The following is a 144179-nucleotide window of genomic DNA, read 5'->3' as shown; positions in this document are numbered from 1 at the left end:
AGAATTGTGTGGCTATCATTACTCAATAACAAGATGGGGCAATGAACACGGAACTTGGTCGATGGTCACCTGTTCGAAAATAAATCATAAAAGGCTGCTACAGTCAGTCATTACTCGGCTCATCGAGAGAAATGAAGTAGAGAGAATCAATGGCTTTATGTTCAGGTTACCACTTAAGTAAGGTACGGTTACCCTTAATTTGAACTTACCATTCACTCCAAAATAGAAAATTCCGGCAAGTAAATGGGAAGTCAAAGGGTACATAAAGGGTAAGTTTAAGCTGAAAGGCAGATTGTAGCTTGAGAAGTAGAATTTTACATACTAAAAAAAAGTAGAATTTTACAATCCTAAGCCAAGAGAACCATCAGCACAATTTGAGCACAAATGAAACCATTGTAGTGAATATTACTTCAAGCCAATTAAAATAAGCAAGGGAAGCAGGTAGTTACATTTAAATTAAAATAAAATACTGAAGAAAAATCACATAGGTGAGAGCTTTACCCGGTGGCGGCATTCCAAGACCAGCAAAGTTGGGTTGCCGGTGACCGAAAGGAAAAGGTTGCAATGGATTGAGTTCAGGCATAAAGCCAGTCATCTGATTGTTGGCATGAGAAGGCAAAGGTGCACCCCTGCTTGGCTGAGCTGACATTGGTGCACTCCTGGGAAATCCTTGAAGCAGGTGAGGAGGAAAGTTGCTTGACATATGCATCTGTTGCAACATAGGGTGATGATTGGGAGGATCAAAACCAGTCAATCCAGTGCTGGGGTGATGAAAATGAGGATGAAGCATATTTGCAGGAAATTGATGATTTGGCGGAGAATCATGATGGATGATTCCTTCTGGTGTCATAAATTTCATCTGAGGATTAACGTTAGCAGGGTGAGAATCTAATGGATGGGAGAATGGCCCTACATGATTTGCACGAGGGGGGTGAAATTGTGGGGAAGATGGTTGGACACTAAGATTCTGATAGGGAAAATCAGGCTCCCTCACATCATAAGCACCACGAAAACGAGGTGGACCTTCTTGACCTCCCATGAAAGATCGTTCATCTTTGAAGACAGATTTTAGAGCTGCTAGTTTCTCGGCAATGTCAACTTGGGTGTTTGGGGAAGGTAACACTTCAGCTCTAGCTGCAGTCTTCACAGATGCATAATTCCGAAGGTTCAAAGGATCATTAACTGTAATCAAGCTATCCTCTTCAGGAAGCCGAATATCAACAGGCCCATCAAAGCCACCAAGCTTGGAGTTTAATCCAGTTCGAAGCTGCGATGAATCCAGTTCAGTTTGAGGATCATCAAAACCTAACCATTGCTGCTCAATATTTGCAGGTTTAGTTTGCAGTCTTTGCTTGGAGGTCAAAAGACTGCTTTCATAACCAGCTTTATTGGGGACAATATCATTTGTAAGAACGAGTGCATCATCCATGACAGAAAAAGGAAACTGATGAGGATCTGATTTATCAACTCTTGCAGGCCTAAGTGAACCTCTCTGGACAGAAACTGGTGCTCCAACTGATTGCAGCTCCTTCATAAAAGCAGTCCCAAAAAGTGTTTCAAGTGTCAGTGTCTGCCCTGAGTTGGAAGAATGCTCGGCATTTACCTCTTTTGTCTGAGCTGCAGAGACAAAACTTGTTTCCTCATTGGTCTGTAGTTTCTCTGACCATTGGATGTCTAGGTTGGAGGATGGTACACCATCTTTCAGTAACAATGAAAGGAGGTGATGAGAAGCATGGTCGTCAATAACTTTTGGCAACTCGGTCTTTGGATCAGGAATGCTTGAGACATGGACAGGCGGCTGCAAAGTTGAGCAATTTTCACTAATTTCTGACAACATTGACTGTTCAAGGTCTTCACAAGTAAGGACAGCTGGAAGTGCCTGTGGTTTATTGTTCTTGTAAAATTGCTCAGAATTTTCAACTATATCAGCTGTTACATATGATGTTTTATGCTCCTCTGCTGGTTCAGATCTTTCAAATGGAATATTAGGTAAAATGTGCTCAGTATTCTTCACATCAGAAACCTGGGATCCACCTTTATCCCCACCAACAATCAATGAGAGCAAGTCATTCGGCGTGCTGGAGAGATCATGCATTGGTTTCTTTTCTGCAGTAAAACGGAAAGAAGCATCAGAGTTTAAAGCATTCTTGTTTAACTTAATGTACAACCAGTTTAAATTTGAACATGTCCAAAAACTTTTTTCTTTTTATCGGTAACATGCCCAACAACTTAAAACCAGAAGATTAATGTCAGCATACCTTCTTCAAGAAACCAACGGGCAAACTTGGAAGATTGAGTAGCTTGAGAGCTCCTTGTCTCCTCTACCATCCTATCACCCGTCTCTTCTCCTGTACTAACAGCATGCTATACAAGCAACACAAATAATTTTATGAGAGAGATGCATCAAGTAGAGGAGCATGTAATCACAAACAAGAAAACAGATGTTTTTCAAACAAACTGAAGAATATGCATCAACCAAAAGTTAGCAAAGCATCCATTCATTGGGAGACGCAGTGAGAAATCACACAAGTAAAGATCTTCCAAAAGATCTACAGGCAGGTCATATATTAATGCAAAAGCTCAACCAATAAAATTTATTTTCACTCCACTTGGGACTTAAATTGGAGCCATAAGATGCTCCACCCAATTCAATAAATCATAACTTCTTTTTTTTTTTATGTCAAGGAACCTCTCAAAGGCAGGGCCCTTCGGACCCACCCTACAAAGTAAACCCCGGTCCCGGGAACCACACCCTCAGAAATTTCCCTACGCGAAACTGGATAAATCGCTGACTTTTCACCAAGGGGTGTGGCCCCAAAGGATTGTTTGCACCCATGAGGTGTTGAACCTTGAACCTTGAAGGGAGTGATACCCCAAGACCAAGGCCTTCACCACTTGGGCCAACCCCTTGGGGTTTCAATAAATCATAACTTTGAATAAAACCTAATACAAGAAAAGTCTGATTGTAAGTAATGCAATTATTATCAGCTTGACCAATTTTGATGATAGCAAAGCATGCTTGTATTCTCTGTATAGTCTTCTAATGTTGACAGACATGGTTACATTCGGTGATCTACAAATAGTTAATGAACCTTAAAAAATTCTTAGGAAGCAGATATCATTACACTATCAGTTAATCAAGTATGCTACACTCGTACAGCAAATATCGTGGCAATGGTAGAAAGAATATCATGAAAACATCAGACGCAAAATTCAGAATAATTCATTGTATATAAAAATATCTCGATAATTAGATTTAATCGTATAATAAAGATTTAAAAGACAATAGACAGTGTACTATACAGCCAAAAGTTTATATATGTACCAAATAAAAGTCCACTAGAATCAGCATTACCTCAATGAAACTAGGGGACCCACCAACACTTGATGTTAAAGCAGAACCAAAAAGCTTATCTAGGATTGAAGTTGAATGATCATGATTGGATTCACCAACTATTTTATTCCCTGTCACCTTCTCACCACTAAGCTTATTAACTTCACTATTTTCTGAAGCTTCAAAGGCTTCTGAAAAATACGAAATCTTATGCAACTGACTATCTACATCCATCATGCTACTGGATGGTACATTCAGATTCTTGTCACTCTTGTTATGTATGGAAACTTTATTACTAGTACTTCCAAGTTGCAGTGCAGAGAAACCCGTTTGTTCTGTCAGCTGTTTCTCCACTTTATTATCAGAAGTCCCATTTAATACAAGGTTAACTTTGGCAAGTGAAAGGCTATTCTCAAGTTCAGGATTCACAACCTACAGAAGCAACAGACACGTGCATGACTAATGAGAGGACAAGCATAAGTTAACAAATGACAAGCAAGACAACGTTTTTTATACAGGTAACAGGTAAGAGAATTCAAACTTTGGTCAAGATATATTTAGCTATAAAAATTTGAAACAGGAAAAATCTTAAGCAGCATATGCTGAACCTATACAGCAAACTTGTCTGAAAATTATTAGCTCTTCTGAATCCAATAAATGATTTTCTACAAAACGACATGTTTTTTTATAGGCAAAATTAAACTTTCTTCATAGAAAAGTAGGTGTAGCCCAAGTACACAGGGAGTATACTCAGTAACAAAGAAAACAACAAAACCCCATGTTTCATTAATGAAAAATTATATTCATCATCCTCACACACCACACTTTTTTTTTCTCTAGAAGAATTCAATTATTTAAGAAAAATAAAACCAAAACAAAAATTTTTAAAAATTTAAAAAAAAAAAAAAAAAAAAAGTGTGGTGTGTGGTGTTGGGATGATAAGTAGCAAAGCTCTTCATTAATATTTTAGAAAATGCAAGTAAACAATTATTCATGGATTCGTATATCAATATATTACACAGCAATACAAATATTTACAGGTTTTTGTAGCACATGGAATTGTAGGTTTAGAGAGAGCGAGAGAGAAGAGCGCAAAAAAGAGGAAAAAGAATGACAAGAAAAGTGGCAAAATCCTCTTTACTCCCTAGAATTATCTAGGCATAGTCAGTATAACTTTCAAGTTATCTTAAATTCACATTTTATTCTTTATGATGAAGAGTTTCTCTCTGGAGAAAGTACTGAATTTAGGTAGAGTTACTCAAGATTGACAACCAGGATTCAGCTTTTTTCCTGGCGAATTTTCATAAATTACAATAAATTGTAATAAACTATAAAAGCACAAGGAAGGTAAAACTATAGCTTAAATTTTCAATAAATCGGATGAACATGAAAACCAGTTACCTCTGCTGTCTGAGGATGAATCATGGACTTAGGTCCAGAATTCCTTTCCAAAACTGTGCTTTTAAAACCTGGTGGTACAAGTGGTCTGGATGCAGGAGTTTGAGGGGGAAGCAAAGATTTTTCAGGATCATTGAGTGAAGCTTTTAGTATCACAGGGTCATCAGACTCCTTACTTCTATTCAAAAGGTTTTTCTCATCCTTGGAGTCCTCTAGCAGTGTGGTGATGTCAAACTCATCTTTACGCTTGTCAGGATTTAAGTTCTGCTTGTCTTGAAATGCTTTCTGCTGTTCCTTCCTCATTAATTCAAAGGATGCTGAAAAGCAAGTAAATCAATTTTAAAATTGCTAACAAGAGAAGCAGTTGAAGTTGCTAACACATCAGGGTTGCCTTGCCAGTCAATCTGGCAAAAATGTGCAAATTACCTCTTCTCTTTCTTTCCTCTTCCGCTCTGTCCTCACTTGTGTACTCAGAAGAACCAAATGTTTCATCATTGAAGGAGTCATGGGTTCGTGAATGAGGTACTGCCTGAAGAATACACAGTACAAAAATAATGATAAATTTTTTTTTTATAAGTAAACAAGTATTATTAATCCAAGAATGGGCAACAACTGCCAATTACAAAAGTCTTTATGCCCTATCTATGTAGAATAATGATAATTTTTTTTTTATGAATAATAATAACATCATCAGTATCAAGGAGGCTCATATAAACGAATTGCAACTGGTTTTCGATCTTTTTGCATTTTATTTATTATTTGAGGTAGATAAAATCATGCTGGAGCATAGAAAAACAAGCATCACATTCTATTCTTTCATACAACTAATAGTGAGGAACATAAACAAGCATAAGTCCAACCTTATAAGGCCGCGGAGGATGATAGGGCTCAGTGCTCTTATTGAGATGGTAGTGATCACTAGCTCGAAACTTTGAAGCCGAAACTCCGGCAGCAAGTCCAGATGGTCTTGGGAAAGAACCACTACCAAGAAGTCCATCATGTTCAGGAACTTGCCACGATCGCCGAGATTGGTTCCCATACTGCCTACCTGTATCTGCTTATTAATATAATTAGTCAAAAAGTACAACACAGATTATAGATCAGTTGCTTGTCTTAGGCAAACCGACCATCTATCCAGATCTCAGCACTAGAAAAATATATATATATATTTTGTAATTTTCATGCAGTAGAAAGATAGGCATAACCGACCATCTATAGATCAGTTGCTTTCAGGGCCTGCAAGTAACAAACAGGCAAGAAGGGGTTACCCAATTCAATTAGGTGACAGAAGATAGATATCAACTGAGCACAAAGGAGGCCCTCCCCACTGGTACTCTAGCAAGAAAGATGAAATTATGTATTCCACATGCATTGTGCTTATGAACAACCCTCTGGAAAGCAAGACAGAGGACATAGGTTCGGGTCAAGAACCTCATACAAGATCTTGTATGGTGGAGGCTTTCCTGCCTTCCCACCAAGTCTTTCAACATGGTCATCTGATCCATCAAGCTCTTAAATGTTCTAATTACATTACAACTTCCATATGTGTGGATATCACAAGACATGATTTATTACAAATTTAATTGTTGCCATTCCAAGTTTAGTACACCCTCTGTCACAATGTATTAAACTCATCATCAGTAGTCTAACAATTTTATTAATATGTAAAACTTTTACTAATAGAAGACTAGCAATGCCCAAGTACACTGGATGTATACAAGAGACACTTAGTTCAGTATTCTAATAACAACAGGAGTGAGCTAAATATATGTTGCCAACCTAGCCTTTTATTTTTATTTTTTTGATCGGTAAATAAGGATTTTATTGATGAGAACTAGGCATAGCCCAAGTACACGGGGCCAAACTTTAGTTACAAAGCACTTTCTTCCCCTTTTGATTTTAACTCACGAGCTCCCCCTTCATCCCATTCTTCTGGTGAGAGGTACCATTTGAGCATGGGCTCATTGGATAAAATGATTTCAAAAACACCAATAACTTATTGGCTAATTCTACACACACAATGGACTCATCGTTTCTTCCCAGGCTAATATTGCAGGCAACAAACTTATAAAGCATTTTCTTCTGACAGTAGGTAACAAACTATTAAATATTGCAAGAGGCATATTAGAAATATCATCAAGGATGGCTTCCACATGCCACCAAGAAATACACACCACACAAGTAGGAAACAAAATATCAATACACAAATAGATATGCATAGAAAAAATATAAAATCCAGTCCATGTTATTATAGAAAAATTTACAAATAAAAACTATTAACATTAGCATGGAATATTCTACCTGACTCCAAGTCAGGTTGCGAATCACTATCTTTATCGCTTCGCACAGATGTGCGACCTTCCCATCTTCCATGGACACCCCGTGAATAACTACTAAAATCCCCTCTGGTAGGTGGGGATGAACCATATTCATTACGCTTGTAACTATGCGATGACAAGCCACCAGAGATTCTTTGCCGGTCTTGGAAAGAATCCTCAAAGTCACTAATTTTGATCAAAAAACAAAAACAGATTAAGGCATAGCATGATGCACGAGTAAACCAGTTGCACTAACCAAAGCAATACAAGGCAAGGCAATGCTAGCAAAAGCAGACATTTTATTAGCCCGTCTAAAAGAGACTTCTTACCTTAGAATTGATTGATCAAACCCACCAGGCAACTTTTTGCAAACCTCCAATTCGCTTAATGACAATAGAAACTCCCTTGAATATGAAATTTTCAACTTCCTACATCATTAAAACCAATTATTTTATCAAAGGTCACCAGAAAAGAAAAAGAAAATATCAAATAGATGGCGAGAAGGAAAATTCGACCATCAAAAACTGGAAATGGAATATACGTTCATTACTTTTGCGTTTCATGATTCGTTTCAACTGGATGATCCAATATATGGTCTTCGTTCTCTAAGCTCATTCTGCAAAGTTTGACACAAAATATTATGACAACAACAAAAGACCGTGCGGTCTCAACCACGGATACCAATACCAATTCCTCACCAACTATTAACAAACCCTTGCCCTTAAGGAATCCCCCGAAATCATATCACCATCTGAATAACTAAAAACACTTCGACATACTTAAATTTTTCGACAACTATATCCACCCAAGGACAATCCAACTCCTACTCAAGAAACTACACTACAAAACCCTACAATTTAGTGCAAGGGAATCGCAAATTCCTGCTCATCGATCGTCTACTCCAGCATTTCCGAGCCAAATCTCAACCCAAACAAAATGAAATAATAGAAAACTCTGAAGTGCCAACTCCACAAGCTGGCTTTTTCCTTTATACGATCTAGCTCAATCTACAAAGAATCCCCATAGAAAGCGAAAATTCCGAAACCATCGAAAAATCCTCGTTTTCTAAGTTTTTTTCAATTCCCAGCAACCTTCCACAACCCTATTCCCGCAAATTCAAGCCCAAACAACAGATATGTCAACAGAAAATCAGCCTTCTCACAAACCAGAACCCGAATCTCACATATTATAGGAAATGAATCCCGAAATCGTCACAACATATTCTCGAATTTCGATCCCATCAGCTCCGGAAAAGCATAGATAAAAGCAAACTCTAGGGTTTCGGTTTAATCTAGAAGCTGCAAAACTTTAGGGTTCCGTAGATCGGAAAGAAGAGATAAAAATACAGTGACGTGCTGTAGAAAGTGAAAATTAGGGTTTTGACGGGTGAGATTGTGTATCTATTGGTTGGGAACGATCGACGATAGAGACGGAGAGATTTCCAGAGTGACAGAGCGAGATATGAGAGAGAGTTTGGTATGGGTGCTCTCTTTTCCTTCTGTTGCAGAAAAAAACCATCACATCCCTCGACAAAATAACAAAAAAACGCGAAGAAAATACAAGTACCACGGACCTGCTTCGTTCGTGACTACCACGCCCTCATAGTATACCTCATCGTAATTCGTATTTATAATTTTTTGTCTGAAATAGAAACAATATTAAATATTAATATAAATTTTTTATTATTTAAGAAGAAAAAAAATCTAAAATTAGGAGTTAGAGTAAACATCTTTCTTTGAAAAGTTTACACATCAACTTTTTATCCTAGAATACAATAAATTAATCCACATCATAATTCATATTTTTTAATTAAATTTTTTTTAGATAAAATAAAGAGAGAGCACACTGTAGCTGGTGGCCAGATGGAAGTCGACGTTGTGAAAGTGCCATGGTTAGTTCGTGCCACCTCAGCGCTTGTGTGGTGCCGAATTTGCATATCCGTAATATTTGGCCAATCAAACGTTGAATTATACCTGAACCAGTCGGATTTATCTAGGACCAACGCTAGAAGATTTGGCCAAAGATGTGCCTTATCCAGTCGATGGAAAATTCTATACACCATACTTTTACCTCACTTTCATCCAATTAAATATGATGTGACACATTTATTACTATTAGATGATCATTTATTATATACTTCTTTATCATCTAATGATGATAAATATGACACATCTTACTTAGTATGATAAAAATAGGATGAGAGTGTGGTGTATAGCATTACTCCCGATCGATTTCTGTGAAACTTGCATCGATTTTGGCAAAATCAAATCCAAAACCGATGTTGCATAATTTACAACCGCCTCTCTACTGCTACGAAATACAATTAGAGTAGTGGTTAAATGGGATTTAGAAATTAATTGGCGCTAGTCTTTTTTTTTTTTCAAACTTTCAATTTTAGGGTTTTAATAATAATCTTGTGTGGTCTAATCTATTTTAAAGTGTATAGGATCCTTATGTGGTAGCACGTAGTTTGTGGGTTTAAAACTTACACCAACTCTCGACCAAAGATGCACCCTTATTTGAAAATGAGAATTATTAAAATTATTCACATTGAATTTATCTATGTATTAGATTATTTAATTTTTATAAAAAATATTGAAGATGGTCTGGAATTTCTTATTATAACGCTATAAATGAACCAACTAGGGCTCAACTTGTATAAACTAAATATTGGTATCGTTTGGTTTGAGAAATAATATGTATATAATGTTTTTTTAACTATATTTTAAATAGAGTGTGTAGCAAACGTGTTTCGTAGCTTTGACAACGATTTCCAGTGACCCAATCAGAAAGTAGGAGTTGGGTATGCCTAGGGACACATTCAATGTCTAAGTCAATATGTATTCTGGAGAGTATTTCAATTGAAAAGAGTTCCAAAATTACCACAAACGTGTCCTTTAACATCTATTTATACGTGATGAAGGAGGCTAGACTCTTGCTGAGATCCCCTCTAATCCTCATTGGATCACGAATCCTTAGGGCTCTCAGTCAGCCATTACCCTAAATGGAATTAATGCCCTGGGTGAATATCCTAGGCGTATATCAAGCGAGAGATTGTCTTGATCGTTATGTCATTAAATAGTGATTGACAACAATTGTATTTGAATTCTGTGTTGGCACACCACAGTTATTGGTCCTTTGGTCGTGGATTACGGGCCTTTGACTTTTAGCCCAAGGTCTTCTTGGTTAGGGGACCGACCCACTGCTTTATGAGGGCCCATTTGGCCTTTCAATTACTCGCAAATTCATGTCACATGTGTGTAGTAGAAATTTTCAATTTTGTCTATTTATTAATTATCCTTTACGTTTGAATGATTGATTCGACGATACACTTCCCTATGCGGGGGATGGCGTGTGCCGATTTATTCCCCACGTCCCTTCATGCAGTGCAGATCACAAGATTTGGTTGTTCTGTATATGTATCGGTGATACTTTTCATGGTCTAGTTGGGGTCGTCCAACCATCGATGCCCTTATTTAAATCCTTTTTTAAGATTTCTTCATTTTCTGTCATTGCATCTTCTTCCAAAACCCTAACTGCACTTCTCGTTTTGGTTCTCATGGTTCACGCTCTTCTCACCCCTCTTCCCTTAAAAGGATAGGGTGCTAGTTCTCATTGCTCATATGACTTTGAGGGTCATCACTTTGTGAGGAACTTGACTCGATTGTGTTGGAGGCACTTAGGCCCAATTGAGGGGATGTTGATTCGGAAGGGTTCACCAGACAAACAACCCTTTTCATGAGTTTGTTTCTCATGGGGTTGTCTCCCTTTTTTCTATCTAATTCGGGATGTTCTAGATTACTTGGGCTTAGCCCCAATCCAGCTTCATCCCAACTCTTGAAGGGTGTTATTATCGTGTTGTGTAGTGTGGCATTGGGTATTGGAGCCAACCGTTGAGAAATTTCTTGACCTTACTACTTGGGAATTCCTTTATACTCATGGTATTCGCCACCTTGATGGGACCTTGTGTAGCCTCTGCTCACGGACCAATTGTAGGGTGACCCATTATTCTCATATCAAGGACTGACACAAAAAGTTATTTTTCGTATCAGGTACTGGTTGGGAGTACCTTGTGGGAGAGGCTCAATGCCAAGAGTATGACATGGTGCTTTTCGTCCAAGAGGAGACTGACATTCGATAAGTTTACTCTTAGATTGGGCAAAACCTAAAGGCAATTTACTATGACTTTTTCTTCACTCAAAAGAATATTGACCAATTTTTTGTTGTTTCGGGTCATTTCCACGTCATGGGACGTAATTTGTTTAGGGGTTAGCCCCACTCTCGTAGACAAAAAGAAGAGTCTTCAATCCTGCCAGAGCATGAGGGAAAGAAGCCTCGTCTGGACAATGATTCGATCTATGGCGGGGATGAATCTTATAGTGAGTCAAGTTCTAGGGATGCCTCAGCTCCTTTTCATGGGCATTCTTTGTCGCTTCCTAGGGGTAGTGGTTCAACGTCGTCAGTCGGTCAACAACAACATGTTCTGTTGCCTATAAAAGATGGTGAGCCTACTCGCCCAGCTTCGACTCGTGGTGATTGCTTGGAGGAGATTATGAAGTAGGCTGAGACTGACTTGGCCTTAGTCTTGAAGGCTGAGTCTTTTGAGTCAGGTAACCAAGAGCTAACGGGTCAAGTTCCATATCTTCCTGATCGTAGAATTGGAGTCCTTAATCAATAGTAGGAGAGCAACATCAATGTGACCCTTTATTCTGCATTTTAGGGGCTTTTCTCGGAGGGCCCTACAAGTCCTTTTCTTGAGGTACACTTTGAGACAATGGAGAGTATGTCTCTGGCCCTAGGGGACTAGGGCAAGGTGATAGAGGTTGGCGAGAAAGTATTTCCTCAGAGTGACCAAGATGCTTCCCTGTCTTCTGTTCCTTCAACTATTTCTAGCGGGGATACTCCTAACCTCCCACTTGATTCTCTGGGGTTATCCCACGAAGAACCTTCAAGAATGGAGTTCAACGGTGGTTTAGTGAGCGAGAGTTGAAGCAGTCAAGAGACTGTCATTGTCTGTCAATCGTCGTGCAAACATAAGGGCATCCGGCATAGGTTGCAAAGGTCTAAGCAGTCGATGGACTGTCATCGCCCTTTGGTCGTCATGTGAATACATTCGACTTTAGGTGGCGATTGGCGAGGGCCGAAACAGTCAAGGGTCTGTCATCGCCCATTGTTCACCGTGCAAATGCAAGAGCATCCAACTTAAGGGGTGAGGGTCGAAGTAGTCAAGGCATTGTCATCGCTGGTTGTTCACCTTGTAAATGTAAGAGCATGCGGCTTAAGGGGTGAGAGTCGAAGCAATCAAAAGACTTTCATCGCCCATAGGGTCGAAGAAGTCAAGGGACTCCCACTGCCCGTTGATCGTCATGCAAATGCATGGGCATTCAACTTTAGGGGCGAGGGTCGAAACAGTCAAGGGGCAGTCATTGTCCGTTGATCATCGTGTCAATGCAAGGGCATTCGGCTTAAGAGATGACAACCGAAATAGTCAAGAGATTGTCATCACCTCATCATGCGAATGCAAAGACATTCGGCTTAAATGGATTGTCATCAACCTTTGGTCGTCGTGCGAATGCAACAGGATCCACTTAAGGGGTGAGGGTCGAAGCAGTCAAGGGACTGTCAGTCACCGTGCAAATGAAAGGGCATTCGTCATAGGTGGCAAGGGTTGAAGTAGTAAAGGGATTGTCATCGCCATTTGGTCGCTTTGCAGGGGTATTCAACTTTTGGACGAGGGTTGAAGCAATCAAGGGACTATTATCGCCCATCGATAGCCATCCAAATGCAAGGACATTTGGTTTAAGGAGATATGATCAAAGCATTTAAGGGACTGTCATTGCCCATTATTTACGGTTCAAATGCAAAGGCATCTAGCTTAAGGGGTGATGGTCGAAGCAATTAAAGGACTGTCATCGTCTGTTGTTTGTTGTGCAAATGCAAAGGCTTCCAACTTAAGGAGTAAAGGATGAAGCAGTCAAGGGACTGTCATTAGCCGTTGATTGTCATACGAATGTAAAGGCATTCGACTTAAGGGGTGATGACCAAAGCAGTCAAGGGACTTTCATTTTTTTTTTATCATCGTGCGAATGCAAGGGCATTCAGCTTGTGGAGCGAAGGCAGAAGCAGTTAAGGGACTGTCATCGCCATTTGGTCATCGTGCAAATCCAAGAGCATCCGAGTTAAGGGGTGAATGCCAAAGCAATTAAGGGACTGTCATTGCCCATTGATCTTTGTGCGAATGCAAAGGCATTCAACTTTAGGAGTGAGGGAGCAGTCGAGACACTGTCATTGCCCATTGTTCTCCGTGTGAATTCAATGGCATCTAGCTTAATGGGCGAGAGCCGAAGCAATTCGGGGATTTTCATCACTCGTTGATCATCATGCGAATGCAAGAGAATTTAGCTTAAAGGGCAACAACTGAAGTAGTCAAGGGACTGTCATCGCCCTTTGGTCACCTTGCGAATATAAGAGCATCTGCTTAAGGTGCAAAGGCCGAAGCAGTCAAGGGACTGTCATTGCCCATCAATCACCATGCGAATGCAAGGGCATTCAACTTTAGAGGCGAAGGCCGAAGCAATCAAGGGACTATCATTTCTCGTCGGTCATCGTGCAAATGCAAGGGCATCTGACTTAAGGGGTGAGAGTCAAAACACTTGCAGTCAAAGGATTGTCATCACCCTTTGGTCACCATGCAAATAAAGGGAATTCGACTTTAAGGGCGAAGGCCAAAACATTCAAGGGACTGTCATCACCCGTTGTTCATCATGCGAATGCAAGGGCATCTAGCTTATGTGGTAGGCCAAAGTAGTCAAGGGACTGTCATCGCCCATTGGTCGTCGTGCGAATGTAAGGGCATTCAGCTTAAAGGGCGGCAACAGAAGCAGTCAATGGACTGTCATTGCCTATTGATCATCATGCAAATGCAAGGGCTTTCGGCTATAGGAGCGAGGGCAGAAGAAACCAAGGGACTGTCATCGCCATGTGGTTGCCATGCGATGCAACAACATTCGGCTTAAGGGGCCAAGGTCGAAGCAGTCAAGGGACTATCCTTTCCCATTGATCATCATTCGAATGCAAGATCATTCAGCTTTAGGGCTAGGGTTGAAGTAGTCAAGAGATTATCATCGTCCATTGATCGTCGTGCAATTGTAAGGGCATTCAGTTTTAGGGGCGAGCGTCGAAGCAGTTAAAGAACTGTCATCACTCATTGATTGTCGTGTGAATGCAAGGGTATTCAGCTTTAGGGGCGAGGGTCAAAGCAATCGAGGGACTATTATCGACCTTTGATCGCCATGTGAATGTAAGAGCATTCGACTTTTGAGAATTGAGAGAGGAGCATCTTGCAATTATAAGCACACAATTTGGAAATGAAATAATTTTATTTATAATTTTCGATATACGCGAATACAGTTAGGTAAAGTATTTCCTTAAGTGCTTTGCGTTCCATGGGTGAGGTAACTCATTTCCTTGCGTGTCATTGAGGCGATACAACCTTGGTCGATTGTTGGCGACTACTGCATACAGTCCTTTTCGCCGAGGATCAAGTTTTCTTTTTTCTTATGTAGTTGTTACTGTTTCTTTTCGCTAACTTTAAATAACTTGGGCTTGACCCTCCAATTGAAGTAACGTTCTACATTTCTTTTATAATCATCATCTGTACTTCTGCCTCCTCTCGTCTTTCCCCAAGTAAGTCGAGATGTTCTTCTAGCATCATATTATTGGAGTCTTGGTTGAAGTGCTTGACCTAGTAGCTAGCATCCCGACTTCCAACTTCCACCTGTACAACCACCTAGCTTTCTTAGGTTATGTCGAAGGCGACTTCTCTTATTAGGGTCTTGAAGAAGGTTCGATATGTCCACAAGACTTCTGGAAGTTTCTCCACCCAATTTCCTTTTTATGTATTAGCTTCTTCTTTAGAATCCTAAGCAAGGTTTTGTTAGTTGCTCCAACTTACCCGTTGGCTTGTGGGTGACATGTGGAGGATACCTAAACTTGATTCCCAGCTCTACGCACCAGTCGCAATAGTGGCCAAAGTCAAATTATCGTAAATTGTCCAAATTATACTCCGAGAGATGCCAAATCGGAAAACAAAGGTTTTCCATAGGAATTTGGTGATGTTGTTTGTCGTGATTGTTGCCAAAGTTTCTGTCTCAACCCACTTGGTAAAGTAATCCACAACAACAACTACGAACCTTACACCTTCTTTGCTTGGGAATAGGGGACCGATTATGTTGACTCCCCACTATGCAAAAGGTCAAAGTGACATGACCGACATCAGCTCTTTTGGTGGGCAATGTGGTGCAGGCACAATAATTGACACTTTATGCATTTTTTGGCAAATTCTTCATCATCTTTGAGGGCACATGGCCAGTAATCGTCTACTTTCATGACTTTTCCAGCCAAATCTCTCCCGCAAGAGTGATTACCACACACTTCTTCGTATATTTCCGCCAATATGTATTGTACGTCTTCCAATGAGACGCACCTCAAGAGGGGGCAAAAAAATTTCGCCTGTATAACACCTCATATATAAAGGGTAAAGTACGTTGCTTTGTTCTTGACCTTTCTCGCCTCCCATTTTTCAGCGGGGAGTTATCTGACATCTAGATACTTGACCGCAACCAATGCCCACTCTGGCGCTCCCTACCTTACTTTTGAGACTTCAATCCCAATAACAGGAATCTCTAATGTCTTGGCCATCGTTGCCCAAGCTAGGACAGACTCCTCTATACTTGAGACAGTTGGTACTAGTTTGTCTACATTCCAGTTTTTCTTGCGTGGTGTCTACTTGATGTTGAAGTACTGGAATAGAAACTCAGTATACCACCGGAAGTGGAATCATACTGATACAAAAAAAATGAAAATAAAAGCTTACAAAATAAGTTTACGAATAACTATGAGAATAAATATTATATGTGTGGTATAAATAGATATTGGTCATGTACCTGTAGTGTCGTACACCAAAATATTTGGTAGACCTATATCAAGCCTTCATTAAATAAAATGAAAAAGATTTTGAAATAAATTTTGCTGATCTCAAAAATCCAATACATTTAACTTATACCCCAAATGGAATAGATCTCGCCCATCTGGATATTTATGATTTCTTGGTGAACCCGAACGAAAATACAAATTTTTTGATTGGTGATGATTATGGCCACAAAAATTAATTTTCCTTCTTTGCCTTGTAATCACATTATATTTCAATTATTATTTTCAAATATATTTTTTAAGATTCCTTTCAATTAATGAAGTTTTACATATGTTTTGCTTTTATAAGGAAACATGGATGTTATTGATCAATTGTTCAATTTGAAGAAAATTAGTAGAGATGTATGTCTCGTACACAGTTGTACCACACATACAATTCTTAAAGATAAGAAATATTTTAAATGTTTAAAATTGAATAGAGATAATTTCAATATCATATTTGGTTCTTCAAACCTAATTAAAGACTCCAGAAGAGCAAATATAATGTTCCTCAAAATCTAGAAGAAATTTATTAAGTTTTAAAGATAGTCATTGTAATGGTTATCATGTTGAAACTATCAATGAAGACAGTAATGAATATCTTTATATTACTTCTATGATTTCGAGCCAGAAACTCATATTAGAAAAACTATCTACTTTATTTTCAGGATTATATTATATAAATATGAGTATAATTAAATCAAATACTGTAATGCACCATAAGTGTTCTAATCCAAAGATCTTTATGTTTTTGCATGATTGTCTTGGACATCCAAGATCAATTATATGCGTCGAATAATTGAAAAATCATACGAAAATCCTTTTAAAAACCATAAAATTCTTTTACCTAGTGATTATCCATGTGCATGATGTACCCAAGGTAAACTAATTATCAAACTATCCCCTTCTAATGTAGTAATTGAATCTACATCATTTCTAGAAATAATTCATGGAAACATATGTGAGTCAATACATCCACCATGTGGACCATTTAGATATTTTATGATTTTAATAGATGTATCAACTAGGTGGTCACATGTTTGTCTACTCTTTATTCGCAATGTTGCATTTGCTAAATTTCTTAAATAAATAATTAGATTACGGGTTCAATTTCCTAATTTTCCAATCGAGTTTATTAGATTGGATAATGCAAGAGAATTTACATCTTAAGCCTTAGACAAATATTGTATGTCAATAGGAATTCATGTTAAACATTCAGTTGTCCATCATTTATTAAAAAACTACAATTAAATGCTAGACATTTACTTATGAGAACAAAACTACTCATTTCTACTTGGAGATATGCAATTTTACTTGTTATATCCTTAGTTTGGATTAGAACAATTGTTATAACAAATACTCTCCGTTGCAACTTGTTTTTGGTCAATTACCAAATATTTTTTATTTTCGTATTTTTTGTTGTGATGTATATGTTTGGAATTTATATTGGTTTTTATTCTCATTTTATTGTTAAATATATTGAACTTTTAATAGGTAATATTTTTAAGACACGTTTCAAAAATTGTTACTTTGATAAAACAAATTTTTCACCATTAGGAGAAGAAAATGTGCCTGAAGAACAAAGAGAAAGAACATGGAATGCTTTGACATTATCTCATCTTGATCCTCATACAGATCAATGTAAAATGAAAGTTCAAATAATTATTCATGCAAGGTATTGCGAATTAATTATCGAATGCATTGACTGATAGTAAGAAAATAATAAAATCTCATATTCCAGCTGTTAATATCCTTGCGAGGATTGAAGTCACTGCAGAACAATCAAGAAATCTAGCAACAAATGAATCTAAAACATGCCTGAAGCATGGGAGATCTATTGGTGCAAATGATAAGATTCCCCGAAAGATAAGAGCAAAAGAAAAATAAATTGGCATTGATGAAAAAGTCATAACCACAAAATAGAAAACAAAATTAATTTATCAATCTAAACTTTCAATACCAAATTGTACCAGAAAATAACGAGATTTCAATACATTATGTAAGTATAAGAAAATTATGAGATATAAATAAAATTGTTGTCGAATGTAAATTTTCATTTAAAGTTGCCCTAAATATTACAAGAAGTGATGATGAAATTGAACCACAAACTATCGCAAAATGCTGACATAGAAATGATTGACCAAAATGAAAAAATGCAATTTATATAGAATTGAATTCACTTGCAAAATATAAAATATTTAAACATGTAGTCCAAATACCTAAATGTGTGACGTCTGTTAGATATAATTGGATATTTGTACGTAAATATAATGAGAAAAATCAAATCAGGACATATAAAACACTATTTGTTACATAAGGTTTATCGCAAATACCTAGTATTGATTATCAAGAAACATATTATCATGTAATGGATTCATTTACATTCATATTTTTTATTAACTTGGTAGTCATAAAAAGTTTGGATATATGTTTAATGAATGTAATTACCACATATTTTTATGGATCATTAAATAATGATATATAGATGAAAATCCATTAAGGATATAAAACTTTCGAACCATATAATACAAAATTCGGTAGTATTTATTCTATTAAGTTACAAAAATCATTATATGAACTAAAACAATTCGGACGCATGTGGTACAATTGTCTTAGTGAATATATATTAATGAAAGGTTGAAAATAATCTAATTTGCCTATATGTTTTCATTAAGAAGTTAGAGTCTAGATTCACAATTATTATAGTATATGTAGATGACTTAAATTTCTTTGGAACTCCAGAAGAGCTCACGAAAATTGTAACTTATTTAAAAAATGAATTTAAAATGAAAGATTTTGAAAAAATCATATTTTGTTTTGGTTTACAAATTGAACATTTTTCAAATGAAATTTTAGTTAATCAGCCTACATATACAGAAAAAGTCTTGAAACACTTTTATATGAATAAAACTCACCTTTTAATCACTCCAATGGTTGTTTGATCACTTGATGTAGAGAACAACTATTTTCGACCTTGAGGGGAAGATGAAGAAGTTATTAGTCCTGAAGTATCATATCTTAGTGCAATTGAAGTTATTGGTCCTGAAGTACCATATCTTGCAAATTGTATAAGATCTGATATTGCATTTTCAGTCAACGTATTAGCAATATATAATTCTATACCAACTCGGAAGCATTGAAATTGGGTCAAACATATTTAGGTTACCTTCATTGTATGATTGACACATGATTATTTTATCCAAAAGAATCAAGTTTATAATTAATTGGATATGTAGATGTAGATTATCTATCTGATCCATATAAATGACATTTTCAAACATGATATCTATTTAGATATAGAGATGCAAGTTTTTTATGGAAGTCTATTAAATAACAGTAATTGCTACTTCTTCCAATCACTCATAAATTATTATAATTCATGTAATAAGCCATGAATATATTTGGTTAAGATTAGTAATTCAACATATTCAAGAGAAGTGTGGTTTATCCACAATCAAATGTAGCCCAATAATATTATATGAAGATAATGTGGTATGATATTATGTAAATAAAAAGAGACTACATCAAAGATGATAGGACTAAGCATATTTCACTAAAATTCTTTTATACACATGAGCTTTAAAAAGGAGGCGACATTGATGTTAAGAAAATACAATGAAGTGATAATTTGACAGATTTAATAACTAAATTTTACTAACTGCAATATTCAAAAATTTGGTACACAATATTGAAATGTAACGGCTCAATGATATTTCATAATGAACAATTGAAGCTGAACATACTTATGAGGGAGAGTCAATTATTATCCGGATTGTATTCTTTTTTCTTTACTAAGGTTTTTTTTATAAGGTTTTTTTTTGCAAGGTTATAATGAGACAATCTTAAGGCATTCAAAGACATAAGTCTTTTCGACCTGAATTTTCTTTGGTCTTTGCAAAGTTTTAATGATGCATATTCTTTGTGTATGGTCATCCAAGAGGGAGCGGTGTAAATACATGAATATAATAAAATGCATTCTATGTATTTGATAGATGATCATTATAATTCTTACATATTCATGTATGGATCATGCTATATGCATAGTGGGTGTAGCACGAGAAAACTCAACAAGAAGGCCATTTGGTTTTTTTTTCATACATTTTTTTATACCCTTAAATATTTAAAAAAAGATTCGCAACATCATTAAAAAAAACTTAATTATTAAGTCTTGTTTGTTTTTACAACACATATCATATCATTTCATCTAATTATTACAATTTTTTTAAAATTTCACACAAAATAAAATAAAAAATTTAATTTTTTCAAATTTTAAAAAAAAAAATAATATTAAAAAAATATATTCTAACAATATTTTATTCAATTTTCAATTTTTATTTCAACTCATATCATGTCATCATCTCATCTTATATATGAAAATAAATGAGACATAAGTAAAAAAAAATATCGAGATCCACTCCCGAGACTCCAAGTATTTTCCTTCATGTATTCCTATTTTCTATTCATGTATCATCTTAATTCATGTATTATCATTCCTTAAATTTATATATTTATTTAATATTATGTATCTTCTCATACTTATAAAATTAAATCTTGAGGACTATTTTTTTCTAAACACACAAAAAAAAAATTTAAGAAAAATAATATTAAATTCATGAAAAATTAATTTCATATATTATAATATTTCAATTCTAATTTTACTTTCCTTTAATTTTACAACATTATTATTATTATTATTATTATTATTATTATTATTTATTATCAACAATTTCGGCTTCATATCCCATCCTTATCCTCTTCGGCTCTTTTATTCACTGTAAGCCGAACACGACAACAATCACCCTGCTCTTTCCATTTTTTACAGAAAAACCAAACCACCACTTTTTTAAATCTCTTCCGGCCGAAGCTTTCTAACGCAGTCCACGCAGCAGCTAGAAGTCTCAAGATGGCGAGTACTCCTTCCCTCTTACGCTCAGCAACGTCTTCGTTTCACGGCCCGTCGCCACTCGTTTCGGTCCCTCTCTCCGTACGAGTCCCTCGCGGAAGCCATGGAATCGGTGTTGTCTCGGTGAGGGCGGCCGTCGGGACTCTGGTGGTGGACGCCGAGAAGGTTCATCGTCTCAAAGCTACTTACCTCGAAAATGTCGTTCCCAAGCTCAAGGAAGAGTTCTCGTACCAGAATATTCACGAGGTAGCTATTTTTCTCACTTCTCTGACATTAATTACATTGATTAGTTATTTGGTTTTCTGGATTTAATTTGGTGCTGCAGCCGAGCGTTTGGGGTTGGGTTATGATATATGAGTTTTTTTGTTACAGTTTTTTCTTAATTGTATATTTGCTTATTGAATGAAGAATGTTTGTTTGAATGAAAAATGGGTTTTTTTTGGGGGGGGGCTTTCTTTGGTTACAGAGAAAATGAGGAGATGATAATAATGCAGTTTTTAAATAAATTCCCATTTATAGATATTTCAATTAGAAGAAGAATAAAAAATTCAACCAATTGGAGTTTGGTTCTATTGTTTGGAGTAGATGAGCTGATCTTTTTATTTTACCAAAGTCAGAAAGACAAAAGTTCTCATTTCATTTGTTTTCCGTTACTTACTATCTTGGTATCCAAGCCACAGCATTATCCAGCGTAAAAAACAGGGTCTTAAAACTTTTGATGCATTGATTTTAAGTTTGTACTTTGCGCAATAATTTGTGTTCCTTGAAATTTCAAACGGAGGAGGTAGGGAAATATTTATACTTAAATTTTTACAATGTAGGTTCCAAAGATTGAGAAGATTGTGGTGAATTGTGGTATTGGAGATGCTCAGCAGAATGCAAAGGGTTTGGAAGCGGCAATGAATGACCTGGCGCTCATTACGGGGCAGAGGCCTGTAAAGACACGAGCCAGAGCTTCCATTGCCACCTTCAAGATCAGGGAAGGTCAACCACTTGGGATTGCTGCCACACTCAGAGGAAATGTAAGCATGCTTTTGTTCCTTCAATTGTTGTTCTTATAGTGGGGCTGCTTTTGCGTTTGTTTCAGTGATGTCTTCAATTCAATTCTAGTGATAGATTTTTTTGTTGGCTGTACTGTGCAGTATGTACGACTGGAGAATTATACTCTTTGTTGATTTTTATTCTCGATAGAGACGCTGAATAATATCTTATGTTTGACTGCTAGTTCTTGAAGATCTATTTAAGTTAATAAGTTCGCCTGAATTAGTACGATATATCTGCAATGGAAGTATGCTTGATGCCCCTCATCTCCTCCATGGCGTTTGAAAACTTAGTTGTTTAAGATAATATGATCAATTATATGGATCGTTGCTGATAAAAAATAAATAACTTATATGGGTCATGGTGCCAGTTTTTATACTATAGCAATTGGTACAGCACTCAGATTCCTATTGTTTTCAGTATATGTAAGAGTTAACATATGCTTAATTTAATGATGAAAATGAAATGGCTAAGGAGGAGTTGTTTGGTTAGCATTGAAGGTGTTACCAGGAGATAGAGAGAAGGATGTCAGATTGGAGTTTCTTTTTTGGGTTGGGAGATATATCTATATGCTGATGGTTGTGGTGAGTGTCAAAGTGGGGACTATGATATGAAGCTTTTCAATAAAAGAAATTAGAACAGTGGTGATGGTGGCGGCGGTGATCGTGCTAATGGTTTCATAATAATAGTGGTGGTGATAATGACACGGCATCATCCTGCTGGTTGCAAGGGCTTAGTTCGTTTTTATATCTGATAGTAGCAGGTTTGTGTTGTTGATGAGATACATGAGTAAATAGTAAATGTCCAACCTTCTAGACTATAATCTACTACTGTTTAAAAGAAGCAAGTCTCTTACCCTTTGGCTTCTCAAGATTCATATTCAGACTCCAAGATTGCAGGACCTTTTCTTCTCTTATGGGAGGCGGCTGTCTGCTTGGCTGCTGGAGTTGGGGGAAGAGGGAGGGGGGCTGCGGGGGGTAGGAGGAGGTTTTTCATTGTTACTGTGGTTCATTTGTTTTCTCATAATATCTTTTCCTTGGTTCAGATCATACTGACTTTTTGAATGCTCCATATATGATCTTGTAGACATCATTGCCATGATTACTCACTTAAATCTGACATTAGGGTAGAATAAAGGAAAAAATAGTAGAGCTATAACTGCTTTGCTCATCAATTCGTATTTGATTTTATTGCAAGAGGTTTCTGTTCATCCTAATCGATTTTCTTTTAAGATTGTTTCTGCACATCTTCTTTCTTGCATATAATGATGTACTTGCTGCAAACCACACAAGTTCCAATTTAAATGAAACAAAACCTATTTCTTGGTGTAAGTTTAATTTTTATCAAGCATTCAATGGCAGATCCTTTCACTTTGGCATTCGTCAACTTTCTCACTTTGTGCAATTTTTTTTTTTTTTTTTCCATTTTGACAGGTAATGTATTCCTTCCTAGATCGGCTTATCAATTTGGGGCTTCCAAGGACCAGGGATTTTCAGGGAGTAAACCCAAACAGCTTTGACGGACATGGGAATTACGGCATTGGTATTAGTGAACAGAGTGTATTCCCAGAGATCAGGTTTGATGCACTTGGGAAACAAAAGGGCATGGACGTTTGTATCACCACAACAGCTAAAACTGATAAAGAAGCCCAAAGACTTTTGGCTCTCCTGGGGATGCCATTCCGAGAGGGTAGTGGTTCTACAACTCTGGTGCGCAAAAAGAAGCTGAAAGCTCACCATTTTGATTCGAAATCGAAGGGTAGAAGCCGGAGATAAAGTGTTTTTTCTCCTTCTCAGTTTCTTTTTAGACCGAAGATTTGTACTTTTTCGCAGTTCTGTTGTATGTTTGCTAGTTATGCCCTTAATGATGATGTTAAATGGAAAGGATCTGGACGTGTAAATCAGGCGGTTGTAGTTTGTACTCGACTACATATTTATCTTGCTTGAATGATTTTGGTGTATTTGTTATCTTAGAAATGTTGCAGTCTTATGATGTGTTTGGATGTTGAAGTGAGTTGAGTTGAGTTAAAGATGATAAAATATTATTTTTTAATATTATTATTATTTTAGAATTTGAAAAAGTTGAATTGTTTATTATATTTTGTATTGGAATTTGAAAAAATTGTAATGATGAGTTGAGATGAGTTGAGAGTAGTTAGGTAACCAAACGAAGCATGCAAGTCTCGCATAAAAAAAAGAGAGTAAATTTATGATCTATATGAAAAAATTATTTTTTAAACGGTAGAGTCCTTTTTTTTTTTTTTTTTTTTCTGGAAGGAGTACGTTGTGATTTCATATTCTAAAATTGTATTTAGTATTATCCTTTAAGATTCACTTTTTAAGCAAGTTTAGTAACTATTTTCAAGTAATGTTAGATACAGTTTTAAAGTGTAAGTCTTGCATACTCACTTTGAAAAAATTGGGATCATCATTATAATAATATTTTTTTCATGTGAATTTTAGATTTATTCATTATTTTTAAAATAAGTGTATAAAATTTACACATTTTAAGATTATAAATATTATTTTTCTTAAGAAAATGATAGGGATTAGGGGTGTCAATATGTCACACGACCCATTAACCCAACACGAACACGACACGATAAAAGCGGGTTAGGGTTTACTCTTAACGGGTTTGGGTCAAAACGGGTTGACCCGTTAAGACACGATAGCTTAACGGGTTGATAACGGGTCAACCCGTTATGACCCGTTATAACCTGTTATGACCCGTTAAGAAAGTTAAAATTACAATTATACCCTTATACCGAAAAAATAAAATTGTTGAGATTTTAATTTAGATATTTTTATTGTTTAGATTGTAATTTTGGACTTGTAGTTAGTTTTATATTTTGTATAGATATTGTGATTTTAACATTTATATAAAATTATGCTAAACTTAACTAGATTAAGGAGGTTAATTTTGAGTTTGTTTCAATCCATTTACATAAATAGGTCAAAACGGGTTGACACGACACGACCCGTTATGTTATTGGGTCGTGTTAGGGTTTGAGATTTTGACACGATAAGCTTAACGGGTCGGGTTAGGGTTGACCTATATAGTATAATATACATGTCTTGACACGACACGAACACGACCCGTTAACACGATTTGACACCCCTAATAGGGATACCGAAAAAAGTGCCCCTCATTTTGACCGATACTGTGTGTATTTTTTTTAACTTAACTGTCAAGGAAGATAATATTAGTAAATTTGTATTTTTTTAAAATTTTTAAATTTTTTAAAATATATTTTAAAAAATATTTGAAAGAAAAAAATAAAAAATTACATTTGCACTGTAGGTATAATGCAGGGGCACCATTCTCACCCCTCTAGCATTGTCCTTTCTCTGATCTTTAATAGGGAGTGATCAACATTGAAAATTCAGCCTCTGAAAAATAATTATGATGTCCACACAACATGTTTTATAATATGCTTTACAGTATATATTTTAAAATAAAGATATTTTATAAAGTGAATTTATTTTTATAAATTATTTTATAAAAATATCTCTAATTTTAAAATATAATTATGTAAAATGTTGTTAATATAACGTCAGGTCAACAAATGAGTTAAAAATAATAACAATTAGGGTATTTTCGGATAGACATAATTCTCAAAATTTTTTATAATTTTATTTTTAAATATCACTCAAATAAAAAATATTTTTTAATTTCAAATTTTTAATTTTTTCTTCTAATTATTATCAAATCATTTTTAAACACAAAAATAATACAGTTTTTACAAACTTTAAAAGAAACATAATATTAAAAAATATTTTTTAAATAATGTTTTAACTTTATAATATTTAATTAACAATTTTCAAAATAAATCTTTAAAAATTAGGCTGCATTTAGATGTTGAGCTGAGTTAAGTTGAGTTAAATTTTTTATGAATAATAATAAGTTGAGTAATGAAGAGAGTTATGTGAGGCCATCTAAACTGAGTTTAAAGTATATTTAGATGTTAATATGAATTTAATATTTTTTTGAGAAATTAAAAAATATTGTAGAATCTTACGTATAAAAATATTTTAAGTTAGAAAAAGGTTATAAGTGAAGATTTTGAATTGTAATAAGTTTAACAATTAAGTTAAATATTTAAATATTAGATTCGACTTAAAATTAGACTAAGATCTATTGAATTTAAAAATCAAACGCAGTCTAAAAACTTCTTCACACAATTCTTAAGATAAAGTAAAGTCTTCGTTTTTTTTTTTTGGTTTTGTAAAGATAGATCCGAGGGGGGAAAGCTGGGTTGTCGCGACAACGAATGTCGTCTAACGAAGACAATAAAGCGGAGCTAACAAGGTTAGGCCGCGGCAGCGACATTTTAATCATTCAAGCAACGACAATTAAGAGATTAATAACCCAAAACAGAGCTGCGTGACAAAAACAAAACGAAAACGATGCCCAGTTTCTGCTATCAGATAGCATTGGGAAGAGTGGGACTCGCAATGGCTAAACCCTCCATTTTCAGAGTTGACCTACAACCCACGGCACCTCATCTCTCCACCGATTCGCCCTCCTCCACTTCTCCCCGCCGCGACATCGTTTTCGTCGTCAACCCTCGAGGTCTCTCTCTCTCTCTCTCTCTCTCTCTCTCTCTGTCTGTCTATTGCTTTGTTTTCTCCGAAGAATTGGCATTGGATCAATGACCCCATTTTCTTTTCGTCGAGATTTTAAATTTGAAGAGCATTGTGGGTCCTTAACGTAAAGCTTCGCAGGTGCAAATGGTAGAACGGGAAAGGAATGGAAGAAATTACTTCCGTATCTAAGGTCCCGCCTCGGTGGAGACTGCAATGTGAATTTTCTCTCTCTTTTTGTTCGTTGACACGAGTTATAGAGATGTATATACATATTCAAATACGTGCGCACATATCAAGCTTGTTCGATTATGTATTGCATAATATATTGTGGGTTGGGTTGCGCTTATTCTCATAAACTGTAATTTAGAAACCATTTGTGCACTATGAATATGAGCGCATTCTGGGGTAACTCACTATGAGATGAATTTCCCATTTATGTAGTTTTATTTGGGATTGGATGATAATGGCCGCTTTGTACTTGATGAGCTTCATTTTTTGTATCTTAGATGAAAGCAATTATATCTTATTTCTATATCTATTCTGATATTAAGTCATGTTAATAAATATTTTATTCTTTTTTGTGTCATATACAGACAAGTGAAAAGTATTACCTTATATTCACAAATAATTTTACCATATCGGGGTGATTTTAGGCACTAGAAGGATAATGAATTTGTTGATTTTGTAGAGTCCCAATGTAGTTTTTTATCTAAAAAGTTTATGTTGAACTCATTTTTTCTTTACCTCGAAAAAGTTAATAAGGAGGGTATTGACGGTATCAATATCTATCCGGTCTGTCAGGGGATATGCTACATCTGTTGCATTTTTTTACAAATACTTTGTTTGGCTTGATATTTGCGTTATTTTGTGAAGAGCTTTCTGTATTTTGGCCAGATATGCGAATCCATGACTTCGGGTCCTTCTCATGCAGTAGACATAACGAGGGAGGTAGGTGCTGGAGGCTGCAACATTAAGACTTAAACATTTTAGGGTCTGTACTGAAGGATTGGTCTTGATTAATTCATCTATTGTCAATCTGCTTGTATGCAGGCCATACAGGATGGTGCCGATGCTGTGATTGCAGTTGGAGGTGACGGAACTCTCCATGAGGTTTTCCACATTACATCTACTGAAAACTTATTTATTCATGAACCTTTCTGCATAATTTCTTTATGCAGTACTCATGGCTGCTACTGGATTAATGAATTTAATAAAGAGATGCGAATTTGCTCATAGAGTATTTCCTTTGTACTATCAAACGCTTTGGTTGGATATGGACCAAAATAAGTTTGTTGTAAAGCTAATTTGAAAAATTTTCTACTGAAATTGTGGATGATAAAAGAGTTGATATTATGCAATTTTAAGATTGGTAGTTCGGGATATTATAATTCTTTCATATTAGATGATGTATTTGGTAAATAGAATACCGCCGAATGCTTTGGTTTGCAATAAGCAGGTTGTTAATGGCTTCTTCTGGGATGGAAAACCTATTGCTAATCATGGAGAGCTAGCTTGCTCAACTGCACTTGGTGTAAGTGCCTTGCGCTCATCTTAACTGCAAAATTCACTCAACAGTAACATGTTAGTGTGATTTTTGTACTGGTTCACATGGACTTTCCAAGAGGAGACATAATTCTATTGTGCATTTGTACAGATCATACCCTTAGGGACTGGATCTGATTTTGCCAGAACATTTGGCTGGTCAGTTCACGTTACTCTTTGCCATTTCTCTCGATTCCGTGTTCCATCTAAAGGTATGTGTTCAAGATCATTGATTATGATATCTATTTTCATTTATTGTTCAGGAAAAATGATCCTCATGAAGCCATTGAGCGCATAGCTAAAGGTGCCTTTAAGTTTTTCTTTGATTCTTCACTACTTCTGTTATGATTGTGTTGTCCCAAGACTTGAGGAGCTTCATTAGCTGACCGTTCCTCCACGCTTTTTAACTTTGTCATTTATGCCTTGCTAAGTAAAGGGTTTTTTTTTCAGGACTGAGATCAAGGATAGATATTGGGGTTATCAGTACAGAAAGAGGAGAATTACATTACTTTATAAATGTTGCCGACATTCATTTGTAAGGCTAATTTTATGGTTTTCAGATTTAGTGTCTAGGCGTGCTGATATTGAATATCTCATTACTCTGAGTTGTAAATTTTTCAGGAGTGCAAAAGCAGGTTTTTATGCCTCTAGATACAAGAGATATGGAAATTTATGCTATGTTCTTGGTGCCTTGCAAGCCTTTATGGGGCACCATAACAAAGACTTAAGAATCAGGGTCAGTGCAACCAAATTTTGTCTAGTGTAGCATTTTTATATTCCTTTTTTCACTTTATTCTTGCCATCATGTAGTTCCACAGTATTATTATTAGTACTAAAATTTTCTTTGTATGCTGTGATTATAGGTCAATGAGGGTGAGTGGGAAGTATGTTCTCAAGTGACGGCCCTTTGCATAGGAAATGCTAAATATTTTGGAGGTGGCATGAAGATTACACCAAATGCTGACCCTTGCAGTGGAAGTTTAGAGGTAGAGCAGTTTTCATGTGAATCTGATCCTTAACTGATTAACATTTGTTTTGAATAATCTAAATTAGGTGCTTTGCTGGTAACTTTGAATTTTCCAAAAATTTTCTATTCAGGTTGTGATCCTCCAGGACTTCAAGTGGTACGACTTTATCTTTAAACTACACAAGCTTTACTGGGGAACCCATTTATTGGTGAAAAATGTATCTTCAAGAAGGTATATTCTCTCTTTGTAAGTGACAGGTTATACCGTTATTTGCTGTTGTCCCATATGCTCAATATTTGCAGTACTTGGGTTATGCCTATTTCATTATTAATAAAAAATCTTCTTACTTATAAAAAATATATATCTCAATATTTGCACCTTTTGTCCCCTGATATTTAGCTATGATTGAGAATCTGGCTAATAAAGTTACAAATAAACTTGATAATCTTGATGTGAGGGTACTTGATCAATTTAACTTTCATCTCCCATGCAAAGTTTGTTGCGACTTCCTGCTATTGACTAAACTAACGTGTAAATACACAATTTTATATTGTATTTCGGGGGTGTGTTCACCTAGTCTTAATATAAGCTGGTCTTAGCTACTCTGCTTCTTACTTGGAATCCCCAACTGCTTGTAATTTGAATTTCTTGACACATTTCATGATCTGGAGGATGTATCTCTGTAACCATAGCCTTTGGGGTGGCCTGCTTTTTTCTGAGGCATGCCATCCATGCTGGTGGTCTTATTTAGCTCACTTGGGTTTGTAGTTGATATTCATTACAGCTGTTAGGGGGTGTTTGACTTGGTATGTGTGCCATTCATTGGTAGCGGGGGGTAGGTTGAGGAGTGGCAATTGCTCCCTTCCCTCCACGGAGATTCCTTTTTTTCCCTCCCCAAATTTGTAAAGATTACTTTTTATTTAAATGAGATTACCTTCCAAGAACGTTAATATTTCAAAGAACCAAAATGAGATTACCTTTCAAGAATACTTTGATCTCAAAGAACCAAAACGAGGCTATCTCCCAAGAATGAAACGTACTTTGGTACATTTTTACAACTAAGAGAAGGGTAGTTAAGATGTACAGGTTGATTGTAATATATATTGTCATCACATCACAACTGCTCATGCCAAAACTATCCCTTATTTCAGGTGAACTCATTGAAAAGAGCAGTCTAACGGCATCACAGAATGTTTTACCAATCGATAAAAGTTTATTCAGTTATAAATTTATTTCGTCTTTTGCTGAGCTACAAAACGTTTTACAAATTAAAATTATATTTATTTTCTTAGCTACTTTTCAATTTTGTTCATTCTTAAGTGAAGTGGTATTGCAGTGTGCATTCTATTGAAGTGGAGGACCTCTCAGGCAGTGGCAGCATATACATTCAATCTGATGGGGAACATTTAGGGTTTCTTCCAAGGAAGGTTTGTGTTTTACCTGCTGCCATTGAGTTGATATGCTGATACAAGCACTGGAGCACGTCCGAGTAGTTCACGAGAATAGTCATCTACATGAAGTGATTTACTTTCCCCAAATGGTCTTTAGATTCCTTCATCCTTATATGTATCAAAGGGAAAGAAAGGTTTGTGACTCTTTTTTTGAACGGTAACAAATTCTTTTAATATTGCCCGAGACAGTCAAAGCCCTGTATTGCTAGAAATAAATTGCAATTCAATTTTTTTATATATATTTTTCCGGGAAAAAAAAGAAGATATTGTTGCTTTAGAATATTTGAGATGTGTGATGGCGCATCAGCAAATATTGACACCCATCATTCATGGATGTTATTTTTTCTTTTAAGATCTTTGCTGTGGCAATTGATGGATCTCATGCTTAGGTTGGTTTCTTTCTTTCTATACATCAACATCAACTTGTTTTAACCTATTGAAGCTTTAAGAAATACTCCCGTCATAAAGAGATTATATAAAAGTAAGTTTACAAACTAATGTGGTTTCATGTGGATCGTCATATTGTAAAGTTACTTTTATTGTAAAGTAGACTTAATAGATCACATGAAATCATATCAGTTTGTGTGATTACTTTTGTGTAATTCCTTTGTAGCTGTAGCACTGCTCTAAAAGCTTTTACCTACTAGTGCTCGCATATGTCCTTTTCCAACTTGAACTTGGATAAATCTACTTATCAAGTTGAAAGCTTTCATTTCTTTAGAGTCTTTCTTAATATACTAATCTTGGGGTGTATAGGTAATCAAACCTCTTCCATTTCAAATAGAGAAAACCTTCCCGCATGCGTAACTTTTCTCTCCTAAAAAACGACATCCAATGGGAATATGCCACGTAGACACTCCATTTTCAAACTTTGTAGCCGCATTGCATAGAAACTCTCCCTTTTCCATCTCTCTCTCTCTCTCTCTCTCTCATAGGAACCACTCCCTCCCTCGAGCCCTAGCCCCACCCACTCCTGAGTTGTGTTTCCTCTCTCTTCTTGTCATGGCTGAGGAGACAAATGTGAAAAGGATTTACATCAGTGTGACGTATAGACTGGCCATCAAATCCACTCCTATCTAGCCTAACATATTCATTGTTCACCTGAAAATCACATGAACTGATTTATCAAAATTACTCAAAACAAGAATTTAAAAAGATCTCCTACTTAAAACAAGAGGTTTGAAAACATGAAACAAGAATCTGAATTTGAAAACAAGAATTTAGTAGATAGTAAGCAAACCATGTGCGACGGACTGAAGGGTGCGACGGGTTGGAGAGGTTCATCGAGCTGCGATGGACTAGGGAGGTTCGCCGGTCTACGACAGATTGGGGAGGTGCGGTGGTGTGGAGTGTAAGTGAGGTGTGGCGGAGTGCAACGGATTTCACTAAAGTGAATATGTTTTCTATTTTTCAAATGTATTTGATTTTGTTATCCCCTGTAATGTGGTTTATGGGATTTAGATGTGGATTGTTGACGTGTCCATTTGTTCTTTGTTGTCGTTGAAGGATTGAGAACGACGTAACCATCCAAAAGAGGGTCCGTTTCGAATAACCACATTCTATTGTATTGATCTGCAGTGTTCACAGTGACTAAAAGTGGTCGAAGATCAAGAAATGAGTAATTTATTAGCTAAGCATTCTTCTTATGAGTAGGTCCAATTTCAAAATAATAATAAACAATTTAATTTTTTTAAATTTTAAAATAATAATAATATTAAAAAATAATATTCTAATAAGATTTTATTCAATTTTTAATTTTTATCTAAAATTATCTCATCCTATCTCACTATCCAAACGGAACTTAAGAATTAAAAAAAAAAAGAAATTTGCTTAGAAATTATTTTTGGATTTCTATGGCTGCATTATTTGAGGCCTAGAGATATTTAAAAGAAAGATAATTATAAACTTACTACGTATTTACTACTCTCTTTATTTATTTTTTAATTTTTTTAATTTTTTTTACTTAATGATTAAAGAAATAATTAATAATATTATTATATATTTTTTAAAATTTTTATTAATAATTAAGGATGTTAAAAAAATATTTAAATAATAATAATAAAATAAAAATTTTAAATACACTATGAAATACTAAACGGGTGGCAGAGGTACTAATTATCTTGGAGGAAACCGCGGCAGAGATTCAACTCCCAATCGCATCTTTCAACTACAACACCTCTCTCTCTCTCAACATGACAACTGTTCTTTCCTTTGCTTCCATCACTCCACACCTCAACTCCCAACGCCGCTGTATCGTTTTCCGCCCAAACTACTGTCCCAAAACATACAGATTCCAATGCAATGGAGAGAACCCAACGAGCAATTCTTCAACTAGTAAAGAATCTGAACCCGAGAATGCGTTGCTCAAGGTTGCTTGGTATGGCTCTGAACTCTTGGGAATTGCTGCTTCGTTTTTCCGTTCCCCATCAAACGTTGAAGCTCCTGAAAGAGTTCTTGAGCTTGCTGGAGATGGGTCGGGACTGGTTGATCGTGCCCAAGTCGTGGAGACTATCAAAGACGACTTTGAAAGATCATACTTCGTCACAGGTTAGAGAAACCCCATTTAATATCTGCTCAAACTTTCACCTTTATACTATACCTTGATTTTCATTTGGTGTTGCCCCAAGGTAATCGCAGATACACCTTTCTCTTTGTTGCTTTCTTGTTTTCCAATACAGTTGCAGATTTATTCCGTCCAATTTGATATTTTTCATTTTTTCTTTCCCTCTACCTTTTTATCTATAGTTGGGTGCTTATTCAATTGCTACGGTAGTAATAGTGAGGGAACTATGTTGTAACCATATACCACTTGATAGCCCCCTAAAGCAATTTGAAATAGAATAATTTCTGAGAGCCTTTCTTAGTCAGTTGGTCACAATCCAAGAGCTACTTCACCATATTATCTAGGTAAGAATTAAAATGACGTGGAAACTTCCAAATGATTGGGTGGAGAAGCATGATTAACACCAAAAAATGTGTCAATCCAGCAATTGTATGATATATGCTTGAGGTACGGCAACAAAGGCACAAATAGTAGTCTTTCTGCGCAATAAGAGTAGAAATTAAAGGTAGCCTTGTTATTTGCATCATTATGAACTTCAATTAAGAGGTATGCTCCTATTAATTATTCAGTATGCAAGCCTGTTTACTTCATTAAATGTATGAACATAGACTGTCAATTAAGTGTGGATTATATGGATTGATGTGGTTCCACATGCAATTGGATCAAATTTAGATCCAAACATTGAATGGTCTGTGAGCCCATTTTCTGTTGGCCTCACCGAGGATTACCCCTTTCCAAATGATCAGGGAACCTTACACTTGATGCTTATGTAGAGGATTGCGAATTTGCGGATCCAGCAGGTTCCTTTAAAGGGCTTCGCCGTTTCAAAAGGAATTGTACAAATTTTGGATCCCTTATAGAGAAGTCAAATATGAAGCTTATGAAGTGGGAAGATTTTGAGGTGAGCTTGTTGTGTAGTTCATTTCTTTTATCGTTTGTTGTTTCCTGATTAGCCATCTCAGTCTTGGGACTAATTGGCATTCCCATCTACACCTCCATAGACTGCATAACCAAAATCGACATATTTCTATCATGATGTTTCTATTGTAATTATAGGATAAGGGAATAGGGCATTGGCGATTCAGCTGTATCCTGTCATTTCCTTGGAAGCCTATTCTTTCTGGTACGTATAATGCTCTTTTGCATCAAACTGCTTCAGGCTAGTGAACTCATTGGTCCTCTTTGGACTACAGTTTCAGTTTCTTCTATCAAAGGCATCATTACAAATCTAGTGAATGTGAGGGGGGTTCTAGTCAAGTCTGTGATTTTGATCTGCAACCCTGCTTGTTTTGAACCAAACAAAGCTAAAGTAAGTTAAAAACAAGCCTGCTCTGAATCTAACTATTTTAAACCATATGTTGCAGCAACCGGATATACCGAGTATTACTTTGATGCACAATCTGGAAAAGTATGCAGGTAAAGTTTCTCATTTCTCAATCTAAAGCATTCCTTTCTTTACAACATTATTATTTTACCATATTGATCTCATTTATGAAATTTGTTAGGCACGTGGAGCACTGGAATGTTCCCAAGATGACTTTACTTAAGCAAATTTTGAGGCCTAGCCGGGGGTTATGGCGTAAAAGAATAGGTGCTTAAGTTAACCTGGTGCTCGAGGTATATATAGAGTGATCAGATGAACCTTATGGCTGATCAGGTTTCGATGAGAAATACAGTACTCCTAAGTAGTAATTAAATCATGATATATTGATAGAAAAAGGTTGGATCCATAACATCTCTCCACTTTTAGTGGGATCAGCTATTGTGATGAAGAATCCTTTCAATACATGATTCAAGCCTCCGTTGTGGTCTGATCGGCCATACTCCGAAAATGGTGATTCATCTGCTGTTCTCACTTTCCTCGCAAACATGATCAGTGTTGGAGAGCTTATCTTGGAAGCATTAATTCAGCTAGAATTTATAGGGAAGAATTTATCTAGTTTTGGTCTTTTTTTAGCTTTTGGCATATTAATGAAGTTTAATGTACAAGCTTTAGCGAATATCCAAACATTCCATCTCTCTATTTACTGCCGGGTTATCACGAGTGAATAGGCTTTTCTGTAAGCATACAATCCATATTGAGTGCCAAGTTTTATCGAAATAATCAAACAACTTTTCTTTTATTGAGATTTTACTGAAATTATGCTATATATATATATATATATATATAAATTACATCATATATAAAGCCAAAAAAACTCTATCTCCTTGGTCCTTTCACTTTCTCATCTAACCGCCCACACCTCTCTCTCCTTTATCTTCTTTTCACTTCCTCTCACTTTCACACGAGCGATTCTCCATTTCTCCCATTCTTCTCTTTTCTCCCATTCTCAAAAAGTCTAAATCTATGAACACATACATTGAAGGACACTACACAATATTATTTTTGTCCACACATTAACACACTCCATCTCCACTGGCATGGTGATAAAAAAATGACACAAGTTTATTTTATTTTCCCCTTGACCGATTGAATAACAAAACAACTCTCTCTTATTACTGTCTTCTACTTTTTTTTTTTTTTCCTTCTTGCTCAGTTTCTATTTTTCACGGCATGGAGACCAGAGTTGGAAAATTGTAGAGTCGTAGGCTTGCTGTTATCTGGTGTTGCAACTTGTTGAGATGCTTAGGGCTTGTTTGGGAAATTCATCTCATCTCATCTTATCTCAAAATTTCTAAGAATTTTATTCCAAACAACACTCAAACATAAACACTTTTTAATTTTTAATTTTTAGTTTTTAACTTTTTCATCTAATCATTACTTAATCATTACAATTTTTCTAAAATTTCAAACAAAACATAAAAAATAATACAACTTTTTCAAGTTTCAAAATAAAAATTATATTAAGAAATTATATTCTAACCATATTTTAACTTTATAATATTTTTATTCAACTCTCTCTTCTTTCCTAGAATCCAATAAAACAAACTCAAACCATTTCACTACTATCTACAAACTATTTTATAATTATTTATAGAATTATCATTTCATCTCATTCTCCAAGTATTTCCGACTTCCAATTTTCATAGTTAGATTTTTTAATCTCTCTTTTATTTCTATATATTTTGTCATATATAAATTTTGTAAACTTAAGTAAGCCTAAACTTCCACACACACACCAAAATAATAAAATAAAAAAAAGACATGACGATATAATATTTTTTTATATCAAAATCAGTTTTATTGAAATCAACCTTACACACGTTTACCAGTCTAAAGGACTTGAGAAATAACATCAGGGAATGACCTCACCAGATACTAATATCATTCACATCCCAAGTATATTTAGCTAGCCTACACAGGGTTGAGCACCGACAATTTCGGAGTTGGAGGGCCCAACCTCCGACTCCGACTTTGACTTTGTCGAAGGTCGAATTCGACCTCTGACTCTGACTCCAACATGTAGAGAATCTGACTCCGATCTGACTCCGACTTGTCGGAGCGGAGTCGGATTTTTTTACTTTTTTTTTTTTTTAACTTCATATTTGACCCACTTTTTTTAAAAAAAAATTGTGGGCTTTCAAATTTCAATTTTTTCAAAATTACAATAAAAACTTATTAAACTTTTGATTATAATAAAAAATACAACTAAATAAAACAAGTAACATACTAACATACATTCAAAAATTAAAAATAAAAAGAAAGTCCTATTTTTACATGTACTCCCACCATCCATGATTCCATATCCACACTCAACTAATCACTACAATAAACAAAGGTACCGTATACGAAATGAAGATTAAAAAAAAAGCACCATATAGTTACTATAGTATACTATTATAATTGCTACGAATCTATTTTTAATTATATTATATATATATGATATATATTATTATATATGAATATTAAAAAAAAAAAGCACCGTATATGAAATGAAGATTCAAAAAATAGTATTACTATTTTTTATATAATATAGTATTAATATATTATATTATACTATTAGTTATATTAGTATTAGTTATTATTAATACTATATATTATACTAATAGTGATATTAATACTATATATAGTTATAATGATTAGTATAACTACATTAGTTTTAGTTATAGTGATTGAGCATAACTATATTAGTATAAGTTATAGTGAATCAATGATTTAGTATAGGTATAATACTATAAGTTATAACTATAGTCTATAATAGTATTAGTATAAATATTAGTATTAGTTAAAGTGGATTACTAATAGTATTAGTATTAGACCATAAATCTAATTAATATACTAATGTATATTAGTATTACTAATATATTTATCAAAAGAATATGTTGAGAATTTATTAAGTCAAAAAATATAATTAATACAAGATATTGTTATATAAAATTTATATGAATAATACTTTAGTTATTATACATTAGTATTATATGTTATTCTAAATTTATAGATTAGTGTTTATCCATTAGTATTACATGTTGATGTTATTATGCATCTTAGTGTTTATAGTATATTATATATACATTAGTATTACATGTTATTATATTTATACATTAGTAATTTAGTGTTACAACTTACATGTAACATGGTAGTAATATTGTAAATTTGTAATAGTATGATATTTACATATAGTTATATACTAAACTATTATTATTTATTAGTCATTTAGTCTATATATTATAGTATAAATATATTATTTAACTAGTATATTATTGAGTTTAACTAACTATATAAGATATAGTTGTATAAAATTTAAATGATTAATATGTAGAAAAACACATATAATTTTATAAAATATGTATAAAATCGGAGATGGAGCCGGAGGACCAAGTCGAAGGCGGAGGCGAATTGTCGAAGGCGGATCGGAGTGGAGTCAGAGTCGGTTCTTCAATGACTCCGGCTCCGACTTCCAATAGGGAAAAAACTCCGACTCCGACTTCGACTTGTAGGAGTCGGAGCAGAGCCGGAGCGGAGTCTGATTCGGAGTCGGATTGTCGGATTTTTGCTCAACCCTAACTGCCTATGTGCTACTTCATTTCCCATTCTCCCAACATGTTGAACTTTGCAGCTTTTGAACTTCTACACCAACTCTTGAGTGTCTTTGATAATGTTACCCAGCATGGACATTGGATCTTCTGCACCTAGAAGCTCTTGCACCATTAGCAGTGAATCGCTCTCCAAAATAAGATCACTTATTCCCAAATGAACACTCAGCTGTAAACCCCTGAACATAGCTAGCATTTCAATCTCTGTGGGATCATTAACCTCATGCTTATTCTTACTTGTTGCCATGAACACTTCCTTTTGATTATCTCAGAGAATTATTCCCACTCCTGCACTGTGTTGATAAAAAAACATATCACCATCCACATTTAGTTTCATAACTACTTGTGGGGGTCTTCCAGTGACAACAATACTTATTCATCTTCATAGGCCTACATTTGAGCTCTTTATAGGCCTTTTGCACATCGAGGGCATGGCCAATCCTTGGTTAGGCATTAAGCTTTTATTTTCATGTACCAATTGATTTCTTGTATACCAATAACTCCATGAAATTAGAAAGAAAAGTCCCACATCTTCCTTGCTGCCTTTTTCACTGACCTGTCTAGCAATATCCATAAAATCTTGATGAGTATCAGTTTTCTGCAAGGTAGGTAAATGTTTCTCTAACTCTCTTTTAGTGTAGGGCAGTAATAGATAGCATGTGCAATATCCTCCACCTCACCCTTACAAAAATGGCAATTGTCTTCAGTCAACTCCTTCCTCTTCTTTAAGTTGTGTTTAGTTGGCACCCCATCTTTGCAAGCTCTCCAAGAAAAGGCTTTCACCTTATTTGGGAGTTGCATATTCCAAATCACTTTCCATATGCACTTCTGCCTCACAACATTAGAATTCTCCCCTTCCAATCTTCCATTCTTCATTTATCTGAATAGTCTATAAGCATTTTTTACACTAAAACTTTCCATCCTTCTTTGGTGCCTATATTTGAATGTCTTCTAGTTCTCTTGGGCTAATAATAGTTTTCAAAGCCTCAGTTGCAGCTGATGGAGGTAGCAGATTCCACACTTTGTCCACATCCCACCACTTGGTATGGTTGTCAATAAGGCTATCCACTGTTGCAACACTGTCACTGATCTCTTCCTCCCTTATGCTTTGCTTTAAGCTCTTGACCCCAGGTATCCAGTAATCACTCCATATATTTATTGATTTTCTAGATCCCACTCTTCACCTACAACCAAGAGCTAACTCTTTTATTTCCTCCCAATTGCCCCTCCAAACATAAGAGGGATTGTGACCAGCCTTGAATCTAAAAAGCTCACATTAGGAAAGTACTTGGCTTTACATATTTTGTGAAGTAGAGTGGACTTATCGTACATGGTTCTCCTTCCTTGTTTAGCTAGCAGAGCCTCATCAAAAGTTTTGAGGTCTTTGAACCTCATCTCTCTTGCTTGTTTAGGCTCACACATCTTCTTTCAACTTACCCAATGGATATTGTGTTCATCCTATTTCTGGCCCCACCAGAATTCCATCATTTGCACCAACTCATTACAAGGCTTCCAAGCAGCTTAGAACAACTCATGGAATAAGTAGCTATAGAAAGAGCAACTCCCTTAATTAAAACCTCTCTTCCTCCTTTTGACAAAAGCCTCTCCTTCCAACTTTGGTACTTCTGCCATACCTTATGCTTGATATCAGAGAATGCCCTATTTTTTGCTTGACCAACCATAAGAGGAAGTCCTAAATACTTACCATATTGTTGGAAACTATGGATACCCCAAAAAGACAAGAGTTCCTCTTGCTACACATAGCTAACATTCCTGCCAAACACCATTGCAGTCTTTTCTGTATTGACCCTTTGGCTTGAAGCCTTTTTATATTTATCAAATAAATGCTGAACTATAACATTCTCTTGTGGATTTTCTTTACAGAATAAGAAACTATCATCTACAAAGAGGAGATGATTAACCTTTGGTGCCCCTGCATATTTTAATCCCAGAGATCTGCTTGGCAGCTTCAGCTTGTTGCAATAAGATTATCAACCCCTTCCATACACAGTAAGAACAAGTATGGTGATAAGTGATCTCTCTGTCTTAATCTTCTAGTAGGTATCATTGGGACCTTTGGTTTTCCATTGATCAACGTTGAGAAGGAAACAATTCTTACACACATCATGACAAGTTCAATCCACTTTGCCTAAAAACCCATCCTATGCATAACTTCTTTCAAGTAGTCTCACTCTATTCGATCATAGGTCTTACTCATGTCTAGCTTTAGAGACACATACCCAGTTTTTCCTACTCTTTTTTGCCTAAAAAAGTGAATTATTTCATAGGCTACTAATATGTTATCAGTAAATAGCCTATTTGGTACAAAAGCGCTTTTAAAGACGGATATTTCACAATGAAGTATATGTTTAAGTCTATTTGCCAACACCTTAGAAATCAGTTTGTAAACCACGTTACAAAGACTTATAAGCCTAAATTTTGTAATTCTTTCGAGCTTATTCTTTTTAGGGATCAAAGTAATGAAAGTGTGATTGAGTGAGTTAGGGAACATACTGCAATTCAAAGCTTGTAACACGCTAAAGGGTACTAACTCACCAATTAGGGCTATAAGACTATTGGTCAGGATTGGAAAAACTGACCGAACCAAACCGTTTTTCCGGTCCGGACTGAGACAAACTAAATATATTTTTAAATATTTATATATTATTTTATATAGTAGTTGTATAAGTTAATTATGTAATTTTCATTTAAGGGATCACTAGTGACCATATATAAAATGAAACCATTTAATGTTCATTAATCATATATAAAATGTTAAAGATATCACTTCATTTTAATTTTACTAATTTAATTAATTTTTTGTATTAATTTTTCTATTAAAAATAGAGAAAAAAGGAAAAAAATGTTCATGGATTGAATCAAACTGAATGGTCCAACCGGACCGATAGCTAATGGTCTAGTCTAAAAAAAATGATGGATTGAAATTTTCGGTCCATGACCCTCCCGGACCAACCCGATCACACCTCTATCACCAACTATGTGCTAGTACTTTTAAGAAAATATGGGCGCCATGCCATCAGGTCCTGGTGTTTTAGTAGGATTCATCTGGTTCAAGGTTGTGCACACCTCTTCTTTAGTAAACATCTTATTAAGATCACTATTCATGTCTTTAGATATTCTCCCATTTAAACCTTCCAAGAAATCCAAATCCCTTCTCTGAATTGAAATAGCAAACAAAGCTTGAAAGCAGTTCAAAATTACATTATTCCTGCATTCCTCAACCTGCCACACCTCTTCTCCCCTTCTTCATCCTTTAGGCCGACAATCAAAATTTTCCTCATTTTCTGTGAAGCCTTCGGAAAATACTTTGTGTTTTGGTCCTTTGATTTTAACCACAAAGCATTTGCTTGTTGTCTCCATAAGATTTCTTATATTTCTAACCAACTTTGTAATTTATTTCTAGCTATTTGGTGTTCCACAATTCTCAAGCAAAGAATCACTAGCTTGAAGCTGTAATATGAATTGTTGGATTTGTTTATGCACTAATCCAAAAGTTTGCTTGTTCACACTTCCAATTTCTAACTACACACATGCAGAAATCTTATTGATCACAACACCCATATCTCCACAATTATGGCCCTCTCTCCAAGAATTTGCTATTACTTTCTCACAATCTTTAGCTTCCATTCACATGGCTTCAATTCTAAACAGTCTCTTCTATTTTCTATAATAATTTCCACCATTTACATGCATAATAATAGGTACATGATCCGAATAAGCTGTTGTTCCATGTACAATTCTTGCATTGGGAAACAGATTGCACTATCCATTGCTTGCCAAAAATCTATCCAAACTTTCACTTACGCTGTTTTGCATGGCTCTTCTATTACACCAAGTATACTTAATACTCTCATATCCCATGTCATACAAAGCACATTCATCCACCATAGTTCTGAATTCCACTATTTGTCTTTCTGGTCTGGCTCTCCCTCCCATCTTGTCTTGACTGCACAAGATCTCATTGAGATTTCCAAAAACTAGCCATGCTTGATCATCCTCCTCTTTTAAAGATCGGATGAGCCTCCAAGTTTCATGCCTTCTTGTTATATCTGGGTTTCCATAAATGCCTATTAATTGCCATCCCTTTCCTCACTCCCCACTTCTTTTACCCTAGTATCAATGTAATGTTTGGTAAAACTCTTCACAATTAACAGAATTTTTTTTTTTCCATATTAAAGCTATACCCTCAATTCGACCCTTATTCTCTACTGCCAAGCAATACTCAAAATCCAAATTGAATTTTAAAGACTCCATGATGAGCATCCCTCTAAAATTTCAAGAATCTAACATGAAGAGATGGATGCTACATTTTTGGAACGTGATCCAAGATTATGTCTACAAATATGGAAATCTTTTACTAACCTGCGAGATGAAATCCAACATGCCTATCTTAAAGTTGATTCATATCAATTACGGGTGAAGAAAAAATCGATGAACCGATAAACCAGACCCAACCGGTGGGTTCAATTTGGTTCTAAATCGGTTCAGTCCGATATCAATCCACCTGTATGGCAAGTGGATGTGGACAAGTATGGGTGTAGGTACGCACAAGGTGCAGAGGTCAATTTAGCCACCCCGCCTATCGTAACTGTCAGAATTTGAGAAATGTGTCACTTGTAAATTTTTTATAGTTGAATGTGTGGTATTGGTAGTTTAGGGTGAAGTGTAGAACACTTTGGTTACCAAGATTTATCTCATTTTGGTTTGGTTACAATATGAGATGAGACTCATCTCATATAATTATTATAACTTCTTTAAATTTCCACACAAAATATAATAAACGATTCAACTTTTTTAAATTCTAAAACAAAAATAATATTTTATTTAAATTTCAAATTTTATCTTATTTATTGTTATCTCATCTGTATAACCAAACGATTATAATTGGAGGGTGGAAAGTGTATTTTTCCATAAAAATGTTTGTATTCATAGTAGAACGTCTTAAACGACTCCAATTTGATTTTTGCAACTGTGTTAATGTAAAAGTAATATATTGGCATCTAACGACGAGTTTAACCAAATTCTTATGTGATATAACCAAAATGCATTTAATGTGCTATCATTAAAGTTTTATGTTTTAAAATGTACCTCAAAAGTTCCTAGAAAGAGCACGAATAGAAAAAAAGAAAATTAAGCAAAGACCATCAAAACCCAAACTTAAGTAGCTATTTATTAATTCACCTAAAGGCTGGCCAACTGCAGTCCATTTTGGGTTGCTGAGCTAATCCTTTTAAATTCAAAGGAAACATCTCATACCATTTTAACCAAATCCTTATTTTGCCTACCATTTTAATTTCAAACACATAACTCCACTAATTGATTCACAGCCATAAACAAATCAGTCCCAATGTGTATATACCAACAATAAATAACATATTTTCACAAATTATTGATATAAAAAATAGCTTAAAGGGTACCAAGGAATACCTGGTATGACCTCCTTCTTGGACCCATGGTGCCCGTCGAATTGGTGATGAAGTGTTTGTGGCAGTCTTTTTTTAGAATAAATGACGGTTGTAGCACCTAAACGTAGTGGTCTCTCGGTGGGTTTTCCTGGCTTTTAGCATGTCCTATATGTAGGGAGCTTGAGGCAATGAAAAGAGAGAAGACCAAGCAGCTGCAATCGTTGAGTGGTGGGTAGAAGAACATGAGAGATTTGCACGACTAACTCCACAAATGTTCGATGCAGAGTCTTCAATTGTTGGAGATCTAAATTCGAGGCCTCATTCAGAAGCCAATTCATGTTACGACATTGTTGTGCAGAAGAGGATGCACCGAAAGGGCAATACGAGAGAAATGATATCGAAATCTGAAAGAAAGATGTGATAGAAAGGAGGGGGATGGAAGAAGATTCGCATGAAAATATTGATCAGTGTAATGCAGAGAATGAGTGAGATGAGAGAGATGTGAGAGAAGATTTTGCTGGTTGGTTTCACCATCAATGAACAATTTTGAAATAATGAAGAGAATGAGTGATAATTGTGAGATGAAAATCAATAGTTTAAAAGTGAGTGTTTGTTTTCATAAAACATCTGACCGAAAACTTTTAGACATTTTCAAAATTTTGAATTTTACCCCGAAAGCAAATGAGGCCTTAATCTATTTGAGTTGTAGTTTTTTCGGATGAAGTTTAGTTCGAAATTGCATAAAAAATTGAAGACACGACTGTGATTTTGCTAGATGCACGTCACACTAACGATTGAGTGAACAGTTCATCGTGTGATAAGGAAGTAATGATAGGATTAAACTTTTACATAGCTATTTTAATAATATATATATATATATATATTTTTTGACATAATTATAAGGATATATATATTTTTAAAGTCAATTCAATCACATGATCTCACAATCAACGTTTCAAAAGTATTTAAAATTTTATCTTTTTAATTATAATTGTGTTAAAGTTGTCTACAAGTCGTTTCTTTATCATTTTTGTTGTCGGTGAAACTATAGAAAAGTTCAAGATTCGAGAGTTGTTAACCACAGAGATCGAATTGGTCGCTCACGAAGATAGCAACTTTGGTTTAATTTTGTGCCAAGTCGATTATGATCATAACTTCTATAGTAGATTTACGTCTTGTTAGGATATATAAATGGTCCATTTTATCTTATTTTATTATTATAAAATTTTTAAATTTTTATATAAAATATAATAAACAATTTAACTTTTTTAAATCTTAAAACATAAATAATATTAATTTATTCAATTTTAAACTTTCATATAAAATTATGTCATTCTATCTTACTATCCAAACGGAACCTTGCAGTTGCTAAGCAATCAGAGTGCTTTTTCTTCCCAAAAAATCTTCAAAAGTTTTTTCTTTGTTACCAATTTTGCTCATTGTTTTCACTATTATCTTAGATTTTGATTTTTATATAATGGTCATTTCAATACTTTGATCTGTTAAGTTCTTTAAATTCATCAAAATTGTTATAGAACACAATCACCCTCTCTAGATTTCACTCATTATTTAAATTGAACATTTTATAAATGTGTAATAAAACTTTTATCTTATTTCCATTTCTTCATTATTTAATAAAAAAGGTCTCAACTTCTTTCATCCAAACATGAGTCTGTTTTGGAAAGAATTTGAAAAATAATTTTATATATAATCATAAAATACGTAAATATCATACAGTTATTTTGAAAAAAAATTAAATTTATTATTAAAAAATTAAGTTCTTTTTATATAAGTCTCATATTTATTTATTTTTTTTAAAATAATTACACTATACTTACGAACTCATGAGTACGACTATCATTTTTTTAAAATTTTTTTTTTTACCGTATAAAGTTATAAACTTTAGACTAATATTATTCTTTTGACAAACATTGGTCCATTTAGTTTAGGGTCAAAGTTCGGGTCGCCTTTTTTCGGATCCGACACTTCCCCATTTCTATATCCATCCAAACGCTTCAGAAGAGGCATCTCTCTCTCTCTCTCGCGAAGACTCTGCAGCGTGAAAGTCAGAAAAAATGGCGTTTCCATACATGGAGGCCGTTGTTGGTACTCTCTCTCTCTCTGTCTAATGGGTTTTGCTGCTATGTCTTTTCTTTTCCGTAGTATATCGATTCGAGGAAATTTCCACCCCCTCCCGTTTCACACATTTTACAATGATTCGTTCAATTAGGGATTGATTCTTGGTTTTCATTTTATTTAGTTGATTTTTGTGTGTTTTTTACCTGTGGTAGGTTCTCAGTAGCGTAAATTTCAGTCTGTTTATTTCTCTTCAATGTTCCTCTTATTATTTAACATTACCTTTCGAAGTTATTTTTTGGCATTAGTTGATATTTCAAATACTGGGTTGTCGTGGAATCTCTCCTTGAGCTTTTGGGTAGTGAGACAATGTTCGCTAAGATGGAAGCTTTTATCTTATTGATGGGGCTAAATGAATAACTGTAACGCCCGGGGGTGTTACAATAAATTTTAGCTTATTGTACTCAATACGACCTCAGGGCGTACTGGGAGTGAGCTTTCCGTTATCTTTTAGTTGAATAGGTGGACAAGATAATTCTGCAACACCGATAGCAAATTGCCCAAGATAACAAATCGTTGGCGTCACCAGCTCAAAGTTAAATTTCCCTTTTAGTCTCTCACATGTTTTGGCTATTAATGAAATAGCTACTTATCGAACATATGTTTTAACTATTAATTATAGCTTTTCAAGACAGTTTAAGTGAAAGGTGTAAATATTTTTGTTGGCTGTGGTTCTATTATGGCATTTTACTTCCCAAAAGAAAATGATCAATGGCATTTGACTCAGACATTGAAAAGGCTTGCACATTTGTTGCAATTTCTTGTTATTATTTGATAAATTTGAGCAAAGAGAGTTGGTTAAAGATGATTGCTTTGTTTAGGTTTATGAAGCTGCAGGTAGCATCTGTTAAATGGTGTGCGTTCTGGAATGGATGTATTTATGAGATCATATACATTTTTTCTTGTTACTTTTTTGTTCACCTACATTTTAATTTCATGGTATTTTTGTTTTCTTATTGTTTGGAATTGATCTCCCCCCTTCCCTCTGCAATAATGGTTGATTCTTTTTGGTGTAGAGTTTGCAACCCTGCCCTTTTCTTCATGATATATTTTTTCCAGGTTTCTTGATTTTATTGTATATTCCAGGTTTCATGATTTTAATGTATATCTTTGAAACTTACCTGGATCTACGGCAACATTCTGCCCTCAAACTGCCAACTCTCCCAAAAACTTTGGAGGGAGTGATCAGCCAAGAGAAATTTGAAAAGTCTCGAGATTATAGTCTTGATAAAAGGTTTGTTTTTCAGTTTCAATTGATACTTGCAATTGATGTATTGTGGAGTTCTACAAACAAGCTTCCATACGACATACTTTTAACGTTAAAGTATATAATTTTAATGATATTACTAACTACTACTACTACTACTACAACTTTTACTACTGCTATCTCCTGATGCAACATTTTTCTTTTCAGCCACTTCCATTTCTTTCATGAGTTTGTGACTATACTGATGGACTCTGCAATTTTGTTCTATGGAGTTTTGCCTTGGTTTTGGAAGGTGAGTTATTGGATGCTGTGTTATTTTACACCGCACTTGAAGTTTTATCATCCTTTTTGTCTTCTTGTTATGATTGCAGAAATCAGAAGAATTTGTGGTGCTAACTGGCCTCAATGCAGAGAATGAGATATTACACACCCTTGCATTTTTGGCTGGTGTTATGGTTTGGTCACAGGTGAATTTTCCTCCTCAATCTAAAAAACAAATTGATATTTCAATGTTATTGTAGATGAGAAAATTCCACTTATGTGTAGTGTATCTTCAAATGTGATGATACATTCAGCTCAATCAAGTGCCATCTGCTGCTGAGTAGATAGATATATTGCTTTGGTTCTTACTTGTCTTGTGATTATGTTGCTGAAGATCTTAATAGTTTGCTCATGGACCTTGATTTGGAAGGGTTCATGAGATGTTGTTTATATGTGAGAGTCAGATGTTAGAAGGGGTGTGTATAGGTCTTGCTGGTTGTGAATATTTCCAGAAATTTCCTCTACATGCCATGTTTCCTTCTTTTTTATTTTTTCTGTTTTATTTAATGACTTGTGGTGGCCGATAGATACGAAGTTATGAACTTGTATGATTGCACCAACAAAGTTATGCATATCTACTATTTTGTGATCACTTAGCACTGACAGTTTCTTTTGGAATTGTTTATGCAGATCACTGATTTACCGTTTTCTCTGTACTCAACTTTTGTGATTGAGGCCCGCCATGGTTTCAATAAAGTTTGTATTCTTTCCATGTCGTCTTATCATGTTTATCTCTTGTTATTTCTTGGTTTCCTCATTTGGTTTTTTGGAATACTTCTGATTTTATTTCCCATTTTTCGGGAACTGGTACAAAACTTCTCTTCGATTTGTTTTCTTTTTTTCAGCCTTCTATCCCATTTCACTCTGCTTCTTGACACTATTTATCATCTGTTTTACAGCAAACATTATTGTTATTCTTTCGGGACTTATTTAAAGGAATTTGCCTTGCTGTTATACTTGGCCCACCTATCGTTTCTGCAATAATTATAATCGTACAGGTAAGATCATGCATCAATACCTAGTATTTATACTTTTTGGTCGCTGTTGACTAACATGGTTATTTATTACTTCCTCTAGAACTTAGAGTTCTTTACAACCCGACTTATCTGCCCTCTGTTCTGTATGTTATTGTGAAATTCCTGCCTCACAGTGGTGGTTTCATCTGGTGGATGCAGAAAGGAGGTCCTTACCTGGCAATCTATCTTTGGGGGTTTATGTTTGTTCTTTCAATCGTAATGATGACGCTCTACCCCATTCTAATAGCCCCACTATTTAATAAGTTCACCCCTGTGAGTATTCAAGAATTTTATCCTTGACCGAGTAAATCAAATAACTCGTTTATTATGTTTGATTTGATGGTCTTTTTTCTTGGTATGCTGCAAAAAAAGCTCCCAGAAGGTGAACTCAGGGAGAAAATCGAAAAGCTTGCTTCCTCCCTCAAGTTTCCTTTGAAGAAGTTGTTTGTTGTTGATGGATCCACAAGGTCAAGCCATAGCAATGTGAGCTTCAAGTCTTGAACATTTTTGTTTTTTTTTTTCAGTACTCTTTTCCTTTGGACTGCTGCTATAGGACTTGATAGGCTTAACTTTCATGATTTTCTTGTATCTTTTTCTACTTTTGGTGAGGTATTTCTCTTGTACACATCCTATGTACATGGGTTTACCTTTTGAGCTCTTTAGTGAACTTTACTACGTAAAAGACTATCCATGTTAGTTTAGTGGTTCTAGATTTGCCCAAATTATTGTTAGTGGAGGGGGTGAATGTTAGATGTATTAAGGTCCTTAGAGCTGTCACTTATCCAAGTTACTCCCCCTACGCTAGTTTGTGTAGGCACACACTAGGTAATAACCTTTGTTTTTTTTTTATAGGTAAAAGTATATTAATAAAAGAATAGGCAATGGCATGTTCGGTACAAAGAAGACCCTATACTACGTAGGGGCAAAAGATACAAGGAACTCATGAAAATCTTAGCCATTAAAATTAACGGCTATGGCCCAAGTACAAAGAGTTCGAAAAAAGAAAGCTTTTAGTTCCTCCAACGATCTCTCTGTCTTCAAACGTCTGTTTATTGCGCTCCTGTCACACGCACCACATGATGCAAATAGGCAGCATTTTCCATACAACCTTGATCTGATGATTGCCTCTTAGATCTGTCCAACTAGCCAACATCGCCACTACTGTCTCAGGCATGACCCAACCCAAGTCTATTCTACTAAATACCTCGTTCCATAACCCTCGAGCTACCTCACAATGTAGTAGAAGATGGTCCACAGATTCACCCCCATTCCTACACATGCAACACCAATCTACAATAATCACTCTTCGTTTCCTCAAATTATCCGTTGTGAGGATCTTGCCCAAGGAAGCCTTCCACACGAAAAATGCTGCTTTGATGGGCGCCATATGTCCCCAAATCCTTTTCCATGGATACGGAGTTGGAGATTCTTGAGAAAGTGACTTATAAAAAAACAGACCTTTCTCTATTGGAATCCAACACAGTGAAATCAGCTTTCTGGATACTCGGTTTGATTGAATACAGGAGGCTGAAGAAAGTTGCAAAACTGTCCATTTCCCAATCATGTGCCGCCTGGCTAAAGTTGATATTCCACTGAATTTGTTCCCCCACTCTCGCCATGACTTCCACCACTGAAACATCATTGGCACTTGCTACCCTGAAAAGAGCAGGAAAAAGATCTTTTAGAGGACCATTGCCACACCAAGTATCATACCAGAATTTGATCCTAACCCCATCTCCAAGACGATAACTTGTGTGGCTAGAAAAGACCCCCCATCCTCCTCTTATATGTTTCCACAAACCCACTCCATTTGCCCCTCTCACTTCATTGGAACACCATCCTCCCCATAATCCACCATATTTACTCTCAATCACCAACTTACATAAAGCTTCTGGTTCTTTATGATATCTCCACAACTATTTTCCAAGTAGCCCCCGATTGAAAGTTCTCAAATTTTTGATGCCCAAGCCACCATTAGAGAGAGGACTACATACCTTCTCCCACCTGACTAGGTGGAATTTAAACTCCTCGCCTACTCCACCCCACAAGAAATCCGGTTGTAGTCTCTCAATATGAAGTGCCGCACTTGCTGGAATAGGGAATAATGACAAAAAATAGGTTGGTAGGTTAGATAATGTACTCTTTATCTGGGTAATCCTACCACCTTTCGACAGGTACATTCTCTTCCAGCTTGCTAATTGACGCTCTACTTTTTTGATCACTGTATCCCATAAAGAGGCCTCTCGTGAAGTGGCCCCCAACAGGAGACCAAGATATGTCAAAGGAAGTGAGACAATCTTACACCCTAGAATATTAGCCAATTGTCTTATTCGTTGAACACCTCCTATAGGCAACATCTTTGATTTGTCCAAGTTTACTTTCAACCCTGAGACTACTTTGAAACAAAGTAGGAGGGCCTTCAGTACTCAAACCTGGTTATGATCTGCCTCACAGAAAAAGAGTGTATCTGTAACAATAAATGTGAAATATTAATAATTCCCCCTCCCGGAGATCCAATCAAGAAACTAGTCACACGCCCATTGGTGACCAGGGCTGAAATCATTCTACTCAAAGCCTCCATCACAATAACAAAGAGTAGAGGGGACAGCGGATCTTCTTGTCTTAGATCTCGAGAGCTATTAAAAAAACTTGTTGACTGAAAATTTTGCCGTAGATATACACCAACGGATCCATGATCTCCATCTCTCCCCAAAACCACAACTCCCAATAAGGTCTAGTACAAAGTCCTAATTAACATGATCATATGCCTTCTCCATGTCTAGCTTGCATATAATTCCTGCATTTTTAGCTTTCAGTCTATTCTCCAGACATTCATTTGTAATAAGAACCGTGTCTAATATCTGTCTATCCTTTACAAAAGCATTTTGAGGCTTTGAGATTATCTTCCCCATTACCTCACTAAGGCGATTTGCAAGTATCTTGGACAGAATCTTGTATACCCCATTTACTAGACTAATGGGTTGAAACTCCTTAATCTCTGCAACCCCAATCTTCTTTGGTATTAAGGCAAGAAAAGTGGCATTTAGGCTTTTCTCAAATTTTCTATACGAGTAAAACTCTTGGAACACTTTCATGACATCATCCTTTAATACCTCCCAACAAGTTTGGAAGAAACCCATAGAGAACCTGTCAGGACTCGGGGCCTTGTCTTTAGCCATTTTCCTCACCACTTCGAAAACCTCGACCTCCTCGAAAGGCCTCTCCAAACTGTTACTGAGATACTCCATATGATATGGATAAAGGTAGGTGGTGTATGAGATTCCACATTGCTTGGAAAAGATAAATTCTTGCTCTTTATAAGGTTCCAATGGGGCTCTAATTGCATCATTGACTAGTCCTTTTAGAGTATAGACCATGTGGTTTGGGTCTTCCATTGGGACGTTACAAATGGTATTAGAGACTATCCCAACCAGAAATGTGGGACTTGAGCCATGCCACCTACAATGAACAGGCAAGACGAGGACGTTGAAAATTTAAGGGGGGTAGATTGTGATACCCCATATAATATGGATAAAGGTAGGTGGTGTATGAGATCCCCCATTGCTTGGGAAAGATAAATTCTTGCTCTTTATAAGGTTCCAATGGGGCTCTAATTGCATCATTGACTAGTTCTTTTAGAGTATAGGTCATGTGGTTTGAGCCTTTCATTGGGACGTTACAGTTACCATCCATAGGCCCAATACAATAAAAAACTAACCCCTCAAGCTTAGGCTGCCAACTCTCCTGCTCGGTAAGTAGCTGTTCAAAAAAACCAACTATGTGATTATTAATCCTCTGCTCATCCTTACAATCTACCACATCAATCTTCAGCATCTCAATGTTGTTTTATCTCATGTGAGAATTGGCTACCCTTTGGAAAAACTTAATACTTCGATCACCTTCCTTCAACCATAACGCTCTCGACTTTTGCTGCCACAAAATTTCTTCTAATAAAACAATCCTCTCTAGATCTGCATCCAGCTCTTAACTTTTTGGCTATCTCCTCCGGAGTTAAGGCCCTAGACTCATGTACCCTTTCTAGCTCATGAATCTCCTTTAACTTACTCTTTTTGTGTTCCCCAATGTCGCCAAAAGACTGTCTATTCCAAAACTTTAAATCTTGTTTTAAAGCTACCAATTTACCCGCAAACGTGAAGCTTGGGGTACCCTTTATCTGATAAGAAGACCACCATCGTCTGACCCTCTCCACAAAACCTTCCAATTTCAGCCACATGTTTTCGAACTTGAAATACCTATGTCTTCTTTGAATCCCGCCACAATCCAACATAATAGGCCAATGGTCAGAACACAGTCGAGGCAATCTTTTTTGCCAAACCTCCGAAAAATGACTTTCCCATTCCGGAAAAATTAAGAATCTGTCTAATTGAGACCACATCTGATTATTGGCCCACGTACATGAACCCCCCGTCATTGGTAAGTCCACTAAATTCAACTCAAAGATGCATTCCAAAAAATCTGACATTGCTGGACGCATTCTTCTATTTCCAAAGCACTCACTGAGAAGTCTTATAACATCTCCACCAATTCACCATGGAAGGTCCAACTAATTGTGTACTCCAGCTAGTTCATCCCACAATAATCTACGATCATTGTCTAAATTGGGGCCATAAACACCTACAAAGGCCCACAAATAACCATCTGACACACTCCTAAAAGAGCATGCAACCGAAAACAACCCTATAAACTCCTTCATTTTCTCCACCACCCTTTGATCCCACATCACCAACACCCCTCTTGAGGCCCCACTAACTGTCAAATATATCCAATCCACGTGTGCACAGCTCCATATACTTCGTACAATTTTTGTAGTAATAACTTTCAACTTCGTCTCTTGTAAACAGACGATGTCCGCCTTCCACCCTCGCAACAAGTTTCTTACTTGAAGACGCTTACTAGCCTCATTTAGTCCACGTACATTCCACGATACTATTTTTGGTCTCATTTGGGATAGGCCAGCCCATTCCCTTTGGTCCTATCCCTACTAGAGCTACCCTCAGACTTCATGGACCAGGTTAGTTCCTCATTACCTTCATACTTCAGACCCACCATTTCCTATATATCCTTCACCATGTTAAACACCCAAACTGAAGCACTACAATGATTTGGGAACAAGCAATTCAAAGGGATAGGATTATGCATTCTCAAATCCGGCTGTTCCTCCATATGTTCTTCCCCAAACACAAAACCAAGTTCCCCACCAACTTCATTTGAAACCTGAATAAGCCTCTGAGAGTTCTCCTCATCTGAAAGAAAAAGCTCAAATCCCCTTATATCGCTGTCTCCCATTACAACCACGTCACTGTTGAATAAGCCTCTGAGAGTTCTCCTCATCTGAAAGAAAAAGATCATCACTGTCCGAGACCTCATATCCTCCTATATCGCTGTCTCCCATTACAACCGCGTCACTGTGCAACCAAGGGTGGCTCGCCGTACCTTCATCCCCTCCCCCACACCCCATTCGGCGGTTTTTGTGCACTCCCCGGAGGAGGGAAAGCACACGGAGGTGGTGGAAGGTCCTCCTCCCTCACAATCGGCGACTTCTATGCCTCCTACAGAAACAAACCACCCTCCACTTGCGTCAACACCTTTGTCGACGTCTTCTAGTGGCATCGCAAGGATGATTTCGGCAGGTCCACCACCTTCTATTGGCGGCGTGACAACGACACCTGCATAGCTGGCCTCCAGCCTGCTCCAGGGTTACTAGCCCGAGCCCTCCATTGTCGGGCCTTTTTTTGAAAGTAAGGCTTGGGTCCAGGCCTTTCAACTCGATCCTTTGGGTAAGACACTTGTGAGTTAAAACGGGCTTGAGCCCATCTTGGCCCATGTCTCTGGCCCATCCATTACTATCGACTCTAAAAAGCCCCTGAGAAAACACATTTCCTCCCCCAAAACGCCCCGTATCCTCCCATTCCTTATTAGCCCCGACACACCTCAACACTTCATCCACCTCCCCCTGCAAATATCCCAACTGATTCTGCACCTCCCTCACCATACAGAGTACCTCCCGCACTTCTCTGACAGCATCATTCTCCCGAAAAAGGCCACTTGTGCCATGATGCCCAGCCCCAACAATAAAGCCGTCTGATCTTGTTCTCTACTCACCCACGGCAGAGCCACCTGTTCCAGTTCTCGGTGCCCCAAAAGATCCTGCCGGAGCAAGAGCTTCCTTATACGATTTCCTAAAAGCCTCCTTTGAACATCACCATCTTGCCTAACTCCGTTTCTATCTGCTTGAGTAACCTCCCTCAACACTTCCCACATTCTTCTCCATCCCCTTCCCTCCTCTTCTTCAGGAATGAGAATGAAGCTTCGACGGCCCCCTTCCCCATACACTGCCACCTCCAAGAATCTACCACGGTTGTTCGCACGGCATTGAGCAATAAAACTCTGATAACCCTCCCTTTTTGACGTATAAAAATCCTTACTATCGCCTCTCACACTATCCTCCAAAGCTCTCTGAAGCCATTGAACAGTGCCCAATCCCAATAGTAACTCTTACTTGAGCCTCTTGCCTCTCTCAGTGATACGAACCAGACCGCCTTCTCTCACAACTGAAAAGAGCTTTGAGGCAATCACAATCTCCCTTATGTAGCCCATCTTAACCACTATCAATGTTGCCAAGCTCCTAACTAACCACCATCCTCGACGGCAGAAACTATAACTTTTTTGCTCTTGTACGGAGAGAAAAAGAGCAAAAAAGTATGACGGAAACATAAATTCTTAGTCAGGGGAGCCAAAGCATGACGGGGAAAAAGTATCAGGATTTAAGATTTTAATTAATATATTGAGAATAAAATTACTACACATTTAGTGTGAACAAAGTGAAACAAAAGAAAAGACTTAAAATTATTGTTACTTGATTTTTTTCAACTCAATCACCTATGAAAATGGAATCAGGCTTTCTTTTTTATCATGAAAATCATATATGATTCTATACTAGATTTTGCAGCAATTTCCCTTTTGATGTAACAAAATGCTAGTTGGAAATACTAAAATTTTAAGGGAATTTATTATTGTTCCGAATCTAAAGGATTCATTTGTGGGGAATAAAACTATCATGTACCTTGCACAAGTATATAATGGGCTATACAATGAAATAGTCACTAAGATTATTTTTGATAAGTAAACGATTATATTAATAAGAACAGGCATAACCCAAGTACACAAGATGGTATACAAGAGGTAAAACCTATTTAATAAGAAGAAATGGAAATAAGAAATTCATGAAAATCAAGGCCACTAAAGTCTACAGCTGTGGCCCATAGAAATAGAGTGCTGACAAAAAGTAATCTAGTTTCTTCTAATGACCGCTCCTTGTCTTCAAACATCCGGTCATTTCGCTTTTTACATAGGTACCATTGGATACAGATAGGAACCATTTTCCACATGGTTGTGATTAGGGGTGTTCATCCGGGTTCTGACCCAGGAACCTGGGCATACCAGGACCGTAACCCCGGTTTCAAACTCGGGCCGGTACCCGGGTGGATTCTGATTTTTGAAACCCAGAATTCTGGGTTGTACTTAGTTTTTTTTTTATATATATTTTTATTATTATTCCAAGTAAAAGCCTTTATTTTATTATTATTATTTTTTCTAAGAAGTCAAGTTCATGTAACGCATAATATTTGTGTTCTAAAAGCTCAATTAAGCTCAATTAGCAAAACACAAAATTTCAAACTGTAATTATTTTTTATACAAAAGCCTTTATTTTATTTATTTATTTTTTTTAAAGAAGTCAAGTTGGATCACATAATGTGTTCTAAATACTAAATGCATAAATTCATCCATGCATGCATCACAATGCAATCCATTACATATTACATTATTTGTTATTTATACATTACAGTACAATATACAAAATTACAATATATGAATTGCAAAATCAATAACATGTCCATCAATAATTTAGTCTCCACACCAAATAGCAACTTCAAGTAATTGGATTGAGAGATCCTACAAAACACACAAAGTTTTGAACAATGATTATATATAAGGATTAAGACAAATTCCACTTAATAAATTAAAGATTAAGATGAGAATGGATTCTTAATTTTTTTTTTCCAAATACACCCACACTAACAAATATTTGGTAGAGTTTTCATTCAAATAGATATCCCTAGACAGTCACTTCTCTTAGCAAAATTAATAAACAACGCATACGCTAGAGAAATATACAGCAAACCATCCTGCAATGCAGAAACCAGCTGACATCCTCATTGCCTACTTCCATTCCATTAAAACTCCAAAAGGTTAAAATCCATGGTTTAGTAAGAATAGAGATGACCAAGGTTGAGCACTACCAAATCACAGTTTTAAATTCAACATACCCCTTTTCGACCGATGAAGTCTGCAATCCTACCACTTGTGACAGCACCAAGCATTGCACCAATCGTTAATATGGAGCCAAACATGAAATTGTTGTTGATCCCCAAAGTTGGCCTCAAAGTGGAGAAAGCACCACCACATGTCATATAGGAAATGACCAATCATAGGTGAACAGATCATGCTCCCACATAAAAGAAAATAAAAATCTTGCCCAACTTTCTAGTTTTTTATATTTGAGAAAACATATATGTACCTAATAACTATCTTAATTAACCTAATAACAACATAGTGCATGGTGACTTTGTATATATTAAGCATTAACCACTTATAGTGCATGCCAATATAAAACCGAAAGGCCATGCAAATCTCATCAACATTAATGTATATATAGTTTCTCTAGCAAAGACGATGGCTACTCCAATTCATAAACTTAAAAGCTTTAGATATTTAACAAGAAAAATATCTAAAGTCTTAACTCTCTAAAGTCGTTGATTTTCCTAAAAATATTTTGGAACCCAAAGGCCCCAAATTTTTTTTTTCCAAACTCCACCCACAAACACAACTAATTTAAAAAAAAAAAAAAAATCTAGAAAAATCAAAGATACAACATCCTAAAAACCATTTCTTCCAAATAATGACAAATCTTCATTATATATATATATGTTATCGGATATAACATATCTAAACAAAATATCTAAAGTCTTAACTCTCTAAAGTCTTTGATTTTCCTAAAAATATTTTGGAACCCAAAGGTCCCAAATTTTTTTTTTTTTTCCAAACTCCACCCAGAAAAACAACTAATTTAAAAAAAAAACAATCTAGAAAAATCAAAGATACAACATCCTAAAAACCATTTCTTCCAAATAATGACAAATAGATCTAAACAGATACTCCTCAAACATTCAAACATATCTAATCCATAAAAATACTCCTCAAACATTCAAATATTCTAAAAAAAAAAAAAAAATCCAAAATCAATAAAGAGAGAACAAAACAGAGGGAAGAAAGAAAACATACCCAAACGAAAATCCGTTCTAATCTCTTGGATCCCAAGCTCAAGCACTTCCACCGTTCGGCATCGCAGATAGCAGAGAGAGAGATAGAGCAGATGAGAGAGTGATTTTGGGAGGGGCTATGGCATCGCAAACGCAGACGCAGGCGTAGAGCAGAGCGAGAGAGAGAGAGAACAGATGAGAGAAAGGAATCGGGGGGAGGGAGGCGTAGGACATCACACTTCGCAGAGGAGAGAGAGAGAGAGAGAGAGAGAGAGTTGGAGTGTGGTAGATTGGGTAGGAGGGCATCACCCAAACTAATTTACGATGGTTTTATACCTAAACCCGGATACCGGGTTTAAAATTGGTATTCGGGTGTTAAAAACTGCATCCAGGCCGGATAACCCGGGTTTTAAAAAGCGGGTACCGGCCCAGGTGTATTTCGGACCGGAACTTGTAATAACCAGGTTCCAGACCGGGCCGGGAAAAAACTCGGCCCGGATGAATAGTCTTAGTCATGATTTGTGGAATACTTTGTAAATTTGTCTAGCTGGCCAAAAGCTTAGCCACTGTGGCGGGCATAACCCAAGCTAGCTCTAACCTACTGAACACTTCATCCCATAATGCTCTAGCAACCTCACAGTGCAGTAGAAGATGATCCACAATCTTATCACTTTTCTTACACATACAACACCAATCCACTATTATCACCTTGCGTTTCCATAAGTTATCCATCGTCAAAATCTTACCTAGTGTGCTGCCCAAGCAAAAAATACTGCTTTGGGAGGCTCCTTATTTCGCCAAATCCTTCTCCATGAAAATTGATTATTCTGCGGTTGTGTGAGACTTATAGAAAGTACAAACCGAGAATGTACTCTTACCTACGGGTACCCACCACAACATGTTATCTCCTTGAGTTCTCGGTTTCATGGAGTATAGAAGACTAAAAAACTCTTAAAGTTTCCAACTTCCCAATCTTGGGCCGCTCTAATGGAAGTCACGTTCCATTGGACTAGGTCACCAAGATATCTCCATACAATTAGCCACTGATGCTACTTTCTCATGTGCAATCCTGAAAACTGAAGGGAATGAGTCCTTAAGAGCGTTATCTCCACACCACAGGTTGCTCCAGAATTTCATCTAGAACCATCTCTTAAAACTAGTATAGTGTGTCGAGCAAAAACCCAACCCTCTAACGTGCTTCCATATTCCCACTTCATATACTCCATGTACCTCCCTAGTGCTCCCCCACCCCACCCCCCCCCTAAAAAAAAATCTCCATATTTGAAATCAATCATCGACTTCCATAAGGCTTTCGATTATGTATTATATTGCCACAACCATTTTCCAAGTAAGGCTCGATTGAAAATCCTCAGATTTCTAATTCCTAACCCACCAGAAGAGATTGGGAGCATACCTTATCCCACCTGACCGGATGAAATTTGAAGTCGTCCCTCAAACCACTCCAAAGGAAAGCACGATAAAGTTTCTTGATACGGGTTGCCACACTTGCTAGAATTGAAAATACAAAGAAAAAATACGTTGGTAAATTAGACAATGCTTTTGATTAAGGTAATCCTACCACCTTTCGGTAAGTACAATCTCTTCCTGCCAATATGCGTTCAATCTTCTCAATCATTGTATCTCAAATTGATTTAGCTATTGAGGCTACCTCCATGAGAAGACCAAGGTAATTCATGGGAAGAAAGGAGACCTTACATCCAAGAGTATTAGCCAATTGCTGGATGTTGTGAACATTATCCACTAGCACCAATTCTGATTTGTTGAAATTTACTTTCAAACTTGATGCCGCTTCAATGCAAAGTAGAAGTGCCTTCAATGCCCAAGTGGGGACAAAGGGTCCCCTTGTCTTAGACTTCAAGAGCCATTAAAGAAACCAACTGGACGTCATTCCCCAAGATTGAAAACTTCACCTTTGAGATGCACCATCTGATCCATGAGCTCCATCTCTCCCCAAAACCACATCTCCCAAGCAAGTAAAATAGGAAATCTCAGTCAAGTAAAATAGGAAATCTCAGTTGCCATGATCATATGCTTTCTCCATATCCAACTTACATAGGATCCCCAGATTGCCAAATTTTAGCCTACTTTCTAGGCATTCATTGGTAATGAGAATTGAGTCTAGAATTTGCCTACCTTTTACAAATGCATTTTAGGATTTTGCAATGATCCTCCCTAGAACCTCCCCTAGGCGATTTGCAAGCACCTTGGAAATAATCTTATACATCCAATTCACAAGGCTAATGGGTTGATAATCATTCACCTCCGATGCCCCAATCTTCTTGGGAATAAGTGCGATAAAAGTGATATTAAGACTTTTATCAAATTTTCCAACCGAAAAGAATTCTTGGAACACCTTCATTAAATCGTTCTTCACCACATCCCAACATGATTGAAAGAATCCCATAGAAAAACCGTCTGGACCAGGTGTTTTGTCTTTGACCATTCTCCTTACCACACCGTGAACCTCATCTCCCCAAAGGGCCTCTCCAACCAAGAAATGTGCTACATGTCAATGGACTCAAAGGCTAGTCCATTGAGCTTTGGCCGCCACTCCGCTTGTTTAGGGAGCAAGTGTTCAAAAAAAAACCAGCAACATACTCTCGAATCACAGGAGCCTCCATACAATCCCCATCATCTATATTCAGCATCTCAATGGTATTAGTTCTCCTATTAGAGTTTGCCACTTTGTGAAAGAACTTTGTACTTGGTCTCCTTCTTTCAAACACAATGCTCTTGATTTTTTACGCCAAGAGATCTCTTCCAATAAAATAACCCTCTCTAATTTTGAAGCTAACTCAGATTTTTGAGATAATTAATCCAAGGAAAGAACCCGATGCTCCTGTATCCTCTCTACCTCCTGTAACTCCTCCAACATAGACTTCTTTTGGTCACCTATATCACCAAAGGATTGAGCATTCCACAGCTTTAAATATGTTTTTAAAGCTTTCAGTTTACTTGCAAAAATGAAGCTAGGGGTGCCATGAATCTTATATGAAGACCACCATTGCCTAACCCTTTCCACAAAACCTTCCGTTTTCAGCCACATATTTTCGAACTTAAAATACCGTCACTCTCCTTGGATACCCACCGCAATCCAGCAATTTAAGACTTAAAAATATTCATCAAGGAGTATAAAAGAAAAAAGAAAAAGTCACGATTTTAGTACACCCAAATAAAAATAACTCCAATATCACCTTCTTCCTAATTGTTATTACTACTTTCAATCATTTAAATTGATTGTGGGTTGGAGAAGCAAATGGACTTTGGTTAATTTTTTTATTTGACAAGTGATAAGAAAATTTTATTGACAAGTAAATAGGCATAGCCCAAGTACACAAGAAGTATACGAAAGAAAATACCTAAATACAAGCTAGGAACTAGATTAGGCTAAAAGCAAATCATGAAGATTATCTCCATTCAAAACAAGAGCCTTTGCCCAAAATACACAAAGTACTAAAGAAAAACTCTCTAAGTTCTCCCATCGTGCATTCTCTATCTTCAAAGCACCGCCATTTCTTTTCAACCATAAACACCACATCAAACATAGAGGGATCATCCTCCAAATTGCAACAATATGATGATTCCCCTTAAAACCTTGCCAACAAGCTAAGAGATCCACCCCTTGCTTAGGCATCACCCAAGCAATACCCATCCTACCAAAAATCTCATCCCAAAAAGTCTTAGCAGCCACCTCACAATGAAGAAATAAATGGTCAATAGATTCACCATCATTCTTACACATGAAGCACCAATCCACAACAAATAATCCACGCTTTCTCAAATTATAAGAGGTCAAATTTTTTCCAAGGGATGCCAACCAGCAGAAAAATGCAACCTTACTAGGCACCTCAGATCTCCAAATGCACTTCCAAGGGAATTTATTAACACAATGACAAGTCAACGCCTTATAGTAGGAGCTAAGCGAAAATCTTGAATTTCTAGGAATCAAACCTTATTTTGATAGGGTTGCATTTGGCAAGAACACAATTACTTTCAATGATTGTGAGGGAACGATGTCTGAATTAAAAGCCACAATATTCAATAGTCTTTATGCTTAGATAGCTACTCACAACAACTTCCAATTCTCCTGCTTGTTAGACGTTAAGGAATTGATGATCATCTTTGCTTCTTATAGTTGGGTCTAAAATTTTGTATACTTCTGGTCTATTTGAGTCACACACCTCTCTGCTTTTAATAAAATTTGCAGCATTAAAAACATTGATGGGGACCAAACTGAGTAAATGAAAAATATCAAGCCAAAAGAATTTCAACGCCAAGGTGGCTCCATCTCTTCTTTTTATGAATAGAAGTGTAATCTGTACTGTAGAGAGCGTCATCACTTTTATTAGCAAAATGGGGAGTCATAGGACCTTTTACCCTATGGAATTGCTAGTTTTGTGGGTGAGGTGGGACTGGATCTCCTGAAATCCAAAGCGAGGACATAGGTATTTGTAGAGTTTTGCGAGAAAGTTGCCGACATATGTATGGCACTCATGTAACACTTATTATCTTGCTTGCTGCTCATGCTTTAAATTGTGATTTCTGCCTTCCTCTTGTTGTTTCTCATGCTGTACTTTGACACGTTAGATTACCTTGCTGTCAGCTGATTCATCTTATTATACATAATGCAGGCCTATATGTATGGATTCTTCAAGAACAAGCGAATTGTCCTTTATGACACATTGATCCAGCAGGTGTTCAATAGAACTGTGCTATCCTTTTCCTTTTTATGTCTTGAATTGCTTGATTTCTTTTCATTATAACTTGGGATAATTCATGGAATGTTTGCACTTTGAATGTGTACAAAGTGCTAAAAGAATTTATTGCTTCTTCAGTGTGTTCATGCAGATTATTTACTAAGTTTCTGCATTTTAAGCAGATGGTACCTTGCTTCTGTAGCTGTTATTTAGATATGAAATATATGCTCATGATTTGTGCTTGAACAGTGACTGTTCCTGCGCTTTTGTGATAATCTTACATTTGAAATTTGTTCGGTGGTGGTTTTTTCTAATATTGACATCCTTTCACATCCATAGCTTTGTCCTGGTGAAATAAAGCACTCTCACTTGTGCTCACAAATGTACCGTGGGTCTTTATATTCACTCAGTGTTTTTGTACTTTTACAATGAGTACCTGGCCATCACGAAATTCTTTTTTCAGCTCGTTTAAATTAATAAAATATATTAGATTATGATGTTACTAGATTTTTCCATTCACAAAAGCATTAAGCAAGCACCTATTTGTGATCATCTACTTGATGTCACATACGCACATGCACATGTACACTATTCAATGAATTTAGCTAGGAGCTAATGGCCTAACCCACTAAACCTCTTCTCTGTATAGTAGGGGAAAAAGGAAATCACACCCCAGCTGTTGCTCAACTATAAACTTAATCGCTCCAAAGAGATGAATGGTGTCCTAAATAAAACTTTATGCTTGTAGTGTGTGTTCCATTCTAGTAACTATTGTGGATGTTACATGGTTATGGCAAAGTTACAATATATATGTTTTTTGTTTTTGGCAGTGCAAGAATAATGAGGAAATTGTAGCTGTTATTGCTCATGAGTTGGGGCATTGGAAACTTAATCATACAATGTACTCATTCATTGCTGTGCAGGTATGCTGTTATTTTGTTTGGCTAACGAAACTCTCATGATTATGTTTTGTTGCTAGTCCACTGCATTCTGTAATGCACTGCTTGACATATGACATATTTGATCATGGCATCAGGTAGTGCATGACTATCGAACTATCCATAAGCACATCACTTAGGCTCCGTTTGAAACTTGGACTGAACTGAGATAAAATATAATATAATTTTAAGCTGAGTCTAACTCCAACCACCAACTCTCAAATCATTAAATTTATCTCAACTCAAAACCTCTTTACACGTGGGACCCACAACCTTTTTCTACTCAACACCTCTTTACACGCGGGACATACAACCTTTTTCAACTTTCCATAAGTACATCTAAACTCATCTTATCGTTCAAACACATCTAAACTTATCTTAGGTAGGCCTCACAAAATTCACTCCACCATCTCAACTCACTACTATTTATAAAGAATTCAACTCAGCTCAACATCAAAACGGGGCCTTAATAAGAAGAAAGAAACTGTGGGCATCAACCATTAAACATATGCAAAAGGCTTCACCTGAAATTTTTCTCTAGAAGCTCCTAGAAACATGTGTCCTAGTTCTTGGCCTTGATTTCGTTTGTTTGTTAGGTTTAGTCTTGTATTATCATTTTTTTTTGCCCCCTTAACATGAAGGGTACCCAATTACATGATATTTAGTACTGTTTCTTGAGCTCATTTAGACATCCAATTGTCAGAGTTTAATGAGTCCTTTATGTCTTCATTCTAAAATATTACCTCAAATAACATGTTTTAAGTCGTGTTTGATATTAAGACGCATATTCATTTTTATGCCTTTTACTTTACCTTTAGTCTTTTACCCAAAGTATAAGCTTTTTGCATGCTTGAAATGTTTTGCATCATGGAAGACAAACACTTCTGCTTCTACCTCTCTACACCAAGATTTTAAAGTTATTACCGCAGTTTATTTGTCACTTGTAATCTCTTTCCAACTTTGGGTTTTTGTTGTATCATACACTATGTTCCAATACATGCATGTATGTATTTAGAGGTTATTCTATGTTCCTACACATGTGTGCCCCCGTGCGTATACACATATATCTGATATGATAAGTTAAGCTTTCCGATCTAGATTTCTGCTTCTGACTTAGAGGTGCTTATCTCACAATTTTTGCTTGCTCTGTTGTTCTTGTACTCTAATCCAGATTCTCACACTTCTGCAATTTGGAGGATATACTCTTGTGAGAAACTCCAGCGATCTGTTTCGAAGTTTTGGGTTTGATACACAGCCTGTGCTAATTGGTCTCATCTTATTTCAGGTATTGATATACGAAACAAATAGAAATCAAGGGGTGGCATGTGCCATTTGTGTTTGTAATATTTGTGTAGTATACTCAAGAAGCGGTTGTTGCCACTGCCCTTCTCTTCCACTACCATGTTGATTTAGGGCTTCAGATTTACCACTACAATCTTTATATGAATTTTGTACATATTTGTTATTACTGCACTTTTATGTTTGTAGAATGTTTGATGCTTCACCTTGATGTTTATAGGATAGCAAGTAATTGATGGTCTGTACTTACGTTCTCCTTCTGGTATTATTATGGAACTTAATTTATTATTTTACTAATAAAAAAAATTAGGGAACTTAAATTTAATTCTACTTTCATTATTATTAAGTACCGCTAATAATAATAATAAATTATTGTTATGGAAGTAACTACTAAAGATAGTGAGCTGAATTCTTGTTTTCATTTAATTGCAGGATTTTGTTAATTATACTCAAGTTCTTTGCTAGTGTGTTCTAGTCTTTATCATGGTTGTTTTAAAAGGTTTACATCATCTTTTTAGTCTTTCAATCTCATTCTGTTAACATTGAAAGTAGCATTTACATTGTTTTTGTAGTTGATTTGCTAAGCTGGCTCGAAGCAATAACTGATCCACTGAGCTTATTTATTAAAAGTTTGTAATGCTGTATATCAATTAGAATTTTGCCTGCCCTTGAACAAGTTCTCAATGGTAGTTTTGGAGTAATAAATTCTTTCATCACAGGAAGCTCATGCTGTTTGGGTAGCCTTGAACTCATTTAATTATTAATGAATTTGAGATTCAAATATTTTTGGGGAAGAAAATCAGTGATGTTCTTCTATTTTACAATGAAATTGAGATTCTAATATTTTGGAGGAAGAAAATCCGTAACGTGATTGTATTTTTTACTGGGCTTTGTTGTTTGCAGCATACTGTAATACCTCTCCAGCACCTAGTAAGCTTTGCTCTCAATCTTGTGAGCCGATCTTTTGAGTTTCAGGTAATCTATCTGTGTGGTTCTTCACTATCTTTGCAATGTGGGCTATTTCTTTGTTGTCGATATATTCTTTCTCTTGGGAGATTACTCCTACTTAATCTGTTTCATTCTGTCTAGGCTGATGCCTTTGCTAAGAAACTTGGTTATGCCTCTCCACTTCGATCTGGTCTCGTGAAATTGCAGGTGACTTGTCTATGGTTTCCCTCCCTCGTTTTTGATGTCTATCCTATTTTCTTCTTGTTGCTCTGAAGTGGGAACCTAACCTTATGATGATGAATTTTCACTTTCAAAAGTTTATTTACTAACTATGGATTCCTAATCAGGATTTAGTTTTTTCTAATGTTGATTTCTTCTATTATTGTTTTCTTTCTTCTATTCTATTTCTCATCATGTCTATTATTTTCAGCGATAGATTCTGTCTTTCTGTTCAGTGCTGGGTGGCTCAGATAATATAGATAGATAGATTTTCAGATTATTGATCTGGATGTCTGGACAGATTAAGGGATTATGTGAATTGCACAGCCAATGGAAAATAACTAGAACTCCTGTCATCTTGTTTATATTAGGTCTTTGTAATATTAATTTTCATTAGGCCATGTCCAGTCCAAGGATTATCTGTCAATCAATTTAGTTCTTTTGATACTAATACCTTGTCATCCGTTGCCATCCATAACTGAGTACTAACTGGAAAAGATGTGTATTTCAGGAAGAAAATTTGTCATCTATGAACACCGATCCTTGGTACTCGGCTTATCACTATTCACATCCTCCTCTTGTCGAAAGATTGGCTGCACTCGATACACCAGATAAGAAAGCAGACTGACACCAGCAACCTGCGGATCACAAATACAGTACGTTTACCTGTATGAGTTCTTGTAGGCTTGGATACTTGTACTTCCTTTGGGACAATGGTGGTTTGTGAGTGGAGTTTTACTGGCTGCACCCTACCCTTGATATACCATGGTTTTAGAGAACAAATGAATGAAGTGCTGCAGCATGCCATTTCACTTGATGCAAATATTTGTAGGTTGCTTTAAGAAACGTGCTGCCACAGAATCGAGAGAATGAAAAATTTTTAGGGTACAAGAGTATCTATCTTTTGTTATTTTTCGTTTTTGTTTTCCAAATGCTGGTTTTCCTTTTCGCGAGTTCATAGTTCTATTTCTAAAGTAGTATTCCATAAGAATAGTTATATTTTGAAGTTCCTCCCTTCCCCTCCTCTCACGCTTGTGCAAAATCCTGTTGCCGTCATCCACCTACCGCTCTACTCGTATCTCCACCCCCCCTCCCCCTCCTCTTCCCTCTCCTCGCAGTCGCAACCTCCAACAACTCTCTGCCATCACCCCTACCTCCCCAAAACTCCTCTCGCCCATTTTCAGTCACCTTGTCTTTTTATGTATTATTATGTGTTCCCTATTTTTGTGCTATTATTTTGTCTACAAGGTAATATATTGGATTTTTTCTTTGATTTTAAACTCATCGTTTACTACCAAACAAAAATTAGTGCTAGAAAGTGATGCATGTTTGCTAGAACCCCAAAAAAGTTGTAAGAATAAAGAGTTGTGATCTTCTGATTAGGTCTATTAAGGCCTCATTTGTTTTTGTAGATGAGATGAGATTAGTTGAGATAAAAGTTGAAAGTTGAATAAAATATTGTTAGAATATATATTTTTAATATTATTTTTGTTTTGGGATTTGAAGAAGTTGAATGGTTTATTATATTTTGTATGAAAATTTGAAAAAATTATAATGATGAGATGAGATGAGATGAAAAGTTGTGGAAGTGAACGGGTGCTAATAATCTCAATCCACAAGCAAGCCATTCCTTTGTCCGAACTCCCTATAATATGGTTGACAAAGAATAAAGAAGAGAATTATTAAGATATTGTCATGCTGCTTGATGAGGTAGATATCTTGATATGCATGTTATCTCTATTATAAAATGATTGGCTTTACTACATGTCACATCCTGATATTCTGAAATCATTAGAGTATTATACCTTATTATATTACAAATGGTATTTTTCATTAAGATAATTATTAGTAATAATTCATTCCAGATTGGTTGCCCAAACCTCCAAGAAAGCCTAATTGTGATAAAACAAAACAACAAAAATCTTCTTCAAATCCCCATAATTATAATGGTATCCACCCATTTTTTGGTAAGCTTTACACCGTTGGTGTTACTTTCTTCAGCCAAAAGCCTCATGCTGCCTTGCCTTGTCGACACTCTCTGATATTCTGAAACACGACTGTGATGTTTGGATGTTAAGAGTTGAAAGTTTTTTATGAATTTTGTAGGAATCAAGTTGAGCTAAAAGTTTATAAGTTTTTGTCGAAATTGTGTCTCTCACCTTAAAAATATGTTTAAATAATATATCTTTAATGAAGATGTCAAAGTTTTATATATATGTTTTTAAAAATAGTTGATGTGCTTTTATATTAAAATAATATATTTTTAATGAAGAAGTGAAAATGTTGAAAGCAGGAAATAAAAAACTAAAAACTACTCTATTATAGATAAGATAAATTTTTTTCATCAGTTTCTATACATTATCTTATACCTTCACATTTTATAAAAAATATTCTCACACCTTATAAAAAAATTATAGATATAAAATGTAAAAATAAATAATTACTCATGCATAGTATTCATCAAAAGACAATATGCTCACATGTCAAGCATGCTCTTGGTTATTTGCACTGCACTTGCAATTGACAAAGTCGATTATACTATCATCACTTAGGTCCTCGTGATCGCCAAAGTCCATACAAGTGGGGCCTACCCACAAGCAAGCATATGTGACAAATGACAATCACATCTCTTTTTGGAACCATCCCAGAAATTTCACTCGAAGTATACTATTAACCATATAAAGAATCTATTGTATTGCATTGTCCAACTAATTGTCTATCATTAAATGATCCATTTTTTCTTTAATTAGAAGTGCATTAATATTAAATTATAGATACAAGAGGAAGAGGAGATGGTGGTACAAAAGCTCCACATTACATTGATTGCGGTGCTTGGAGGGATAGAGATCAAATAAAAAGAAAATGCCAAAAGAACCATAGTTTCATGCCCATGTTCCTTGGCTTATCCAAGCAGAGGAGTTTACTTCGATCTAACAAGTAGAGCAAATGGTTCACACGAATGATTAATATATAGAAAAATATATATATTTTTATAAAATATGTATAAAATCGAAGGCAAATCGGAGCGGAGTCAGAGTCAGAGTCATTCGGAGCAAAGCCGGAGTCGGTTCGTCAATGACTCTGACTCTGACTCCGATTTCCAATAGGGAAAAAAATTCCGACTTCGACAAGTCGAAGTCCGAGCTGACTTGGAGTGGAGTCGGATTTGGAGTCGAATTGTCGGATTTTTGCTCAGCCCTATCTCATCTCATCATTACAACTTTATCAAATTCTTACATAAAATATATTAAACAATTCAATTTTTTCAAATTCTAAAATAATAATAATATTAAAAAATAATATTCTAACAATATATATATATTTTTAACTTTAACTTTTTATCTAGAATCATCTTATTTCATCTTTAAATCCAAACCAGTCCTAAATTTAGATGGTCATCTTTTGATTGTACGAAACATTATTCCCATTATCCCATCAATCTCATGAAAGTGGGTTCGTTCCATCTTGATTCGTTGTTGAACCTTGGGCATTAACTTTGTGATTGATTATTTTTTAAGGGAAACAGTTTTCATGAGCTTTTCTTTCACGTTACCTTAGTGCTCATTTAAGGCTTTTTTTTTTTTTAAATAAATAAATAAATAAAACTTAACACTTTTTTCCTCAAGAGTCAAGATCACTCACTGTACGAGCTATTAGCTAGATAGAAGATTTATCCTTTTCTTTTCTACCAAACAAAGCACTGCAAGTTTGACAAATAATCTCAACACTCATGTGAAGGTGTTAGAATATATAAATGGTTGATATTTCATTGATAAAACAATGTTGAGAACTATTATTCTATTCTACCCTAGCTCACAACTTGTAACATACAGTAAATTAAAAGGTCATCTCGAAATTGTTGGTATGTGAAGATACGTTGTTTGGTGCTCCGTTTTATTTTTTCACGGAGGCTGAATTAAGAGAGGTCTTATGTGAATTGCTATTAGACCAAGATGTAATTTGCGAGTGTTGCATAGTTAAACAGACAACACCCACCTATATCATGTCGAGGGTTGCCACGAATTCCTCGAGAACTAGATAACACCCTCATACATTATCTTGGAGCCTCAACCACAAAGAGATAAATTCTAGGGAATCAAACAACACTTCTGCACAAAGAAATCTAATCAGGCTAAGGCAAAACCCATGGCAACTTGATTAGTGTCCTCATATTGCAAATAAGTGACAATGATTCAACAACTTGGTTAAGCATTGTCTTAACCAAGTTTGGTAAGAGACCCATTTAAAGCTTCCTAAATCCAAAGCATAACTAATAAGAGCCCAACCATGTCATTATACAAGAGCCTACAAAAGCAAGAGACAACATTCAGAGCAAATATTTGAGAAGATACCCTAAAATTAGTAAAAAAGAGATGCAACTGAGAAGGTTGTAATCCTTCATGCAAATATGGATCATTTCATGCAAAGAGTGTAAATCAATTGAATTGTTGCAGTCTGAGAGCTTGGGTCAATCATGGGTCTCGGCAAGTTTGGAATAGGGAAGAGGCACCATGAGTCTATCAACCATATTATTTATTGATTAATCACGCCAATGGTGCTATCAACCATTAAATTCCTTTGGAATGTGCTCTAAATCTAGGTACGTAGTCACCTTACATGTTTGCATAAATGGGATAGGAAAGAGTGGTAAGTGGGATTTCCCTTTTTAGATTGAATCTTGTTTCATCCATAAACATATCTAACACCAACTCCATCTAAGACCACTCCATCCATTTGATCTACTAGGAGTTTACAACTTTACCCCTTCCCACTTACCTGTTTGATTGTCAATACTTTTTTTTTAGTTTCGGACCAGGTATCCAGGTATACCCAGTCTGAAACCCAGATTTCAAACTCTGGTTGGGTTCCAAACTAGGTTATGACCCGGGCCAGAACCCAGATGTATCCAAATTTTTACAACCCAAAAATCTGGATTCCGAGCTTTACCTGGGTAGTTTATTTATTTATTTTATACAAAAGCTATATTATTAAATTTTTTTAAGAAAAGGATAATGCTGAAAAGCATTTTTTTTTTTTAATCTAGAAGCCTATATTCTATTACAATTTTTTCAAGAAAAATTTTTGAAAAACATATATTTTATATATAAAACAACTAATTATCTTTTTAATTAAATGCATCTAAAATAAATAAATTCAATATTTATCATATAAAATGCATGCAACATATAATGCAACTTACTACTACATATTACATTATTTGATATTTTATACATTATATCATAAAACACAAAATTACAAGCCATGATTGATCATCATCAGTTTAATCAGGAAGAGCTTCTGGAATACTTGGTGCCATATCTCCTTCACTTCTCCCCTTGCACGTCGAGCTTCTATTACAATTCCAAAACATGTCGAGCTTCTAGAAACCAGAGGCATGGCATGCCACGACATCCCCTTGCACATTAATATATATATATATATATATATAAAGTAAAAGACATGAAAATCAGTTAAATAAATAGCTTGTAACCCCACAATATCCCACAAACTCCATCTCAGTCCACTTTGAAAAGACTCCCAGAGAGAAAAAACAAAGCAAAAGGCTTAAGCAATATGAAATCTTTTGCCTTCTTGTGTTTATCTTTGAGAGGAAAAAAAAAACACAAACAAAAATATGCTATCTCATAGTCAGATTTGTTGTTGACTTGTTTATGACTTCATGTTAGAGAAAAAAATATATAGTCCAAAATTACTCATAATATTCCACAATATTAGTGTGTGTGCAGAAAATTAGGGATGATGTATAATTAATGCTTCTAGAATGTAGCTAGCAATCAACTAATTAATGACTCGTGGAGGGATAGAACCAAACAGACCCCTGTTTGTAGCAAATCAATCAGCCTAGACATGCATGCATACCTCAAAAATCACCTGCTCAATGAATGGTGACATTTAATTGGGAGCTTCATGAAAACCAACTGGTTTTCAATTAGTAGAAGTGATATTGATTTTAGGCATGTTAGCAATTATTTTTAAATTAGCAATAACACCAGAGTTACACTATCACTTTTTTTTTTTTTTTTTTGGGATAAGTAATTGAAGATTTTCAATATAAGCTAACTTGAGGATAGAATAAGATCATATTGGAAGAAGTATGTTAAGCACTGGTCCTTATTACATATAGAGTTTGATAGTAGCATTGATGGTAGCACTCCATGAATATCATAACAAATTAACCCAAATAACAAGAAGGCAAGAAAATCAAGTATGAGAAGCCCCAACACAAGACACTCATCACCGTTCTTTCTTGCTATGCTTAGTTGGCAAAGGGAACACATTAGATATACATTGTCTACTAATATCCTTATATATCTATCTACAAGCATAGTTGTCTACTTAATCTCAAATGATTTGTTTTATTTACATAAAGACTACCATTTTATCAAATATACAATGTTTCTAATGGCAATCCCCAACCAGAAGTGTGGGCAAACCTAGCATAAGATCCAAATATCAATCTAACACTTGTAAATTCAAAAAACAAAACAAGCACCCATGTAAAGGATATACTTTATTCAACTAGAAAAATGCTAGCATCGAAAACCCTAAAAAAAATCCATATTATTATGTTCTTAAACTATGTTTTTTTTTGTTTGAAAAGCAGATCTCCACGAAATAATGCAAGAAACTGATTTTCTAAGAATATCAAAGTCATATACCAGGTCTCCACGAGTCAAAAAACAACCCACAATAAAAAAAAATATATCTAGATATCAAAGCACATCAAGAATTCTAAGATCTACAAATAAATAAAAAATATAATGCAAATTATGGAATCAGATCAAAAAGTAGACCTAGAACAAAAAAACAAAAACAACTCAAATCCAAGTCTTAGATCTAAGAGTAGATCTAAAAGTATTAGGGTTTCGGCACTCGGCAAAGGAAGGCTACGGTTTCGTCAAAAACAATCCAAAACTCAAACCCATGACAGAAAATACTGAAATTTTTCTCACTTGGTCGCGGAATGGGACCTTGACGACGTGAGAGTGTGTGTGTCTGTGTGTGAGAGAGAGAGAGAGAGAGAGAGAGAGAGAGAGAGAGAGAGAGCGAGAGATGGAGACGATGGAGCAACATAGGTGATGAAGGTAGAGGAGGCTAGGGTTTTGGCGTGAGAGTGAGAGTGAGAGTGAGAGAGGACATCGGTGCAAGTTGTAGAGAGAGAGACACTGAGAGAGAAATCTGAAGGAGTGATTCGTTTTGATACAGAGGTTTTAAAAAAAATCCAAGTACCGGGTTTTAAACCCAGAATCAATCCAATTCGGTACTCAAACTAGATGAAATTGGTTTTAGTCATGCGGGTATTAGCCCGGATATGTTCTCGGCCGGAACCCAGTTATCTGGGTTTCGGACCGGACCGGACCGGGTCAGGTCGAGAAAAAATTCGATCCGGATGAACAGTACTACTTTTTGTCATTGAGCAACAATAATTGTCTGCACTACAAAGAGCAAAAGTCTAGGACCAAAGAAAGGGGAGAGAGAGAGAGAGAGAGAGAGAGTCACAAGTAATTCAATACAATCACTACAACCATAGAGAGAGAAATCACTAGAAATACTAGAAGTTCTTCCTCAACACTTAAAAAAGAGAACCCATAACCCATTCACTCATCTTCCACAAAGAGGGAAAAGGGGAATGATAAAGTCAGAGAGCACCTAAACCCAAAAGAATACTCACAAGTTCACAATAGCAGCTTCTCTTTTAAATAAACGCACCACTGCACATGATGGAAGAAGATAAAATATTTTAAAATAACCCAATGGTTAAGAAAATCTCTCCTTGGGAACATTTAAAAATTATTCCTTTATTTTCTTATAAGAATCGTTTATTTTCTTATTGACTGAACCTTGAAGATATTTTCTTAGCTAATAAATTATCCAAAAGCTATAAAGTAGATAACATGATCTATACACAATTTTTATTTATATTAAAAAAAAATATGTATATATATTTATAAATAAAAATGAGAGTGCGACACAAATTAAAGTAACAGAAATAAACTTTATATAAATATATATAAGTGCAGAATCTTTACAGCTGCCACAGAGGCAAACAGACACTTCATTTATACACACTGTACTCAACAAGTAACCAAGTTCACAACACCACACAACATTTCTAATATCGTTTCCAAATCTTCAACTATCTTTCTCTGGCCTGTGTTCACCGGAAACCCCATTTTCCTGGCTTTTCCGGCGAATCCCATGATACCTATACTTTAATCCTTGTCCCTCACCCTCTCTCTGATATCACTCAAACAGAGAGAAAAAACAATGTCTGTTTACGACGCGGCATTCGTGAACACGGAGCTGTCAAAGCCGACCTCAATCTTTGGGCTCCGACTCTGGGTCGTCATCGGCATATTCGTGGGTTCTCTCATCGTGATCGCCCTCTTCCTCCTCTCCCTCTGCATCACCTCACGCCGCCACCGCCACCCCAAACACGCGAAACCCAGCACCGCTGCGAACGTCACCACGCCTCCCATTTCCAAAGAAATCCAGGAAATCGTGCCCCACCCTGCTCCGCCGGCAGAGATCCAAATCGAGATCGGGAAGCTAGAGCACCGGGTGGTGGTGGTGTCAGATCGGTACTCTAGCGGAGAGAGCAAGGGGACTTCTACGGTCGAAACGGGGTCGTTCGGGAGCGGGAGCATGGTGGGTCCGGAGGTGTCTCACCTGGGGTGGGGAAGGTGGTACACTCTCAGAGAGCTGGAGGCCGCCACCGATGGGTTGTGTGAGGAGAATGTGATCGGCGAAGGTGGCTACGGGATTGTCTACCGTGGGGTCTTGCCTGATGGCACTAAAGTCGCCGTAAAAAACCTCTTGAATAACAAGTACTCTACTTACCATCTTATGTCACTAATTTTTATTTGTGAGGTGCAGTTTAGTGGGATGTTAATCTGGGTCTCATATATTTCTCTGAAAACGTTTAATTGCTAAGGAAATAGAGTAATTGTGTTATGAACCCAAAATTGGATTCGTGTGTATTTAATCTTATTTTCTTCTCTTGCCTTCTCTCGTTAACCAAACCAGGTTCTTTTCTTTTTCTGTTGGTTGAGGTTATGTGCCTGTCCATTGTTTTCTTTTCTTCTGATTTATTATTCTTTCTTTTGTACAATATTCTTGTCTTGAGTGCGTGAAAATGAGAATCTGCTGTAAAGTAACATGCTTTCAATAAAAGAAAAAAGAAAGTGCCATTTTCTTTTTTAGTCCCTTATGCACCTGATCGAGCATGATTAAATGGTGTTTTAATGAGTTAAATTGTACTTTTTGTCCTCTTTTCCCCTTCATTTAACTGTATCATGAATGGCTGCTATACGGATCTTTTCTATGTTCCTTGCCTTTTTAACATGTATGTCTGGTTAATTATCTCAATAAGCTGACTGATAAGCAGGGGTCAAGCTGAGAGGGAATTTAAAGTGGAGGTGGAAGTAATTGGACGGGTACGGCACAAGAATCTTGTCAGGTTGCTTGGATACTGTGTTGAGGGTGCATACAGGTATCAATAGTCATCTTCTTGTTTGAGCCTGAGGTTTTAATTTCTGTGGAGTGTCTAGATATGTAATGATATGGAAGCTGTTTTGTTTCTTAGGATGCTTGTGTATGAGTATGTTGACAATGGAAATCTGGATCAATGGCTTCATGGTGATGTTGGGGATGTTAGCCCTCTAACATGGGATATCCGCATGAACATCATACTGGGAACAGCAAAAGGGTATTATTATGATGGTATAGTTTGACATTAGTTTGTTTATATCTGATGCGTGCAATTGAGCTCAATTGGTGACCTTTACTCTTGCAGATTGGCCTATCTTCACGAAGGTCTTGAACCAAAGGTTGTCCATCGAGATGTGAAATCTAGTAACATACTAGTCGATCGCCAATGGAATCCTAAGGTATCTGATTTTGGGCTTGCTAAGCTCCTGTGTTCTGAGAGGAGTTACGTGACAACTCGTGTGATGGGAACATTTGGGTCAGTTCATTGCCTTGTTTTCGTTAAAAGCAACCTTAATATAATGTTGTGCATTGAGAAAATTATTTGTATGCTTCTTTAAGTTGGAAAGATGACTCATCTGGTTGTCTCTCTAGGTATGTTGCGCCTGAGTATGCTTGCACTGGAATGCTGAATGAGAAAAGTGATGTGTACAGCTTTGGAATACTTATCATGGAGTTAATTTCGGGGAGGAGCCCCGTTGATTACAGTCGACCAAAAGGAGAGGTTAAACTTGAATTGTAATTTGTTTATTTCTTTGGATCCCTCTTCTATAAAATTCCTTTTGCTAACTATAGTAAGTACTAAAGAATTGCAGGTGAATTTGGTAGAGTGGTTGAAAACCATGGTTGGAAACCGGAAATCTGAAGAAGTTGTTGATCCCAAGCTGCCCGAGATGCCTGCTTCAAAGGCACTTAAACGTGTTCTGCTGGTTGCTCTTCGATGTGTTGATCCTGATGCAACAAAGCGGCCAAAAATGGGACATGTGATTCACATGCTTGATGCCGATGACTTACTATTCCGTGATGTATGCACCATATTAGTATTTTTCTCCTTTTTCTTTCCCAAGTTTTCTTGAGGATTTTCTATAACCTATCTAATTCCTAATTCCATCCATTATATGATTAATATGAAGGAACGCCGGACTGGGAGAGATTCTTCCCGCTCACATCATGATTATCAACCAGAAGAAAAGTCTGTTTCAAAATTAGGCGATAGAGAATTGGGTAAAGGGACCTCTGATACAAGTGAAGGTGATAGTGCTAGGATACATCATCAGCCAACAAGATGGAGATGACACCATTCAAGGGTTGTGACTAACGCTCAAGTTTATCCTTAGTTTTTAAGCTTATTTTTCTCTAGATATCGATTCCCCACTTTTCTGATTGTGCCTTTAATTCCAAGAACAATAATATGCATATATATTTGATATTTGGTTACATTTTTTATCCTGCCCTTTCTCAAATCGGGATTCATTTGTATAATTCAAAGCATTCATTCATCATTCCTATAGGAATTTCGATTCATCGATATGTTCTCTGTAATAGAAAATGATACGGTTGGCATTACATCAAATGTGTCTTCTTTAATATTTTGTTTTGTTTTGGCACCGGCCACCGGGTATCCTAGAACAAAGTCTCAACCAGAGTTCGGTATTCACATTGCATCTCTATCTCGATCTTTCTGGATTAACTGTCGTGTTCTAATTCCATCAAGAGACCAACTACTTGGCAATTCCTGGGTTTCCACGTTACCATCAACGCCAGCCGCCCCATACCGGATGGTTATGGGGTGGTGGACCACACACCAGCTGCTTTGATGGAAACATTCGAATTATTAGATCACATCGATGCCAACATCAAAACCAGATGGTTTTGTGGAATGGACCCAACAACCAGCTAATTCAGTTGAATGGTTTGCGGCTTCTTATCCATGTGGTTTTTCTTGCCCTGGTACGACCTGCACAGCTTGCATGCCAAAGATCTAGACTGGAACTGGGGTCATGATTTTGATTTTAGCATCACTGCCAGAACATGTTGTTGCCCTATTATTTCATAGAAAATGCTAGTTTGCTCCCTCACTTTGACTACTTGTATATTTATTTATTTATTTTTATTTTTATTTAATAATTAAGAAAGTAATTTTTAGTGTATTAGTGTTTTTATTTTAAATATTTAAATATGTTAAAAAGAATATGAAAAGAAAAATTAGAAAAAAAAATAAAAACACATATTTGTACTAGGCGGCACGCCCAGCAGTCAAAGCTGGGAGGCAGCTTAGCACAACTCTTATTTCATATCCAGCTCTCAATGGACTCGGTTGTCCATCCTATATATTGTGTACAGCCAGTGTTTTCGACTACTTAAAAACACGCATTCTTTTCCTATCCCCCATCTCATTATAATTTATCATGCTTGTGGAGCATGGCTTGCGTTCTTTCCTATGGAAGGGGTCCTGATTTCAGTCTAATTGGGAGGTCCAAAATCAAGGCGAACTAAGTATATATTAAAGATATGAGAAGTTTAGCAAAGCAGTAGTACTGATGCTTAAATAGATATGGCATTCTCTTTATAGTACTAATGACTGCCATGCATTAATCCATCTGGGAACCCAAATGTCCGAGTGAGTGACTGTTAATGTAAAAATTTGATAGTTAGGATTAGATAACTAGGATCTATTTGAATTATTAGATGAGTGTAATTTTTCTTTATGTTTATCTATGAATATTTAAATTCAAAGATAAATAGTTTAATAGATAAAGGTTTATCTTTATCTTTATCTATAAATATTTGAATTTTAAGATAAGTGGTTAAATAGATAAATGTTTAAAAGATTTTTTATCAAGATTGAATGTTCGAAAAGATAGGAGATATCAAGTGATCTGGATAGAAGATTCAAAAAGAAGATATCAAGTAGAAAGAATTTCGAACTATCAAGAAGTTATCCAGAATAGAAGCTGAACAGAAATCAGTTACTGTAGATAAAAGTTATCGTGACATGTCAGGAATCCGTCAGGAGACGTCTTCACGATAGATTCTATCCGTCAGCAAAATCCTACTGAAACTGGAACACTTTTCAGATAGTTTATTTAAATGATTCTACTGGTTAAGATTTTTAAAAATTCAGATCTTTATATTTTCTAAAGCACTTTCCAGTGCATATTTTAGTGAGAAAATAAGAATTTTCTAGTGTTTTATCTTTCTTTTTTTTTAATGCGTGCATACTCCATGTTGGAGAATTGATTGGTCGAGTTTTAGCCACTGGAGTTCCAGGAGAAAAGCCAATGTTTGAAGATCGTCAGAGGTTCTGGCTGCTACTGCGGTAGAAGACAAATGGGTTATTTATCTGGTCAAGTAAGAGTGTCAATTAATAAAGGTTTTTTAATTGAGTTTTACTTGTAATTGATTTTTCAAATAATAAAATTGATTTTTCTGGATTTGGCTGCCCCGTAGGATTTTACCTTTAAAGAGTTCTTTAAAGAATTTCCTTTCGATACCAATCTTGGTGTTACGCACTTTGTTTATTTTATGTATTTGATTGTTTATCAAATTAATTGCATGCTTGATGGCTAACCAATTTGTTGAGTGAATTGGTAGATATTCCCGCTGCGTTACAAGGGTATTTGGGTAATTTCAATGATTATATATTCATGCATGGATATGGTTGATTGGTACAGACTCAAAATTTGGTCTATCAGGTATTCATAGGTACTGGCTGTACACATGAAAGGATAGACTCTTGGCATGTGCATGCATTCCTTGTCTTGTTCTTCTGATCTTGCTCATACACTGCAAAATTCCTTGTCTCTATATATGCTTAGGGATCAGATGCTATATATTAATTGATTTTGAATGCATTTATACCAAAGGTAAGTCTCTCCATTGCACCATCTAGTGCCTTACTTTCGGTACTTTGCGTTGGTTGGGGGCCGGTGATCTTTAGTAGGGGTGTCAGTTAAGCTTATCGTGTCAAAATCTCAAACCCTAACACGACCCATTTATATAACGGGTTGTGTCGTATCAACCCGTTTTGACCCGTTTATGTAAATGAATTGAATAGACCCGAAATTAACCCGTTTAACTTTGTTAAGTTTAGCATAATTTTATATAAATGTTAAAATCAAAATATCTATAAAAAATATAAAACTAACTACAAGTTCAAAATTATAAACTAAACAATAAAAATATAGAAATTAAAGCTCCAACAATTTTATTTTTAAGTATAAATGTATAATTGTAACTTTAACTTTCTTAACGGGTCAAAACGGGTTGATCCGTTATCAACCTGTTAAGCAATCATGTCTTAACGGGTCAACCCGTTAAGGCTAAACCCTAACTCACTTTTATCTTGTCGTGTTCGTGTTAGGATAACAGGTCGTGTCACATATTGTCATCCCTAATCTTTAGGCCTAGGATGGGGGAGAGAAAGGTGGTGGCGTGGATTGAGATGCATATTCTTATTAAAAATGAACACTGGACTTGGTGTAAGTGCTAAGATGATCAAGATCGAGAAGATGCATTGGAATATATATATATATATATATATATATATATATATATATGTGTGTGTGTGTGTGTGTTTGAGTGGCCTTACTGAGAATGATGAGATCATACACACATAATATTCATTCCTACTGCCATGGATTCTTTATTTTTCTTGAGAGAAAAAGCTGGGAGAGAATTCTCGTTCTGTGACGACGCTTATAAAGTGCATGTTTAGGATTATTATGGAAAATATAGTTTATAATTTTAGAGTTTACAACTTATAACTTAAATAATAAGTTCTATTATTAAAAAGTTATTTATTGTTTGGTAACCATATGTTTAAAGCATTTTCAAATATGTTACATTTGTTCGAAAAAAAATTAAAAAAAATGATTTCTAAGGTAGATATTACAAGAAATATGACTTTTTGCGCCCAAAATGTTTCCGTCGACACTAAAATTGACGCTAAAAAATCATTGGATTGTTTGAAGATTATGATTATATTCTTAAAAGTTTGAAAGTTATAATTATCTTAAAGTTGTATGGGTGTTTTCGCTCATTGACAGTCTTTTTAAAATTGGAACTACATTCTGTATTATTAAGAAAAACACGTTTGACGTACATTTTAACTTATTTGAGATTAAAAAGTATTTTATTATGTAACACTCAAACAACCTAATTTTTCCATTAAAGAGACTTTAATGTTATTTAAACATTTTTTAAGACTCTAATGAAACTCCAAACATGCTCAAAATCTTCGATGCATAAGCTAGAACTCAATAAGCAAGAAGATCAGTGACATCACTGCCTTTGAGGCCATTGAAAAGGTAAGGTTACATTGCATTGGTAGATCAATTCACTTATAAGATTTTATTTTTTAGCAAAAGCTTGTAGGCGAAAGGGAGCTTGTGGGAATGTATTATTGATGCAAACCCAAATTGATATGGGGTATCTAGGTTCAAATTCTACGTTGATTGCATTGAAGTACTACTTTAAGAAGATGAATTTGTATAAATATGGAAAGAAAAGCTTAATATATTCACTGGACTAAGCATAATATTAGTTATTTTTCATCAAATCATATATTTATGCTCATTTTTGCCATATTAGTAAATATTTGGTTTCAAGTTTTGGAAGTAATTCTGATTTTGATTTTGGCCAAATTTTTGGTAGGATTCTTATTTATTTATGTATTTATTTCTCATACAATAATTTAAATTTTTTCAATTTTGTAAAAACCATCATTATTTCAAATTTTGCAGCTATTTAAGTTCGATTTGTGGGATTCATAAAATAATTTTAAATTTAACTATTAATCAATATTATTTAGAGTTGTTTTCTCTGTATTTTGAGTAAATCTTTTGTCTTCTTTGTGTTGATCATCTGTTAGAACTAGCTGTGAAAATTAATTTCTATTATGTCCGGCATCAATTATGTAGCCCCAAGCTTCAGCAACATTAATGATAGAATTAATTAAATTCTATCACATTTAGAATTCTTTGAATTGAAAAAGTTTCAAGTTGTAATCAAGAACGCTAGTGATTTAAGCCAAGAGGCCATGGTGATTAGGGGTGTAACCGGTCCGGTCCGGTCCGGTTTTGGATAAAATCTAGGACCGAATCAGTATGTACCGGTTTTGTATTTTTCAAAACCGATTACGCACCGGTTACCCTCCTAAACCGGTACTTCCGGTTTTACCGGTTTCCAGTTCGGTCCGGTCCGGTTTTTCAGTTTTTTTAAAATGTAAATTTCACAATTTGTCATTAAAAATTTGTTTATAAAAAAAAAATTGATTTAAAAAAAAACTGTTTTATACTTTTATTAATATATTAGACTATATAATAGTATTAATATTAGACTATTGGTATAGTTATAAGTTATATATTAGTATTAGTTATAAACTTTTAGTAATTTAGTATTAACATTTTATGTAATAATTTATAAATTATAATAAGAAATTATTTCATATATGAATATATATGTTATATATAAAATTTCATATAAAAATTTATAATTATACATTATATATAAAACTTATATATATTAATATTTAATATATATAAAATATTTTGTATAAAACTTATATATAAAAATATTATTTTTTATTTTTTTTAATCAACCGGCCCGGTCCGGTCCAAAAAATTCCGGAACCGGAACCGGCCGGTTTTTACGTTTTAAAAACCGGTTCCGGACCGGACCAGTTCAAAACTGGTAAAATCGGTCCGGTTCGGTCTGGTCCGGTCCGGTTTTCCAGTTTTTCGGTTTGAATTTACATCCCTAATGGTGATGGCGTGGCGGTACATTGATGCCTTTGGGAAAACTAGTGCACCAATCAAGATTAGGATGATCTGATACCTTTATCTACGAGTCTGTCATTACCTCAAGTGTAGGAATTGTTTGGGAAACCATGTCAATTAGGACAGTTTTGTTCATGAAATCCCTAGTCCTCGCGAGAGAAAAGTATCCTGCCATTTTTTTTTCGGTTCGGCTAATCATCAACACAGAGCCAAGGACCAAGAAAAAGAATTTGAAATTATATATATCATAGTTACTGTAACGCTGGGACTTTAGAAAATAATTTTAGAAAATGAGACGAGAACTACTGACCTTTTTAAAACTTTTTTCCTTCCCTTTCCAAGATATAAAAGATTCTAAGTTTAAAACTACAATCTACTCTATAAATCTAAGAGAGAGTTTTGCAGTAAAAATCGTTAAATTAAATTAAAATTCATTTTTACAGAAAAATTGACTTTCCTACATTACGTAAAAACCTGCCTAGGCTTTTGTCACACTTCCCTTGAGCCATATCTGTCCTCGTGCTTCTTCCTCGTTTTGTTCCTGAAAGGGGGAGGGACACATAAAAATTAAAGTGAGTCGAATAATCAGTCAGTATTATTTCATACTGTAAAAATATACCAACATAGGTTTTCATTCATGCATTCATCATTCTTCTACATACTTTACATAAAACATTCATTTCATTTGAAAACATTATAATGTGAGGTTTTTCTTTAAAAATGTTTTCCTTTCTCATAAAACATTCCCCACACCTTATACATATTTCATAAAGAGCTAAATGATTTCACAACATTCAATTTAATTGTTATCACTTTTCTTCTGGTCAATACACACTGTTACGCCCTGTGTATTGGGGTTAACAATCTTTTGGACCTAGATTCCCGCCATGGCAATAGGTTGGGAATCTCTTTCAGTTAGAGGGTAGCACTGGGTGCACTACTAGTACTACTTAATCATCATTGCAATCTGCCCAATCCTTTGGTACCATAATTCATTTATCAGTCATGACTGTTACGTATTTTCATTCATTAAAATATTTATTCATATCATTTCCTTTCTTTCATTCGATCCTTTCAGTCATTTCCTTTTCATTCTTTTCAATCATCAGTCCATTTATTTCATAAACATTATTTAAAAGTATAAGCGTAAACATAATTTCATAGCATCATTTAAAACTCATTTCTTAGCCTCATTTAAATACACTTTCATCGCATCATTTAAATATAATTTAAAAGCATCAAGCATAAATCTCAACATTTCATTTCATGAAAATAAGGATAATAGCTACTACATATAACATCTATTCACATGCGAACAACTATTACTTTGAGTGCATAAATATGAGCTGCCAACGAAGGCTTTTACATACATATACCTTTTAAACCTTAATACTTAGTATACTTTTATAAAACGTCATTTTATTTCATTTCATAAAACATCATAAAGAAAAACATTCCGTTTTCATTTTCATATCACTAGAAAACTCTAAAAGAGTATGTAAATAATACTTACCTAGATTCCATGCTATTCTCATTTCACGCAGTTTATTCATGTGAGTGTCAGATGACAACCTACATGCATACATAACCTTAACATCATTTCATTTTCAAGTACATAAGTAACTAAACTTAGAAAATACATAAACTTCTCTCCACTTGCACTTCCTTCGCTCAAACATACTCTTTCAAACATACTCTTCTATTCAAATCTATCTTCTATGCTTTCCTTTATCACTTTTCCAAATTCTCAAACCCATAACTTGGGACCCACTTGAGATCACCTTTCCAACATATAGTATTCTACTTCAAGTTCTTATTGTTTAAAGTAAACCTCCATTATTCACTTTAAATGTTAAGATACACAATCACTTTCATCATATTCTTCCTATCAAACCATCCATCCTAATGCATAACTTAAACCAACTAGGTTATACATCTCTTCCTCTATCATGCATAATCTAACTAACACTTCATCATAATCTAACCCAAGCATAATACACAACTTAGAGCCAACTCTGAGGCCTGAACATCATGTACTCATGCTTAGGACAGATTATCTATTACATATAATAAATTTGTCCGGCACATATGTCCAACCAATTTACACATGTACCCTAGCCATTTTATCACTAAATATCAACATATAATCCACTAAAATACCTATATGTGTAAACAAGCTTCATACACCCGATACTAACATTCAACTCAAACCCATACAATCATCACGCTTCACAATCTTTTCCAAGCTTCACAATCCCAACACTTCACTTGACATCATGCCACTTCACAGACTATACAACTATCCCTACACTTTATACAATTCCCAACCACTTCCAAATTGCACCGTGATCCCATCACTTCATATGGCACCTGGCCACAGCACAACTACTTAATCACCCCATTCTTCTCACAGCATAACTCTACATTTAACCCCTGTCACTTCATAGCACACTGTCATAACACCAACTACGTCACACATGCACAACAAACTCGTAATTTCAAACTACTCAGTCACATGACAAACTACTCCACAACATTGTTCGCAGTAATCTCAACACTTCACATCACCCACAGAACACTCCATAACTATGCAACTATCCCAACACTTCGTAACACACCACCACATCACAACTACACTACAACCACAGTCCACACTTCATAACACTATAAAACTTCACAAACATAATAAATTATCAAGGGAAAGGAATAGAAATTATACCATCCGTCAGGGCTAACTCGTTGCATCGCTTAATGCCCAGCAGGGTCTCGTGGCGTCAAAAGCTGTTGGTTTGAGTGGTGACTGCCCCTTGGTGATCATTGTCGTGACCTAAAACAGGAGCTGATTTTGAGCGGTTTGAGCTAGGGTTTGGCAAATATGGGTGGGTTACCATGGTTGTTGGACTGCTGTGGGAGGATTTGGGATGGTGCTATAGGGATATGGAGGTGGTGGCAAGGGCCACAAGGTGGTTGAGCAGTGGTGGACGTGGGTGGTGCAACAAGGTTGTGGCTAGGGCTGTAAATATAAACCGCAAAACCAACCAGAACCGGCATAGACCGGTTGGTTCGGTCCGATTTTGGACCAGTTCAGTTCGGGACCTGTTCCTCCATTTTAAAAATCGATCATAACTGGTCCAGTCTCGGTTTTATATTTTCTAGGACCGGACTTGACCGGTTCACATATTTATATATTTTTAATTAATTTTTAATATTATATATAATATTTATAAATTATAATTATATATGAAATAATGTTATATTATAATTTATAACATAAAATTTTAATCTTGATTTTAAACATCAACATTTATTTGATCATATGTTTTAAATATAAAATATATTAATTACATTTTATAGCTTAATAAATTTACAACATATTCCTTTTGATAAATATATTAGTAATACTAATATACATTAGTATATTTATTACTATATTATCACTAACCTATAGTAATAGTACTATATCAATAGTATTACTATATATTAATAGTATTAGTGTATTACTAATATTTTTATATATTAAAAAAAAAAAACCGGACAGAATCAGAAATACCAGTTTAGGAGGATAACCGGTGAGGTATCGGTTCTTCAAAATGAAAAACCGGTGTATACTTATTCTGTCTCAAAATTTGTTCAAAATTGGACCAAACCGAATCGATTACACCTTTAGTCGTGGTTGACTAGATCGTGAGGGAGAGGGGGGCAGAGGAGTTGGACAGAGGTAGGGTAAACAACTGTGGCATGGGGTGGCTGGTGATGGTGGCTATGGCCGTGGCTGGAGGCGGCGCACGACGGCCCAGGGATGGCACGGTTGAGGCCATGGTGGAGAGAGAAACAAAAGAGAGGGAGAGAGGCGTGGATTTGAGAGGGGAAAGGGGCTAGATGTGGGATGGCATCACGGCGGCTCAAGGTGGCGCTAGGAGGTCGCGGCGATGCTGGGAGGATGGGTTGAGCTCATGGGTTACAGAACATAGTAAGAGAGAGAGAAAGAGAGATGAAAGGCTCTAGGCTAGGCATGGAGGAGCAGGGGGCTCCAACGGAGGGGTTGGCAGCCTCAGCGAGGTGCGGTGGCAATCACGGCAGCTTCAGGCGGTGGCGATGATAAGGAAACCTAAGAGAGAGAGGTGAGGCACGGGGCTGATTCGGGGAGGAAGAGAGATCCGTGGTGGGGGAGGGGATTGGAGGTAGAGGAAGGTCACCGGTGAGGTGGTGTCGTTGGCGTGCGGCGGTGACAAGGGGCTGGCCGCGGTGGGGTGTGAAGGAGAAGGGAGAGAGAAGGGGGACGACTGGAGGGGAGGAGAGAGGGAAGAAAGAAAAGTGAGGGGGATTAGGGTTTTTTAGGAATTTAATCACAACCCTTCATCTAGGGGTCCCTAATCTAGATCCGACGGTGGAGATTTAAACACTTAAAAATAACTAACTAAGTAATAGGAAGAGAAATAGAAATACAATGGGGATAAATAAAACTCAAACTCTGTTTTATTAAAATTAATAATCTTCATCATAAAATAAAATGATGAGTTTTATAAATATTTCTAAGAGAAATAAATCTATCTAGATAATAGAGTTTTTAACATAACATGAAATAATGAACATTTAATAATACTCTTAAAGAACTAAAATCCTTTAAATAAAATTATTTGCTAAAACTATATTATTATTTTTGGAGCAATATAGTTTTAGCAAATAATATACACCACACTACCATCACACTTTCATCCTACTAAGTAGTATGTGACACATTTATTACCATTAGATGATAAAGAAACATGTAATAAATGATCATTTATTGATAATAAATGTGTCACATCTTACTTAGTGAGATGAAAGTGAGATGATAGTATGAGGTATAGAATTTTCCTTATTTTCGTGACTCCAAAAATATAAAAATGCTTACTTTAAAATTTGGTTTGGTTTAATAATACTAAAAATATCCTATTTAAAATAAATTTTAGACATTTAAAATATTTTGAAGACTTTAAAATACTGAACTCCATTTAAAAATCATCTACTAATTTGTCTGGTCACCAACAACAGCGTGGAGGCGGAGCAGTGAGGGGAAGAAGAAATGATTCGGGAAGAAGAACGAAGGGGATTTAGGGTTCCCATGGTCTGGGCTCGTGGGCCTTTGGGCGAGGCCTCAGGCCTTTATCAATAAAGTCAATAAAATGCAGTAGTTACTCTGAGTTAGGTTGGGTATGGGCTTAGCCCATTGTTTTATTGTTAGCCCTTTTTAAAAGTGTCAGAGCCTGCTTGTGTGTCTGTCATTTCATTTGTTATTGTTCACTGTAGCTTTTATCTTTAGGCCTAGTTTGTTTTTTGAGATAAGATAAGATGTATTAAAATGAAAGTTAAATAAAATATTATTATAATATATTATTTTAATATTATTTTTATTTTAGAATTTGAAAAAATTGAATTAAAATTTTAAAAAGTTGAATTGTTTATTATATTTTATGTGAAAATTTAAGAAAATTGTAATGATTATATGAAATGAGATAAAATGAGATGAGTTGAGATGAAGTGTAAAAAAAAACAAGGCCTTACTCTACGAGTTAGTTACAATTCTGGGAGCATAAAGCTTCCTGTGAGTGAGATGATTCCCTTTATCAAAACTTCCAGTACAACAATATTTTTCTTTCTTTCTTGATCTAGAGGCTCTCATCCTTGAAGTGAGTTATCTTTCTTTAAATTTCCAGCAGGTGTATAACATAATTTTAAAATACAATTTTAAGATTTAAAATGTAAAGACGAGATTCGTGATCAATCGAGCGGTTGGTCACAGTTACTCACTCATTTTTTAAGAAGAAATATCTATTTAAACTTTTATCCAAATATGAGGGTCTTATGCTGTTCAAAATAGAATGAATTTTGCAACATTTATAGCTCGTTTAATGCAGGCCAAAATTATTGATATGGGCGCACTTCATACGTCTCACTTTAACTTGAGAATTGAGGATACCTTTAAAATTAGAGAAATGATACTTGTAATTATCATTGCGTAAGTACAGTGCAGTCAGTTTAAAAAAAGTGAATAAATATAGAATCTATATGAAAATAAATTAATTTTTTAATAGTAGACTCTACTCTTTTTTAAAAGTGACTGTATAGTATTTACGTATTCCACGACTGTATATAATATTATTTTTAAAACTATAGTGCTCTTTGGTTGGCTTTGCAGACGATGTTGCCCATGCTTGAAGACGAGAGCATGCATCAAAATATCCCCAAAGATCTTTTGGTGAATGTATGCATCATGACTGAGATGTAGAGCTGCAAAGATATTTTTCTCTCTAGCCGTACAAGTAATGTCTACTTATAATATATGCATGCTTCTCATCATCATCAACATGTTAAATAAAAAGTAGAGTTTATGATCTTATTAAAAGAAAAATAAGTTCTAAGGATTGTCCAATTTCCCTTTCTTGTCCTTTGAGGTCATTAATGAAGCCGGCCTTTTTGTTCACGTTCTTTGCGTCAGCTGACAAAAGCTTCATGGACTCTCTCTCTAATGCCTCCATGCATTATAAAATCTAGACCTGAGTATTTAATTTTGCAAAATTATTACCTAAACTTTAAAAGATTTGCAAGATACCTTTTTCAATTTTCTTTCAAAAAACTAATTAATGATCTGTCACATGTCAGTCTTTGATTCATTAACACATGAGATTAATATCCGCATAAGCTAATCGAACACTGACAAGTGGCATCAGAATGTCACAGGATTGGAAATTTATCGATTCAAACCAAAAGAATCGATCGGATTGGACCAATAGATAGTCATATTGGTCAGTCGCGGGGTGTTTTTTTTAATCATGTATAAAATATTAAAGAGATCACTTAATTTTAATTTTACTAATTTAATTAATTTTTTTGTCAAAAGAAAAAAAGAAAAAATAGGAAAAAAATGTTCATGAACCGACCAAACCGATAGCTAACGGTCCGGTCCAGCAAAAATGATAGACCAAATTTTTTTCTTTCCGTGAACCCCTCGTACCGAATCAGTTACACACCCTTAGAGTATGTTCATTGGCTTGACTAAAATCAAACTTTAACCAAATTTAACTAACAAGACACTTAAAACACCCCACATTAAATTAGGCATGTCTATATAAATTTAGACATTAACTACAGTAACTCATCAAATATGTGGGTGTTTAGTAACTTAGCCAAATACTATAATATTCATTTCTCACTCCTCTCACCAAATATGTAGGTATTTCTTGTAATTAAGAAATTTGGTTTGATTTATTATTATTAAATATAAAATATGATAAAAAAAATAAAAAATTAGTTAATATTAGTTAGAATATTAATTATTAATTTAATTAGAATATATTATTATTCATATTAATATTTAATATTAATTTAACATTTAATAACTATGATAAATATTAATTATTAATTTAATTATAATATAATTATTATTAAAATTTAATTGGTAGAACTATAAAATATGATAAAAATAAATTAAATAAAAAATTATTAATTTAAAATTATTTTATTATTATACAAGAATATTTAAAATCTACTTCCTAAACACTTTTGATTTGAAAAAAGTCCTCAAAAAGATTATTGGCTGTATCATTCATGCTCAAGTTCTAAGGTCATAATGGCACCAATATCTACGTTGTGGACCACAAACTCTTTGAAATATTCTTAACTCTCTAAAGTCTTCAACGTCAAGCTCTAGCAAACTATACAGCCTCTTAATTATTATTTTTTAACTATTTATTGTATGGCCCTCATATATACAGCCAAGTCTTTGCATTTGTTCCGAAGAAGCCTAGAATTAGGTTGTGGACTTTGATAGTAGAAGTTCGGACGTTGAGAAATGAGAAAATAATTCGAGATTTTTTTTTAAGAAAAAATTTTGATATAAAGTTTATATGTTTTTGCGAAAGTCATGAATGAATACCACTAATTTTAAGGTGTAAAATACCGAAATAAACACTAAATATTTTCTTTTTATAGAAAATTAGAATGTGGCTCGTTTGGATACAGAGATAAGACATAGAATTTCTTAAATTTTTTTTTTTCTTTTGATGACAAGGGAACCACTCCATAGTAGAGTCCTTAGGACTCACCTATGAAACCTAGACTCCTGGGGAAACTAGCACAACAATCTATCGATATGGTCTCCCACTTAAATTGCAGTTTGATGATTGATCCCAAGGGGAAACGAACACGTGGCATGGGGCTCATGCACGCAAGTTCACCTTTACCACTTGGGCTACCCACGAGTGGGTTTGAAAATTCTTAAAAGTTATCGTAATTTTATTTTTAAACATCACTCAAATACAAAACACTTTTCAATTTTAAATTTTCAACATTTTCATCTAAATATTATCCAAACATAAAAATTAATACAACTTTTACAAACTTCAAAAGAAAAATAATATTAAAAAATAATATTCAAACAATTTTTTAACTTTTTCATTCTCATTTCTCAACACTCAATAAAACATCTCAATTTAAGTTATTTCATTACTATTCACATAATTCTAAGGGATTATTTGCGAATAGAGATGATTTCATTTCATCTCATTCTCCAAACATCTATATCGCAGATATGTGTGCACAGAGTATTCAAACCTCTTGAGTATTCATACCGTAACTTTGGTGTGAATAATATTGAACAAACTTAGATATTCTTATAGAAGAATGGAAGATTGATATTTTTAAGTCTCGGATATCCATCCATCCACACCTCAAGATTGGGAGGTTATGATTATAATTATGAATAAATATAGATAGAAATTATTATTGAGAGCATCTATTTTGTACACATGATGTGTCATCATCTAAACCACACATCTCTCCAAGTGAGTGTTAGAAAAAATTAACTAGAAGTAACTACGCAATAAATGTAAAGTGTGTACTGTTATAATAGATTCTCTCTAATATTACTCTATAATTATTAGTGGTAGTATCATACCTAACAAAGGGAAGGGAAAAGCTAGGATGAGTAGCAAAGGAAATGTTTGTTTGTAGGATAAAGAACAATCATGTTTTCAAATGAACAATACTAGTCTTTTTGCTGTAGCTACCGTTGGAATTTTTTTTTTTTTTTTTACTTCAAGTATTTTTTAATAATATTATAATTTTTTTAATATTTAAAAATATTAAAAATATATATATAAAAAAAGAGAAAAAAATATATATAAAATACACTAACAAGAGTCTTAGCTGTAACTCTAGACATTTTATTCAAGTGTTTATACTGTACATTAGATTTAATTTTTTAATTTTTTTATTCTTATTAAATTAAAGTAATTTTTCAATTCATTATCTTTACATTATAATATTTACGAAAAAAGAAAAGAAAAGTGTGTTGTATAGACCATGAATATAATTTTTCTTTCAAATTAAAGTAAACAGACGTTTTCTCGTAGGTCTTGGGTCGACTTCATCGTCGCGTGAAGCTGAAATTAGCAGAGAGCCATCGGATTCTGGCACTCACCATAGATGGACGGTGGCGATTGGTTTTTGACACAGACAAACCGTCAGCCGTCGGATTTTATTTTTCAAAAAAAAGCCAAGATGACATCAGAGACGTGTTTGGCCAAGCAAGGAAAAGGCAAGCGGGCAGGCAGAAAATAACATTTGACAAAGAAAGAATTGGCGGAACTTTTAATACCGTGTTTGGAAACAGGAGTGACGATCTCCAGGGAAAGGATAAACCATGCTTTTCTTTGTTTGGAAGTAAGAGAATGCTTAAGATCTTAGATACCTACTAAAAAAAGTGATGCAGCAGTTTCACGTGATAATGTCTCGTACCAAACATGTCACACTACTTTAGAAAATGAGGAAAACAGAACCAATTTATTTGCAAATTAATTAGTGTATTTATCAACACATTAAATACAATATCGATGTAAAGTTGCTATATATAAAAAAACTTAAAACAAGGGTTTTTTTTTTATTATTCTTGTTTTAAATAAAATTTAATGTCCTCTAGTGTATGTTAATTGATCAAGGAGACAGATAAGAAAAATGATGAAAAATAAAAAATAAAAAATCAAAAGATAACCTTAAAAGCATAATAGGAGAAGGTCTAAAAATCACTTGAAAATAGAGTTGATTAATTAATATTGCTTAAAAAATAAATATACAAAACAAAAACATAAAAAAAAACTTTAAATACAAAGCTAGATTAGGCCTCGTTTAGTTATACAGATGAGATGAGATGAGAAATAATAATGAGATAATTTATGAATAGTACTGAAATTATTTGACTTAAGATTTTTATGAAATTTTTAAAAAGAGAAGAGAAAAAAAAATTAGAAAGTTAAATTGAAAATTTTGGTAGTTTAGTAGCTATATTACAAATATATATATATATATATTACTTTAAATAAACAAAAGTTATCTAATTAAATTAGAAAAATATTTCAGACACATAGAAACTTTATAAAAATAAATTTAAAAATTAGTGTATCTTAATATGATACGTCAGATTATAAAATTAATTTTATTTTAAAATAGATTTAATATATTATATATAATTACATAATGCACATTCCTAAGTTTATTCTCATTAAATTATAGGAGACCATTAATAAAGAATTATTGGCCGGCCTTATTATTGAAGGGCGACGAGCTTTCTCGAATAAAATAAAAATAAAAATTATCTCAATTTCAAGCAAGATAAATAAATAAATAATTACTTACTAATAAAATATTTTAATCATTTTAGGAACCTGCCCACGTTTTTTGACCTAAAACAGGGAGAAGAATCTTTTGCACCGGCCGGGCCCCATGACAGCCTGTATGCTGCCCGCTGTTATTGACCAAACAAAATAATATTAATATTATTAATAGAAAAATAAAAAGATAAAATATCCGCTACCCTAATCCCACCCAACTCTTCACACGTGTCACCTCCTTTCTCACCGCCTCGGTCACTCTATCACTGCCCAGGTCTCCAGCTTAAAAGAGGAACCTACCTCTCACAGATCCGGAAACTTCAAGGAAGCAAAGAGAAGCGTAATAGTCGCCGCCTCTGAAATTTTCTTGCAAGATATTTGAGATCTTTCCGCGTTTTATATCAGGTTCGAGCCATATAAACCTTCTCTCTCTCAATCTTTCTTTCATGTTTTGGTAATTTTTCTTTCTCTTTTTCTTTCTATTTTTTTTCTTTTTTTTTTCTCTCCAATCTCTGAATAAGAAGTACCCTAAAAGTAGACGATTACTTCTTTTTGGGTAAATCACCTATGACTTGGATCTTGATCTGATTTTTAACAATCGGAGGATAATTTCGGCTTCATATTGCTCTAATCAGTGGTCTGATTCAAAGATCTGACGGTTAGGTGAGCTATTTCGTTTATTTCTGCTTAGGATAATTGTTGTTGTGGATCTTTGTGATTTCCGGTAGAATAGGTTGGTTGATTCTTTTTGTGATGATGTTAAAGAAAGAGGTGCAGAGAAGCTCGATATTAAAGATTGAAACCTTTGGGTGTTGATATTCTGTTCTGCAAGAAGAGGACTTGGGTTTTTCATGTTGATTTTTCTTGGGCTGTCTTTTCATTTGCTCTAAAAAACTTGTAAAGATAATCGGAGAATAGAAAGGGAAATTAATTCTCTTTTTCGGATTTTATGTTATTTTGTTTCTGTACCCAAACTCAAGGTTAGTGAGAATACAATGCATATCCACGTGGATTTGGATTATAATTTCATTGTGTGCACATGGTTTGCAATAGTGCGGAGCGATTATGGATTTTTATTTATTTTGGCATGGCTTTTGTTGCTGGGAAAATGGAAGAGAAGAAGCAAGTACAAAATATCGATATTTATTTCTTGATATTTGATTGTTGGAAAACTTAGATCTGCAAAGCATAATGATTCTTTTGGGTTCCATGAAATAGGATTCGTTTTTAGGGCAGGTTTGGTAACCAAAACAAAACACAAAATTCTATTCTCATCTCATCATTACACATTTTTCAAATCTCCATACAAAATATAATAAACATAATAAATAATTCAACTTTTTTAAATCCCAATACACATTTTTCAAATCTCAAAACAATAATAATATTAAAACATAATATTTTAAACATAAAAACAAAACATAAAATTCTCATCTCACCCCCCAATAATAATATTAATCTCCCCAATAGGTCTTTTGGGCTCATAATTATTCTACCATGGCCTATGGAATTGTGCCCCTGTTCATATGGTTTTTCTGAAGCTTTTATCTGTTCTCATATATGCAGTTAAATCATCGACATGAGCCGTCCACAAGAACCACACCAGCCTTTCTTCCATTTTGGGAATCCTTTCCGAAGGTTATCACCAAAGGGTTCTCATCTGTCTCAAAAGCTTCTTTTACTGTTGAACAATTTTGAGGAAACATTGGCAGGGAGGCTGGAAAAGCTAAACCCAGATGACAAGGAAGAAATCCTTAGTTTGTCATGGATGAAATCTGCAATGGAGTCGCTTTGTGAAACTCATAATGACATTAAAACACTCATAACCGGCCTTGATCTCCCTGTTTCTGATTGGGATGAGAAATGGATAGATGTGTACTTGGACATCAGTGTGAACTTGCTTGATATATGCATTGCATTTAGCTCTGAGCTATCCCGGCTGAACCAGGGAAACCTGTTGCTTCAGTGCGTGCTGCACAATTTGGAACCCTCCTGTTCAAAACCCTTTATCCGTGCCCGTTCTTCCCTTGATAGCTGGAGTCGTCATATCAGGTCAAAGAACCCCAGAGTTGAAAACTGTTGCACCATTTTGGACAAGCTTGTGGAGTCAATTGATCTTCCCAAGGTTAAGAATTCAGCCAAGGGGAAGGTTTTGATGAGTGCTATGTATGGAGTTAAGGTGCAGACGATATTTATCTGTAGTGTCTTTGCAGCCGCCTTCTCAGGTTCTCCGCAAAAGTTGATAGAATTGGATGTTGCTGACAAATATGTATGGGCACAAGTGTTTACCTGTCTGCAGACTAGCATTAATGGGGAAATTAGAAACATGTTTTCGGGTGGAAGATTTACAGTTTTGAAGGAGCTTGAAGCGGTTGATACAAGTGTCAAGAAATTGCATCCCATGATCCAAGATGGGGATGACCCCGTTGAAGCAGAAGCATTCCAGAATTCTGTTTCAGATTTGGCAATGAGAGGGGAGAAACTTTCACAAGGACTAGATCTACTTACAAAGGAAGTGGATAGCTTTTTCCAAATAGTTTTAACTGGGCGTGATGCTCTGCTTTCTAACTTAAGATTAACTGTTACTGACTCTGACACAAAACTTGGGGGCAATGTATTAGAACGAGTTCTGAGTCGATGAAGTTGGAATTAAACTCTTTACGGCATTCAGATGGTCTAGGTGTGGGGTGCTCTGTTTTCTTGTTACTGATGATAGTATACCATCTTGTTTTGCAGCTTTTGGTCTTTGTATTCAGTATGGTGTGAGTTACAAGGTATGTTGTATTACGGTACTGCAGATCTGTAAATGTATGATGTACTGCCTAATATCATCATTATTATTAATTATATAAAAGGCTGCATTGTTTGGGAAGAAGATTGTTATCCTTAAATGTTTCAACACCCCCCCTCCCCCCATTCCCCAAGCAAACAAAATTCAACTTTTCTGTGAGATGCTCTGATTCTCTCATGGATGAGATCTTTTATCTTTCTTTATCCTGAAATTCTCATATGGAGGATCATTGGCAGGGAGTTTCTTCTTATTTTGCAGTGGAGATGTGCCTTGAGTAATTACCAATTAGCCAAGGAAAAAGCAGCAGCCACGGGGAGGAGAGGAAACCAGATGGGGGAAGCCTGTCGTCAATATTTATTTTTATTCATAAGAAAAAAGATAAAATACCTTAGAAAATTAGGTTTAAACAGACATTGGACTGTAAATAAATAAGAGTTTGATAAGTCATTTGAAATTGGCTCGACCAAACTTGTGTTCAACTCGATTAACTTATTAAATGATAGCAAAGTTTAATTTGACTTGTATAAATTTGAATAAGTTTATTATTTTCTATAACATTATGTTTAATGCTATAATGAGAGTATTTTAAATATTGTAAAATATAAGATATAATCAGTTCTCAATACCATGTTTATTCTATGGATAAATTTATAGGATATAATACAAATAGTTATACTTTGTTAAAATTAAGTAATTTATGAATAAATTTACACTGATTCAAATAATAAACAAGCTGTTTATGAATGCAAATAATTGCTCGGTGATAAACTTGAACTCCATTTGTGTTTGAATAAAAATTAAATAAACAAAAGTTTGATTATTTAACTTATAAAAAAAAAAAATTTTAATCTTGTTTGGTTGTTAAACTAAACTAAACTCATCTCAAACTAATTATTGATGAGATTCACTACTTTTTAACTTTCTATAAAAAAATTAAATTTATCTCAACCTACTTTATACATTTCAACTTAAAAAGTTAAACTCGTCTCAACCTAAAAAAGTTAAACCTATCTCAATAGGACCTATAAAATATTACTATTCACAATTCAATTCAATCCATCTCAACATCTAAACTTACCCAGTTCTAATACTAAGGCTAATAGAATATGGACTTGTGGTATTTAATTCTGAATTTTTTTTACCATTGTTTTGAAATCTTAAATAGGCATGTGTTTTATTTCACTTTTTTTTTTGGGCCTGCTAGTTTTCTTTTAGTGGACTGTCAACCCAAGTGTGATTATTGATGTAAAGAAAATAAAAGAAAACTGTTTGATCTACAAAAATATCTTTAAAAAAAATAACAAACTGACATATGACTTTGATATGTTATAAACCTCCCACATTGTTCAAATGCCCTTTTAGCATTCAAAAAATCTACTCAACCTCCTACTATTCATACAATCTCCACACTCCACATTATTTTTAATTTTTATTATTTTTTTCTTTTATTAAATATTTATTATATAAATAATGAATAAAAATTTTAAAATAATTTAAAAAGAATAAACTCAAAAAAAAATTTTAAAAAAATATTAAAAATTTTAAAAATTTAAAAAAGTGTGGAGTGTGGAGTGTGGTGGAGGTTGTGTAGCAAATCTCTTTAGCATTAGCCAAACTTGATCCATTTCCTGTAATGGGAACTCCCTTTTCTGTGATTCAATGCTTGCCCAAACAGACAATTTATGTTAGGGGAGGGATCTCATCCAAAACAACAAATACATTTTACTCATTTTCATGGATTTTTTATTATTATTTGAAGGTCACGTTTATACTTGTAGTTGATGAGGCCCTGTGTCACCTATTCTTGGCAACTCTACATGATGTCAGAGAAGCCTGTTTGCTCAACCCTTTCAGTTTTCATTTTGAGCAACCTTCATTTATTGAAGAAAGAAAATTTCTATTTTCAAGCTGGTGTGGCTGAAGCACCTTTCACACTGCTAACATGGTATGATTTGATTTGGGAGAGGAATTTAAAAACTTGAAACTTTCACTCCACACCGGTTTGCAAGTAGAATGACATGTAAAATATTAAGGAGCTCATATGGAGGCGTTAGGTTCAAACCGGATCCAACTCAAGTTCAAATCCCTGATTGCTGCTGCTGGGAGTTTGGTCTCTTCCCACTTCACTCAGAAGCAAGTTGAAATCTCTATTTGTGTACTGGAGATTATTCTTGGTCACAAGCTCTAAACAGTATGATTTTGAAGATTTCCTGTGATTGAAATAGTAGATGTGGATATAAAGACTTGCTGCCAAGAATGCTAACCCATGGTCCTGGACACATTATCATCATCATCATCATCATCATTATCTCACTTGGGCATGGGGTCTTTCTGATATGATTGTGCAATTTATGTATATTCTGAAAACATTAGTTCTATAGCTAAGCTTAAACCATGAAGAAACCAGTCTTCAAATGATTTGTTTCCCAACTTTTACTAATAATTAATACAAGGATGCATCTAAATAGACATTTCTCGGCTGTTTTTTCTTCTTGTCTCTGTTGGCTAGCAACAATCTAGCTCTACCTTATAGATAAGACTAATTAATACTTGCTGGTACAAAGCATCTCATATTGTATATGAACACTTCTTTAATTCTACCCTATCGATCGCCAAACTATCTGCCGGAAAATCACATGCCGCAATCTTCTCCGCCCCTTGATCCGGCAATGAATCACACGGCGGAGGACTCACGCCACTTGTGATCCCCCCGACATCACTGCACATCCACTGCACTTTTTTTGACTTAGCTGCCGCCTTAATGGTCACGTTCGAAATACAAATACCTGTAAAGGGATCACCTGAAATCCCTTCCAGTCTAGCCGCCTGTGACACATCCTCCGCCACCACATCCCTGTAGTTGATCCCTTTGACCTCCGGCAAGGCGTTCGGGTTGTAGTGACCATCAGCATGTGCTTTATAATTGCCATTCATCAAAAACACCCATTTCATGGTATGCAAGGTCAATCCTTTCACGTATATATCTTTCACGTACCCTCCTCTTCCTACCGCTGTCTTGATCCGAACCGCCGATTCGGTATTAATGGCCACAATATCCTCGGCCCTGACATCTTCAATCCCACCGGACATCTCGCTGCCCAATGCGATCACAGCGCTGTACGGGGAGATGCATGTGAGCCGTCTGATTACTAGTTGTTTGGTGGGCCATCCAAATTGTATTCCGTACTCATCCCAACCGCTCTTAACCGCCACACAGTCGTCTCCAGAGATAATGTAACAGTCCTCTATTTTAACGTTTGTGCATGAATCTGTGCTTTACATAAAGAACCAAAAACAAACACAACAAAACAATATAAAAGGGTTAAAAACTTCTTATTTCAACAAATTGTAGCAAAGTTATTTCACTAGGTTTGTTTCGTATAGTGCTTTTATTATATTTTTATTATTTTGGGAAAGTAGTGTTTAAAAATTATGGTTAGAAAGTTAGAAACCACATTGTTGAGAAGGGTAACGATATTCTTATACTTCATTTACTATTATTTTATTATCTAGTTATTTTTTTTCCTTTTTGCTTTATGAAACTTGATTGAAAATCTTAGAAAATGATATTCTTGCATAATCTAGAAGAAAATAAATTCAATCAACCAATGTAACCATGTAATTTAATTAAAAATAAATTCAAGTTTTATAAAATTGAATTTATTTTTAATTAAATTATATGATTATGTCAGTTGATTGAAATTATTTTCTTTTAGATTATGCAATATGATCATGTTCTGTGATTTTAATCTAGATTCATATAACAAAAAGAGAAAAAAAAAATAGGTAGTAAAATAATAATAAATGAGGTGTAATGGTATCATTACTGATGGAAAATGGTAAGCATATCCATCTTTGTTTTCCTTATTGAGTAATAATACATTTACAACTCCTTTACAACTCATTTTCAAACAATCAATGAAATCATGCTATTCCATTAAAAATAAATTTTAATATTACAAAACTACTTCCATTTCATGTAGATTGTAAATTAGTTATAAAATAGTTGGAAAGTTATCATTTTCCTTACTTTTTTTTCCAAAATTCATTTATTGATTTAAAAGAGTAATATTAGATATAATTATAGTGTTTAAATCTCGCGTACTTCTTTTAAAAATAGTGAGACTCACCATTTAAAAGTGAAAATTTTCATGTGGGTCTCAAATTTATCTAATTTTTTACGCTAAGACTTATACACTGCCCAAGGATCGGACAAATCATTTCCCAATTTAAAATTTGTGTAAAGTCCTTTTGAGCTTATTTGCCATTTTTATCCTTAAAAAAAGGCTATACCAAACAGACCCTAAATGAATTTTAATAATAATAATAATAATTCTTCATCATCATCAAATAGTTAAAAGAAAGATTATAATAATTAACAAATGCTTCTGAAGAAACGAACCTACCTGGATTGATACCGTCGGTGTTTGGAGATCTAATCGGAGCTATGATCGTGATCCCTTGCACAACTATGTTGCTGTAAATATATTTTGACAATTTCGTTATCCTCTTTAAATATATTATTTTGATCAGTTAATAAGATTAGAGAATCACTGCTGATAGAAAAATAAAAGTAAATTCACAAACTAACGTATAGTGATTCGTTAGATTTATTTTACAATAAAAATAATTTTATAATTAAATTATTCGTGACTAAAGTATTTCTACTTGAGTACGGCTACAATGCTGTCCCATCTTGACCGCTGGGCTTTTATCGCCAGTGTAAAAAAGTTTTTTTTTTCATATTTTTTAAACATATTTAAATATATTTAAAATCACTTCTTTAATCATTAAATAAAATAATAAAAAAAAGACAAACAGTCAAATAGAGTAGACATAATAATATTTTTCTTTCTAATTAAATTAGGAGAGAAGTATAGGGGCAGTTGGATTACCTACTGTAAACAGGATGAATGTTCCAAGATGGGGAGTTTAGGAGCGTTAGATTGGAAATCTGAATATTGTCAGAGAACATGAGTTCGATGAGGTAAGGGCGGGTGTATTTGAGCTTTCCACCGTGGAATTTCTGCCACCACATACTTCCCTGACCATCAATCGTACCGTTGGCACCTGATTTCAGATCCATCCATCCAACACCAAAAAATTATATATGTGAATCATTATTATTTTTTATTTCTTTTTTTGAAAATTAGGTAATTCAATTATACGTACCTGTGACAACCACGTCAGTGAGATTTGTTCCAAAGATGAGACTGGTGTATCTTCCGCCGGCGGCATCCCGTCCTCGACCGTATGACGGCAAAGGTGTAAGCACCGGCCATTCGTTCATATCCTAAATATATATAAAATTTGATTAATCTCACACTTTAGGGACTTGAAAGATTGAATATAAATTCTAAGTGTAAAAAACGTTGGAAAAGGTACACTTTTGACACTTTTAAATCACTAAAGATTTTATATTTTTCGAGTAATACTACTCATCATTTAAATTTTTATCATCTTCTCATCATTTTATAATATGCTATTAGATGATTGAAAACTATATCATCTAATGTCACATCAGGAGATGATAAGAGAATGATGAATAAATTTTCTCTTCCAATTATGATTGTTGGGATGAATGGAAATAGAGAATGTGTTAGATTTATCAGTTTTTGGAGCAAAGTGCAACACTCTTTTGTAGTTTGAGGATGCAAAGTGGGACTTGAAATGGGTTTGAATATAAAAACGATTTTATCTCATCTCATTTTATAATTATAATTTTTTTAAATTTTTACACAAAATAGAATATATAATTCAACTTTTTAAAATTTTATAAAAATAATAATATTAAAAAATAATATTTTATTTAAATTTTATCTAAAATCATCTCATCTTACTATTCAAAAGGTAGATTTGCATTAAAATCTTGAAAGTGACAAACTGTAGACAAGAAATTGTTGCTTGGATGCTGGAATGGGGACCCAATTGCCTCTCAAAAAGCAAGCACAGATGACTGTCTTTTAGAAACTTGGCTACAGTCCCGTGCTCAGGGGTTTTGTACTCTTGTGATAGAATACCATAAAGCATGTTAATTTCATTAAAGGAATTTCCTTACATCCAATTTTCACCAAAAAGTGTCAATTAACTGATATACCAATCCTAACAAGTTGAAATTTAGATCAAGATTAGGTATAAGAAAGGTTACTATTGTCCTTATAGCAGGTAAAAAGTTTCAACTTTTGGTTTCAATCCTTACCATTTCTGTTACCTTTAGTCATATTTATTGACTTGATTCATTTTAATTGAGTTCGCTTAAATAACAGAGGCATAGACTATTATGACACGTAAAACATGTAATTAGAAAGAGAAATATTCTGGCCACAAAATCATTACACAAAAATAATCTCATAAATTGATATAGTTTCATATGATTTGTCATATTATAAAGTTATTTTTATTGTAAAATAGATCCGACAGATCATATAAAATCACGTCAATTTATATGATAAAATTTAAGATGGGAAAAGAAGACCTGAGAAGCTAGGAGAACGGCATCCTGGTGGAGATAAAGAGTGAAGTGGCTGGTGAGTTTGAAGCTCCCAGTGAGCCATTTTCCAGGAGGAACATAAAGCAGAGCACCGCCATCTGATGCATGCTGGCTTAGGTTGTCGATTGCAGCCTGAAATGCCTTTGTGTTTGAAGTCTTGCCATCACCAACACCATTGAAATCCGTCAGGGATGCACTGTGAGCTCTGCAGCTTATTGCTGTGTACTCAAACATGGAACCTTGAATCTTGGCTTTTCTGCTCTCTGCTCCTCTTTGGCCCAGAAAGACCACTACCATTAACACTGAAACTACCTTAATCACCTGTTAAAAAAAAAAGGAAATTAAGAAAATGATGGGTTCTAATTCTGAAAGGGAAGCAAGGAAGCTCATGTTTCTTAAAAAAAGAACACACACACACAGAAACCAGAAAACTTAAAGAAACAAATGATTAGGAGTTTGTGCACATCTGAGGAGGAGTTGTTTGAAAAAACATAATGTTTTGGTTGTTTGGGGAGAAAATGTAAGGGGTTTGGAGATTTACTTGAGCTCTCATGGAACTTCTTCTTGAGAACTCCATTGGGGAGATGGAAAATTGGAATATGTTTGGTGGTGAAGACAAAGGAAGTATTTATAATGTTAAGTACAAGCATGTGAACATGGGATTCATATTTTCTCAAGTAGGCTTCCTGTTCTTATAAAAAATTAGAAAAAATATATAATTATGGTTTTACTTATATGTTTGTTATTTTTTTTTATATAAAATACAAACGTCGTTAGCGGATAGTTACAAATTAGTCTCTTTAGCCATGAAGTTTGGTGAAACAGAGTGGTTGTATGTGCAGTGAGTCTCTTGCATGACCTTTAAAAACTTCCAAAAAGGACTTGTGGGATTTTACAAATGTGAAATATCATCTCTCTTCAGATAATAGGGTATATTATTATAAAATAAGTTTTTTTCACGTGGATTCTAGATTTGTCTATTTCTTTAAAAGAAGTATGCGAGATTTGTATACCTTATGACTGTACAAATCATATCTTATTTTTCACATTCTTTCAATATATCTTAGAAAAATAACTATTTATTATTAATCCACTTAATATATAATAATAATAAGTTATGAGTCGGGTCTTCTATCTGTTTGCACTACCAATCGAAATGCCTCCAAGTGAAAGAATGACTAAACTAATTATTGCTATAAGGGAATTAATGTTTAAGTGCTGTAATTGATGGTTTCACTTTTAACAAGTGGTTGTCAAAACACGCGATGATGTAAGAAAATTATTTATTTGTGATCAGTTATTTTCAGTGAAAATAATTATTTCTTGTCAAAATGAGTTTGTTATCGTCGCAAATAATCCGTCACAAATTATTGTTTTTCTTGTAGATTGATCGTGTACAAGAAAATGCCTAAAAATTTTTAACACCACATATATTTTACTTGCTTATTTACCTCGATGAATAAATATATCCTTTAACAGAATGGCTGCAATGTTAGTAATTCTTTAATTTTAAAAATTTTGGTTAATTTTTTTTTAACGCTTTACTTTGTTTCAAATCTTACAAATTTAATTTGTTCAAATCAAGAAACACCAATAACTATTTAATGTTATATTACTTAATTTCCATTTAAGAACCACACAATCTCATGATTTGGCATTGCTTAATAAAATCATGATATACGATGAAAGTTGAATATTATGAAAAAAAAAAAGTAATATTACATATAGTCATAGAGTACACAAACGTCACGCAATTATTGTAAACAAGAGATGCGATCCACTATGAAGAGACAATCTCTCCATGAATCACTCTCCAATTTCCACAAATTGCTCTGTTTTTCTGTTTCCATGATTCTTATTCGCTGAACATAATCGTTAGTCTAGCTATAGTTTCCATGTATACTTGTACTTTCCAACTACCAACATAGTTGTACATATATTCTGTAAATTCAATTTAAATGCCAATATACAAGCCATGATAGGTGCGGGCTATTCACATTTACACACTATTTACAAAATTACTATATTATATGCTTGTGAGTTCGAGGAGAGAGGGTAGTTGATGTTGTTGCATCTCTTTCGACTGTATTCTGTTGGAAAGTAGTTATAGTAGGTCCCCTCTTTCATTTCACTTTCTTGGGGTTCGCATTTCCACCATTCTCGTGACTCTCTCTCTCTCTCTCTCTAGTCTCTGCACCACCACCCCACTATTGCCGACCCATTTCAGTTCATCACGGGTGAAAAAGGTTTGTATAGCCCATTGTTTTGTGTTATATATATATATATATATATATATATATATATATGTATATGTTTTGTTAGCTTCTCCTACTTTCAGACAAATGACTATAATGAAACTTATAATAAGTACTGAGCTGTTAGCATCTCATTTGTCATTTGGAATTGGTGCTCTTTACTTTTTAACACATTCGGATGCCTAATGGATATGCTTTGGTCTAATGAAATCAAAGTAGAGATTGAATATAATTAGGTTCTTGTTTTTTTTGTTTTTTTTTTTATGCAATGGTTATGTAAGTAAATTCTGGTTTTCAAGTTGGGAAACATTAGATATAAAGTTTTAGTATGGTTCGATCGGACAATCTTTCAAATCGATTATTCTAATGTTAAATCATCATTTATTCTAAAAATGTTTCGTGAAAAATTGGGTTAAGGCTAACGTCGAAGTTCGATATTAAGAATATATCGTTGCTTTGATACCATTTTGTGGGTCCCTAGTATTAATTATTATACATTGAGAGACATGTTTGTTTTCGCAGATAAGATAAGTTGAGATTAAAATTAAAAGTTGAATAAAATATTATTAGAGTATATTTTTTTTAATATTATTTTTATTTTGAGATTTGAAAAAGTTGAATTATTTATTTTATTTTGTGTGATAATTGAGAAAATTGTAATGATTAGATGAGATGAGTTGAGATGAGTTATGAAAACAAACGAACATTTTTAAACCAAACAATTTAAGTGAAATAACGGTTGCATTGCATTGCAGTTTCAATATTCCATCCCTCACAGGTTTGTTTATTCACTCACGGGAAGGAAAAATGCGTGTCCTATGACAACTCCAACTAGTGGGGCTTTGTGTTTGAAAAAAATGAACCTCTCTCTCTTTCTCTCTCTCTCTCTCTCACTCAGTGCACAACCACATGAGTCTCACTCATATTTTTCAAAGATTGCTTGTCTCATTCATGGAAGAAATAACTTGCAAGTTGGCCATATTTTTCCTCTTTGGTCGGTAATTGCTGCTGGTAATTGGCTGTTGAAGATGCTTGGTGGAGACATAATGATTCTTTATCCAAAACCAGACCACGCTCAAGATCGATCATTCTGGTTATTAGACACCCACTATCGATCTCCATATGGCTTTTGCAGGACAGGACATCCATGCATGATGTAGTTGTAATTAGGTTTTCCAGAAAGAAAATTAGCATTTAATTTTTCAAACCAAGATTTGAAAAAAAGTTGAAAGCCAAAACCCATGACATAACCATGATCATGTCTATCACATTATATGATTAGTACCGCTTTATTTTAATTTGTCTTATATAAAGTTATGGGTGATGCATTGTAAAGGCATGCAATTATTCATGAATGGTGTGATCAACACTACTATTACAACAAATAGAGATGAATTATGAGGGTCGAAAAACGAGAAAAACAAGTATATACACTCAAGAAAAACGAATATATATGACGTGTTATTTGTGATGAAAATAATTATTTGTGACGAAAATAAACTCATTTTGATATGAAATAGTCATTTTTTCAGATAATAACTAACTACAATTAAGTAGTTTTTTTGTAGATATTATCAAAGATGACAATGGTACAAAATTCATGGATTTAATAGTTTAAGATTATGATATTAAATTCACCATCTATGAATAATCTTTTATGTAATTTGCACATGGATGGATATGAGCAAAGTTAAATTTATTGATCGCAAAATGAAATGATTCTGTACACGACATGACTATGATGCGATCGATGATGATCAAACCAAATACAATTCAATATATATAATCAAATGAACTAGTGATGATTATCAAAATCATCGACATTACGAGTCGTGCGCACTTGAGTTTGCTGTAGTTAATGTTTTTCTATAGAATATAATTGGATGCGACTGATTCGATGACTTGTCGAATCTCTCAAAAAATTTTCAGGGATTAGGGCTTCGTAGGCTATTTTCGAGTTGCCTTCAATCGTCATTCGTCAGTCTTGTAAGTTGGAGCTTTTTGACTTTTTGAGGCTGCTAAGAGTGTACGTGTGGTGCTTCTCTAGTTGATGCATAAGCAGTATAGGCACTTTTTTTTTTTTTTTTTTCGTCTAGCTGTGAAGAATTTTCCTTCAAGAGTCATGGTATAAGGCAACTAAACCGTAGGGCATGTTTGGGAACAAGAAATTAATTAGTGAAATCTTTAATAAATCTTTTTACTCTCAATCCAAACATCTTTATAAATGAAAACTTATAAAGATGTTTGGATAATAAGGTCTTTTTACTCTCAATCCACATATCTTTTTGCCCCTACACTACAACAAATATTGGTTTTTTCTGGGAGTGATTGTCGTGGAAAAAAGTATATCATTAGTGGAAAAAAAAATTTCACACCAATTTGTTCCGTGGGAGACTCGTGGCATATAATGAGTGCAGAAAGAGATTTTTTCCACCAAACCACAAGTTCATGGGAAAAACCTTCTTTTTCCCATGAACTATCGTGGTAGTTAAAACTTTTTTTTTTTTTTTTTTCCGTGGCAAATAAGGTTTCATCTGGTATAATGTGGTAGACAATAACACCATTTTCCATGAGAAGAGGTTGTGGCAAAAAGTGGTACTCATGACATATATTCGTGGAAAAAGTTGTCTTTAGTATTTTCGATAAAATACTTTCTTAGGAAATATATATTTTTCACAAAATATTTGGTCAGAAATACTTATTTACGAAGAAATCTTATCGCGTGAAATAATTATTTCTAGCAAAAAAAAAAAAATTGCCACGAATTAAAAGATTTCAGAAAAAAAAATCATAAAATAAAAAAATGATTCAAAGTAAAAAATAATCATAACAAATAATTTAATATAGACTAAAATAAATATATCCGAACCTTGGAGATCCAAATTGACGCTTATATGAATTTAAAAAAAAACATGTACAAATATGCTAACATTCACAATAAAAACTTCTAATAAGAACCCAATTTATACACACACCACACAATCACAAAAATTTACAAGTTACAATTCATGACTCCACAAATAGTGGGGCATGGTTTAAAAAAATCCACTTCATCCCAACTCCAAGGCTAATGGCATAAAAGGAAAGTAGACACAACAATTGATAAAAGGGTTCTTTTTACCCATAACTAAATGCAAAGAACAAGTTCTGGTAACTTGACCTGCAGAATTCCTCCAATGCAAAGAACAGATTCTGGTAACTTGAACATTTTCAATGCAACACATGCTTGCAAACTTGAGCACAAGAACCTGAAGCGAAATCATTTAGAAAGAAGAGGTGAAAAAGCAAATCACTTGATTACTCCCAAACTAAATAAAACGGGAGCCTCTTCACGGACACTCCTTCTTGCCTCTTCCGGACGCCACCTTGCTATTACCTGTTTACAAAAAATCATCTGACAATGAACGTCATGGAAACAAGGGAACCTGTCCACATAATGCTTCTAAGTTTTCAAGTGCAATGGAAAGTTTGACCTCATAATACAAATAGAATGGTTAACTAACAAGACCAACCTTCAGACAATTACTATAATATGGACATCCACGAGTAACCCCTTTTGGAAGGCAAGTTTTAGGGAGACCCTGCAAAAGAAAGAAGTACCACTATAACTACCACTCGTATCGAAAAACAAATCAAATAGATACTGCTTGTGATGTACCACACTTATTAACACATGAATCATCCAGATGTAAGACATACTCTAAGCCACACCTTTAAAACGTATAAATACAATCACTCCATGCACACAACCAAATCATCATCTGCATTCAGCTTCCTATGTTTGTCCCTATATAATTTTATTAGTAACCATATACAAATACATTTATTTTTTTCTTGCCTCTTCAATATCAATGTCCTCATTTCAAATTAGAATAACGATACAATTTTTCATGGTACAAAGAAAGATAACAAAGCATGCACCTATGTGTTTATGCCTCTCTTAACATATTCTTAGGTACTAAGTTTAAGATGAGAAATGTAAAATAACAACACATCATCCTCAGAATTGAGAGGGACGCCGTGGGGGACCTTGTCAGATACAAAAATTAATACTGAGAACGCAATTCATTGAAAACAAATATTTTGGAACAACGTTTCCCTAAATTTACACCACACAGTAGCATAATATATCAAAGCACCAAACTAAAGCATTATAAAACAAGAAGAAGATCTATGACCATGTCTGATTCAGATTCCTCTGGACTATGATTATTTTTGCCAAAAAAGTGTCATGGTCTGCGTTTGCAAGATCTCTTCAACTCTGCAATATCGGTCACTTCAGACATGTTGTCTGTCTTGATTGGCTCTAGTGTAGATGCACTCTCGAAGGACCTGGAATTATTGGTTTCCTCACTTCTTTCCACCCTCATCAATGTGAAGGATGTAAGAGATACAAAACATGGTGGAACTGGGAAACTTTCCACATTATCATCGTTAGGATGAGACCTTTTGTACTCTAAGTCCATTAGCACTATAAAGTAAAAATAAATTTAAAAAAATAAGTAATAAAATCCAAGCAATTTAGGAATCGATTATAGGGAAGATATTGAAGTAGAGTCCAACCGATTACGCTCACTACTATAATGGTTAACAGTCTGCACCAGTTCACAAGGACTACACTTAAAGCTAATGTAGAATGCAACAATTTATATAGAAGTAGTTCGAGAACTAACACTTAAAAACAGTATTCATATTTCTTGACACGGTCTATCTTCAAGTGTTTCAAAGCAGCCCTGCACAGAGAATTCATATGCAAAAGTAATGAAATATGTTATTATCTTCTTTAAAAAAAGAATGAAAATTAAATTCATTAGCAAAACTAAAACTTTACTCTGGATAAAAATCATGCATAATGCACTCACTGGAAGATATAGGGACTCATCCCCAAGTAGAGAAACAGTAGAGAACCCAACAACTTCAAATCCTTTCAAAAATCTTACATAACATAATTCCAAGGCAAACAATGCATGGAGCTAATTTAGTTACAACGCTCCATACCAACACAATTATTTAAGGCTTTCTGTTAAAAATACTTTCATCTCCTCAGCTCTCTTTTCATCCACGACTAGCCTAAAACCATTTTCAGAGCAGACTCAAAACCCTGTGAGGTGCAATTGAGTAGTTGAAAAATATTTGAAATAGTAAATTTACATAGATACGAATCTGCCTAGGCCCTCAACACCACACCATACATGTCTATATACACTAAAATAATGCACTTGAGACACAAAGGTAGGATTTTTACCATGCTCAAGGGCTGAACAACGAAAGAGGCATGTAGGAGGTGCTGCAGCGTCCATGGGTTGCTCGTGGTGGTGCTTCGTCTGGGCTGGAGTCTGCGATGGTGGCTCACGACAGCGGGAAAGGCCATTGTAATCAGAAAACCGTGGGGTGTGTGTGGTGGAGACCCGCGAGAGACACCGTGTGAGGGAGAGAGATGCAGGAGCTGGGGTGGAGCGACGATTGGTGATTGGCGGAACCTTAGGGTGGCTGAGGGTGTCGATGGCCATGGCTGGAGAAGGCGGAGGTGCACGGATCTGCTGGGATCCGAGAAGGAGAGGGACAGGGGGAAAGAGAGAGAGTCGGCGAGAAGACGAGGGCTGAGGGGGAAGACCCACGGTGGCTCGACGACAAGGGTAGCCATTCGCGGTGGCGCAACAGGGAGGACAGGCTCGACAGTCACAGGGAGAGGGAGAGAAAAAGGAGAGTATCGCGCGGCTGTTTTGTGTTTTGGGGGGGGGGGGAGAAAGGAGAGAGGAATTTAATTTTATTACTATTTGCCGCGGGTTGTTATCGCTGAAAAAACTAATAAGCTGCCGAAAATACTGATAACTCAAAGCTTAGTCTATTTGTGGTGGAACCGCAAAATATAATAATCTCGTCGCAAAAACTAACAACCCACGAGAGGGGAAATAATTCTGTAAGACTATTTGGGGCGACATTTTATCGCTGCAAAAACTAATAATCTTGTGGCAAAAACTGATAACCCACGAAGGAAACATATTTTTGGTAATTTTATTTGTGGCGACTTGTAATCGCCGCAAAAGGTGTTTATTTCGTGGCAAAAAATTATTTTTCCGGGAAGTTTTACTTGCCAACGTGATGGTGGCTCACGGCAGCGGGGAAGGCCACTGTAATCAGAAAACCGTGGGGGGTGTGTGGTGGAGACTCGTGAGAGACACCGAGCGAGGGAGAGAGATGCAGGAGCTGGGGTCGAGCGACGATTGGTGACTGGCGGAACCTTAGGGCGGCTGAGGGTGGCGATGGCCATGGCTGGAGAAGGTGGAGGTGCACGGATCTACTGGGATCCGAGAGGGAGAGGGGGAGAGAGAGAGAGAGAGTCTGCGAGAAGACGAGGGGCTGAGGGGGAAGACCCATGGTGGCTCGACGGCAAGGGTAGCCATTCTCAGTGGCGCAGCAGGGAGGACAGGCTCGACAGTCGTAGGGGGAGAGAGAGAGAGAGAGAGAGAGAGAGAGAGAGAGAGAGAGAGAGAGAGAGAGAGGGTTTCGGTTTGGGGGGGAGGGGGAGAAAGGAGCGGGAAATTTAATTTTATTACTATTTGCGGCGGGTTGCTATCGCCGAAAAAACTGATAACTCAAAGCTTAGTCTATTTGTGGTGGAACCGCAAAATATAATAATCTCGTTGCAAAAACTAACAACCCACGAGAGGGGAAATAATTCTGTAAGACTATTTGGGGCGACATTTTATCGCCGCAAAAACTAATAATCTTGTGGTAAAAATTGATAACCCACGAAGGAAACATATTTTTGGTAATTTTATTTGCGGCGACTTATAATCGCCTAAAATGTGTTTATTTCGTGGCAAAAAATTATTTTCCCACGAAGTTTTACTTGCCAACGTGATCTCGTGACAAAAGGCTTGTATTTTTTCTCACGAACAGTTTTCGTGTTATCAACCTACTACTTGCCACGATCATATTTAGTGGAAAACAATTTTGTGGGAAAAACCCATATTTGTTGTAGTGCTAATACAACAATAAATATCCATGTTAATATCTTAACTAGATTTCTAAAATAAATGAAAATTTATACAACATTCACAAAACTAGCTTTAAAAACAATTGACACAAATTTTATTCTCAAGCATATTTTTACTAGACGTCACTACTTTTTCAAACCCAAGTACAAATATTTTTAAAAAATTTCTCAATCCACCTACTTTTGTGTTCACAACTTTATAAAAGTTATTCGAATTTATACGAGCTTATAATATAAATAATACCATTAAAAATAATATATATATATATATATAAAGTTATTCAAATTTATACAAGTAATTTATACCAGTTGAGCCAAACTTTAAAATAGTTTTGTTGTTTAATAATCTACTATAATTTTATATTAATGAAAAACTTTATCATCACACTAAGCACGTTTATAACTATTGATCTAAAATGTTCACCAAACTAATTAGCTAGTTAGTTAGCTTATGAGGCAGCTATCCTGCAACTTGTTAGACTTATTTTTATGATGTTATTACAATTTCTCCTTTCCATACTCTGCTTTGCTAATACTATGGCTATTGTTGATGATCTAGCAAATCCTTACTTCCTCCATCATGACGATATTCCTAGAGCTCTCCTTGCCTCACCAAATCTTGTTAGAGAAACTTCCACATCAGGATCCAGTCCATGACAATAGTTCTAATTGCAAATAACCAGTATGCCTTTGTTGACAGAAGTTTACCTAAACCTTCTACAGATGATCCGGTGTATGTTCTTTGGGTTTCGTTGCAACACTATGGTGCTATCTTGGATTATCAACTCACTGAAAGGAAATTGTGTCTAGTGTTTTATACATTGATACGACTAAAGCAATGTAGAAAGATCTCAAAGGAAATATTCTCACAGGCAAACTAACCTCTTATTTTTCAATTTAAGAAAGATATTTCATGTTTTAGTCAAAGATCAATATTCTGTTGGTTCACATTTCCCTAGGTTGAATAACTTTTGGATGAGATACAAAAGTTCCTAACCAATGTCAAAGTGTACTTGTGGAGCACTACAAATTGTGCTTGATTACGAACAGAGGGAATATGTGTTGCGATTTTTTATGGAAATAAATGAGAAAAAACTCTATACTTAGTCCATTTTGCGCACTCCTTACACACAAATTAAGTTGGCATGCCACGGAGAAAATGAAATTTTGTGTTTTGGCAAAGAGAAAATGGGTTGTGGGCACTTTGAGCGGGAGAGGAAAAATGAACGAAAATGTGGGGGAAACAAAAAGGAAAAATGAAACGGTGCGTTCCATCAAAACAAGCCCCTATAGCAAAAGAAACGATGTGCTTCCTTCATCTCCTCCATCCTGCTCTCCTTTCCATTTCTGAATCCTAATCCTATCCTAACCCTAACCCTAGCCAAAGTGCGACAGTCCCTCCCTTCTCCTTCTCTCCCTGACCCTTAGCCACTTCTTTATTTCCCCCTTCTTCTTCTTCATTGGATTTTCGTCCACTCTACAAGCCCCCGGTTCACTCTCCCTCTTCTCCGTGATTTGTCGTCCACTCTGTTTCATTTGTCATTTTTTCGTTCTCACCACCATTCTCTCTCTCTCTCTCTCTCTCTCTCTTTGTAATTTTCAATTGTTAAAATTTAGGTGGATTAAGTTTGCATTGTGGATATGTTTTGATTTTTGTGGTTTTTATCTGGAATGCAATGTGTTATTGGGGTGTAAAAATTAGGTTTTTAATTTCTAGGTTTTAGATGAATTTTTTATCAAAATTTGTTTGTTTGGGTACAAGGATGGTAACGTGATTAAAAATGAAAGAGAAATGGGCTAAAACTATATCACTGGATTTAGCTATTATTTTCCACATCACTGAGCAACATACATAGATCGTTCCATCGTTCTGACTCCCGAGGTACCATGCTTACTTCCCAAGACATGTTATAAGCTTCATTTAATAGATTATAGTCAGGGATCAACTGAGAAATTGTAATCTTTAATTATTTTTTTTTTGTGCTACTGATAGTAGACAATGTTCAAATGCCATTCATAATTTTTTCAAGCCTTTTTAACAATTTAGTATTATCTTTGGTAGTATGTTATTTTGTTGAAACCAGATGACATTTACATCTTATATATAAGAAAGATTTTAAGAAACTTGAAATTTGTATGTGGAGGGATATTACTTGGAAGAGAAAAATTACTCGAAATGTTGTGTGGATTGAGTGATAATAATGTGTTAATTTACAGCGTGAACAACCCTTTGAAATGTCTGAGCTTGTATGGAAACTTCACATAAGGTATGAACACTTCGCATAAGGTAAAAAAACTTCACTTGCGCTGTTTGAGCTTGTATGTATGCATTGTGCGAATTTAAATTAAAATATTGTATATGTATGTATGGATTTATAAATTACTTGAAATATAGATTTTTATTTTTATGGTGACATTATTATTTTTTCCTAGCCACACTCACTCAATGTCACTAGAACAATCGTTGCAATTCCTTGTGACAAATTTAGAATGGCATCGTCAGTTTCTTCATCTTCTATTGTTTACCGTACTTCAAGGAACGACCCAACGTGCATCTGTGGTCATAAAGCTCCACTTAGAACATCAAATACGTCAAAAAATCCGAGGTGATCATTCTTTGGGTGTCCAAAGTACAATACAAAAATAAAACATATTTTAATTACTCTGACGTTTCATGGGTTTGTACAAAATTTTGATATCTAACATACCCATCGTTGTTTGCATATAATTAGGGATTACCATACTATAACTATTTCAAATGGGCAGATAGTAGTGAAGACTGAGAGAAAGAACTTGTAAATATAGAAACTAAATTGTTAAGGAATGAGGAATAACTTCAAAAAGAGAGGAAGAGATTGTTAAGAGGGAGTTGAGAGTCTACAACGAACAAGTCGATATTCAAAGAAAACAAGTAGACATATGGCGTAAACGCACACTATTTCGTGTGTATTGAATTATTATCATATTAATCTCATTGTATTTGATTTGATCAAAGTGAAGCCCCACTTAATGAGAACTTTGTACATCATATATTGAGGACTATTTGGAATGTTGTTTATTCTAGAACTTGTCGTTTAATTTCATGTTAGTTTTGAGAATACTCATCTATGTTAAAGCATGCTGAAATATTTACTTCTCCTCTTAGTGTATAAAGTATAAGGTCATAGTTGTAAGATGATGAATGAAGAGAATTGTGGTAACAAATGTGATGGTTAACATTGAAATCTAAATATTGGTATGTATTGCGTTCTTAAGTCAACCTATCAAATTTTGACGTAAAAATCTGAGAGCGGCTGTTTTCTTTTTATATTTTCTTAATTAACTAAGATTAAATGATCGATAGCTTCAATCTTTGAATATGAAGCATGATGATTCAAAATTTAAAATATGTCTTCATTGGTAAGCACTTTTATAAATGCAATAGCTTTATTAAAACAACTTGTCTTGATTGGAAGACACATAAATTTAATGACAAGTTCCGAACAAAATATGTCTTGATTGTGCAGACTACAAAATCTGTCTTAATGATGTTGAAACATATTAAGTATGAGAACAAAATGAAAGGAAAGAACTTACACTTATTGTCTATGAAAGATTTTATAAAATACAATAAATAGTAATAAACATCAAAACACACAATACACTACATACTATATGTTTACATCACAATGCAAAAAAACTTGTCCTTGGACCAAATGTGAAAACTCCAAAAAGCAGCTCCAAGATACGTTAATCTCCTAATGGAACAAACTTCTTTCGCTTCCCGATAGAATTTTCCCAGCATATATTTTGCTGCCTTAAACTGCAAGATTAAGATATTGCTCTTATCAAAATGCCCAACTACAATCCTCACTATGATCTACTTTAGTATCATTAGCATTTTGGAATCAAATAAAAGAACTAGTAACTTCACCAACACTTGATATAAAAGAACAATTTAACATTTTAAATCCAAATATCAACATGCATAGTCTTAGAAAACCTTCTGTCCAAATAACTCTTTTTCAGGAGAAGTACCAATGAGAAGAATGAGATGGCCAACCGAACCAAGCACATGCTCAATATCCTTGGAATGAAAAACCAAAATCCCCAACTACTGCTTCGGTGATGTCTCATTCTCATTATCCAGTTGTGTTCCATCCAGCCCAACACCAACATGAACATTAGAGAGCAAAAAAGTTAAACATGATTAAGTATATTTTCTTAAGTCTCAATCACTGGTTGGCTAAAATGAGTTCCACTAAAGTCCAAAACTTTGGTGGTGTTTCCATGCGGCTAATAATAAAAAAGTAAGATCAAAGTAACCTGTATCATAACAAATCCGAATCATATAATTTAACTATAGATAAAAATACAATATAATTTAAATAGTAAGAGATAAAAAAACCTGAATGTGAACACTCTGTTGTGTCCCAACTATTGTTTGGCTAAATAAATTTCTACACGTGTCAACAACTTTGGTATCTCCTCCACACGACTAAGAACCAATAAATAAAATCATATTACATATAACAAACAATTGCGCAAGATAAAGGTTAAACAGTGACTTAAACAATTTGTGTACATATAACGAACAATTACTTGTCTACGTTTTCTCTTTTGAGTAGCCTTTTTTTCATGGGTTTGCACACTCTCTTTATCCTGGATATTCTCCTCAGAAATAGCAGTCTATCTTTGCATCTCACAACAAGGGGATTGAGTACTTTCTTTGAACTCGTGGTTGTAGTTGTATTGATAGTTGTAATTGCAACATTGGAACCAGTTTGGTTGGATGGGTTATTGGTACGGTAGACCTCGTTCATTACACATAACTTATCAATCATATTCTTAGCATGCTCATCACATAATGTAACATTTGTTGCAACATTGTAATATATTTTCAATATACGTGAATATCTACTCACTTCCGGCCTCGCATCAGCATTGTCATACTATTTCAAATAAGAGTGTATCTCTTTTTTATGTCATTCTTCCATCGATCTAATCTGTACTTTTTTAGCAACGAATGGACTCAGTTAGCCTTGAAAATGGCTAATAGATATCTACACAATATCCCTATCATCTTAAACAATCTGCATGAAAACTTCACATCGCACTTAGCGTCATTAAAGTACACAATATCCCTCTTTTACATGGTACATTGTAATTACACCATCCTTTTGGTGTAGAACTGGAAGACAACCAAGCATCTCCATTATTTCTTGCTAAACTTCTTTAAACTTAGAGCATGTTTGGGGGGTGGGATGAGACACAAAATTCTCATCTCATTTCGTCTCATCATTACACATTTTTCAAATCTCCATATAAAATATAATAAACAATTTAACTTTTTCAAATCTCAATTCAACTTTTTCAAATCCCAATACAATAATAATACTAAAACATAATATTTTAAACACTAAAACAAAACACAAAATTCTTATCTTACCACCAAACTTGCCCTAGAGTTCATGTACAACTCCTGAAATATCTTTTCAAGTAGAGAGGTAGAGACGATGAGAATTGTAATATTGAATGAGTGGAAGTCCACCCTATTTTCATTCTCAATCTTCTTCTTCAATGCATGGTTGATCGGCAAACTCTTTTAAGTTTGTACTAATATGAACATAATCATTGAAGAAAGCATTCATGCTCTCGCTTTGTTGGGTTGTATTCATTTCAGCCTAGAAGAAATCTTTCAAGAATACTGATGCCCAATACGCACGCTCAATATATAACTCTGCAACCAGGCATACTCCTACAAGTTGTACGTCGTAATTAACACGTCCCAACATTTCTCAAAATCCTCAATGGTTTGAAAGTCATACACAGACTTTAGCAACTGACTTTTCAAAACGATTTTGTATGCACCATGGGAACCAAGCTTCTCAAGTACTTTTTTCAACATGTGCCAACAATCAAAATCTATGTCGGCTTGGGAAGATGGTAGTAATTTCATTTTTCATTGCTCTATTTTGATCTATGATAATTGCTTTCAGGGTTTTACCATCCATACAATTCAACTAAGTCTCAAACAACTATATAAACATTTATGTATCCTCACAAGAAATCAAACCTGCCCTCAAGAGGATCGATTTACCCTGGTGGTTTACACTCACAAACAATGCAAATTGCATCTCATACCAATTCATCAAATATGTGATGTCGAATGTTACGACATCACCAAAATATTTATCAGCTGCCCTACTTCATGCATCCGCCTAAAAAACATTCTCCAACCTAAAGTCATCATCTAAACTCATTAGTGCAAAAAAGACATCATTTTTGTCAAGTGTGGGCGCATCGTCATATTTGGATTTAGTAGTATTACGCACATAGGGTGTAGACAAAGTTTTGGCCTCCTTGGAGTCAGGTGTGATCTTCTGAATTTCTTCTATAAGGCTTGAGCTTGCAGAGTTTAAACCAATCGGAGGGCTAATTGAAGAGTGAAGTGAGGACACTAGATTTTCCTACAGTTTACAAGAATAAAAATTCATGTTTAAATCAATATAAGCATAGTGAAAAATAAGCACACTACTTAAAGAACTAACTTATCACTTAATTAGCCCACGGAGATGGGTTGGCATCAAGACGAGGAACAAATGGTGGTAACCACACATGTGGCATTGGTACATGGCAACCATGTATATAGTTTGAGAAATCCGGATAAAATGGTATTGGTATCACCTAACATATAAACCAATAATGATAATGAACTAAAGATGTAGTAACAAATATAGACATTAATAGAACAGTTAAATGAACTTGAATTAGTATTCTATATACCTGGATTGCTGGATTGGTTGATGGATTTGTGGTAGAAGGTGTTGAGAAATGTGGATAAAATGATTTTGGTATCACCTAAGATATAAACTAGTCGTGATAATAAACTAAAACTGAATTTCAAATAATATTCTGAATACTTGGGTTGATGGATTTGTGATAAGATGTGTTATAGGAGATGTGTGCTCTTACCCTTTTCCTATCTAAAGAATATTTATCAACATTTTAGAATGATAAAAATCATCTTATAAGAGAAAAATTCAAACAAAAAAGATCAACACAAAATCAGTTGGATAAGAGAAAATGCGAATGGAGAGAATTTTTCTGTTAGTAATATTATTTTTTTGATAGAGTAGACAATAACATTTTTAATTCATTATATACATTTGGAAGTATAGAGAGAAATAATTTGTGTTCTTTTCAATTTTGACATGCATTACCTTATGGTGGTGTGTTTTTTCATATAACAACATGATATATTCATAATTGACAGGACAATTCAAATTATTCTATGTCAGAAATTTACATGTCAATGCACACAATCACAAATCTTTACAATGGGAACATGAAATTAACCTTGTATTTTTTAGCTTTATGAGCTAGACAGCAACTAGTGCCACTCCGATTCATGGACAAAAGAAAACCCTTTTGTGATTCTATATTTTACATGCTCTCTTGGATTTTTTTTGTTTTCTTGATCACTTAACTCCAATAAAAAAAAGTTGTCACAGCTACGTTTTTCCACATCACACTAATTTTGGATGGCATAGTTGCAGTAAAAGCAATTTAAACTAATGTTTAATTACTTTCAATTCTTTGTAACTTTGTCACAAGAACCAGCATATAAATATATATATATATATATATATATATATATATATATGCTGTATGCTCAAAACCACCTAGAATTTATGAAAATCAAAGATATAAAACATTTATTCATTTATTGCACGCTCGCTTGGCTTTAGTGGAACTATATCAGTAGTCAATACTAAATATCCTCGGATTCTACTTAAAAATAACAATTTGAGAATTTGATATTAATGTTTCTAACTTCTCAAAAAAAAAAAATGATGGATTATGCACCCCAAAAAATGTAATAACATGATTTGATTTTTCTCAATTTAATCATGTAAAACATTTGAAAATTTGAAGTGCATGTTTCTTCTAACTTCCAATTCATTTGTGAAATGATACTCGTGGCCCAACTACTAAAGCACAAAATAATCTCTGCTCCAAACATATGAGCTTTCATGAATCACATTCCATGCCAATATATAAAAGGTACGAGTTCTATTGTGTGGTAAGTCGGTCAAAGCATCAAATAAAAAATAACTCGTTAATTTAGTGATCCTTAGAGGACTTTAATTAAAACTTGTATAGCGAATGGTGTCCAATTCTATTAAATATTAGTACTCGTGATTTTCTGTATTAACAGGTAGGAACTACTATAATCTGAGACCTTTATGTCTCGGGTGGGGAAGTGAACTACAAGGATGAATTTGAACCAAGTCATGAGGAATCGAATAGCATTAATGTTCAAAGGGAAAGGAAAATGGGTGTGCAGGAGGGTCCAGTTCATAACTCTTTCAAGAACAAAGAACCTAGAGTTTGAACCCAAGAAAACCAAAAACTTCTGGCCAACCAAAACGTCAGCTGGGGAAATGTGCTTACCAACCAGAGACAACGCCGAGGAGCGGGGAACTTCTAGTCGATCTTATGACAAAGTTCATGTGTGGTGGAGTGCAGCCGGCCTTCAGGGTCTAAGAGAGAAACGTGGATCGAGGAAGAGAGCAACCAATCTACAGGTGGAGGAACGAGAGAACGCCACCCACAAACGGCAAAAATGGAGAGTAAAAAAATGGAATTTGAGAAGATAAATGAGAAAAATGGAATCTGGGTACAGGGTTCTTCCGTCATCTTTTTTTTTTTTTTTTAATATAAAACAACCGTTGATGTGGCGCAGAGTGCACAAATTCATCCGCAAAATGGACTATACGTAGCAGGATAAGTACATATGTACTCACTGTAGCAAAGAAGGCCATACTATGGACAAGTGCTACAGGCTCCATGGATTTCCACCAGGTTTCAAGCTTACTAGAAACATATTTCTTTTCCAGGTGGAACAGATTGTGTAAGTTCTCCAATCTTCCCTAAAAAAATTGCTGGATGGAGTAAAAAACTTCATGTGGACAGGTTCCAATATCCGATGGGCGATGATCAGTAGAATGTAATCCACTTTCCGAAATTTTCATTTTAAACGAACAGCTCTCTTTCCAACACAAGCATAAAATCATTATATCCAACCAAAGGGAGAGAAAAAAAGAGAGGAGAGATTTTACATCAAGGCGCGGATTTTCAGATTTGGACCCAGTATGATTCAGTTTTGAAAATGTGAATGATTCATCTTGTCATTTGTTATATCCACTGCTCATTTCTTGTGAGCTGCTGCCCAATCTAGCACCATGCTTCTTAATTATCTGCACTGCTTGCAGAAGAATATCTTGTTCTGTAGCGTATAACTCTTCTTTGCTCTACATAATCAAAAATTTCAAGCGGGTATTTTAGTTAAAAATATATACATGAAGAAATAAATAGAAAAATAAATGATGTAATATCAAGTAGATTATAAATAGTGAAATATAGCACAATTATTAGGAAGATAAATAAGCAGTTCATTTAGTCCAGATAATTACAGTGCCAATTAATCACGGATCAAACTATTTCTATGTTCCTCATATAAAAGACCAAAAGCCTGAATTGATGCAAGATGTCAACAAAAATCAACCTCTGCAAGCGTATCACATCTCTAATCTGAAAGTCTGATTTTTCTTTTTTCGAGCACATTTTTGAGTTTCTAATTCTCAGAATTTATTGTAGATTAGGACACAGAAACAGCTTTAAAAGAGATTTTCATAACAAAAATGAAAAAAGCTTCGTAGCACAATTCATTTACCAACAAACTGAAGGTATAAAAATTTACCATATGTTTGAGATTGCATCCAATAGTTAATTCAGCATAATAACTTTCGATTCGAGAGAGGTAACAGTAAGGGCCCTCCTTTTCTAGGAAAACTTTCGAGTTTGATCTTAGCATACTCTTTACATCATTTGATATAATGGGAATCTTGTCCAAATCATCAGCTTGCACTGGGATTTTGGTGACCATGGCACGAAATTGGGCACGCGACTTGTTCACAATAACCTAAAAAAATTTCAAGATAGATGCTAAAATTTCTCAGGACCAATAAATTATCACAAGGGTGATATACTACAGCAGGTAAATAAGAACCACTTTAAATGATAATAATGAAACAGCAATTTTCTAGGTTTGTGTCTCACTGAGAATGTATGTGTGGGTGTGGGTGTGGGTGTGGGTGTGGGTGTGTCAGAGAGAAAGAGACCCAAATAATTGTATTCATATCATAATGACAATCAGAGATTAGCCTCAGTGAAGCACAATATAGATACATTGCAATGTGCACTACCAAATTGGGACATAATACATTAGCATGTCTCTTATAGTACCCACGAATGGCAAACAATCTGGACAAACAAGTAATGTGGTAAAATATAACTAATTTTATCTCCTTTTTTCAACTCTTGTGATTACCAATTGTATCATCATGCGTGTGGTGTGTGTAATCAAAAGCTTCATTCAGGAAATTGCAAGAATAGCACTGCATAGAAGAATAGAGGACATTTCATCCTATGTAAGGAATCTTCTTTCCAAATATCTGTATCCCAAAGAAATGGTTATTTAGTAATGTGATTTTCAGAGAACAATACTCAAAAGATTTATGATAGCTCTTTTCTAATACAAGGAATCACTTCCAACAGTAATGGCCAAGTAATATGTGAACTGGTTAATTGATCTTGAGCCAGATTGCGTATTAAATTCTAGTACGCATCTGAACTCATTCTTTCTCTGGAGAATACCCGCCTATGGCAAGCACACAAGCTCAAAATAATATTAGACTACAGATGAACATTATGACTAAATCAATTAACCCTAATTAAGAAGGGAGAAATTGAGGAAGAGCCTCAATATAAGTTTTTTTTTCTTTCCTTTTGATAATAAGTAAGAAGATTTCATTAATTAGCGCCTAAGAATATAACACAAATAATTAAATCCTGGTTTAGATAGTGAGATGAGATGAGATGATCTGTGAATTGTAGTGAAATTGTTTAAGTTAAGATTTTTATGGAATTTTGAAAAATGAGAGAGAAAAGATTAAAGAAAAATATTATAAACTTAAAATATTGTTATAATATAATTTTTATTTTGAAATTTGAAAATGTTAAATTGTTTTTTGTGTTTTGTTTAAAAGTTTGATAAAGTTGTAATAATTAGATGAAAAATTTGAAAATTTGAAATTGAAAAGTGTTTATGTTTGTGGTGTTTGGATATTGAGATGAGAGTGTCTTGATATCCATACCAGGCCTAAATCTACCTCTTTTCATCAATTTAAATTTTTAGGACAAGTGGTAATTTCAAATAGCATCAGAGCAAAAGTCCTGAGTTCGAACCCTAAAGTCTCGTTTGGTTACATAGTTCAGATGAGATGAGATGTTTTGTTGAAAGTTGGATAAAATATTGTTATAATATAAATTTTTAATGTTATTTTTGTTTTGGAATTTGAAAAAATTGAATTGTTTATTATATTTTGTATGGAAATTTGAGAAAGTTGTAATGATTATATGAGATGAGATGATTTGATTTTGTGTAACCAAACCAGCCCTAAATCTACACTTTGCTCCATTTAATTAAATATTTCACTTATTGAGCCCACTCATTGAGGGAGAGTGTTAAGATATAATACAATTAATTAAATCTACATCTTCGCATCAATTTAAGCTTTTGAGATAAGTTGTGATTTCAGAAGCACAATGGCACAACCCAAGTACACACGAGTAGTATACATGAGAAACACCTAGCTTGTAGATGAAAAGATTCTGGAAAATCATGTTGTCTAAGACCATTAAAGTTTATAGATACATCCCAAGAGATGAGTGTGAATAAGAAATTCTTGAGCTCCTCTGTCATCCATCCATGATCCTTGAAGGCTCTATCTTTTCTTTCAATTCATATACACTGAATAAGGCATATAGGGAACCTTCCACACTGCTGCAATTCATTGGCTACCACCTAGCCCTCTCCGAGCATAGAAAAGCTCTACAACTCTTGAAGGCATTACCCACACCATTCCAACACAATTGAAGAAGCCACTCCACAATGCACTGGCAATCTCATAATGAACTAAAAGGTGATCAACTGACTCCCCACTCCTCTTACACATGCAAAACCAATCTACCACAACTATATTTTATCTTTCTCAGATTATCCACTGTGAGGATCTTCCTGTGTGTGGCTGTCCAAGCGAAGAATGTAACTCTCATGGGTGCCTTTGTTCACCATATGCTCTTCCATGGGAAAGGGTTATTATCATGAGTGCAGAGATTATTATAAAAAGATAGTACTTTAAACACCCTCTCTTTGATGGAATCCATCGAATCTTATCCTCATTTCCCCTCCTCACTCTAGTGGATTATAACAAGTTAAAAAACTCACTCGAAATCACCAATTAAGCGCTACAGAAGCCTCCTTAGCACAAGCCACGCTATGCACCTCCTTAAGGGCCACATCCCCATCCCCGCACCACACATCATGCCAGAATCTAATTATGGATCCATCTCCCATGTCAAATCTAACTTGCGCATAGAACTTCCCCCAACCTCTCCAAATATTCTTCCACATACCTACTCCATATCGCCCTTGTACCTCCTTTGTATTCCATTGCCAGAATTTTTTTTTTTTTTTTAAGTCAAAATAAATATATATTAATAGGAAAGAGGCATAGCCCAAGTACACAAAAAGTATACACAGAATACACCTAGCATCACAACGAGGAACTAGAAATGGAATCATGGATCCACTAGAATTAGAAGACATTGATCAGTGTATCAAGAAATGGTCCACTTCCATGATTTAACAATGACTGTGATTTGCTTTTGAGAAGTTACACAAAAGGAGGAAACAAGAGGAAAAACAGGAAAAAGAGGGAAGCACCCACCTGACTAGAAAACAGTGAATTTGGAACTATGACAGGGAACTTCTCCACATTCAATAGGGATGTGGTGGTTAGCCCCATTTCCACCACTTGACCTTCTATATTACCAGCCTGCAATAAGTAAACATATTGATAGTTCATACAAGAAACAAAAACTAAAATATAAAAACAGTGAAAAATAAAATCAGATAGATCTCTTGAATGTAGAGATTGCTCAAGATTGTTGAGATCATAAAAAATATTCTCTTCCAGTTTTCAGTCAAATGAGAAAACGGAAAAACCATAATCATATGAATCACGAAAATATTACACATCTACATTCCATGCAACGGCCAAATGACAGACTAAAAACAGACAGATGAGATCCCCATTTGTCATGTGATGAGCCATTGAATATAACTGTTGAACTATTATCTTTTAATGAACATTCCACGCTTAATATGTAGACAACTGAGGGCTAAGTCACGCTGTTACTCAGACACATTGAAAACAGGCAGTTGGAAAGCAGCGACTGTCTAAAATTTTATAAATACATTATCACATTTTGCAAATTTTCATATCCTGACATCCTGGGAGCTTCTGTTTTTCGGAAGATACGGACTATTTAAGTGGACAACTAGAATATTTCTTCACTCCATCATGGTTCAGCAAACTAGGAAAGATCCATTGGAGTCGGGGCATGTTTTCATACTAAAACCACAGAAAAGCTGCAAGTGAGAAAACATTTTTGCCATCTAAAGCAAACTAATGAGATCAATCAGTACTATGTCCACAGGAAATAATAAACATACTTTTATCGTATCTCCAAGTGAAAACGGCTTTGAAAACTGCATAGACAACCCACTGAGTACATTACCGAGGATATCTCTGGCAGCAAATGCAGTAGCAACTCCTGCATAAAGATACAATAACGTGAAAATTAGTTTTATTTATGACGTCTCTAAACAAGATGGCAGAACGATATTTTAATAGGTAAGGATGACAGAATTACTACCATACAAAAAAATAATTATTTGATAGTTAAATTATAATCAATTAACCACAAGAATTTGCAGCAGAAATACAGGTAAGAGAAAAGACACATCCAACATGTAAGGACTAATTAAAAAAAATAGGAGAAGAAATATTAATGCACAAAATGTGAATGGCCTCACACAGCAGCAATGACAAGGTTTCATTTTCCTGTGATACATCAGAGACAGAAACATATAGTCTTGCAAAAATCCAATGAGTATTGGCTCAAATAGCACTCGTCCAAAACAAATGGACGATCAAGAATAAGAAATGTAAAAGACATTGGACTGCAAAAATTTTAGTTTATTCTCAGAAGTTTTTTCCACAATAAGGTTTAGATCATCATTTGCAAAAAGGAATGATAGAGCATAAGAGATTAGCAGCTAACACTCACCACCCATTCCACCAACAGATCGTCATTTATGAAATTGAAACAAAGAGCACGCTAGATTAGCAGCTAATACTCACCTCCTATTCCACCAACAGTCAGAATAGATTGCACAGCAACCCCACATGCCTCAGCTAAAGCCATTATACCAATCACAAATAGACCAGTGGATGAAAGTTTGTCTAAAGCCAGCAACCTTTCCCTATCAGGCCCAGCTAAAATTTGGGCCACCAACACACGAGTAAACACATTCGTCTTCCACCGATGCAAAAACCATATAAATGAAAGGATAATTGCACCTCTCCATGCCTGTGCAAGGTACTGTGATGCTACGGTGGTTGGTGCAACCATCACACAACTACAAATCAAAGTCGTCATGATTATCCCAGACAATAGAAAACATGATACAAAATGCAAATCAAAATATGATGAGGCATATGTTTGGGAGCCACTAACATCTGTGAAAATGCCATGAAGGTAATTAGATATCGCACTGGATCCTCCAAAGCACCCCATACACTTTTCTCGTATGGAACTTGCTCACCAGCCAGGCTTCCAATTGGTAAAGCAGAAGAACCATGTATGGTATACTTGTGAAATCTCCTCAAAAGCCTAGGCATAACCACCCAAGCCAATATAGTACCAGCCAAAGTACTACCAACTGGAATAAGTACATTTTTTAGATAGGGAAGGGAATCGAGCAATTGATGAACATAGGGGGTCAGTTCATCAGAAGCTTCTTTGGCCTTCTGCCCAGTATAAGCTGCCGCATCCACTATACTCTGCCAGGTGTCTTTAGCCTTATCAACAAAATCACTTACAACAACACCACTTGCACCAGAACCATCAGGAACTCCTGTGTCCCCAGCACTATCTGCGTTGCTTCCAAAAGATGATGAATATGACCGGTAATTGGACAAGGGGCTGATCAATGAAAGAGGACTAGTACTTTGGAAGCGCAAGTTTGATAGGATAGGTAAAAACAGAGTTGAGCGTCTGATCTTGTAGTGTTGAGTATGAACAAAGGACTGAGAACCTACTGCTCTAAAATGATTATTTGTAAGAGTTTCAGGAGATTGTGATTCTTTTGTGTAGTAGTTGCGATTCACAAAAGCATGCAACGGTCTTACATGAATCAGATTATCATACTTCACAAGTTTCAAATCATAGTTGTATGATCGACATGATTGCACTTTCCTACAAGAATTCACCGAACTATGCAGTGATCTTAGAATGGAAAACCTCACTCCAGCCATAATAGGAACTTAGTAAATCAGAGCAGTTGAGGAAGACATCAGTTGAAAATGATATATGCCAACTTGCGAGATCGGACCAACGGTATCAACTAACTTACAAAAAGAAGCTCAATCTGCAAATTATAAAATATGCAAAAGAAATATCATCAAACAATTTTCAGCTACGAGAAATTCAACTAACCAATGGCAATGTGATCAGATTTAGGCGTTATAAATACCAGTATAGCTACAAGAACGATGAGAAAACGTGTATACATAAACCCTAAACCTCTGTTTGGGTGATGGTAAAACGAAGGAAAAGAACATAACAGAAAACCTAAACTCAGATGTATAACAAGATGAAATCCAAACTACACATAAACTCTAAACCCCAGTTTGAATGCAGAGAAATGGTGGGGCGAGGGGGGAGAAAAGAAAATAGAACTTGAAATCCTATATTTTCTCACATTTTATTCCAGAACTTGAACATACCAATCCACGAACACATTCACCAGTCCTAGATTCAGCTAAAGATAGAAATCAGCATGGCCCTAAACACACCAAAAGAGAAGAACAAAAATACCCAACAGCCCTGTTTCAATTTCTTCTCATTTATCTTAATTTTAATCGCGTTTTCCGGAACCAAACAATAGAAAATTTAGAGTAACTGACCTGCTATGGTTTTTTTTTTTTTTTTTTCAATGGATGAAATTTCAGAAACTAAAAAAGAGAGCTTATTTGCTAGGAAAATACGACAAGAACAGCTGGGAAAAGCCGAGAACCACGTTCATCTGTATCGCATGCTTTGATAACTGTCAAATACGGCTGGTTAAATAGACAATCAAGTCTTTGTGATCGGATGATTTAATTTTATATTGATGGAGCTCGTAGATTTAATTTTCTTTAAAACAGATAAAGAAATATATAAAAAACGATAAAAGCATCACACATTAGATGGAATAAGAGTTTAAAATATGAAAAATAATATATATAAATCTCAAAATGTATAAATTTTACTGAAGTTTTTTATAAATAATAAAAAAAAGGACTCTACTGTAGAAAGTACAAAAAGCTCATTTTTACTTGATAGGATCTATATTTTTACAAAGAAAAACTCTATACTCAGTCGCCTGGGGGAAGCGCCGCGCAAGCGGCTGCTGATGTGGCAATTAAACGAAACGCCGTGTTTTGATGTCTTCGATTTCTCGTTTCCCTCATTTCTCTTCTTTTAGCCTCGTTTCCCTCATCCTCATGTTTCTGCTCCCTCTCTGCTCCTCACGAGGCCTCTTTCTTTGACCCCTCGAAGCCACGTCCCTCCACTCAAAGCCGCCTGTTACGGCCTCCCTTCGATACCTCCTTCCCTCAGCCCCTTCCCCTTCATCCCATAAAAACTCTAAGTCCTTCGTTTCGTTTCCCTTTATCCCGAAAAACCCTAACTTTTCTTCCCCTTCATCGAGAAAAACCCTAACTTTCGAATTTCCGGCACACAGCTCCACTTCTGGCACACAGCTTCACTTCCGGCACACAACTTCAAACCCTAACATCTACTACCACAAATCTAAGGTCCTATTTAAATGGGTATATTTCCTTTTAACATTCCATAATTTTTCCTTAGGATTTTTTTATCTACAAAATGTGTGATTTTTTTTATCTACAAACTATTAGGGTTTTCAGGTTCTTTATCTTTGTATTACTGATTGCTATTTTCTTTTTCTTTTTTTGCTTATTTCTTGTCAAGTTTGTACACCCCTGAAGAGGATTTAGTGTTGGAAAACTTCGAATTGATCTTTGAGAATTTTAGCAGTTCACCTTTCGGCCTAATTTTGTGGGTTTGGGTTCTGTCAGGTAGTGTCTTGTGCCAGATTTCAGATTTTTAATTTGGTATAATACAAGTATCGGTTGCTTGAGATTTGAAGAATCTTTTCATGTTCTAATAAGGTTATTGAATCTGTATTTCGTTGGTTGCAAATATCCGGTAGAGAAGGCTATGTTTTTCTGCTTTTGACTTTCAACTTTGCTATTTGTTGCTCTTTGTGGGGTTGATCTGTGTTCAATGCTTATTCACTCGGAATAAGTCACGGACTCACGATTGTTTTGACCTTGAATGTTGAGGTTCTAAGTTTTCTTTTGAAGTTGTGAATGGTTTGTGGGTTCAGAAAAATCAAATCCTATAGTTTGCTGAAATGATTGGAGATTGAAGCTGGATTCTATGAAAGGTTGACAACATTTCAGCTCCAGTTTAAAGTTTTTAGTACACTATGTAGATTGTGAAATTAAAAATCAAGATAGGTTGTTGATTGGTGGTAGTTGGTGCCTGTTGCCTCTTTACCTTCTAAATGAAACCCTTTTCCTTGTTGTAAACTATCAATTGGTAAGCTATAAAAGTAGTTGCCAATTTTGTCTTCTATTTGACTCACTAGCTGCTCAGGCTTGTGCTCGTTATGGAAGTGCTTGTTTAGGTGCTTGAAAATCTTGGATTTCCCTGTTTTGTTTATCCTTGGAAAGAAAAAGAATACTTGATATGTTTTCAAATGCATCAAAACTTGTAGCTGTCAACCTCCTTAACTTCTTCTTATGATTAGTCAAAGAGAGTTTCTTAGCAGCAGACTGTTTCACATTCTTGATACAAGAAACTAAAAACTGCTGCATGAGAATGTCCTCATCATTACTGTCTTCTTCACCGTTAGCGAAACCTGCTTCTGTAATATTGAAACTACATTGAGATATTCAAATACTAAAAGAAATCCAGGACGACCCTTCTTAGGATGTCCAAAGTACAACACAAAGGTAAATAGTACTCTTCTAATGTAACTTGGAATAATATATTGATTAATATTACGTACCTAACAATTTTTTTATATATGTGTTAAATATTAGGAATTATCATATTACAAATATTTCAAGTGGGTTGATAGTAATCAACACACAGACTTGGATCTACAAGAAAAAGAAATTCAACTCTTAAGGAAGGAGGAAGAGCTCGAGAAGAGACTCATCGATGTCGAAATGAGGGAGATTCAGCTCCATAAAATAGTAGATGAGATCGAGAAGAGAGAGATGGTGCTATCTAGTAAAAATGAGGAGGTTCGAAAAAAAAGAGTTGGTCCTTCTTGAGAGAGAAGCTCTCCTAAGGCGTTTACGCATGCTACCCCAACTGTATTGGGGTTTTGTGATAATTGTTTGTTGTTACTTGTTGAATTGGTAGTGGTTTATGTTATAAATCATAGTCTGAATTTGTAGTGTAAGTGTTGTAAAAAGCTTAGAGAATTGAATTTGTAGTTGAAGTGTAAAATAGCTTTTGGAACCTGATTTCCAGTTTCTATGTACACAATGTATAAATTCCAGTTTGCTGTGAATTTAGATACTTGTAAACTGAATTTGTAGTTGAAGTGTAAAATAGCTTTTGGAAATTTGGAGTCCAGTTTCTATATACAGAATGATTAAATTCCAGTTTGCTGTAAATTTAGATACTTGTAAACTGAATTTGTAGTTGAAGTGTAAAATAGCTTTTGGAAATTTGGAGTCTAGTTTCTATGTACATAATGATTAAATTCCAGTTTGCTGTGAATTTAGATACTTGTAGAATGTCTAGTTTTTGGTCATTATGATGGATTTACTCGTCTGTTCAGACTTGGTTCAGTTTAAAAACAAATAAAATGTAAAAGCCAAAACATGCCAAACGAACTCACGAACCCGCTGCCTATAATTAGAGGACTAACTCACGTACACCAACCACCCAAAACTAATAGAGTAACTCACGTCCATCACCCACATTCAGAATTCATTTCCTTCAAAACAAATTTAAATGAAGAGCCAAAACTGGTAGACTTACCTAACGTACACCAAAAGCCAAAACTGGAAGACTAACTCACGTCCATATCCCACAAAATAATTACAACTATCATTGCCACCAAGCTTACAAACTTACAAAACTTAATTATCACAACAACTCAAAATGAACCTATAACTAGCATATGTTTCTTCCCACACAAATAAATTACAATTTTATTTGTGTGTCATGCTTTCTTCCCACAAAAGTAATTACAACAATTTAAATAGTCCTCTTGCAAGCTTCCTTCACAGGAAAAACAAAAAATTACAATTTTCAACTTGAAATGCTTTCTTCCCAAAAAAATGTACTTACACAAAATATAACTTGCCAAGCTATCCTTGCCACCAAAATAATTACAACTTCCATGACCTCCATTCTTTCTTCCCACCAATATATTTACAAAAACTACAACTTACAAGAATTCTTCCAAAAATATACATGGAAAATATACAGGGGCAGCTATGGAATCCCACAAATCATTGTGTTTGGTTACCTTGGCTGTAATCTTAGGCTGTGAACTTGCAACTGTAGGGAAACCAAAAACAAAAAAAATTAGACAATAAAACAATTGTAAATAGAAAATTGTATAAATAGAAAATAACAATAGCTATAACCATTCTACAACAGTTGCTAATCTTTTTCCAAATGCCAATCCTATGCCCAGATCTCAATTGATTTAGTCCATATTAGACATGCCAAATGACAAGAGCTTAATGGAGTGTTGTAGTTCAAACTTCTACCAGTCATTACATTCCCTACCACCAACCATCGTATTCAAAGTTGGCTTTATTAATAGCCATAATAAGTATTTTTTCTACCAATTTTTTTTAAAATTATCAACATTCAAGGCAAGCATATTCAACTGCCTAGAGGTGTGCTAGAGTAAAACAAGAGATCACATTTTGAAGTGAAAAATGCTATCGATATGGCATTAGAAGAAGTTGAAGTTAGAGGTACGCTCAATGTTGCAACAAGTCCGAATCATATCATTTGGGCAAAGGTTGTGATCCGTCCAAACCAAGTTGCATCTGTAAAGAATAAAAGAATAAATAGCAAATATTAATGTGACATCAATTTATTAATATTAAAAATACCTTGGGTTTAGAAATATTACATTTTCTTGACTCCCAACTATATTTTGGAATCCACTAATGTCAAAAAGTGAGTTGATTGGAATAGTCTAAAGATATATAGATAACAACAAAAATTATGAACCAATATAAATCTATCGCTCGTATGTGGCAAATACTTGTCTAAATATAAGGCAAAAATTTTCTAACAAAAATATGTATACATGCACGTTTCCTTCAGAAATTTTCTAATAAAAATAAATTCCTACACGTGTTTTGAGATGGTGTATCTCCTCCATCTCGCTAATAGTCAAGTAACAAGTAAAAAATCTATATCAGCACTCCATTAGCATAAATAAATCAATCCAAATAAACATTTATGTGGCAAATATTCTCGTTATTATAGATATCGAACCTCTTTACGTTTTCCCTTTACATTTGCTTTCTTCGTCCTCGCTTTAACCTTCCGCATTTCTTGCTCCATCCTGGATGCTCTCCTTAGAGATGAGGGTCTATCTTTTCCGCGCACAACTCGTGGACTGAGTACTTGCTGCGAACTACCAACTGTAGGTGTGTCATTTGTAGTTAAACCAACATTGGAATCTGTTTGGGTCATCGAAGGGGGTTCTTGGTTGCCATGATATAAATCAATCATTGCATATAACTTCTTAGTTGCATCTTCAGTATGCTCTTTTGAACTCGCTGCATGAGTAATCATCCGATAACAAATATTCAACAGACTTGAATATCTGTTAGTATCTTCCCGTTGATTTCCTGTGTCATAGGTACTCTGGACTAACGTATATCTCCGTTTGATGTCATTCCCTCATCGATCTAAAATGTACCTATCCGGCAAGTACTTTATCCCGTTACATTTGAATATGGCCAAGACATGCCTACACAGTATCCCCTTCATTTGAAAGAACCCACATGAACACTTTACATCACAATCTTCCTCATTAAAGTCCACGTAATATGTAACATGTTTCGTGAACTCCTCAACATAAATTTCATCTTCTACCAAGTAGGTCTTCTTCACACCATCCCGTCTAAGTAGAGATGGATCCATATCGAGTACACCCATAACTTGCTGCTAAACTTCCCTAAATTTTACATTCGTGTACAACTCTTGGAATCTCTTCTTGATTGGAGATCTAGAGATGCATGGTATCGTAACGCTAAATGAGTGGAAGTCCGAACTGATTTCATTCTCGATTTTCTTTCTCAACACATTGTCATATTGGTCGACAAACTCCTTCAAGTTTGTCTTCGCACGAACATATCCGTCAAAAAATGCATTCATGCTTTTGCTCTGTTGTGTTGTACTCATGCCAGCCCAAAAATACTCCTTAAAAAATACTGGTACCCAATGTGTGCGCTCAGCATACAAACTTTGCAACCAAACATTTTCTTCCAAGTTGTACGTGCTAATTACCTCTTCCCACGATTTCTCAAATTCTTCAATAGTTTGAGTGTCATTACACACATTTCATCAATTGAGTTTTCAGGCCACTTTTGTAGGCACAATGGGAGCCAAGTTTCTCGGGAACTTTTTTTAATATATGCCAAATGCAAAATCTATGTCGGGTTTTTGGAAATACAATGGCAATAGCATTTTTCATTGCTCATTCTTGGTCAGTAATAATAGCTGGCGAGGCTATATCATCCATACACTGCAGCCAAGTCTAAAATAACCAAGTAAAAGTCTCTGTGTCCTCACTAGAAATTAACCTTGCTCCCAAGAGAATGGACTGCCCATGATGGTTTACACCAACAAAGGGAGCAAAGGGCATCCCGTATCTGTTTGTTAAGTACGTGGTGTCAAATGTTACCACATCACCAAAATCTTGATAAGCTGCCCTACTGCGTGGATCTGCCCAAAAGACATTCTTTAACCTCTCATCATCATCTAAATCCATCAAGGCAAAGAATCCGGGGTTCTTGTACTGCATTCTACAAAAATAGTCTCGAAGTGCTCCAGTACCACCTGCTCCAAGTCGTAGATGTCTTGCCTTATCAATGTAATTGCGACAATCTTTTTTCCAAAAATGGGAGATTCTCAAATCCTCCCGCACCCACAACAAGAGATCCGAAACTTTTGTTCATTCGAATGCCAGTTAGGTCGTTAGTATCAAGTACCCTTTTTACAGTCTCACTAACTTCGCGATTACATCGGAAGAAACGAGATTTCTGTGGACTCAGTCCGTGATTATGGGTATTATGAACTGTGGTCAACCGCATCTTCCTCTTAACTTTTAAGACATTAATCATTGTCTTACAGTCAGTCTTTCCTGTCGGGCGTGGTTTGGCGACATTCATTGTCCTATTCCGAGCTTTCCCCCCACGGGCACAACCAAGAGTGACATATTTGACACTCCCTTCGTCATCCCTTTCACTCCTTTGTGTCATGGATCCAAACCCACATTTCTTAGCATATATCTTATAATAGCTCATTAATTCCTCAAAAAAATCAAACTCCATCTCCGCTTTTGGCTCCTCCATCATATCACCACCATCCATTCGGTCTAACGGAGGTATCTCGGCAGTGCCATCGCCAGTTTCCCCTAAATCTAGCCTATCCTCTTCACCTTGTTCACCAACCCTAGAGGAGAAACAAGGCGCTTCAGTTTCCCTGCACCCGGGTGTATCCTCTTCTAATCTTTCAGTTGTTCCGGAGCTTGTAGCCATGGGAGGAGTCGGAGGTCTCATCCCATATTGAAATGGATAACCAGTATTCTGCTAAAAAAGAAATCAATTAAACTTCCAAAAATTAGGGAAAAAAAAAACAAACAATGAAGTTGCATCACCATCTGCATGTTGCTTGGACATTGGTATGCATTTGGATATGTGATAAAAGCCGGAGACCATGCAGGCCCTACTCCGTAACCGTGCATGTAATTTGGAAAGTTTGGAACAGTTGTTGGGATGTCCTAACATAACAATAATAATGATAATTAGCAACTACAAGTTGAAACTCCTATCAAATATTAAGAATCATACCACAAGTGAGGGATTTGAGCTAGATGGTGTTGAGAGAGATGGGTTTTCTTTTCCTTTTTCCATGTTGACATGCTGCATAAAAAAAAATTGTACAACCATTTTTATAGGAGCAAAAATGATGGACAAGAATGATTAATTTTCCCACAAAAATGATGAAATTGTTAATATTTCATTATATGTTAATCGTTGCTTCATATCTGCAATGCTATATTAATATTTTAAGTTCCTTTGTTCCCTATAGATGTCAAGTATCAACTTACTAGAGTACTGGAAATTTGGAGAAGAGGGGAATAAATACTTCCGACATGAAACTGGGCAGATATATGCAATTTCAAAGGATCTAGCCACATACATTTCCATCAACCAGTATGTTTTTCATATGGAAGTTGCCTAATTTGCTATCAGTTAGCTACCCTATTAAGAGCCATGGACTTCATCTTCATAGATGTTCTATTCAGTGTTGGCATTATCTTTGTTCTTCATCTAGGTCAAAAAGATATTCTGAAAATTTCATTAGGACTTCAAAGTTATGTGCATTAGGTGAAATTGACCGAAAACTGTGTTAAGAAAACCTTGAGTTGGATCAAATCAAACATAAGGCACTATTTTTTTTTCCTTGTTTAAAAAAAAAAAAAAAACAAGATGCTGATCTTTGGACGTTATAGGCTCTAGACTTAAACATACATGTACTTCTCCTTTTGAAACAAAGATGCTGATCTTTGGAAACTGGTTTTTATTGCAGGCCTATATTGCATAAGTATGCCAATGAAGATGTGTCACTTGGTTCATGGTTTATTGGTCTTCAAGTTGAGCAAATTGATGACCACAGTATGTGCTGTGGGACACCACCGGGTACTGCATGTATCTATTGGTCTTGGTTCAGTTTATCGGTCTTGAACTAGAGAACACTGGATGAGCATGTAAAGAAAAATGCAAGCAGCAAATCTGATAAAAACATGTAAATATTCTTTAATAAGACGTCATGTAATATTGCATTTCCTATGTGAGGAGTAAGAAAGTAGCTCATGTTTAGACTTTTCAAACTTGTAAAATCTAAAACAAAATGAGAAAAATAAACATCTGAAGTTGTTGCTTGCAACTGCTAGTTGCTTGTCAATTGTGAACTAGTTTATTAAGAACTTCATTAGAGAAGGCAAGTAAGGTTGATTAATGTTTCTTTTAATGTTTGGATTCGAAAGAGATCTCAGCTCATCTCAGCTCATCTCAACTCATCTCAACTCATCTCACTACTATTCATTACTATTCATCAACTTTAACTCACAAATCTCACTACTATTCACAACTCATCTCATTACTATTCACAATCCATCTCAAGTCATCTCAACTCATCTTCGAATCCAAACGTCTCTGTCAAGGGCCTAAGAGTAAAAGCTTGTTGACTTTTAATCTATATCTGCTGAAATGAACCAACTTCTCGTTTTATTTCTACACAGGTGATGCTTTTAAAGCATAAACTACAGGTCAATTGATCAAGCTAGGCTGTAGACTGGAGGCTGCCACAATTGCTTCTTTGATTAGTTTATATGCAAAGCAACACAAGTTGAAAAAAACCCAAGAAGTCTTTGCAGCTGTTCTGCATTTCCCAACTTATGAGAAAATAATATATAAGTCAAAGAGATGCATATGCCAAATGTGGCAAACCAGAGGAGGCGTACTCGCTTTACAAACAAGTAACAAAAGTTTTCCATTCTTCAATTTACAGTGGTAATCAGAGAGTAATAGCGTCAACCAATGTGCAAAGTGATTTCCAGTTTTTACCATTCTTTGTGGTTTGAAACTACTATGCATGTTATTTGAGTTCAAAGTCATAAAATAGCTTCTGTTTTGAGAAACCGAAACTCATTTTTATACATTTTTAGACATGGTTTCAAGCTTGAAAAAGTAGCTTCAAAACTGAGGATATTCATCCAATACATTCAAAGCACAATCCAAACTATGATTTCTTACCACATGGTCAAGAAGAAGATGAAAACCCACACAGTAGAGTGAAGAAGAAGATGAAGACCGTGAGACGAAGATGCCGAAGACCCACACTGTCATTTTCAGAAGAAAATATTCAAACTGATGATGATTCCCAGTTTTTTTTCCACTTTCTTTCAACAAGCAAAGAAACTTTTTTCCACTTTCTCCGTACGGCAATCTCAGAACATTCGAAGTCTGAAAACTGGCTTGAAGAAGAAGCTCACTTTCCCGCATTTCTCTTCTTAGTCTTTTCGGTTGTTCTTTTTTTAAAAAAAATTAATCCACGTGGGAATTAAAAAGTATTATTTTAGATGCCGATTGTGCGCCGTTTGCAGTTCACAACTGCCCCTAGAAGAAGTGTTTTACAAATACATTCTGGAACTTCCATAGTGTCTATCAAATCTTCATAGAGGTTTAGGGCATCTTTAGCAAGCCTATAAGCAGCAGTGTTAGCATCACGTTTGACATGTTGGACTGACCAGTTTGAGAATCAATTCAGCAATATATATTGTTGTATTTTCTACCAGAAAACCAATCTGGCTCCAATCTATTGTCTCCTTGTTTAGTGCATTAACCACCTGAAGCCCATCCCTTGAAGAATAATCTGACTTAGATCAAGGTCTTGACAGAAGTTGGTAGACATCATAAATGCATAGGTTTTTGCAAGAAAAGCAATTGCAGGCAGCACCATACATGCTCGAAAAGTGGCTATCACTTGCCCTTTCGAGTCCCTGACTATGGCCCAATGCCTATAGACATGGCTCATGATTGACATGGTCACGTCTAATACTGTAAATCTCTATAAATTTATAGTTTGAGAGATAGTACAACTTTATAGTTAATCAAATCTCATATTTCATCTAAGAATGAGAAGAGTAAGCCAAACTCCACACTTCGTCTAAAACAGAATTGATGATACACTCTATAGAAGAAAGTCCAAGAGATTATGTATTTTTTTTATAAAAAAAACAAAAGACATTACATAAATTAAAAAAAGAGTAAAATAACGGATTACATTTTTTAAAGATATAGATCTGCATTTATAACCTTGGAGGAAAAAACTAATACAAACATCGACTGTGATGGCGTGTGAAGGGTCACACGCCACCCTCGGGGGAATGGCGGACGGTCAGGTCTAACGTAACCAATGGTCCTAGACCCAAAAAGGTCGCGCGTGGCGGCAAAAATACACCTTGAGTGGTGGCACGTGGAATACACGCGTTGTTGCATTCAATGAAATTATTCGTCTATCTGAAAGATCGGTGCCTTGGGAACCTTGCGGTGGGGTGCGTGGTGGTCACCAGACACCGGAGAGTAGTAGATCGGCCTTCCTCCATACTTAACCCTGAAAAACACCAAGAAATGAAAAGAAAATGAGAAAACTAGAGATGAGAGGAATTAGAGATGAGGGAGGGAGGGGGGTTAGAGAGAATGAGGAGTCTCTCTCTCTAAGAAACTAGGGCTGCCCTTGTGACTTATCTAAGGCTGCATCCCAATTGACTTTATAGGTTCCTGCTGGAAGTTTCTCCCAGGATCGAGCCACCTATGATATATTTGGTCTAGGGGACATAAGAGTGACATGAGCATTCCTAAATGCATGTATCTCCTCCTTAGCCTTTTTGACAAGCATATTTGGGTGAGCGAAGCCCTTTCTATGTGTAATTGAATTCCTCATTGACCAAATTATTTTTGCAATTGTAGCTACCTCCTCCAACTCCTCTTGAATCAAATGTGTCCATAAGATCATTTTTTTAAAATGTGAAACCTGTTACAAGTACTAGATATTAATCTAAAGGGTAATACTAGATTCAGTTTTGAAGTATGCAGACTTTGTACACTCATTTTAAAAAAAGTAAGATCCACTATTAAAAAAATAATTTTTTTTTATAGATCTTAGATTTACCATTTTTTTTCAAATGGTGTTGCTAATGGGCCCTACAATTTTGCCTCCGCAAACTTACCATTAGTACAATTGCACCTTTTTTTTTTCTTTTAAATATTTTTAAAAAATACACCACTTCACTAATAGTCAATTACTTAACTATTATAAAAAAAAATTAAAATACCAAAATGATAACTTTGAGGGGCAAAATCGTGAGGCCAAGTATCATTTTCCTTTTTCAAAAAGATTGTGTGGGACCAGCACACCTTAATCTGCAAATATCATTTTTTTATATCCAAATTGATCCATTTGTTAAAAATATGTTATTTTATTGACAAAAATATTGACATGTTACATACTTGTTTGATCATAATCAATTATAAAATGACACATTTCCTATATACGCAGCCAGTATTTAAACAAAATATAAAAGCACAGTCAAATCGTAGGAAACATAAAATGCTAAAAAGTAAAAGAATACTACGGTGCACATAAATGTGCATCTTAAATATGCACATTAGTATAAATGAATTTTTTTTTTTTTCTTTTTCTTTAAATATTTTTTAAACATCTTAACTATTAAGAATAAATAAATAAATTCATTAATAGCCACTTTCTTAATCATTAAGAACAAATAAAAATAAATAAAAATATATGAGTGAGCACATTTGATGGACATATTTGAGAGGCATACTATCATCTTTTTTAAAAACAAAATAGTAATAAAATAAAATTTAATTTAAAGTCAGAAAATAAAATTAAAAAAAAAAACAACTAAATTAAAAATAAAACACCTAAAAATATAAAAAATTAAATTAAATTCATAAACAATTTTTTTAAGAAATACTAAATTGTAAAATAATAAACTAAAACGGTAGAAAACCAAGTGCCCTTCGTGTTCACACACGATTAGGGGTGACAATATGTGAGAAGAATTGTGAACTCAACACGAATACGACACGAAATTAGCGAGTTTGGATTTAATGTTAACAGGTTCAGGTCAAAACAGGTTGACCCATTAAGACAAAATTTATTAACGGGTCAACCCACTTAACAAGAAATCAACATGTTTTAACTCATTTAGATTTTATTTCAAAATTTAAATTTTATTATTGTTAAGTTGTAATATTAATATTTCTCAGTATGCTTATGCTTTTATTGTTTTTATTGTTTTGATTGTAATTTTAGACCTATGCTAATATTTGTTATTATATAATTTGTAATATTGATTTTATTATATGTTAAAATTTAAAAAATATTGATATATATTTTTTAAGATATTGTTGCTACTAATAAATATATATTTTAATTTCTATGTGAAATTATATTAATCAGGTCAAATGAGTTATGTGTGTTAGTTCACTCCATTTAAACCGATCAAAATAGGTGACACGACCCGTTATCTAAATGGGTTGGGGTTAGGGTTTAACACATTTGACACAATTAGCTTAACGAGTCAAGTTCTGATTGACCTATATAATCAAATGTTTATAATTTGACATGACACGAACACGATCCAAAAACATGATTTGCCACCCCTACTCACAATCCCTCAAGAGTGGCGCCTTTTTTTTTTTTTAATTTAAAGTTTTTTCTTTTATTAATGTATTGTTTTTTTCTTTTTTAGTTTTTTGGTTTTAATTTAGTTCTCTATTTTCTGTTCTTAGTTTATAATTTATCTATTTTATTTTTCTTAGATTTAGTTTATGAATTTTTGTTTAGTTTTTTCATTTTTGAAGTTTACTTTTTTTTTTTTGGGTATTTTTATATTTGACTTAGTTGATTTTTCAATTTATTTTACCTTTTAATATTTATGTTGACCTAACATGTTGACCGGGAAATTTTAATTTTTTTTAAATGCTAGCTATGTGCGAAGAAGATCATGAACTTTCCTATCCGGCCAGCTGCCTACAACGCAAATCACACATGTTTAAATTTTTTTTTCTCTGCTATAAGTTATTTTACTTATCATCTTTATATGATAAGAAAACGAATAAAAAATATATATAATATAAAAATGATGATCCATAAAATTTTTGAAAGAAGATATGCCCGTTCTATGAATATTGTTTATGACATTACAAGTATCAATGTATGCGTCACGTTAGCATTTTCCGTCACTAAACTAAAGCCAATAATCCTTTAGAACTGTTTCAACACGGGAAATTAGTTTGAAAAAAACCAAACCCAAAGACTGCGCATAATAATTTGTCAAAATAATTCTAGGTCACGATCGGTAGGGTGATAATACGCACTACAAGAAAAATGAACTTTTGTGACCATTTTATTGCAATCAAAAGATTTTTTACAATTAATTTTAGTTGTAAATAGTCATTTCGCTAGAATTAACTAATCGTAAATAAGCAGTTTTCTTGTAGTGACATAACACGACCTATAAGTTTAAGATGAATAGTACTATATATGTTTATATAGTAATATTGGTATTTCTCAATATTCTTATATTTTTATTAGTTTGTAATATTGATATTTCTCAATATACTTATATTTTTATTATTGGAATTGTAATTCTAGATCTATACTCATATTTATTATTGCGGGCTTTGTAATGTTGGTTTTATTATAAGTTAAAATTTAAAAAATCTTAATATTTTTTATTAGTAGATAGTCTTATTATTTTTTTAGATATTGTGACTACTAATAAATATAGATTTTAACTTTTGTGTGAAATTATGTTAATCATATCAAATAGATTATGCGTGTTAGTTCAACATATTTACATGAAACGAGTTAAATAAGTCGTGTCATGTTGACTTATTTTTAATTAATTATTAAACGAGTGACACGACCCGTTATTTAAATGAGTTGGGTTTGGATTTAAAAATTTGACACGTACGTTTAGCTTAACGAGTCGGGATTGGGGTCGGGTTAACCTATATAGTCGAATATCTATGACTTGACGTGGCACAAACACGACCTGCAAACACAAATTGCAACCCACAATCACGAGTAAATCAATTTTTCAAGTAGAGAAAGTGATTAAATATAAATTGAGTAATGTTTGATATAGTTTTAGATTGTATAAGTCTCATACAAGTACTTTCTTTTAAAAAAAATAGGATCCACTATTAAAAAAAAAAAGTTTTCATATTCAAATTTATCAATTTTTTTCAAAGAAATCGTACACCCTAAAACTGCAAATATATATAAACCCTATACCGTGAAAAACATTGCATGCAAAGGCCGGATTCACTGTAGTATTTGGAGAGATCACTACGCTATTTGGGTAATTTCATAGAATGTCTTAATTACTTCAACTTACTCCCTTTATTAATCCACTCCAATCGTATGCCTAATTAATTCAATGAGAGAGACGTACATAAGATGAAATGTTCATGTGGATAGGTATATACGTACCCAATTCTTAGCTGTTTATGGGCTTAAACGTGGTTTCCGTTGTTTTTCTCATAGTAGGGGAAGGATTTGAAACTATTTTTCCCACGCGAAAATAGCACATATATATTATTTTCAGTTTTCTGGATAAACTTAATTAAACTACGTTGTTCAACTTGAATTGGATAACTCGGTAGAAAAGAGTTCTGTTTTCAGAGGGCTACTTCAACTTTACAAAGCCTCTTCATATCGATATATATCTGATCACCTCATAAATTCTCAAACCCTCCCCTCTAATAATATCTGTAAACCCTAGTACGCCATGAAAAAGCTTCATGCACCGGCCTCTAATCTCTGCATACCCTACACCATGAAAACCAATACAAAAAATTCAGAAAAACTTCGCACGACTTGGTCTGTTCTAAAATCATTGGCCTTCCTTTTCCTCTTGATTCCTGTCATATACGTCTTTTGCTCCCTAAGATTCGTGGATCTTTTCTGTTTTTGTACCAAACAAGATTTCACCACTCATCACAGATCCGACATAATCTTATCGCCGCCCGGACTGCCAAGAACTGATCAGGGTCATGATCCTCATGAACCCCCAGAGATCAAAACGAACCTCTCCCACGTAGTTTTCGGCATTGGAGCCTCAGCCAAGCTCTGGGATCATAGGAAAAACTACATCAAGATATGGTGGAGACCAAACGAAACGCGTGGATTTGTTTGGTTGGACAAGCATGTAAAAACAGAAGCTGATGAAAAAAAACTTCTACCGCCATTGAAGATCTCCAATGACACCTCGAAGTTCACGTACAAAAACCTAGAAGGCCACGGGTCGGCGATACGCATATCGCGCATAGTTTCGGAGACTTTGAGGCTGGGTTTGGAGGATGTGAGGTGGTTTGTGATGGGGGATGATGACACTGTTTTTGTTCCTGACAATTTGGTCAGAGTTCTAAAGAAATACGATCATAATCACTACTATTATATTGGTAGCACGTCCGAGAGTCATCTGCAGAACATACAATTTTCGTACAATATGGCGTATGGTGGTGGTGGGTTTGCTATTAGTTATGGATTAGCAAAGGCGCTTGAAAAAATGCAGGATAGGTGTATACAAAGATACCCAGGTTTGTACGGATCGGATGATCGGATTCAGGCTTGCATGGCCGAGCTTGGTGTTCCTCTCACCAAGGAACAAGGATTTCACCAGGTTATTCTTTCATATCACTTGCTTCTTTTTGCTAATTGTTTAGAATACATGCAAGATATACTGTGTTACTTCTCATCATGTCCAGTACATATTTCAGAGCAATGATCAGCTTAACTTATTTTTCCCAAGCAACGTTGCTTGGGAATCTAGAGGTGATCATGTATAACATGATATAGAAGTCTTTCTACTCGTAAATTTGGGTAGAGAGCTAGGACACACCCTCCACTCCACACCAGTGATCATATGCATATATATATATATATATGAATTTTGCATGATCTTAATTATTGGTAGATTAATTGTACTTTCAGTTTGATGTATACGGCAACATATTCGGACTCCTTGCGGCGCACCCAATTGCCCCATTGGTGTCCCTCCACCACCTAGACGTGATTGAGCCGATATTCCCTCATATGGACCGATCCCGAGCCCTCCAACGCCTGACGCTCCCCATGAAGCTAGACTCAGCGGGGCTCATGCAACAATCCATTTGCTACGACAAGACTCGGAGATGGACGGTATCTGTGTCATGGGGCTACGCAATTCAGATATTTCGGGGCATTTTGACAGCTCGAGAGCTAGAGATTCCAGCCAGAACCTTTTACAATTGGTACCCCAAAGCTGACTACAAAGGCTTTGCCTTTAACACTCGTCCCCTCGGCAAGAGCCCCTGTCAATACCCCTTTGTGTATTACATTTCCAAAGCCGCCACTACTACCGCATCATGTGATGATGATGCACAAAATAATCAAACAATATTTAGTGTCTATTCCCTTGATAAAAGTCCACACCCACACTGTAATTGGAAAATGGAGGACCCTTCTCGGATTGATAAAGTGGAGGTCTACAAGAAGCCCAACCCATATATATGGGAGAAGGTAATTGATGAATTTTTTTTAATCCTTTTTTATATTAATTTTTTAAATTTTTTGCATATATATGGTTAATTTAATTAAATGTTCAAATTGGCCGAAGGCATGTGGTTGGCATAATCCTGATCAGTCTCTAAAATGAAAGTCTGGAGTTCAAAATCTCCCTCCTCTAAATAAAATAAAAAAAAATGAATAGATGTTCAAATTGAGGACCAAATTAATTAGATGCTTAATTAATAACAATGAACTGCATATTGATTGTAACTAATAACTAATTAGATTACTCTTTTGTGTTTTGAGCAGTCTCCAAGAAGAAACTGCTGCAGGATCTTGCCGACTCAGGACAATGGCACAATGGTTATTGACGTGGGAGAATGCAGTGAGGATGAAATTATTGAATTTCGCTGACAAAAAC

General features: G+C 35.1%; 11 protein-coding genes across 16 annotated transcripts in view; 7 read left to right on the top strand and 4 right to left on the bottom strand.

Moving 5' to 3' along the window:
* The window catches only part of LOC109003525, a 9456-nt gene extending 872 nt beyond the window's left edge, over positions 1–8584 (bottom strand). Inside the window, exons 1-9 of one of the 3 annotated variants that reach the window (XM_035692606.1) lie at positions 7601–8584; positions 7380–7478; positions 7034–7236; positions 5593–5780; positions 5159–5261; positions 4736–5049; positions 3356–3766; positions 2259–2364; positions 502–2106 (exon numbers count right to left, since the gene is read on the bottom strand). In XM_035692606.1, the coding sequence (XP_035548499.1) occupies positions 502–2106; positions 2259–2364; positions 3356–3766; positions 4736–5049; positions 5159–5261; positions 5593–5780; positions 7034–7236; positions 7380–7478; positions 7601–7665 (3094 nt within the window). In that variant the 5' untranslated portion in view covers positions 7666–8584. Of the gene's footprint in view, positions 1–501; positions 2107–2258; positions 2365–3355; positions 3767–4735; positions 5050–5158; positions 5262–5592; positions 5787–7033; positions 7237–7379; positions 7479–7600 lie in introns of all 3 variants that reach the window. The other 2 variants (XM_035692605.1, XM_018981689.2) reach the window with 2 other exon arrangements.
* A 12209-nt stretch (positions 8585–20793) lies between these two features.
* On the top strand, positions 20794–23973 carry LOC109003527 (50S ribosomal protein L5, chloroplastic). Its single transcript, XM_018981694.2, has 3 exons — positions 20794–21169; positions 21745–21945; positions 23398–23973. Exons 1-3 carry the CDS (start codon positions 20924–20926, stop codon positions 23737–23739), a joined length of 789 nt encoding a protein of 262 aa, XP_018837239.1. The 5' UTR covers positions 20794–20923; the 3' UTR covers positions 23740–23973.
* A 2239-nt stretch (positions 23974–26212) lies between these two features.
* LOC109003526 (sphingoid long-chain bases kinase 2, mitochondrial) lies at positions 26213–30845 on the top strand. The gene is made up of 12 exons (XM_018981693.2): positions 26213–26536; positions 26689–26765; positions 27445–27498; positions 27601–27660; positions 28007–28081; positions 28205–28251; positions 28356–28396; positions 28543–28627; positions 28714–28828; positions 28956–29078; positions 29191–29291; positions 30397–30845. Exons 1-12 carry the CDS (start codon positions 26371–26373, stop codon positions 30524–30526), a joined length of 1074 nt encoding a protein of 357 aa, XP_018837238.1. The 5' UTR covers positions 26213–26370; the 3' UTR covers positions 30527–30845.
* A 1780-nt stretch (positions 30846–32625) lies between these two features.
* Positions 32626–35197, top strand: LOC109003528. Its single transcript, XM_018981695.2, has 5 exons — positions 32626–33058; positions 33821–33975; positions 34131–34197; positions 34439–34490; positions 34580–35197. Exons 1-5 carry the CDS (start codon positions 32704–32706, stop codon positions 34671–34673), a joined length of 723 nt encoding a protein of 240 aa, XP_018837240.1. The 5' UTR covers positions 32626–32703; the 3' UTR covers positions 34674–35197.
* A 10196-nt stretch (positions 35198–45393) lies between these two features.
* Positions 45394–66527, top strand: LOC109003529 (CAAX prenyl protease 1 homolog). Its single transcript, XM_018981696.2, has 14 exons — positions 45394–45580; positions 46697–46844; positions 47025–47109; positions 47189–47284; positions 47769–47834; positions 48038–48136; positions 48314–48427; positions 48527–48637; positions 62148–62210; positions 63044–63136; positions 64323–64436; positions 65354–65425; positions 65540–65605; positions 66129–66527. Exons 1-14 carry the CDS (start codon positions 45550–45552, stop codon positions 66243–66245), a joined length of 1275 nt encoding a protein of 424 aa, XP_018837241.1. The 5' UTR covers positions 45394–45549; the 3' UTR covers positions 66246–66527.
* A 7139-nt stretch (positions 66528–73666) lies between these two features.
* Positions 73667–76693, top strand: LOC109003530 (probable serine/threonine-protein kinase At1g01540). The gene is made up of 7 exons (XM_018981697.2): positions 73667–74466; positions 75027–75131; positions 75225–75347; positions 75435–75605; positions 75722–75851; positions 75943–76152; positions 76261–76693. The coding sequence occupies exons 1-7, from the start codon at positions 73907–73909 to the stop codon at positions 76420–76422; spliced, it is 1461 nt and encodes a 486-aa protein (XP_018837242.1). The 5' UTR covers positions 73667–73906; the 3' UTR covers positions 76423–76693.
* A 16143-nt stretch (positions 76694–92836) lies between these two features.
* Positions 92837–95427, top strand: LOC109003531 (protein BPS1, chloroplastic-like). 2 transcript variants are annotated; one of them, XM_018981698.2, is made up of 2 exons: positions 92837–92957; positions 94119–95427. In XM_018981698.2, the coding sequence occupies exon 2, from the start codon at positions 94132–94134 to the stop codon at positions 95191–95193; it is 1062 nt and encodes a 353-aa protein (XP_018837243.2). In that variant the 5' UTR covers positions 92837–92957; positions 94119–94131; the 3' UTR covers positions 95194–95427. The 2 variants fall into 2 exon arrangements, with proteins under 2 accessions (XP_018837243.2, XP_018837245.2); XM_018981700.2 differs by having other exon boundaries at positions 92873–93215.
* A 2253-nt stretch (positions 95428–97680) lies between these two features.
* On the bottom strand, positions 97681–102495 carry LOC109003532 (probable polygalacturonase). Its single transcript, XM_018981701.2, has 6 exons — positions 102375–102495; positions 101819–102154; positions 100516–100636; positions 100239–100413; positions 99750–99820; positions 97681–98612 (listed from the first exon to the last, which is right to left on the bottom strand). Exons 1-6 carry the CDS (start codon positions 102408–102410, stop codon positions 97912–97914), a joined length of 1440 nt encoding a protein of 479 aa, XP_018837246.1. The 5' UTR covers positions 102411–102495; the 3' UTR covers positions 97681–97911.
* A 17572-nt stretch (positions 102496–120067) lies between these two features.
* On the bottom strand, positions 120068–127370 carry LOC108981703 (mechanosensitive ion channel protein 1, mitochondrial). Of its 3 annotated transcripts, none has more exons than XM_018952948.2 (7): positions 127231–127370; positions 125780–126692; positions 125404–125681; positions 124713–124813; positions 123925–124032; positions 120834–121055; positions 120068–120384 (listed from the first exon to the last, which is right to left on the bottom strand). In XM_018952948.2, exons 2-7 carry the CDS (start codon positions 126577–126579, stop codon positions 120262–120264), a joined length of 1632 nt encoding a protein of 543 aa, XP_018808493.2. In that variant the 5' UTR covers positions 126580–126692; positions 127231–127370; the 3' UTR covers positions 120068–120261. The 3 variants fall into 3 exon arrangements, with proteins under 3 accessions (XP_018808493.2, XP_018808495.2, XP_018808494.2); XM_018952950.2 differs by lacking the exon at positions 127231–127370 and adding an exon at positions 127051–127227; XM_018952949.2 differs by lacking the exon at positions 127231–127370 and adding an exon at positions 127026–127182.
* Positions 127371–133145: 5775 nt separating this feature from the next.
* Positions 133146–134148, bottom strand: LOC108981702 (protein FAR1-RELATED SEQUENCE 8-like). The gene is made up of 2 exons (XM_018952947.2): positions 133536–134148; positions 133146–133447 (listed from the first exon to the last, which is right to left on the bottom strand). Exons 1-2 carry the CDS (start codon positions 134146–134148, stop codon positions 133146–133148), a joined length of 915 nt encoding a protein of 304 aa, XP_018808492.2.
* A 7850-nt stretch (positions 134149–141998) lies between these two features.
* LOC108981701 lies at positions 141999–144172 on the top strand. The gene is made up of 3 exons (XM_018952946.2): positions 141999–142892; positions 143204–143770; positions 144068–144172. Exons 1-3 carry the CDS (start codon positions 141999–142001, stop codon positions 144170–144172), a joined length of 1566 nt encoding a protein of 521 aa, XP_018808491.2.
* Positions 144173–144179: the final 7 nt, after the last annotated feature.

This window comes from Juglans regia, chromosome 7 (genome assembly GCF_001411555.2).
Source record: "Juglans regia cultivar Chandler chromosome 7, Walnut 2.0, whole genome shotgun sequence".
Taxonomy (NCBI): domain Eukaryota; kingdom Viridiplantae; phylum Streptophyta; class Magnoliopsida; order Fagales; family Juglandaceae; genus Juglans; species Juglans regia.
The sequence above is the reverse complement of the archived record's forward strand: the minus strand, read 5'-3'. Positions and strand labels throughout refer to the sequence as shown.

What these genes read in the sequence shown, in the direction of transcription:
- LOC108981702 (XM_018952947.2), bottom strand. Translation starts at nt 134,148, where the DNA reads ATGGCTACAAGCTCCGGAACAACTGAAAGATTAGAAGAGGATACACCC. An exon ending in TTTCGGATCTCTTGTTGTGG is followed by an intron (nt 133,448 to 133,535) that starts GTGCGGGAGGAT and finishes GACTTGGAGCAG; the next exon opens with GTGGTACTGGAGCACTTCGA.
- LOC108981701 (XM_018952946.2), top strand. Translation starts at nt 141,999, where the DNA reads ATGAAAAAGCTTCATGCACCGGCCTCTAATCTCTGCATACCCTACACC. An exon ending in AGGAACAAGGATTTCACCAG is followed by an intron (nt 142,893 to 143,203) that starts GTTATTCTTTCA and finishes TTGTACTTTCAG; the next exon opens with TTTGATGTATACGGCAACAT. An exon ending in ACCCATATATATGGGAGAAG is followed by an intron (nt 143,771 to 144,067) that starts GTAATTGATGAA and finishes TGTTTTGAGCAG; the next exon opens with TCTCCAAGAAGAAACTGCTG.
- LOC109003531 (XM_018981698.2), top strand. Translation starts at nt 94,132, where the DNA reads ATGAGCCGTCCACAAGAACCACACCAGCCTTTCTTCCATTTTGGGAAT.
- LOC109003526 (XM_018981693.2), top strand. Translation starts at nt 26,371, where the DNA reads ATGCCCAGTTTCTGCTATCAGATAGCATTGGGAAGAGTGGGACTCGCA. An exon ending in TTTCGTCGTCAACCCTCGAG is followed by an intron (nt 26,537 to 26,688) that starts GTCTCTCTCTCT and finishes AAAGCTTCGCAG; the next exon opens with GTGCAAATGGTAGAACGGGA. An exon ending in CATTGAGCGCATAGCTAAAG is followed by an intron (nt 28,397 to 28,542) that starts GTGCCTTTAAGT and finishes TTTTTTTTTCAG; the next exon opens with GACTGAGATCAAGGATAGAT.
- LOC109003527 (XM_018981694.2), top strand. Translation starts at nt 20,924, where the DNA reads ATGGCGAGTACTCCTTCCCTCTTACGCTCAGCAACGTCTTCGTTTCAC. An exon ending in CGTACCAGAATATTCACGAG is followed by an intron (nt 21,170 to 21,744) that starts GTAGCTATTTTT and finishes TTTACAATGTAG; the next exon opens with GTTCCAAAGATTGAGAAGAT. An exon ending in CTGCCACACTCAGAGGAAAT is followed by an intron (nt 21,946 to 23,397) that starts GTAAGCATGCTT and finishes CCATTTTGACAG; the next exon opens with GTAATGTATTCCTTCCTAGA.
- LOC108981703 (XM_018952948.2), bottom strand. Translation starts at nt 126,579, where the DNA reads ATGGCTGGAGTGAGGTTTTCCATTCTAAGATCACTGCATAGTTCGGTG. An exon ending in TTCATGGCATTTTCACAGAT is followed by an intron (nt 125,682 to 125,779) that starts GTTAGTGGCTCC and finishes TTTGATTTGTAG; the next exon opens with TTGTGTGATGGTTGCACCAA. An exon ending in GACTGTTGGTGGAATAGGAG is followed by an intron (nt 124,814 to 125,403) that starts GTGAGTATTAGC and finishes ATCTTTATGCAG; the next exon opens with GAGTTGCTACTGCATTTGCT.
- LOC109003529 (XM_018981696.2), top strand. Translation starts at nt 45,550, where the DNA reads ATGGCGTTTCCATACATGGAGGCCGTTGTTG. An exon ending in TTGGTCTCATCTTATTTCAG is followed by an intron (nt 64,437 to 65,353) that starts GTATTGATATAC and finishes TGTTGTTTGCAG; the next exon opens with CATACTGTAATACCTCTCCA. An exon ending in GCCGATCTTTTGAGTTTCAG is followed by an intron (nt 65,426 to 65,539) that starts GTAATCTATCTG and finishes CATTCTGTCTAG; the next exon opens with GCTGATGCCTTTGCTAAGAA.
- LOC109003532 (XM_018981701.2), bottom strand. Translation starts at nt 102,410, where the DNA reads ATGGAGTTCTCAAGAAGAAGTTCCATGAGAGCTCAA. An exon ending in GAAGTTCCATGAGAGCTCAA is followed by an intron (nt 102,155 to 102,374) that starts GTAAATCTCCAA and finishes TTTTTTTAACAG; the next exon opens with GTGATTAAGGTAGTTTCAGT. An exon ending in ATTCATCCTGTTTACAGTAG is followed by an intron (nt 99,821 to 100,238) that starts GTAATCCAACTG and finishes ATATATTTACAG; the next exon opens with CAACATAGTTGTGCAAGGGA.
- LOC109003530 (XM_018981697.2), top strand. Translation starts at nt 73,907, where the DNA reads ATGTCTGTTTACGACGCGGCATTCGTGAACACGGAGCTGTCAAAGCCG. An exon ending in ATACTGGGAACAGCAAAAGG is followed by an intron (nt 75,348 to 75,434) that starts GTATTATTATGA and finishes TTACTCTTGCAG; the next exon opens with ATTGGCCTATCTTCACGAAG. An exon ending in ATGACTTACTATTCCGTGAT is followed by an intron (nt 76,153 to 76,260) that starts GTATGCACCATA and finishes ATTAATATGAAG; the next exon opens with GAACGCCGGACTGGGAGAGA.
- LOC109003528 (XM_018981695.2), top strand. Translation starts at nt 32,704, where the DNA reads ATGACAACTGTTCTTTCCTTTGCTTCCATCACTCCACACCTCAACTCC. An exon ending in TGAAGTGGGAAGATTTTGAG is followed by an intron (nt 33,976 to 34,130) that starts GTGAGCTTGTTG and finishes TTGTAATTATAG; the next exon opens with GATAAGGGAATAGGGCATTG. An exon ending in CAATCTGGAAAAGTATGCAG is followed by an intron (nt 34,491 to 34,579) that starts GTAAAGTTTCTC and finishes GAAATTTGTTAG; the next exon opens with GCACGTGGAGCACTGGAATG.